Source organism: Acomys minous (genome assembly GCF_964271855.1).
Source record: "Acomys minous genome assembly, chromosome: 15".
Lineage (NCBI taxonomy): Eukaryota > Metazoa > Chordata > Mammalia > Rodentia > Muridae > Acomys > Acomys minous.
The window spans coordinates 16,413,278-16,555,688 of NC_140497.1; the positions used below are offsets into that span (position 1 = coordinate 16,413,278).

Genomic DNA, 142,411 nt, shown 5'->3' on the forward strand with positions numbered 1-142,411 from the left:
AAACCTGACTCAACAAAACAAAACATTTTTCTGTGTTGTGCTGAATCTGTGCTGTGTAAGGAGGAAGATGAAGAATCACTGGATTTTTCCACAGGAGTAGAAGTCACGGATTTTGAGGATGTACATCCAAATACAGGGCTGGCAAAATGGCTTAGCAGTTAACAGTACTTACTACTCTTGTAGGGGAACCAAGTTCTAGCCCAGAAACTCTATCAGGAAGTTTACAATCTCTTTCCCTTCAGGGAAGGGGTTATTTAGAAGGATTGTTGCTATCCAAATGGACACTCACCTAACAGGCCATTTTTCATGATTTCTCCTCTTGCCTAAAGACAAAAAACCACACCATCTATCTTAGTTAGAACTTGGATTGCTGTGATGAAACACCATGACCAAAAGCAAGTTGGGGAGGAAAGGGTTCATTTGATTTCCACTTCCACACTGTAATCCACTACTGAAGGAAGTCAGGACAGGAACTCAAACAGGGCAGGAACCTGGGGACAGGAGCCAATGCAGAGGCCGTGGAGGGGTGCTGCTTAATGGCTTGCTCACCCTGCTTCCTTATAGAACCCAGGACCACCAGTCCAGGGATGACACCACCCACAATGGGCTGGACTTCTCCCATCAATCACTAATTAAGAAAGAAAGTAGCCTTCTCTTTCCTCCCCCACCAAGGCCAATCTGCCACCCCCCCACTCCCACCCCTCCTACCCACCCACCCCCCACCCTCCCCACCCCCCACCCCCCACATCCTGGAACTGGTTCTGTAGAGCAGGCTGACCTTGAACTCAGAGACCTGCCTGTCTCTGGATTAAAGCTGTGCACCACTGTCACAGGCATGGAGTGTTTTCTCAGTTGAGGTTCCCTTCTTTCAGATGACTCTACCTCCAGTCAAATTGACATCAACTACCCAGGACAATTAATTGGTCCTTTGTTTTTTGTGGGGGGTGCAGGGATGGGGGGGAAGGGGGAGAGCGGGGTTTCAAGAGAGGGTTTCTCAGGCTGGAGAGATGACTCAGAGGTTAAGAGCCCTGACTGCTCTTCCAAAGGTCATGAGTTCAATTCCCAGCAACCACTTGGTGGCTTACAGTCATCTATAACGAAATCTGTATACATAACAAAAATAAATAAATAAAACTTTAAAAAAAGAGAGGGTTTCTCTGTGTATCCTTGGCTGTCCGGGAACTCACTCTGTAGACCAGGCTGGCCTTGAACTCACAACGATCTGCCTGCCTCTGCCTCCCGAGTGCTGGGATTAAAGGCATGTGCCACCAACACCTGGCTAATTGGTCCTTTGTCAACTTGACATACAAACATATCATTTGTTAAACCATAATCTTTATTTTTTGTTCATTCCTGAGATCACACATAAATATCAACATCACAATATAAAATATTTTACAAACTTAAAAGACTCCTGGTCTTTCACAAATTCAAACACTTTAGAATTCAGTCTCTTAAAAAAAGTAAAATGGGCCGGGTGTGGTGGCACAGGCCTCTAATGCTTGGAGGCAGAGGCAGGTGGATCACTGTGAGTTCAAGGCCAGCTTGGTCTACAAAGCCTGTCCGAGACAGTCAAGGCTAACACAGAGAAACTCTGTCTTGGAAAAAAAAAAAGTCCAAAGAGACTCAGTGGTATACACTTCTAATCCCAGCACTCAGGAGGCAGAAGAAAATGGATTATGATTTCAAGGCCAGCCTTGTCTACAGAGTGAGTTCCAGGGCAGCCAGGGCTACACAGAGAAACCTGTCTCAAAAACAAAACAAAACAAACAGAAACAAAAAAACAAAGCCCACAAAACCCAAAGCCTCATTTAAAACCCAAAAAAATAAATAAATAAATTAATTAATTAATGCAGTCTCTTAATTGTGGGCTTCTGTAAAATAAAAAAATAAGTTAGTACTTTCTTACTTCAAGAGGGAACCAGGGCACAGTCACTATCAGATCAAAAACAAAAACTGAACTCCAACTGTGTGACTAACTCAACATCCAATACCTGGGATTCACTCACGATCTTTTTTGTTTTGTTTTGTTTTTTAGGATTTATTTATTTATCATGTATATAGAGCTCTGCCTGCATGTACATCTGCAGGCCAGAGGAGGGTATCAGATCACATTATAGATGGCTGTCAGCCACCAGGTGGTTGCTAGGAATTGAACTCATGATCTTTGGAAGAACAATCAGTGCTCCTAACTGCTGAGCCATTTCTCTAGCCCCTCGTTCATGATCTTCCGGGCTCCTCCAAGGGCCTTCAGTCACGTCTCCAGCTCCTCCCTCTGCAGTACCCACAGCTTATTTTCTAAGTTCTGAGCAGCTCCACCACTGCTGCTGCTGCTGTTCTTGGTGGTCATCCCACAGGACTGGCATCTCCAACAGGCCAGGCTCTTCTGCTACAACCGGGCTCTACTTTCACCAATAGCCTCGCCCGCCTTCTCACAGCGCCAGGCCTTGGCTGTTCTCCATGACCTCTTTCATGGCTTTGAAACTGCTACACCTGGGAGACACTTGCGCTACGAGTTCAGCTTCTGGCACAAAGGCACGATTTTGGCCACTTCCGGAAAACGGCCTCTGTGTGCAAACTCTGAGGAAACCCTACAGAACTTGGACTCAATGTTCAATTGTCTGAATAGAGAGTTCAGTGAACTCTCAATGGCTTTTCTAGCCCAAAGTTTCAAAGTCCTTCCACAATCCTCCCTAAAACATGGTCATCTCTGTCACAGTAATACCCCACTACCCTAGTACCAACTTGTTGGGGTTTCTGTTTGTTTGTTTGTTTGGTTTTTTTGTTTTTTGTTTTTTCGAGACAGGGTTTCTCTGGGTAGCCTTGACTATCCTGGACTCGCTTTGTAGACCAGGCTAGCCTCGAACTCACAGCAATCCGCCTGCCTCTGCCTCTCAAGTGCTGGGATTTAAGGCGTGCGCCACCACCGCCCAGCTTTGTTGGGGTTTCTATTGCTGTGATGGAACACCGTGACTAAAAGCAAACTGGAGAGGAAAGGGTTTATTACCTTACACTTCCACATCATAGATCATTCAAGAAAGTCAGGACAGGAACGCAGACAGGAAGGAATCTGCAGGCAGGAGTCGATGCAGAGAGCACAGAGAAGTGCTGCTTACTGGCTTACTCCACATGGCTTGCTCCGCCTACTTTCTTATAGAACCCAAGACCATCTGCCCAAGGATGGCCCCACCTACAATGGGCTGGGTCCTGGGACCCTCCTTCACCAATCACTAATTAAGAAAATGCCCAGGCGCTGGAGAGATGGCTCAGCAGTTAAGGGCTCTGTCTGTTCTTTCAGAGGTCCTGAGTTCAATTCCCAGCAACAACATGGGAGCTCACAACCATCTATAACGTGATCTGATGCCCTGTTCTGGCCTGCGTGCAGGCAGAGCACCGTATACATAATAATAAATAACTTTTTAAAAAAGTGTCAAATGGAAATCTAGTCTGTGTCAAGTTGACATAAAATGAGCAGGCGTGTCCACCATACTTATGGGAGTTAGAGGACAACATGCAGGAATGAATTCTTTCTACCATGTGGGTCCTGGGAGTTGAACTTAAGTAATCAAGCACAGCAGCTGGCATCTTTACCCACTAGGCAATATTACCGGCTCCCATGGGGGCAGAGTGGGAAATTCAACTTCTAAAGGACATTCTCTAAAAGCCTCTTTCTTCCCATGATCCACTATTTATTTAGTCCATTTTGTGAGTTTCTTTCCAGATATTCTAGATGAACAAACACATTAGTCTTCCAAAACCAAGGCTTCAGCATTCATGGATTCAGTCTAGAATGCAAAATTTTTTTTACAAATTGTGTCTGATGAACATGCACAGACTTTTTTCTTTCCATTGTTCCCTACACAATATAGTGTCACAATATTTACACAGCGTTTATATTACATTACATTAAGAATTATCAGCAATCTAGAGACGGTTTGAAGTATATGGGAAGAAATGGATGTGTCATTTGCAAATATCCATTTAAAATAAGGCATCCCAGCATCAGATTTTTGGCATCTACAAATTGGTGTTCGTGAGAAGGTGAAAATAAATGTCGCAGCATTGTTTGTGAGGGAAAAGCATGGCATTCGAAGTACATGCCTATTATCTGACTAGTCCACAGGGGACTTGGTAAAATAAATCATGTACATTATGTACATCAAAGCTGAGCATCCTCTGGAGGATCCGAGTTCTGTCCCCAACTCAAGCAGCTTACAACCTCCTGAAAATCCAGATCCAAGGGATCCTACACTCTCCTCTGGCACATACATGCAAATAAAATAAAATCCTTTTTTTTAAAGGAATAAGAATGATGATTAATTATTACCTAATTGGAAGGGAAAAAGAATGATGCATCATACTGTGGATGTAATTTTGGGTTAAGAAAATATAGACTGACGCCCGGCGGCGGTGGTGGCAGATGCCTTTAATCCCAGTGCTCGGAAGGCAGAGGCAGGTGGATCGCTGTGAGTTCGAGGCCAGCCTGGTCTACAAAGCAAGTCCAGGACAGCCAGAAACCGTCTCAAAAACAAAACAAAACAAAACAAAACAAAACAAAAAACCCAACAACAACAATAACAACAAACAAAAAAAGAAAGAAAGAAAAAGAAAATATGGATTCATATAGATACCTACATACATTACAGCATATCTAATCTGTGTGTATGCAAACACAGCTGTGTAATCTCATAGAAAAGTATTGTTGGAGCCAGAGTTTTTGGTTTTCTTTCTCTCTTTTCTTTTCCTGTCCCCTCACCCCTTTAAAGACAGGGCTTCATGCTGGCCTCAAACTCACCAGGGCAGGAGGATGACCCTGGACTTCTGAGCCCCCTGCCTGCATGCCCCTAGTGTTGGGATCCTTGTTTGTGGGACCGAACCCAGGGCTATGTGCATGCTAGGCCAGCCCTCTACTGTGTCTTCAGCTCCATCTCTGACTTTAAGTTCGCTCCCTCTTGGGCTCCATCTCTCCCAACAGCAGCAGGCTTTCCTAAACACCTAGCAGAAATTGTTTGCAGTTTGGATGGACCTGACTTCAAAGTTCAATCCCCAAGTGTCTCAGTCTAAGCCCGGCTTTGATCTTTGTCCTTAAGCGGAGCAGAAGCCTTAGAACTGCCCCCCACACCTCCCAGGGCTTCTCAGAAATGCAGATTGTTTGCTCTGTCACCTCTCTAGTCTCCTGGCCTTGGGTGAATTGTTGGCTTTCACTGGAAAAGGTTTGTAAGTTGGAGGAAGCAAAACTTTGGAGAGTCCTGAAGGAAAAAACAGAGGACAAAAGGCCAACTTACCTTCAGCTAACATTCTGAGGGGAGTTGGAAAACTAGCCCAGAGACAGAGGTTTGGGCATATTTGCTGAGTTGTTTTGTTTGTTTGTGTGTTGCTTTTTTTTTTTTTTAATTTATAAACCTCCTTAGCTTTTCCCTACATGTTTTTGTTTTCTTCTTCTTTGACAGCAAAACCTATAACAAAAGGGGCTGCTTATCTTGGGGTGCCAAAAGGAAGAGGAGATAAGTGTGGAATACACACACACACACACACACACACACACACACACACATATATATATATATATTTTTTTTTCCAAGACAGGGTTTCTCTGTGTAGCCTTGGCTGTCCTGGACTCCCATTGTAGACCAGGCTGGCCTCGAACTCACAGGGATCCACCTGCCTCTGCCTCCCGAGTGCTGGGATTACAGGCATGCCCGGCTGGAAAACATTCTTTTCTGCAGCTGGTGTAGGACAAAGAATTTCAAGCAGGGCTAGAGGGTAGAGAGTAGACAGTAAAGACACACATAACCTAGAAAGTAGACTCCAAAAGAGATGGCTTGGGCCAAAAGAAAGCTCCTAGGCTAAGGTAGTAAACAATGGCGGTATTTTTGCCGCACCTACGGTGTGCTAGACACTATGCCAGGTACACTGTTGGAGTATTTCCTTTAATCCTTTCAACAGTCTTAAGACATTATTCTTGGGATCTTCAGGGTACCATCTTGGAAACAGAACTGGCAGAAGGAAATTGGCAATGACCAGAAGGAAACTGGCAATGATCGCACAGGCGGGAAGGAGCGGCAGATTCAGGACCCACACTCAAAAGCGACCCAATGTCAACCTAACCCGTCCTTCCATGTGTCTTGGGGTCTGCTTTCTTCAAGCACTCTTGGTAAGCCTGGGTGTTTATTCAAGGTTCAGGCATCTCTTCCTTTCCCAATCTGTTCTTTTGGAGACTATGCCCAGCAGAGCCTCACACACAGATGTCCCTCCTCTAGCAGACACAGGCCTCAGAGAATGAATGTAATGTACCAGCTCCCTTTCCCACTCCCAGCATACAGAACGAACCGAAAGTTATTTACAAAAACATCGTGCCAAACAAGCTCCCCGCTCCGCCCCCCCCCCCCAACACACACCAACACACACACTGATGCTGCGCTAGGAACAGCCAGGGGTCACCAAATGGCGGCCAGATGGTAACTGGCTGCTGTCCCTAACTCCAGGAGCCTGGGGCAAAAGGCACAAGTGGCCCACCTGCTACCCAGGGCCTGTGAACCAGCCACTTTTTACAGAAAGCCAGGGCCTCCACCGGCTTTCCCAACTAGCATGGTCCGTTCCCAGCCTTCCAGGGACTCCAGCAGGCTGGGCTGGGGGGCGGCTAAAGCCCTTCATCTCTCACAACTCCAGGAGCACTGATGGCTGGAGCCTGAGTGGATGCTCGGCCCTGGTGGCCGCGGTTGAGTCCTAACTTAGCAGCTTGGAACGAGCCTGGCTTTAGAATTCCTGCCTTTCTGCTAGTAGAGGGAAGGACCTGCAACGTGTTCCAAAAACAAAGAAGGCAGCGGGGACTTTGGGGAGAGCTCGGTTTCCTCCACTTGCTTTCAGCACCACTCCCCTCCTCCCCCAGATCCCAGAGGCATCAGGTCCCTGGTTATCTCTGGTCCTAAAGCGCAAGGGCCTTTGTCTCCCTCTCTGCCGAGCCACCGGCAACGCGAGGGGCCTACAAACCCTTCTTGACCCTCCCAGCTCTTTGTTATCTCTGAGGGAAGATTACGTTTCCCGGTATAAAGAGACAACTGCCAGGCGCCTTCACCCTCCGAGCAGGCCCCAGGGCCCGCGGTTACCCCACCCTGTGGCCTGCGGCGTCCCAGAGCTGCCCCGGGGGTGCCGACTCCAAGATGGGCGAGAGCGGGGCGGGAGTGCCGAGGCCCGGGAGCAACGCTGCTGGGTGGAAAAGCAGGCGCCCGGGCTGGGTCTGGGGACACCACTGCCTCCTCTGGGTTTGTCCTTCTACAGTCCAGCCTTTCTAGCTGTTTCTGAGAAAGCAGGTGGACAGCAAGCACGCTGGCTTCTCATTTTTATTCCCACTCCCCTAAATCTATAGAGGAATCATTTTGAGAGCCTCAACACCAAGTAGGCATGTGGAGCTTTCTTTTTTCTGGTTACAAGAAGGGCATATTTTTCAACTTCTACCTTCTCCATACTCTTCAGAAGGAAATCAAAATAAAAAGGACTAGATTATAAAAAGTATTATATTTATTTAATAAGTGTAATTGTGCACAACACACACATACACACACACACACACGGGAAAGAAGGAAGGAGAGAGAGAGAGAGAGAGAGAGAGAGAGAGAGAGAGAGGGATTGAGCCACATCCCCAGTGCAGTGCTGTATTAAAAATCTCTTATTGCGGGTTGGTGGTGGCTCACGCCTTTAATGCCAGCACTTGGGAGGCAGAGGCAGGTGGATAAATTCCAGGCCAGCCTGATCTACAAAGGGAGTCCAGGACAGCCAGGGCTACATAGAGGAGCCCTGTCTCAAAAAACTAAAGTGGTGGGAGTTGGGGTAGGGGAATGGAGGGGGGTGGGTTGGTGGTGGAGGGGAGGGGAGGCCTCTTGTTTAAAAATGCCTGGTGGTGCAGGCCTGAATCCCTGCTTTGGGAGAGGTTGACATAGACGTGTGATGCTAGCCTGACTACATAGTAAGATCTTGTCTCTAAATAGAGAGCTTTGTCAGAAGAACTGCCGAGGCGAAGTGCAATAGGAACACTTGGGGTTGGCTCTCAGCGGCCAGTTCTTCGTTTTCCACGGCTCACCTTCCCCATCATTACATCAGGTGGTAGGTAGCATGCCTGTTCAGCCAGGTTTCTCACATGCATCCGGTCCCCAAACAACAGGTGTTTATATCTCAAGAAAACTCTTGAGACTGAAGAGACCACTGCCCGAGAACAGTTTTAGCAGCTTGCTGGAGACAAACCACAATGTAGGGTGGGGGGTGGGGTGGGGGTGGGGGGGTAGACAGCTAAAACGATGTTAAATATCAAATCAGTAGATACAGCAGGAGGCAGCAGCATCTCCAGGTGGCTGATCTGTAACTTCTGTGAGAGAATAACTGGGGCCTGACTAGGAGCCGAGGGTCGAAGGGTACAGAGATATACTTAGTAACGACCCTTAAATATTAGCTGGTGTTCATTTTATTCCACAGTCATTTCTGGTCATTATTATTATTATTATTATTATTATTATTATTATTATTATTACTACTGTTGCTGTTGTTCATTTGTTCAGAAAGTACTTACTGAATATTTACTTTTTAGGCACTCAGTAAATGTATTCTCTCTATGGCACCCTCTCCCCAACTTTGAACCCACATCCTTTTGTACATGCTAAGCACAGGACCCACCACTGAACTAAACATGTAGTTTCATTAGGCATGACAGAGGCTTATAAACTGTTGTTTCAGTACCCAAGAGTATCGGGTGATCCCCTTGAGTTTTAAGCTACATACTGATTTATAGGCTACTTTGGATGAAAGCATAAGACTATTTCTAAAAACAAAAACACTCCCCCCTCCCCCAAAAAAACAATAAATGACCTTGAAAGTCAATAAATCAATAAACTCATCAATGGCCTTTCTTCTCCCCCACACTTCACTGGAGATAAACAAATGTGACTCTATCATGGAATTTTACTATTTTGTCACCTAGTGGTCACATAGAAAACTGTCTTAGAAACTCTTGTTTTCCATGTAGAGGGAGCAGTCAGAGAGTTTGGTCTTCAGGCTGTCACAGCTTGCTCTGCTGATGGTTCATTAACGAACAGCTCCCCCTCACTGTCTGATTCTCATGGGGAGACCCGCAGAGACTTGATTTTATCAGATGCATGACATGGCCAAAGTCTTTGAGTGGTGGAAGTATTTTTCACACCTGTGTGGCATACTTCCCACCCTTCCGGTGGTCCCCAATTAGGCATCACATCACAATTACCAGGAACCCTTAGGAGAATTTGCAGAGCTCTCCCCCACCCACCCACCCCCACACCCCTCCCACCCGACCCCCTCCAGTGCTACGTAGCAAATCTAAAGGCATCGCAGCCCAGGCTGTCTTCTCACCTTCTGTGTGACCACTGATGATCCTGAGCCTCTGAGCCTCCACTTGCCTGGTTCTCGGACTACAGGTGCTGGAAATTGAGCTCCGGCAGACTAGGCAAAGACTCTACCAACTGTACTCTTAGCGTGCTTCATAGGGATGTCGGGATTCTTGATAACCAAGTTGGACCAAGAATTTGTATTTTTCAACATTCCCAGAGTGATTCAGGTCCACTGGACTCAGGTCCATTGGATTAAAGAACCACAGATTAACCACCCTGTGGATGGATCTCAACGATTTTCCTTGAGTTTCACAGGATTCTGTGGGGGCTGTGGGTTGACTCTGATTAATTCCTAAGTCCCCAAACAAATCAAGCAAGCAAAGAAAAATACCCCAACTTTCCCCAAAAACAAAACAAATCTCCTTTCCTTACACAACTCACTCCTTGCTTGTTTCCTGAATGGTCCCTGAAACCCGGTGATTTCTGAGGCATTGTAGAACTCGAAGGGTCCGGTCCAGGGTGAACCACAAAACCTAAATTATGTTGCTAAGGAAAGTTGAGATCCAAGGAAAGGATCTGAGGGGGAAGATTGAACCATCCATCAATAAGAACACTTGTGCTTATTGTGAACTCTGTGAGGGTCCTATTTTTTTCTTCCACTTTAGGTGTATTGTTATCTCCCTTTTATAGATGGGAAAACTGAGAGCAGGAAAATCATACCCCACACAGATAACCGCAGACCGAGTTGCCAAGTACAGCCTCAAAAGTATAGTCAGGCTCCCGCCCCTCGTCACCCTCCGCTCTGGTCTCCAAATTGCTGATCTATGCAAGGCCTGAAATTCGGGCGCCCTCCAGGAGATGCTCAAGCCAGACTAGTCTGTAAAGCAGTTCGGCTCCTCCCGGCTTCTCCCGGGCTGCGGCTACAGAACTACAAGGCCCAGCAAGCAACTGCAAGGGGAGGAGAAGGAGGAGGAGGAGGAGGAGGAGGAGGAGAGGGAGAGGAGGAGGTGGGACTAACGCCGGGTAGGAGTGAGAGAGCGAGTCCTCGCGCCTCGCCGGTGCACAGCGCTCTGAGCGCTCCTGCGGGTACCATTGCCGGGCCCTCAGCAGCGGGTGGCGCCGAACGGGAGCAGGAATACCGTGCAGCCGCTGCGTGCAGAGGACCCGGGCTGCGCAGGGAGCTGGGCCGCAACGTCCGGACTGGACGGAGACTGTGCTTAGCGCATTGCGGCGACCTCGCCTTTCCCGGACGCGAGCGCGCGCCGCAGCTGGAAAAGCAGCGGAGACCCAGGACTTTTTTCCAGTTCCAGGGGCGCACCACAACAGGGCTGCAGTCAATGCATGCCGTAGCCCCTGGAGGGGCGATGGAACTCGGGCTGCCAGAAGCGTGAGACGCCGCCGCCGCTGCGTACTGGAGAGCGGGGGGCGCAGGATCTGGGGACCCCCGGCGGCGGACCCGAGCCCTCCCCCCCCCCGCCCCGCCTCCGGGGCACCAGCTTCGGCTCCATTGTTCCCGCCCGGGCTGGAGGCGCCCGGCTCCGAGTGCCGCCTGGAGTCGTGCCTGGGCCGCGGACCTCTCGCGACCCTGCCAGGACCTGAACTGAGCGGAGAGACTAGCGGCCGGAGCGCAAGATACAGACACCCGCCGCGCCTGGGCGAGCTCTCCAGAGGCGGGACCACAGCGCCAAGTGAGGTAAGAGTCCCCGGCGCCGCAGAGCCGGCCGGCTGGGCGTCCGGAGTGGCCCCCGAGCTTCGCCCGCCGCAGCCCGCGCCTCCCTCCTCCGACCGCCCCCCTCCACCTCCACTCCCTCCCCGGCGCCCCTGTCCCTCCTCCCTTGGCCAGCGTCGCCGCCCGCGCCCCCTCCCAGCGCCGGGCCCGCCGCTGCTGCCGGCTGCCCAACTTTTCCGCCAACTCGCGCTCTGAGGCTGGCGAGGCGGCTGCTGCACCCCGAGTCCAGACCCCGACCCTCCCCGCCGAGGAGAAGGCGGCAGAGGCCGTGGGTTCCCGGGCTGGGGAGGAGGGCGGGGGTGGGCTGCGAGGTGGAGGGTGTGTGTGTGTGCGTGTGTGTGTGCGTGTGTGTGTGTGTGTGTGTGCGTGTGTGTGTATGTGTGTGTACATTGGTTCTCTTGAGGATTCACCCCAATTCAGCCGGTGGCTTTGGGCGCAACCCCCCACATCTGGGTTCTTTTCAAGTGTTTTTCTACCTCCGGGCAAGTCTGGGGTCCGGGATGGGGGCTTGAAGAGGAAAGGAAGTGGCGGGGAAGGCGAGCAGCTTGTCTTGGAATAGGTTTGAAGGAGGTGTCGTCACCAAATGGCTGAATCGGCTTTAGCGGAGAGCGAGCAAAAATTCCCCCTTTTCTGAGGGGTGGTGGTGATGTTCTATTTAGTCTCAGACCTAGAGGACTCCTGAAGGGGGTTGGAAAAGAGGAGGGGGCCCGCGGGGTCTGGATCGTTCTGGGAAGTGGGGGAAGGGATGGGAGTTTGTCCGGTGCGGAGCTCTCCGCTGCCCGCTTGTTGCTTCTCTGGCCCAGACCCCATCTCCGGGCTTCCCGCGTCTCCTCCCGTGGTGTCCTCGGCGGGATAAGACAGTCCAGTACCCATAATTTTGGAGGAATTTACTGACTTTTATTTTTTTAATACATGGGGTTTGTAATAGACATTTACGACACCACCCCACCCTACCCTCAGTGGAAGGCAGCTGGACACCTTGGAAGTGCAGGCGGGAGTTCTCTTTTTCTGGGCCTAGAAGCTATTAACTCATTTGCAAAGCATTTCGACGGCGTTTTTTTCTTTTTTCTCCCCCACCCCACCCCCCATTTCCCAGATGTAGCTGCCGCATCTGGTTCCGTTTCACCCTACACGGGTACACCGCAGCCACATTATTAAACATCCTACCCTCCTCCCCCTCCTAAATTAAAACTGAGATTCTTCGACTAGCCTTTACCACCACCACCCCTTAAAATTCCTTGAGACGTGGAGAGGAGGCTTTGGGATTGGAAGAGAGAAGAAAGTTGTGGATCCCAAGTGATTTTTGGATTCTTCCACACTAGGCTCATGGTGGTGGCCGGCGATGGGGAGAGAGGGGTGCTGTGTCCAAGAATCATCTTGGGAGATGCGACCATAGTTCTCTGGACCCAGTTGGGAGCGGCTTGCTTACTAGAGGTGGCCTTTGTCGGCAGGTCTGGGCCAAAATTGGCCCTCACGTGTATTGGAGCCAAAGCATCGCCTCTCCCTTTAATTATAGCAGGAATGTCTGCCCCGTGTGGACAACGTGCTGCGGGTCCACCTATCCTATCCTATTGCCACACGCCCCGGTCCCTTGCGGGGTTCCATCCTCTTAAGTGGGGAGCAGGGTGCGGCGCCTAGTGCTGTGGCAGCCAGAGACACCTTGTGTTTTCAGTTTCCTGGGTTGCAGACTTCAGCTTAAAATGGAGTGTTTTTGCTGTTTAAACAATGACTACAGGGCCAGGCGTGGAATGCCCTTTTTTTCACAATACTTTTTTTTTGGGGGGGGGTGGGGGGTGGGGATGGGCTGGGGGCAGCAAAGCATCCAAAGGGTCTAAAGTTGGAGGCAGGGTGGGGAGAGTGGGTAGGTGCCTCTCACCCTTTCCAGTCTTTTAAATTGAAAACACTTCTCTGGTTTCCTTCTGGGGCGGTAGTTTTGGAGGCTGTAATGAAAGCGCACTTTCTCTAGACATGGTAATTAAGGTGACTGTTTCCTTTGCAGATGTGCTCTGGTCTTCGCACCTCCGGACCAGTGCTTTTTTTGGAATAGTATCTAAATGGTAGAACCCTGAGACCGTTGAGCAGAAAGTGGTGGTTTTCTTTCCTTGGCCAGGCTCCGGGTTTCCTCTCTGGGGCTAAGTAGCAGGGCCCCTGGGACCCGCCATGGTCTAGCCAATTACCCCCTCCATGGGGTGGTGTCTCTTCCTTTCTGTGACCTAAGGCCAGCAAGCTCAACTATTACCCGCCAACTGTGCCAATGGCTTGCCTCCCTCCCTAATGGCTTGTTTATATGTATTTCCCCTGTGGGGACTCTGCTGACCCCAGAGTGCTGGGTGTTTGGGGACTGGGCTGTTGTCTGGGGCTTGGTTCCAGCAGGGTGGTTATGTATTTCATCGGTGATAAGCTCCTTGAAATATGTTGCATTTTACTCTTAGTCATAGCTGAATGTGTCAGCCTTTCAATGAGGGGCAGTGAGTGGATGGAGAGCCAAGTGTATTTCCAATACCGGTTTCAAAGGTATTTTCACACTGGGAGGTGGGAGGGACGCGAGCATCACTTCCTTTGGTTCCAAGGGATATGGTCTTAGGGTGTTGTTTTCCTTGGCCTCGGGCCATGAAGCCCATTGGAAGGTGAAACTGGTACTCTTTGAATAGCAAGTGAAGCAAAGGGAGCATAGGAGCATCAAAGTTATTGTCACCCACCGGCTCCTCACAGGCGTGGATTAGAATACACATAGGCCCCCTGAACGCCAGAGCTAGCTTTCATTGTGGTCGTGTCCAGATGAGAACATTGAATGCAGCATTGCATAGGCAGACCTCAGCCTCGGAGAACAAGACAGTCTGTGGACTTTGCTGGGAGTGATCACTTACTGCTTAGTCGTGACGCTGACCTCATGCAAGACTCTTAAAATAGATTTGTTTGTGTGAACCTGGGGTTTAGCACCTAGCGCCTCTGAAGGTCCTTCCCTACCCCCCCCACCCCCGCCCATGTTTATTTACTTATTATTAAGATTATATTTATTTATGTGTGTGTACATGGATGCCACAGTGCTCCAGTGGAGATCAGATAACAGGTTGCCAGAAATGGTCCTTGAGCTGGAGAGATGGCTCAGCAGTTAAGAGCACTGGCTGCTTTCCCCCGAGGACCTGAGTTGAGGTCCTCACATGCACGTCAGGCAGTTCCATGGGAAATCTACTACCCCAGAAGACACCTGCACTGGCACACACATATAAGTGTAATGGAAAATAAAATCTTTTAAAACAAAAAGAAAGAAAGAAAAAGAATTGGGCTCTCTCCTACCATGTGGATTCAAAGGATCCAACTCAAGTTTAGTGACAAGCCCCTCTCCCCTGTCCCCTCCCTTACTTGCTAACCCCAACGGCCCTTTTCTTGCCTCCAATTTCTGTCATCTCTTTCATCAAAATGGCTGTTGAGGAGCTTCCTGGGAAATCTGGTAACACTTGACATCCCGGATGACATCCAGCCCTCTGGAGGTGGAAACGTAAGGATCGGGAGTTCAGGGTCTTCCTGTGTGCTGAGCTTGAAGCCAGTGTGGGCCTCACGAGGACCCCGTTTCCTCCCTGCAAAGTCTGGGCCTTTGCTGCCGGAGGAAAAGGAGTTAGAATCGACTTTGCCTTCGTCTCTCGTTCCGAAAAGGCCTCACTTACATCGCTTGAGAGGAGTTTCATTTCCTCTTGGGAAGCTCGCCTTCCATTTCTCTTCCCCTGGGCTCTGGAAAACGTCTAAATGCACCCTGGATCCTTAGAAAAGGTGCTGGTGTTTCCAGCCGGATTAAATCCCTCATTTGAGATGGGACATTTGCTTTTCCCCTCATGATTGCATTGTCTTTAAAATACCAGTTCTTTGCTTACTGCCATCCCTCCAGGAAGAAGCCCCATTTGCACCCCTGTGCCCCAGGCCTGGAAATACGTAATGTTCACCTGGGTAAGGGATTCCAAGAATATGGTAACAGATCACTCCTAGGCACTGTCTTCAACAGCTAAACTTCCTATGTTGTTTCACTTGCTATGTTTTTGTTCCTCCGTTGTTGTTTGCTTGTGTGAGTGTTTTGTCTGAATGTATGTATGTGTAGTGCTTGCATTTTCTGAGGAGGTTAGAAGAGGGTGTTAGCTCCCCTGTAACCAAGTTACAGGTGGGTTACGAGTCACCTTGTGTTGTTGGGAGTAAGACCCCAGATCACCTTTCAGAGCAACAAGTGCTCGAAACTGTTGAGCCATCTCTCCAGTGCCTGTTTGTTTGGTTTTTGAGTCCGGTTTTCATGGAGCCCAGGCCGGCCTCAAACTTGAGATGCTCCTGCCTCAGCCTCCTGACTGTGAGCTGATAGAAATGCACCATGCCCCCGTATAGCTATTACTAATTTTTCTATATAAAAGACATATAGATACTTTTCATATATGTGAACACACACACACAAGTTGGTTTTGTTTCAACAATGTTGGGCATTGAACCCAGGGCCTTGCACTTGCTAGGCAACAGTTTTACTACTGAGCTAACCCCAAGCCCTGCTGCCCATCATTTCATACTTTTACAGAGATGTAAAATAAACTTGGCCTTTTTCTTTTAGAGAAACCCACACCCAGAACCGTGGGTGTGTCTTCCTTTCTGAACGCCTGTTTCCTTCTCTTTTATTTTTATTTATTTATTTATTTATTTATTTTTGGTTTTTTGAGACAGGGTTTCTCTGTGTAGCCTTGGCTATCCTGGACTCACTTTGTAGACCAGGCCGGCCTTGAACTCACAACGATCCACCTGCCTTTGCCTCCCAAGTGCTAGGATTAAAGACGTGCGCCACCACTGCCGGGCTCTGTTTCTTTCTCTTAATCCCCATGCTTAAAAACTAATTTTTAAAAAAAGATTTATTTGCTTATATATACAGTGCTCTGTTTGCGTGTAACACCTGCACGCCAGAAGAGGGCACCAGATTTCATTGTAGGTGGTTGGGAGCCACATGTGGTTGCTGGGAATTGAACTGCGGACCTTGGGAAGAGCAGTCAGTGCTCTTAAACTCTGAGCCATCTCTCCAGCCCGCTTAATAAACTGAACCTCTTCATCAGACACACACACAAGCATTGCGTTTCGTTTTTATTTTATTCTTATCTGTACTAATACAGATGTGTCTGTGTGTGAGTATGAACGTGGGCCATAGGACTCAGAACTGAACTCTGGAACCCAGTGATAGTCTTCAGCTGCAGCCGCGAGCTGAGTTCTCCCCAGCCCCACAATTTAGCATTTCTTTTGTACCAGCTACAACTCTGTATGCAAAACTACCCTAGCGTTTAAAAATGCTTATTAAAGTGGTGTGAGGGAACCTCTTCTGTTTAGTGAGTCTTCTTCTTATCCAAAGGGATTTATACTTCTGTATCATAGCCTCAGTTCTAGGACTTAAGTATGTTTAGATTTTTTTTTTCCCTCTGTTGGTATCCAGGCCAGTTAGCATGGGGCTGTGGCTTTTTTTTTCCCGCCCCCCCCCCCCCCGAAAGCCATTCCTTTTTCTTGAAGAATATATACAAGTTGAGAAACCTGGACTCCCAAATGCACATGTCGTGTTGGCAGTTAAAGGGCTTCAGACTGTAAAACATTTGGGATCTCACATTTGGACTTTACTGGCAAAGCCTATCCAGCTATTCTAAAATCCAAACGACTTCTAAATCTGAAACACGGATGGTCCTGCACGTTTCACAGAGAGGGTTCTAGACCTGCATTTGTACTTCTCAGTATGTATGGCCTGCCTTCTTTCGTTCCATTTTAACATAGACACCCCCATTCCTACGTCTGCCTCCACCTCCTATGGTGAGGGCTGAGGGTACTGTGGAAGGCAGTTAGGCACTGATCCTGCCTCCCAGAAGCCCACCGTTCCTTGGTGTCTTAGGGTGTCTGTTGCTGTGACGAAACACCGTGACCAACTTGGGGAGGAAAGGGTTTATTTTATCTAAAGTCAGGCCTAGGAACCTATAGCCCAGGGACTGATGGAGCCACAGAGGGGTGCTGGACACTGTCTTGCTCCCCATGGCTTGCTCAGCCTGCTTTCTTACAGCACCCAGGACCACCAGCCCAAGGGGCAGCACTGACTATATAGTAAGCTGAGCCCTCTCCCGTCAGTCATGAATCAACCAAATACACCACAGGCCACTCTGGGGGATTTTCTCAACTGAGATGACTTTAGTTTGTGTCAGGTTGACATAAAATCAGTGCACTTGGGGGAGAGAAGAGGGTGGGAACATGAGCAGCCGTCCAGGAAGCTGACGGGAACACCCTGGGAGAGGGGCTGGTGATTTACTGGCAAGTCAGAGGGATGGGCGGAGGAGCTAGACGGCGTGTGGAAGAGGCGCTGTGTGAAATGGGGTTCACTGGTTAGGCCGGACCTGACCTAATTGTGAGTAAAAGAGGGATACTTGCACAGACCCCCCCCCAACTACAACGGGAGCCCCCTTAAGTGCCAGGGTGGAAGTATCCTCATTTTAAAAGTATATGAGAAGAAACAGGTGAAATTTACTTTAAACCTATTGGTTTAGAGTTTAAGAACACATTGTATTTATATTATGTTTTATTATTTATATTATGTGATTGATATTTCTAAAATATCATCCTTTTACATGTAATTAATATAAAAAAGCTTGGAAGTGCTATCAGTTGAGCTTAGAGTTTGAAGCATGCTAAAGTCTGTACTGTATCTGGTCCCAATATAAAAAAAAATTGGTAAGATATTTTATATTCCTGCTTTCTGTTTTTCACTTTTAGCACATCCCAGTTGGCATGGGCCATATTTCAATAGCTCAACAGCTGCAGTGTGGCCAGGAGCCACCAGAATTGCCAGTTAGCTCTAGAGTGTTAAGAGTGTGAAGACGGAGGGTGCAAAATACCTGTGGAAAGACGGAAGCTTGTGTCCTGTAGGAGAGCGTTGTCAAAGAGTGATTCACAATCCAAGAGTTTGGGGTCTGGAAAGATGGCTCAGGGGTTATTAAGAGCCTTGGCAATCCGAGTTTGGTTCCCAGCACCCCTACTTGTTGGCTCACAGTCTGTAACTTCAGTTTCAGGGGATCTGATGTTCCCTTCTGGCCTCTGCAGGCACACATGAACAGCCATACAAACAGGCAGAAACACCTACACAGATAAAATAAATAAATCTGGAAATCATTGTTCTGTTTTATTTTTTTCCTTTGGTTTTCGAGACAGGGTTTCTCTGTATATGTAGCCTTGGCTGTCCTGGACTCACTTCCTATACCAGGCTGGTCTCTGCCTCCCAGGAGCTGGGATTAAAGGCGTGGGTTACCAACGCTCGGTGAAAATAATTGCTTTAAATACAAATTTACTATTCTTTCTTCTGTTAGACTAGTGCTGTAGAGTAGGCTCTTCATGGTGCCGCTCACTGGCTCTATGTAACCACCCGAGACGTAGGAGGAACACATGTTCTGGTCTCCTTCAGGTGGGGAGCCAAAGCCAGGGTAAGTAACTGTCCCAAGGTGGCAGTGTCATGAATCAAAGCATTCATTGGCTGCCTTCTGTAGAGAACAGGGAGCTGAAGACCTAGGAGCTGAAGAGATGGCTCGGCTTGCCTCCGTCAGGAAGACCAGAGTTCAGTTCCCAGGACCAACATCAGGTGCTTCTGTAGCCCCAGTAGATATGACAGCCTCTCTTCTGGAGTCTTTGGGCCCCCATACACATGGAACACAATCCCCCTGCCTCCACGCACACATATCATGCACATGTATGCAAATAAAATCCTCAAGAGCATCCTTTTCTCTAGTGGCAGCCATTAGGTGAGCCAAGATGGGTGCACACAAATACATCCAGGAGCTTTGGAGGAGAAAGCGGTCTGACGTCACGCACTTTCTTCTGAGGGTCTGCTGCTGGCAGTACCCGCCAGCTCTCTGTGATGCACAGGGCTCCCCCTCCCACTCGGCCTGATAAGGTTTGAAGGCTGGGATATAAAGCCAAGCAAGCAAGGTTATGTCATTTACAGGATTCTTGTCCACTGTGGTGTTAACCAGTTTAAAAAAAAAAATTTTTTTTAAAGATTTATTTATTTATTATTTATTTTTACATATACAATGCTCTGCCTGCATGTACACCTGCAGGCCAGAAGAAGGCATTATATCACATTATAGATGGTTGTGAGCTACCATGTGGTTTCTGGGAATCGAACTCAGGACCTCTGGAAGAGCAGTCAGTGTTCTTAACCTCTGAGCCATCTCTCCAGCCCCTAACCAGTTAAAATTTGCACAAAGCCTTCAGTCTGTTGCTGAGGAGAGAGCTGGACGCCGCTGTGGGCCTTTGAGAGTCCTGAATTCTTACTCGGTTGGTGAAGACTCCACATATAAATTTTTCGAGGCTATCCTCATCGATGCATTCTATAAAGCTATCAGAAGAAACCCTAACACCACATCAGTCCACAAACACAGAGAGATGTGTGGGCTGACATCTGCTGGCTGCAAGAGCATTGGCCTCGGAAAGAGCCACACGTTCAACCATACTATTGGTGGCTCTTGCCGAGCAGCCTGGAGAAGGCGCAATACTCTCCGTCTCCGTCGTTACTTCCAATTCACGGAATGTTTGTAAGATTCATGCCCAATAAACAATTTAGGACAGAAAAAAAAATCCTTTAGAGGAAGATGAGAAGCTGGCTGGTGGTCCTTATAACTACCCGATGTAGTTAGGACAATTGTTTTAGCCTTCCCACAAGAATGAAAACTGAGGTCGTGTGGTCTCCTCATTGCCTGCCTTTGAAGACCTCTTCTTTTAGGCAGTTGGGCTTTGGGTTCTGGGAGCCTCGACTGGTAGTGGAGGGACTGATGGTGGAAACAGATGTCGCTCTATGGGGAAACTGCTGGGTCCACCTGCAAGGCTACAGGTCACTTCTTCTGCCAAGCAGTGAAGGAAGGAGGTGAGTCCTGAATGCTAAGGTGCCAGTCTCCAGGATTCCGCATAGCATTTGGTTTCGTAGTCTGTGTTCTGCCCAATGTGCGAAGCTTTGCGTACATGTACCCAGCAGCCTTTGCATTCCAGGAGCTGGTTCCAGGAGGCCAAGTGTCTATAGCGTACTTGTATTGTGCAGTTCGAGGCCTAGAGTGTAGAAATGGGGGAGGCAGGCAGGAGGGACTCTTGTGCCTCTTTTGGACGTGATCAGAGGGAAGGTGCCAGAATAGTCTCAGAATAGTGTCAAGTGTCTGAAGTGTATTCAACACCGGGGATGAAAGAAGATAGGCTGCTGCCCGCCCACACCTAGGAGGAGGTAGGTGGGTGGGCAGGCGTCTGGGGGGACAGGGTGACAGGTGGAAGCTGTGGTCCACTGCAGCCTAATCAATCATCTCATGGTGACACCACCTCCTCCCACCCAGCCTTTGTTGATGCTAAAGATTTAGTAATCAGGGTCACTGTGGGACTTAGGTTTTTGTTGTCGAGAGTCCCTTTCCGGATAACAGGCCAATACTGATTAGATGTGGCTTTGGAATGTGTGCTGTGGGTTTAGAGGTGTCTTCAGGCCTGAGATTAGGCCTGACCCTGGGTCCTGAAGGGCCCTGAGCGATCCATTTCTAAACATCTTCCTGTGCACCGAAGAAACACAGAATCGGGAGCTGGTGATTTCCAGCATTAACTTGGATTTGCCCTAACCCTTCTTGGCATCTCTAGTGTATAGGAGTCTGCCTCAGATGGAGAGCCAATCTTTATTTTTGTATTATTTGTGTTGGGGGGTGAGTGCAGGGCCTCCCTCCCCAGGCTCTGGGGTAATCACCCTTCCTCTGTGCTGTACCCTGGTTAGGTGTGGCCAAATTATTTGCATTTTCCCACCTTGAATTAATGTTCCCCAAACCCGGGTGATCAAGTTCTAGTGTTACTGACAGCTCCTTTTCCTTGAGCAGAGTACTTAAGTTCTTGGATTGCTCCCCCCCCATGCCCGCCCCCCCCCCCCAGTTTCTTTATCTCTTAGCAGAATCTAGTACTATCCCTTAGAAGCAGAGCAGGAGGAATAAAGGAAGTTTTGTAGTTATAGATGTATTTTACTTGGGTAGGCTCCACAGTATTCAGCAAATATTCCTTCCATTTCTTGTCCCTTTCCTTTCCTAAATTCGGGGGGTGGGGAGTGAGGGACAGGCAGGGCAGGGTGGGAAACGGAAGAGAAATATTTACTTCTTTTTTGGTTTGAAATTTTATTTATATATATATATATATATATATATATATATTTTATTTATTTATTTATTTATTTATTTATTTTTTTTTTTTAGTAAGCCTTTGGAGACAGCTAGTGTGGTGCACACACATTCTGTTGGCCAAGAATTTCGGGGGTTTTCTGCCAGCTAGGACTGACTCAACTGGAGAGGGGCCCTTCCTGGCTCAAGGGAAGGCAGGGTTGAAACACTACATTAGGGCATGTTCCGGAAGCAGATTCTCTGAATTGCTTGGATGGTTTTCTGGAGCACTGGGGACAGAAAACACCTGGGAAACAGAGATGGTCACTCCTCCAAAACACAGTGCCCAGCAAGTTCTTGTCACTTGGTAGGGTCTCTGGGCAGCCAGTCATCTCTTCCTTAGGACCAGAGAAGGAGGGAACTGACTCTGTCAGGTTGTCCTCTGACCTTTCTCTCTCTCTCTCTCTCTCTCTCTCTCTCACACACACACACACACACACAGAGCAATAATAAAATAAACAATTTACAATATTAAAAAAAAATCACCATCACAAACCCTAGAAGGGTCAAAGGCTACAGAATGACGCTTTAGCTGGGACTGAGGAAGCCACCTCTGTCTGAGTCAGACTCTACAGTGGCCCAGGACTATGCCTGTGTCCGCCTGTCCTCTGCCACCTAACCCCGACTTTACTTATTGCTGTCAGACAGCAGCAGTCACCAGCCAGTGTCAGGATAGCTGCATCTGCCTCACAGTGCCCTGCTCTGTCTTCACTTCCAAGTGGTGAAGCATGTGTCTTCTGGGAAAGGCTGGCAGAACTGAATGACCCTGGCAAGCTGAGCATGGATATCTGGGGTAGAGAATTTGCTTAACCTGTGAAAGGCTATGGATTCCATCCTGCTGAAAAAAAAAAAAAAAGGTTCCCTGGCATCTTCTTGCATATGTCCAGGGAGGTTTATCAGGGTCTCCGCGTTCCATCTGACCTGAAGCGGTGATCCAGTACTTCCTTTCCCTTCCTCCCTCCCTCCCTCCCTCCCTCCCTCCCTCCCTCCCTCCCTCCCTCCCTTCTTCCACTGTGTAGACCAGGCTGGCCTTGAGCTCACAGAAATCTGCCTGCCTCCAGAATGCTGGGATTAAAAGCGTGCACCACCACATCTAGCATGGCTTGGCTTCTGTTTCTTGACTTGATGGCCATAGTCCCAGCCAGCTTGGTACTTAGTTTGTACACAAAGCATAGTTGAGGAACTGTAGGATAGGCTCCAACGTCCCATCACTATAACAGAATACCTGAGGCCGTCAAATTAGAAAGAGAAAAAGGTGGGCTGGAGCCATAGCTCAGACTTTTAAGAATCCCAAAGGTTGGGAGTTCAATTCCCAGCAACCACACAATGGCTTGCAACCATCTGTGAGATCTAGTACCCTCTTCTGGCATGCTGGTGTACATGCAGGTGGAACACTATATACTAAATAAATAATTTTTTTTTTTTTTAAGAGAGAGAGAGAGGCCGGGCATTGGTGGCGCACACCTTTAATCCCAGCACTGAGGAGGCAGAGGCAGGCGGATTGCTGTGAGTTCGAGGACAGCCAAGGATACACGGAGAAACTCTCTCTTGAAAAAACCAAAATAAAAAATAAAAAGAGAGGGAGAGAGAAAAGAAAAAGGTTTATTTAATGCCCAGTTTTATAGGTTTCAGGCTATGGCTGACTATTATTGCCTTTGAGCACGTCTTGTGGCGGGATGAAAGCAAGTGTGCCAAGTTTGTTTGTAGAGAGGAAATCCCATTCCCTCCTGGTCAGGAACAGAGAGGGTAAGGAGGGATGTGAGGCTGGATTCTGTTACCCTCTTCAAGGCATGCCCCCACTGACTTAAAACCTCCCACGAGGGTCTATCTCTCTTTTTGTTTGTTTGTTTGCTTTTTTGAGACAGGGTTTTTCCTTGTAGCCTTGGCTGCCCTGGACTCGCTTTGTAGACCAGGCTGGTCTTGAACTCACAGAGATCCACCTGCCTCTGCCTCTCTGAATGCTGGGGTTGGAGGCCTGCACCACCATACTCGACTGAGGGTCTGTCTCTTAAAGGGCTCATCACCTCCCAAAGGTGCTCCAGTGTTGGGATAGGCTCAATTCTCTTTGCACCTTAAGAAACACCCTTCCGGAGTTGTAGGAGCCAGAGGGGCCAAGGGCATCACAAGAAAACCCACAAAATCAACAATCCTAGACTCACAGGGGCTCGCTGAGTCTGAACCAACATTCAGGAAGCCTGTATGGGACTGACCTAGGCCCTCTGTATGTATGTTAGGGTTGTGTGGATGGGTGGTTTTGTGGGACTCATAACAGGGGGAGCAGGGGGGGGCCTGTTTCTGATGTTTTCGCCTGCTTTGGGGACCCTTGTCCCCCTACTGAGCTACCTCGTCTGGCCTTATTATGAGGGGAGCTATCTAATCGTATTGCAACTTGATAAGCCATGTTTGGTTGATCTCCTTGGGAGGCCTGCCTTCTTTCTGAAGAGAAATGGAGGAGAGTGGATGGGGAGGGAGGAGGTGGATGGCAGAGAGGGGGGGAGCGAGGGGGTGGGGAGGGAGGGAGGGGAAACTACAATCAGGATGTAATATATGAGAGAATGCATTATTTAAAAAAAAAAAAAAAGTATCATTCTGGGCAGGTTGACCATGGACAACGATGCACTCTTTCCTCGCCCCTCTCCTGTCCAACTCCTACAGCTGTTGTTTCTTTCCTCAGAGTCAGCTTGCGAAGGCAGAACAGGCTCCAGGTGGAGGATCCATGGAGATGTGGAGCCTTCTCACCGACCTCTAACTGCAGAACTGGGATGTGGGGCTGGAGGTGCCTCCTCTTCTGGGCTGTGCTGGTCACAGCCACACTGTGCACTGCCAGGCCAGCCCCGACCTTGCCTGAACAAGGTAAGACAACAGGCCCTGAACTGAAGAAACAGGGTGAGCTGCTGGCATGGTGGTGATGCGGTCAACCCGAAACTTCCTCCTTGGCGGAGCAAAGGGCTCCTGCCCCATTAGAAAAATGCCTAAGGTACCTGGGCTGGTTTGGGCTTGGCTACGTATGCCTATCTTTATTAGAGGTGTGGGTCAATGAAGACTGGTGACATCTGCTTGCCAGAGGTGAGGTAATTGGGAAATGCATTCTTTCTGGAGAAACCATGTAATCAGGTCTTTAACTCAGCTGATCATAAAAAGGGTTGCAATGGGAAAGAGTGACACAAATGTAGATTTGGAAGGGCATTCTATAGTAAGAAGAACTTGATAACGGCCTCTGGCTTCCAGCTCCTCTAAGGGTGAGCAGTCACGAGCACATGCCTTTTTGGACTTTGTCTCTTAGGTCTCGTCTGGGGACCTGATGAACAGTTGGCTTTGAGGTGGTCTGTTGGGAGGACTTGGAAGAGACAGAGGGAGGCCCGATGCCACACAGGAGCATTCTGAAGCCCGCTGGCTTCTGAGGGACTTGCAGGATAAATGTTGGGACTTTTCTGCTGTCAACAGGCCTGAGAGTTAGTGCCTGGTCACAGAGAAGGCTGGCATATAGTGGCTTAAAGGCTTGGGGTATACATGACAGCAGTGGCTGGATCTTTAGCGCTGTCGTTGTAAGGTGTCAGGGACCTGTTGGACGATCGATGGCTGAGCCTGTGATGGTGGTGAGAAAGCTGGGAAGAGCCTGTGAAATGTTCTAAACGGTGCAGTGGCTGAAATAGGAATGTTCACGTTGCATTCAGTAGCAGAGCCAAAGACAGATATGAGCTAGAACGCGCTGGAGACTCAAGAGGTCAAGAGAGGACCTCTTTACCTATAGGGCTGTAGGTATAGGTATATGTATATAGTTACCATTAAGCAGTGGAAAGACAATAAATATAAAGCAGACCGTATTTATTTATTAATGGTTTATTTATTTTGTTTTATGTGTACGAGTGTTATGCCTGTATGTATGTATGAATGTGTGTGTGTGTGTATGTGCACACTCGCGTGTGTATGCATGCATGCATGCATACATATATGTATGGTGCCTGCAGAGACCAGAACAGGATTTATGGATCCTTTGGAACTGGAATTAAGAATGATTGTGAATGTTGAGCATTGGTGGCTCATGCCTTTAATCCCAGCACTCGGGAAACAGAGGCAAGTGGATGTCTATGAGTTCAAGGCCAGCCTGGTCTACAGAGCAAGATCCAGGACAGCCAGGGCTAGACAGAGAAACCCTGTCTCAAAACAACAAAACAAGAAAAGAATGAGCGTGAACTGCCATGTGGATGCTGGGATCCCGCTTCCCTCTGCGAGAACAGCAAGTGCTCGTCACTGCTGAGCCATCCCTCCAGCCCCCAGCCGACCATAGTTAAACTGCACAGTGAAGTTATAACAACACAAGGGGAGGGTCGTGCACAGAACCAGAGGAAGCTCATCTAGGAAGCCAAGGTCCGGCTCTCTATGGTGTCACAAGCCTTTAACCCCAATACTTGGAGCTTATCTCTGAGTCTGAGGCTAATTTGGTCTGTATAGCCAGCCAGTGCTACATAGATTCCGCCTCAAAGGAAAAAAAGTAGGGAGTCTTTTATCATTTTGTTTTTGACATAAGATCTTGCTGCGTAGCCTTAGCTGGTCACATGATCCTCCGAACACAGCCTTCTGAGTGCTGGGATTGCAGGTATTTGCCTATAATCTTACCTCAAGGGTACCAAGGTACCATTCTCCAAGGGGGTTAATGAAAGGCATTCATAACGTTGAGAGGTTTAAGATGTAAGGACAGTGGTGTTGCTCATTGAGTAAATAGCTGGGGAAAGCAACACCTGGGGGAACTGGATTCAGCTGGCATGTGCAAAGCTTATATCTCGCTAAGGAACTTAGTATACTTAAATGGTTCTTGCTGAGAAACTTGGAGTTTACTGACGTGATCCAGTTTTCAGAAAACCGGCATGCATTATGTGGCAAGTCATTAAAAATGGAAACAATAATAAAGGATTAAATGTCACAGTACAGATAAAATACTTCCATGCAAAGTGTGAGTAGCTGCTATTGCATCTGCCACTGTTGTCACGAAGAGAGAGGGGAAGTTGTATTGAATGTCAAGTCAGCGGGAACCAGGGACAGTAATGGCACTCTAGAAATAGAATCCATGGGGTTAAGTAGTTGGATGCCAATTCTTCCTGCCACCTCTGCCCCTCCTCTCTCCTCATCCTCCACCTTTTTCCTCTTCCTTTCTCTAATAAACTCTTTGCAGCCCAAGAAAGGAAAGGAGGCAGCTCAGATCTTGTCTGTGGCACTTGCACGCAGGCTCTGAAAGGTCCTCACACCAGGGATTTTAAATGATTGTATTTTTACCATATTTTACATGCATTGGTGTTTTGTCTGCATGTGTGTCTGTGTGAGGGTGTCAGATCCCCTGGAACTGGAGTTACAGATAGTTGTGGGCTGCCATGTGGGTGCCAGGAATTGAACCCCAGTCATCCTATGTTCCTTTTTGGTTTTTTGTTTGTTTGTTTAGTTGGTTGGTTGGTTTGGTTTGGTTTGGTTTGGTTTTTCAAAACAGTGTTTCTCTGTGTAGCCCAGGCTGTCCTGGACTTGCTTTGTAGACCAGGCTGGCCTTGAACTCACAGAGATCCACCTGCCTCTGCCTCCTGAGTGCTGGGGATTACAGGCATGTGCCACGGCACCCGGATTCATCCTACTTTCTTCACCGCTGAGCCATCTCTCCCAGCCCCAATGTAAAGAATTTTAAGTGGAGGGAGAAAAGTCACTGAAGCTGCTGAGTGTGGACCCGACAAGAGAAAGGAAGCAGCAGCAATGATAAAGGGCGGGGCGAGGGGACCTAAGATCTTTTTGTTTGTTTTCTGTTTTTTTTTTTTCCGAGCCAGGGCTTCTCTTGTTTGGCCCTGACTGTTCTGGTACTCCGTAGAACCAGGCTGGCCCCCAAGACATCTGCCTGCCTCTGCAGCCCGAGTACTGGGATTAAAGGTTTGTGCCACCACCCTCAAACACAGTAACGGTTCTGGGACTAGAAAGGGAAGGAATAGGGGACAGTGGGTGGAGGAGGACTTCCAGGCTGTACAGCAGTCAAGGCTGAAGTCAGTTAATTGAACTATAATTTATGTAGTATAAAACATGCCAATTTTAGGCAGGGAGGCCAGTGAGTTTTCGTAAGTGCTACACCCCACATAACTACTCTACCCCAAGTCAGGAGATCATTCCAAAAGCTTCCCCCCTGCTTCCTCTTGTCACTTCCTGTCACTGTACCCTAGTTTTGTTTCTAGGATCTCGTGTGATGCCCGTGTGGGCCACTCTGTATTATTTCTTTTCTTACTTTCTTTGTGACAGGGTCTCGCTATGTCAGCCCTGGACCAGTTCTTACCTGCATATAGCCCAGGCTGGCCTTGAACTCACAAGAGATCCCACCTGCCTCTGTCTCCAAATGCTGAGGATTAAAGGCGTGGGCCACCATGGCCTGCCCCTGGGGTCACTTTTGCCGATGATGAGAGCCAGTGTGTAACTGAGTTCAGCAGAATCGCCTCTCTTGGTGTAAGCTCATTTGGAACCTCACAGATAGGCAAACATGTTGTAGCGTTGGCCGCGCTGCTTCTTAAGTAACGCTGCTATTGTCTTCAAAAACAGTTGCAGTCTATGTGACAAGGATTGGTCCAGAAGTTAAAAAAAAAAAAAAAAAGCCATCCCAGACCTTGCTTGCTTGCTCTGAGGAGCTTTGGGAAGGCTTTGGGGGGGGGAGAGGGGGGAGGAGATGGCAGCCCCTCCCCTGACTGAGCACAATCCTGGCAGTCTCTGCAAACGCCCCTGAGGGACCAGGGAGGCCTGCAGTTTCTGGCTGGCCTTACAAAGTTGATTTAATAAGGGTTCCAGGAAAACCAGTCCCCCCTCCCCAGCCGCTTGTCTCTCCCTCTCCTTCCTGCTCCCGCTTGCCATAGTACCGAGTCTTAAGTTTGTTTCAGATCAGGCTTTGAGGTTTGTGGGTAAAATGAAACTGGGACACAGGCCCGGGGGGAGGCGAGCGGGAGAGCAAAATACCCCCTTTTGAAAGAGAAGAACAAGTTTGGGAGTCAATCTGAGCTTGAGGAAGGCTGCATCCATGTATTTTTCTCTCTGAGAAGAAGAGGACTTGAGCAATGAGCGAGTGGGTACATGGAGACCTTTGCAGGCCACTTGTGGTAGTTGGGCAGCCAGCCCTTCCTCCTCCCCAGGGTCCTGAGCACCTCAGATGGAGCACAGAGTGTAAGCCTTCCTCCTTCATCCACACAAACCTGCAACTCATAAGCGATTTAATGGCTGAGGTTTTACAGCTCCTCCCACCCACCCAGATTTGAGGGAGTCTGGTGGCCCCCCGTGGAAAGGAGGAGAGGTTACATAGAATGGAAAAAAGCCTCACAGCTCTGTTGCTGGCCACAGGCCGCCTGTCTACCACAAAGCGGGGCTTTGTCCTTGTTCTGCAGAAAACCTGTGCCTATGGGGGAAAAGTCTGGGGGTGCTGCCAAAATCTGGCCCTGGCCTCAGTTGTAGTTCCCTGGTAGCCCTCCCACCCCAACCCCACTGAGGCTCCTGCGCTGCCTTTTGGTCCAAGAGGCATTGAAGCCTAGCTGCCCCCACCCCCCACCCCGCCATGAGCCTTTCACTAATAGCCATACTGCAGCACCGCTGCTGTAGCCTGTTGGTGTGGCCGGAGGAACAGTGCCACATAGCTGTCCTGGAACACATGGGGGAATGCACCCCCACCACCCCCAGGAAAACTTTTTGTGCAAAGGCCCTGTTTGTCTCTAACTCCGCACTGGATGGTGGAAGATTCCAGAATGAGATTGGAATTATATGAAACAAAAGGTGTTGAATGACAACCTTCACCCCCACCCCACCCCCACCCCCTTTGCTCTGAGATGTGTTCTAAGTCTCCTGGTTTCCCCCAAAGGGCCAACCTTGTCACTCAGCTCCTCCCTAGAGTAAGTACCAGTGCCTCTGAAAGGTGCTTGCTAGTGGAGGCTGGGATGGGGGGGTGAGGGGTGGGAGGGAGGGAGGGAGGTAGAAGGGCAGTGCTCAGGCCCGTGAGAGAATGTGAGGGCACTCACGTGTCCCCTCCGCTCAGCAGCGAGGCCAGGGCAGCAGAGCCGCTCAGGGCTGTGTTCTTGGCTCGGGCTTCTGCATTGCTACACCATTAGCCTCACTGATTTTCCACTCTGGCTTTGCCAGCCGCTCCCTAATGTCAGGCCGGAGGAATTTCTCAGGGAAGAAAGAACAAATGGTTGTCCAGAGGACTTACTGTTGGTGGAGAGGTGGGTGGGGGAGCAGGGAAGGGAGCGAGCGCCCGGTGGTGCAAAGAATCGAGCCCCAGGATTCTGTCACCTGGTGTCTGGGACTACCTGTGGGGAAGGCAGAACTGGAGGGAGACATCCTTCCCAGGAGGGTGCCGTCTGCTGCACCTAGTGGACCATCCCTCTGCTGCACCTAGTGGGTCCTCGGGTCCTAAGCAGGTGGTCGGGCACTCCTGTCAGGGAGCAGGGGGGACTCTGAGGTGTAATAGACGGCCTTGGAGAAGTGCCCCGTCTGGTGAATCATTATCCAGGAGGTGAGGGCCAGGTCAGAAGCCTGACCGGCAGTTATGTCCTGTTTTCACAGGGCCTCGTTCCTCTAGGCGATTGGGCAGGCTGTCCCCCACCCCCACCCCCACCCCACCCTCAATACCCACACCTTTACTTCCCTTTTTCCTGGAACCTGGAAATGAGGCAACCTGTTCTCTAACAGGGAGAGACCCAGGCGCGCGGGCGTTTTGTTTCACTATCCTGGTTTTCTGCTTCTAGAAGATGGCCTTTCCCAGATTCATCTCAAAGACTGTCTGCCTCCCCTCCCCTCCCCTCCATTCTCCTCCCCTCCCCTCCCCACTTCTCTGGGTTTCAAGTAATTTAACTCCCTTACTTGGGCTCCTAAGGGCCCCAGGGTAAACTCCAAGTAATTCCTGTAGGTCGCTTGGTGGTTCTCAGCCTGTTGGGTTGAGACCCTCACGGGTGTTTACCTTTTTTTTTTTCTTTTTTCTGGATCCTCCAAAGTGACTTGCTAGACTCTGGCTGCTCATCTGCCCGTTCTTTCACTGATTTCCATCCATCTACCCAAATAGGTTCTTACTTTTTCCTTGAATGTAAAATTAACCTTATACATGACCACTGCATGTCCATTGCGTATCAGACATCCTGCATATCAGACATGTAAGCTGTGATTCATAACAGTAGCAAAATGACAGTTATGAAGTAGCAACAAAATAATGTTATGGTTGGGGGGGGGTCACTACGACATGAGAAGCTGTATTAAAGGGTCTCAGCATTTAGGAAAGTTGAGAACCACTGCCTTAGGAGGAGCTTTTTGGAGTCTAGGCTGCCTCTGATTTTTATTTTGTCTGTCCACCTATGGCGTGGCCAGTAGGGAAATAGACATCTGGACCCTCTTGTCTGGGAGTGGTGTCCTGCGTACTGAGCAAGGCTGGGATGAGAGCCGAGACTCAGTCCACTGTCCTTCTCCGCCGCGCTGCTGTGCTGCAGAGCCTCCTGGGATGGCTTGTGTAAGAGGGGGTGATTCAGAGGCAGTGGCCCTCTTGATTAGCCTGAAGCAGCTGTTTCCCAAACCCTGAATGTGTAGGCAGAGTGGATGAGAGGGCCCGAGGGTTCAACAAAATGTAGGCGTGCTGCCTGTGAGTCTAGGAAGAAGAAAGCATCAGTACTGAAACTTTAAATGGTTAATTAGCCAAGGAAAATCGAGTCCAGATCTTACCCTTTTGCTCACTGTCCTCCGTAATTCCTTAATAATATATACTTACTTCTTATCTTAAGATTTTGTTTGGGTTCACACTAAGATTTTATTGAAAAGGCCACCTCTTTCTTGAGGTTTCTTTCGTTCCCGCATTATTTAATGTGTATGGGTGTGCATTATGTGCGTGCAGTGCTTGCAGTTTCTGAAAGGGCCAGAAGAGGGTGCCATCCCCTGGAGCTGAAGTTACAGATGGTTGTAAGCCACCACGTGGATGCTGGGAAATTGAACCAGGGTGTCCTCTGCAAAAGTGGCACATGCTCTTAACCACTGAGGCATCTCTAGCCCCATGTCTCCATATTATTAATGAATCCTAGGTGCCTCTTTTTTCAGCTTATAGTTGAATGCTTATTTTATTCCGCTGTACAGTGTATGTTTCTAGGCAGATCTCTATGAGTTCCAGGCTAGCTTGATCTACATACAAGCTTCAGGACAGCCAAGACTACAGAGAAACCCTGCTTCAAAAAACAAAACAATTAAATAAAATAATTAACAAACAAGAAAACCTTATTTTCATATGTGTTTATAATAGGAAACTACAGACCTGTGTAGGCAAAAAAAATAATAGGTTCTCATTGTCAACAATAATCACAGTTGACTTGAATCTTTGTGTGTATGTGTGCTTATATTTGAGAAATGGAATTTATATGTATATTATACATATTAGCTTGTAACTTAAGTCTGTGTTCCTATACAGATTTTTTTTTTTTTGTAATAACTACATAGTATTGCACTGTGTGGGTTTCAGAAGTTTTACCTACTCTACTATCAGGAAATAATTTAGGTTATATTTATTCCTTTTCACTGTGGCAATTTCCATTTGTTTGACTGATTAATTTTGAGACAGGGTTTCTCTGTGTAGCCATAGCTGTCCTGGAACTCTCTCTGTTCACCAGGCTGGCCTTGAACTCAGAGATCCAACTCTGCCTCCCAGTGCTGAAATTAAAGGCATGTGCCACCACTGCCCAGCTGCTTCCACCCCGCCCTCCAGAACTGTGTTATAGCCTTCACTAGCCTCCTGGACTTGCTGTATAAACTAGGGTGTGATTAAAGTCATGTACCATCTCTCTGGGACTGAGAAGTTGGTGCTTTTGGCAGAAGGGCTTACACTATAGCCCAGGCTGGCCTAGAACTAACGGTGTAACCCAGACTTGCTCCAATTCTCTAGCTGTAGCCTCCTGAATGCTGAAATTATAATTCTTACAAATAAAACTTGCCTATGCACCCAAGGGTGGTTACATTAAAAAAAACGTTTTGAAGCCGGTCTTTTGGGGACGGGGGTAGGGGGTGGGGAAGGGTGCTGTGTGCACACATGCCTCTGTTTGTTTGCGTGCACATGAGCATGCACAGGGCCGTAGAGGCCAGAGGTTTCATCGAGTGTTTTTCTTATTTTGAGACAGGGTCTCTCCATTAAACCTGGAGCTTACCACCAGTTAGTCTAGACTGGCTAGCCAGCTCCTCCTGCCCACCTTCCCAGCGCGGGCCTCACTGCCAGGCCCAGCTTTTTACATGTAAGTTTTAGAGATTGGGGTTTATGTGGCAAGCGCTTCTCCTACCTGGGCCTTCATTTAAAAAATTTTAAATCGCATTACTGCATCAAATTACCTCCCAGAAGTAGAACCAGTCAAGTTCTCTTTAAATAATACTCAATGCTCCTTATGGCACACGCACACTTTGTATGCTTTGCACTTTTGCATCTTTATGATGATCCCATAGACAGTTTTAAGTCCCATAATCAAAGGGACATATTGAGGTTTCAGAAGTCCAGTAACAGGGGGCTAGCAAGATAGGGTTTTTTCCCATAGGTCATGGTTTTTTTAAAGGTTTTTTTCGTTTTGTTTTGTTAATTATTTTTACATGCGTTGAGTGTTTGCTGGTATGCAGGTAAGTGTACCTACCACATGCATGCCAGGTGCCCTCAAGCCAGAAGTCGTTGCATCCCTGGAACTGGAGTTTCAGACAGTTGTGAGCTACTTACCATGTGGATTCCGGGAACAGAACCCAGGCACTCTGAAAGAGTAGCAACTGTGCTTAACTGCTGAGCCGTCTCCCTCCATCCCCTAACCAGTGTAAAACTGTTTGGATGGAGACTGGCTGGGGCTATATATGAGGATCCTGTGTCAAAAACTAGTCGAGGCCCAGCACGGTGTGATATACCCTTAATCCTGGCACACGGGTGGATCTGAGAGTTAGAGGCCACTGGTGGGGGGAGAGGGGAGGGGAGGGGCGGGAGACAAGGCCAGCTCTGGCCTCACCTGAATTCCAGTAGAGGCATGTGGATCTCCATGAGCTCCAGGTCAGCCAGCACTACACAGTGAGACCCTGTCTTTAAAAATCAAGGACCAGGGGCTGGAGAGGTAGCTCAGAGGTTAAGAGCACTGGCCACTCTTCCAAAGGTCCTGAGTTTAATTCCCAGCAACCATATGGTGGTTCACAATTACCTCTAATGAGATCTGGTGCCCTCTTCTGGTATCCAGAAACACATGCAGGCAGAACACTGTGTACTTAATAAATTAGAAAAAAAATCAAGGACCAGGAGCTGGGCACAGCGGTGCACACCTGTAATCCCAGCACTCGGGAGCCAGACAGAGGCAAGCAGATCTCTGTGAGTTCAAAGCCAGTCCAGGCCAACCAAGATTATACAGAAAAACCCTCAAACAAAAACCCAAGGAGCAGGGCTGGAGAGGTAGCCCAGAGGTTAAAAGAACTGGCAGCTCAGGCAGAAGACCCAGGTTCTGTTTCTGGCTCACCACCAATGATAACTCTAGTACTAAGGGACTTGCCTGGTTCTTCTTACCTCCTCGGGCACTGCACACGTGTGGTACACATGCACACTCTCAGGCACACACACATATGCACATAGAATTAAAAAAAAAAAACATAACAAAGCAAGGATCCATAGCACAGCTCAGTGGATAAGGGCACTGGTGGGGCAAGCCTGGCCGCCTGAATTCAGTCACATGCGGTGGAAGTGGAGAACCAAATTCTGCAGGTTGTTCTCTGCCTTCTACATATGTATGTACCTAGGTACCACATAATAGTGCACCGAGAAGAGAGTATAATGTGTTAAGGTTTATTTAACTGTCTCTCCCCCTCTTTTGCCCACTTGGACTGTCTGTTTAACCTTTTAAAAGGAAAAGTAAGGAAAAAGTCTTAGGGTCCCTTTATGAATGCTGGAGTGGGTCCTTTCTACCCTCATCATGGGTCAGGCTTAATTCTGGCCAGTATTAGGGTTTTTTGTTATTTTGTTTATTTTTTCCTTTTTGTTTGTTTGTTTGTTGTTTTTGTTTTGCAAGGCAGGGTTTCTCTGTGTGGCCTTGGCTGTCCTGGATTCGCTTTGTAGACCAGGCTGGCCTCCAGCAATCTGCCTGCCGAGTGATGGGATTAAAGGCGTGTGCCACCACACCCAGCTCTTCCTCCTCCCACCCCACCCCCACCCACCCCCTCTCTTTTTTAAAAACAAGGTTTCTCTGTGTATCCCTGGCTGTCCTGGAACTCAGTCTGTAACAAGACTGGTCTGAAATTTATAGAGATCCACCTGCTTCTGCCTCCTGAGTACTAGGATTAAAGGCGTGCATCAGCACTATCTATCTGGCTTAGATCTGGGTTCTTAAAACAGGGTCTCTTAATGTCCTAGCTCTCAGAGCTAGCCTTGCAAACCAGGCTGGCTTCAAACTCAGAGATTCATCTGCCTTTGTCCTTGGAGTACGGAGATTAAAGTGATATGCCACCGTACCTGGCAGCATTGCTTTTTAATAGATGTGGCAGATATAATAAATAAGTCATTTAGGGAATGATATTTGAAGCCCACATCAAATAAAGACGTTAAACCAGGTTATAAGGGCATCTCACCTGCATAAGAGGTCCCTTTGCTCAAAGTAAAGGGTTAATTGCTTATCTGTAGGGTGTATCAGTTCACTTATTATGGTCGAATATATAGAAAGTTATATTTATTTGTTGCATTCATAATGTTTGGAGAAATGTATTGTGAGATTTTTGTCATTACTCAACAAGATAAAGTGTTCTTACAAATGTACATAGGCTAGCCCACCACATATATACCTAGGGTATATGGTGTGCGCCTCTGTGTCTATGGTAACTGTGCTGTAGTCCTAGGCTACAAGAAGCCAACACAAGTTTAAATCAAGCACAAGAGAACATGATACAGCCAAAGATGGAATGAGGTTGAATGTGTGAGGCTGTTGCTGGCATAATGTAAAACACTGCTTTATTTACAGTTAACTTTTTTTTTTAAAGATGGGCGCTCATCTACACCAGGCTGGCCTCGAACTCCCAATCCTCTTGCCTTCCACCTCCCAGGCGCGCTGAGGCTGTGCCACTACAAAGTGTATTCACGCATGTAGGACAGAGAGGATAACTAGCTGGAGTCGGTTTTCTTCTTCCACCACGTGAGTTCCAGGGACCGAACTCAAGCCTAAAGCCTTTCTCCTGTGTAATGGGTGACATTTGAAAGTAAATGATCCAACATGGAGCGTGTCCCAAGCAGGTGAGATGGCACAGCAGGAAGAGTGTGTGCTGCTGTCTGAATTCAGTCCCCAGAAGGTGTGTAAAGGTAGCAGGAGAGAAACACAAAGTTGTTCTTTGGTTTCCGCGGGCACCGGAGGGCACTGTGCACATACAGAATGATAATAAATACTTTTTTTTAAGGATTTATTTATTTATCATATATACAGTGTTCTGCTGCAGGCCAGAAGAGGGCACCAGATCTCATTATAGATGGTTGTGAACCACCATGTGGTTGCTGGGAATTGAACTCAAGACCTTTGGGAGAGCAGCCAGTGCTCTTAACCCTTGAGCCATCTCTCCAGCCCCCCCGATAATAAATACTTTTTAAAAAATGTTGTAGTACATCTAACCTACCCTGTATCATAGTTTAGCACACTTTAAATGTGTTCAGCATACTTAACCGAAAGCATCAACTGTGATCCTTGCCTGCTTGGGAGCCACAGCTAATACCCAACACGGCAAGAAAGACAGTGTGGCCTATGAGTAGCCTAGAATATGGCCAACATTTAAAGGACTGTTTCTACTTTCCTACAATACAGGTTTAAGATTTATTCTTGTGTGTGTGTGTGTGTGTGTGTGTGTGTGTGTGTGTGTGTACATGTGTGTGTGTGTGTGTGTGTACATGTGTGTGTGTGTGTGTGTGTATGTATGTGTGTATTGTGTGTGTATGTATGTATGTTTACATGATTGCAGCCCATAAAAGTCAGAAGTGGGTGTCGATCCCCTGAAGTTGGAGTCACAGGTAGTTGTGCACTGCCAGGTGTAGGTGCTGGGAGCTGAACTTAGGTCCTCTGCAAGAGCCATATTTATTTTAATAGCATCTATTTTAATAGCCATCTTTCCAGCCCCTACTTGAAAGAGCATAAGTTGAATCGTTTTAAGTTGGAGAGTGTATGTATTTATAAAGTGCAGTTATATATTCCTATCTGGTGGATATGAATTCTTTTTTTAATAGGTGAATGCCTAGGTAAAGTAAGTTAACAACCTATGATCTTTCTTTTTTGTTGGGTTTTTGCTTTTTGTTTTGTTTTGTGTTTGAGACAGGGTCTCTCTACATAACCCTAGCTGTCCTGACTATCTCACTATAGGTAGACCTGGCTGGCCTCAAACTCACAGACATCCACCTGCCTCTACCTCATGAGTGCTAGAATTAAAGATGTGTGCCTCTAAGCCTGCCTCCATTTTCATGTTTTAAAAAGATACATTTTAAAGTGTGTTTTTATCTTTTAAGTTGCACGTGTTTTGCCTGCAGTGTGTTGTAAATGCACCGCATGCATGCCATACCCTCGAGGAGAGCCTCTCTGTAACTGGACCTACAGGCAGTTGTGAGCCTTCATGTGGGTGCTGGGAATTGAACTGTGGCAGTGCTCTGAACTCCAGACCCTAACCTTTCTAATCTTAAAAATGAAAAGCTAGCCAGGCATGCCTGAAGGGACCTGGCGCTGGGGTTAGCCATGAGGAGGAGACTGAGTCATAACAGGCGCTGACTTGCCCAGAATCACAGTGGTCTGATAGCGCAGTTGACTGTGCCCGCTGAGCTGAGCTGTTGGCTTAAACTGGGCCTGGGACTAAGTGAATGTTAGACAGCCCCCTCTTTCCACAGGACATTAGGGCTCCTTCGCTGAGGGAAGTCTGTACCCCAAGAGTCCCATGCTTCTGGATTACCAGATAGAAACAGTACCGAGACCCTGCTCTGGGGAGAGCCCCTGACGAAAGTCAGACACGTGCGCGTGCATACACACACACACACACACACCGCTCTTTTGAGTACTGTAGCAAAGACTGTTTGCTTGGTTTTGATGCTGTGTGTGCAAGAGATAGAGGCTGAAGAGTGAATTCATTTTGTGGACAGGTGGGCTATAAATGAAGCTGAAGCTCCATTCTGGGCATCTGTGGTTTTCCAAAGTTTTAGGGCCATTGCCTTTTTTGTTTGTTTGGTTTTTTTTGTTTTTTGTTTTTTGTTTTTTGTTTTGTTTTCCTTTTTAAGTTAGGTCCATCATATGTAACCTAACGCTCACCACTTGTATCACTCTATGGTCTTTTGAGATAGGGCCTTTCTAGGTAGCCCAGGCTGGCCTTGAACTTTTGTTAGCACTCCTGCCCAAATGTCATAAATGCTGGGCTTATAGAGCATGAGCCACCACACCCACATTGCTATCCAGCAACTTCTACAGCTTCCACCTTCTCTAATCAACACTCTGCCTATTAACCAATTAACCAGCTTTCTATGTATTATTTCATCGGAAGAGGTTTTTTTTTTTCACAATGTAAAAATAAGGGTCTTTATCACTATTATATTTTATTTTATTTTTTAAGGCAGGGTCCTGTTGTGTAGTCTGGCTGGCCTGGAAATTGCTATGTAGACCAGTCTTGGTTATTTGCTGGCCTCTGCCTCTGGATGCACATACCCATATGCAGTGCTGGGATTTAAGGTGTGTGTGTGCCACCAAAGACCCCCGCCCCGCCCCCACCCCCCCTTTTTTTTTTGGTATGTGTGAGTGGATGTAATAGTTGAGATTGAACTGGGGCCTCAAGAATGCCAAGTAAGAGGCCCACCACAAAGCTGTTTCCTCAGCCATGGGCACTTCTTTATAGCAAAAAACAAAAACAAAAACAAAAAAAACACATGTTGCATTGTGAGAAAACCATTTCCCCACCCAGGAGTGGATGGTCTAAGGCAGGAGCTCTCTGACTTTAACCACCCTCACGAATTCACTGGCACGGTGCGAACGGACAACAGTGGCAGCACATAGCAAATTGTTCACTCCAGCACCATCTGTGGTTTTGGGGGGCAGAAGTCACATTCCGAAACAGCTGACGCTCCAACTGTATGAATGGATCAGCAAGTTTTGGGGACTGCAACTTTCCCTGCCCAGCTGCCGGCCTTTTCCTTCTCCAAACTGGTGCTTCCGAGCCTGGGGGGAGGGGCTGGGCCCGGAGGCTGGGGCACTTGGGGGCAGGGCTGCGCATTCCTTTCTTTAAGGAACCTGACCAGACTTTTAAGGTCAGGGCCTTGAGAAGAGTGGGGGCTACGGAGTTACCTCTTCCCTGTAGAGTCCTCTTACTCCTCTCCCTCCCCCACACTTAATGATCTTTCCATTACAGAACCCAGACCAGGAAGTGTGTGACAGGTCGCAGCTGCAGACACATGGCTGGGAGGCCTGGGCTCCTAGCCAGTAGTGGGAGGGTCCAAGCTACCTCCCTAGCAACAGGACCACCACCCTTCTTCCTCCTCCCCCCCCCCAACAACTTAGCAGAGATGTTTTTAGGCGTTCTATCATTTGGTGACCAGTTGTAGTTTTGATGTGAATTTAGAAAGTGACTTCCGGTAAAGGAAGACCTGACTAGATTCACCTGCTCACCACCTTCCGAATCCTTCAACAGTCTCCAGCCACCTTAACGGAAAACTGAAGCCATCTAGCACCGCTGCAGAAGCTTCCTGAGGGTTGTGTTTGAGTGTGCATGTGTGCGGAGCTAGAAAGGTGGCTCAGCAGCTAAGAGCACTGGCTGCTCTTCCAGAGGACCAGCGTTCAATGCCCAGCACCCACATGGTGACTCACACCTATCTCTGACTCCATTTCCAGGGGACCTGACGAAATGCCAATGCACATAAAAGAAGAAATAAATTAGTAAAAAAGAAAAAAAAAAACGAATGCGCGCGTGCGCGCACGTGTGTGTGTGTGTGTGTGTGTGTGTGTGTGTGTGTGTGTGTGTGTGTGTATGTTGGGACAAGGCTTTTGCCAGGCAACCTCAATGCTTCCACAAACTTTTTTTTTCCCTTTCCTGTTTTGTGGAGATTCAAGCTCTGGTGTGTGTGTGTGGAGATTCAGGCTATGTTGTGTGTGTATGTGCATATGTGGACTGGAAGAGACAGACTCCAAAACATAGGCTCTGCAAGCCCATGGGCCCAGGTTCCAGTCACAGCAGATGTGAGACCGCTCCAGTCTCTCCGCTCTCCATAAGGGGATGGCTCTTCTGAGTGGAGGTTGCTCAGGAAGTGTTAGTGGGCCCTCAGCTGCCCCAGGAGGCAGTTGTCATACAGGGGTTTGTCTCCGCTGCTGCCAGCTGTGCCCTTGGCTTTCTTCCCTGAATCTGCCATGGCTGCCAAGTGAGACGTGGTGACTCAAACTTCTGGGAGCCCCAAGCACAGACCGTCCTTCCTGGAGCTGCAGGACACATCCCCTCTCCTCTTCTGGGGTTCTAGGAGGGAGAAGAGCAAAGTGCATTGAGAAACCAGCTGGGGGAAGGGGTACAGGAAGAAAAAAAAATATTTTTTTTTTCTGCTTGGTCCAGGGTTTTATCAGCAGAGCCAGAACTTTTGCTGGGGAAAGGGGAAGAGATTTGGTTCTTTTGTTAATCACTTAATTACAATCCTTCCAGCTGGACCAGGCTGCGGTGGGAGTGGGGGACACCAGGGCATGAGTACCATATCCCCAGTGGGAAAACTACAGGCATGATACTCCCAGGTGACGTTTGAGCCCCTACTGAACACAATTCGGATGCCCACCTTTTGTCTGGTTTAAGGTTGAAACAAAACTCTTGGCCTGGGACTCCCAAGTAAGGTTTCTGCCTGTTACTTCCTCCTTCTCAGCTCCTGGGGAGCTGAAGTTGGGGGTCATGTAGTGGATACAAGGACCCTAGCTATAGCTTTGGCCATCACGGGCAGCTCCACATTAAATTACAGTGATGAGGTGGGATGCACAAAAGACAATCTTTTTTTTTTTTTAATAAAAACAAAACAAAACTTCAGCCCCAAGCCCCTGGGCTCCTGAATGGCGAAGGCTTCCTGTCAGGATTAGCTCGGCTGCCTGGGCATGTGTGTGCTGCCTTTCTCCTCAGGAAATACCTTTAGTAAGCCCCGGTGGCGTCCCCATGGCAACGGGAGAGGGGACCTGCTGACAGAGGCCATTCAGGCCTCGTTGTTCCTCGGCCCCTTTGTTGTGTGCTTTATTGCAGCCCCTGTGGCAAGCACTGTGGTTTGCACCATTTTGTCAGCTGAATGTGAAGTTTTACATTTTAATGGGCTCTTCTGGCAGTGGACCATTTGCATGCAAAATGTTCCTTCTTGCTCCTTTCCCTTTTCTATTAAAAAAAAAAAAAAAGAAAAAAACCTGTCCGAACCCCAGGTCAGGGCCCTGAATGCTACTGATCAGGAGACAGGCCCCGGTAATTGATTGGTGCTCCTGTTTCCTGTACCACACACCTATGCTCCCCCGTTTTTTGCAGTATCCCCTGTACTGAAGGGATCTCTACGACTCCTTCTCTTTGCCCAATCCCTCTTAGAGTGATAATTAATCACTGTGATTGCTTGCTCTGTCTTGGTCTTGCTAGACTAAAGTTAAGTTTTCGGTTCTATTTCAAAGTCAAAATAACGCAATAAAAACCTTCCGCCGAGGGCCCCTGGAGTCCCGCCGCGCTGTTCTTAGTTCCTTTTAAGTTGCTTTCAAAGCCACCCCAAATTCCTCCCACATCCACAATTGCTCCCTCATTTATCTCTGGGAGCTTGTGCCAAGACTGTAAACACTCCTAGACCACCGTCTCCCTCGTGCTACTGAGATGCCTTACTCCCTTCATTTCCTTAGCCCTAATATCCCAACCAAAGGCCTTAAACAGGGTTGAGCCCGAATCCAGATTTAGTGGAGGGAGTCCTCTGGTGCCTAAGATGTCTCTACTATTCCTGACCATGGAGAGATGAGACGCTTGTGCAGACCGTTCTAGCAGTCTGGCATCAAGTGAAGCCATCAACACTTTCAAATCCGGTGTGGGGGTACACTAAAAATGGAGTGAAGGCCAGCCTTGGTGATGCACATCTGAAATTTCATCTCAAGAGGCTGTCTCAGAAGGACCTTCGAGTTCAGACCACCCCATGGTACATGAAGGCGGAGGCAGCACCAAGGTTGGTGGGGGGGGGGGCATCTCTGAAACAAACAACAACAGCAACAAAATGGAGCCAGTTAAGTTACCAGGTTTGGTGGAGCACGTGTTTAATCCCAGCACTTGGGAGGCAAGCTGTTCTCTGTGAGTTCAAGGCCAGCCTGACCTGCACTGTGAGTTTTCAGGCCAGTTAGGGATATATAGTGAGACCCTTTGGGGAAGACAGAAAAACCAACAACCATTTCCGGAACTGGAGTGGTAGCTCAGTTTGAGAGAGTGTGCTGTGGTCAGTCCTCAGTGCCGCATGCAGCCAATGCTAGCTTGAGGGGAGTCCCTGGCTCATAAAGGAAGGAAAGAATGAGAGATGTAGTTCTTCAACTGTGAGCCTCAGAAGTAATTTGAGGTGACTTTTGTTGTTAGAGAAAAACATTTAAGAGATGCAAAGCCCCTAGACTGACCAGCAGCTAATTATAAGGAATAATGAGGGAATGAGGCAGGGGAAAAGAGATAGCTAAAAGACTCTGGATTCCCCACCCCGCCCCCACCTCCAAACAGGGTTTCTGTGTGTAGCCTTGGCTGTCCTGGAATTCCTTGTGTAGACCAGGCTGGCCTTGAACTCAGAGATCCACCTGCCTCTGCCTCCTGAGTGCTGGAGCTAAAAGATGTGTGCCACCAATGCCTGGGAACTCTGGATTCTTAAGGAGAAAACAACCTGGGGGTCTCAGGGTGTTAAGGGGACAGGAGGCAGCATGTCATTTGAGGTCTTGAGCCAGGACCTCTCTGGCGACCTTTCTGGATCTGGGCCAAGGAGAGCACTGACCAGCCAGCCCCTTTGCCTAATGTTCTTTGCAGTGGAGGGTGTCAGGGGTTATCAGCTGTTAACGGGCAAATGACAGATGGCTGCCAAGAGCTGAGCCTGGGAGAAAGCAGGGAGGGCTCTGAGGCTCCCTTGCTGTTCAGGATGTTGCTGTGCAGTGTGGGTCATCCCTCACTGTTTAGGATACACTTAGGATGAGAAGCATGGGGGAGGGGCCCAGGACACAGTTGACCAGACACTTAGAGCCTCTTTGTCTTGTGACTTTGCAAGCAGCCTCACAAACCTCCGCTTCTTTTAAGTGGGAGGCAAAACGGAGTAACATAACCTCGAATGAACGTGTTTTGTAAAGTGTCTCGTGCAATTCCAAAGGGGGCATCATTATTAGTTTAGGAGTATGCTACGAAGAGAGGTACACCCCCATCCTCCAAACTGCTCAATTGGAGGGGTTCCTTCTAGTTTGTCTTTTGGGGTTGTTTTGTTGTTGTTTTTCAAGACAGGGTTTCCCTGTGTCGCTTTGGCTGTCCTGGACTCACTTTGTAGACCAGGCTGGCCTTGAACTCACAGCGATCCGCCTGCCTCTGCCTCCCAAGTGCTGGCATTAAGGTGTGCAACACTGCACCCGTCTGGGGTTCCTTCTAGTTAAAAGTACTGTTTTTAAGCTTTTGCTTTGTTTAATTTTGAGACAGGGTTTCACCATGTTAGCTCTGGCTGCCCTTGAACTCACAGAGATCTGCCTGACTCCAGCCTCTCTGAAATGAGGATGCTAGTAGTACCTATTTCACTTGTTGTGATTGGAGATTTGATGAGGTAATACATGAAGAGAACTGTCTTGTCCGTGCCATATATGTGTCCTCGCGGCCACAGTGGGTTCCGTAAGGCTGCTGTGCAGATGAGAAGATGGCCTGGGGAAGAGCTTGGTTCTGTCGCTGTGGGTATCTTGTTTGCACAGTTGTAAATGGGAGGCTTCACACAGGGTGAACGGCACACACGTGTGTCATGTGTCTCTCTTCGTTGGAGTCACATGACTATGTGGGATTATGCATGTTGGTTTTTTGTTTTGTTTTGTTTTGTTTTTATAGAACCCAGGCTGGGGAAGGATATGGTATGTCTTAATAAATTTTTTAAAATTGCATTTATTTATTTATTTATTTATTTATTATTTATGGCATGCGCACACCGTGTGTATGCCTGTGCCATGGTGGTACATGTAGTGGTCAGAGGACAGCCTGTAGGTGTTCTCTCTCTCCATCTTGTGACTACTGGAGGTTGAAACTCAAGACAGGCTTTTCAGCAAGCTTTCTTGCCAAGTGAGCCATCCTTCCAGCCCAGAAAGTGATATGTTAACATCAGATGCTTTTCCAGGCTCTGTTTGTTCATGTGGCACGAGGTGGGCTGCACTTATATTCTGCACAGACAGGTGTGTCCCCCAGGGATTTCTTTCATGGCTGCCTCCTATTGACCGATGTACAAGATGAAGCGTAATAAGATTTATATGGATTTGGGCCTCAAGGCTCCGCTCTCCCACTGACACAGGGCTCACGTTGGAAAACAGATTCATTGGGAGATCTGTCTGATCAACATACTCAGACCTGCTAAATGACTGGAACGCTTCTGGCCAGCTCTGCCATGAGCAAAATGCCACCCCTCTTTAGCTTGTTGGGAAGTTGTAATAGCCCAAAGTATTGGGGAAGCAGGGCGACAGTCATTTGCATTAATCATGTTCTTCAACTTGAAAGCGCTATGAAAAAGCTCTCTTTCCCCTGCCCTTTGCGGCTGATTTCTTGAAGATTGCTGAACTGTGGTTCACCCCACCCCCACTCCACATCCCCCCCCACCACCTTCTGCTCCTAGAGGCACTGACAGAGAAGCAAGTCAGAATTGGCACGTTTCCCCCCCCTCCCTCCCTCTAAGGCACCTTGCTGATGCTCTCTCTGGTCCTTTAATACAGATCTTCGCTGGGTGTGGTGGTGCATGCCTTTTCATTGCTACATCATAACTGTAATGTTGCTACTGTTGCGAAGCATAATGCAAATATCTGTGATTTCGGATGATCGTAGGCAACCCTTATGGAAAGGATCATTTGACCCCCAAAGGGGGGTTGAGATCCACAGTATGACAACTGCTGCTCTAAAGGGACCAGTGGTTCAGCTTGCTTTTATGGTCCATTCTTGGTCCTTCATCTGCATCAAACTTGCTTCTCAAGCAGCCGCCGAGGATGAAAATCTGTCCTCCTCTTTCCCGGCCTCCCTCCTCTCTTCTTCCTCGCTTTCGCCTATGTTGCTGATGTCGTCCTAATTGGCATTCACTTCTGGCTCCTCCTCTTGGGCTTTCCATGTCACTGAGACACCTGACGGTTTCCCTTCTGTGTTTTAGACAGTTGTATATATGGGCTTTAATTTGAGCCCCCTCTCTAAGGATGCTCACAGCTAGCTCTGTCTCACCTGCCTGGCCCTGGTGATGATGATAGGGGCTCCATTAAGTAGATGTGTGGTGTTGTTTTCTGCAGCTTACTTCCTAACACTCTGCAGACAGGGGTAACGTTACCAGTCTCACCAGATCACTGAAGGTCTAGATGCTTTGCACTGCATGAAACAGGGGTTTGATTTTTGCCATCTCCTCATTGCACCCCACCTACTGCACACACTAAGAATTGCCTTTGTGTTTGATTCCTTTGTTTTGTTTGTTTACGACAGAGTTTTTCATTTGTAGCCTCACCTGTCTGGGACTCACTTTGAAGTTGGCTCAGACTCACAGAGATCTGCCTACTTCTTGCCTGCCTGAGTGCTGGGATCAAAGGCGTGCACCACCACGCCCAGCTTGTATTTGATTCTTAAAAGTTTTTTGTGTTTTGGTGGGTGTGTGCGTGCGTGCGGGCGTGCGTGCGTGCGTGTGTGTGTGTGTGTGTAGGTGTTTTGCCTGCATGTATATCTATGCACCACATGTATACCTGGTGTCCAAAGAGGCCAAAAGAGGGCATTAGCTCTCCCGGAACTAGCAATAGAAGTGTTTGGGAGCTGCCATGTGGGTGCTGGGAGTCAGACCTAGGTCCTCTGCAAGAGCGCTCTCAGCCACTGAGCCATCACTCCAGCCCCTTTAAATTAAACGTTTTCAGTCAGCCTGGAAGGACACACCTTTGATCTCAGTACTTAGGAGCCAGAGACAGGCAGAGCTCTTGTGAGTTTGAGGCCAGCTACATAGTGAGTTCCAGGCCAGATAGTGAGATCCTGTCTAGAAAGAAAGAAAGAAAGAAAGAAAGAAAGAAAGAAAGAAAGAAAGAAAGAAAGTTTTAGAAGACATTTATATTTGCTTATTGTGTTTATGTTAAATTCAGAGAACCACTCTCAGGAGTTTATTCTCTGCTCCCACCACGTGGGTTCTAAGGGTTAAACTTGGGTCATCGGGCTTAGCAACAAGTGCCTTGACCCTGAACCAGCTGGCTGGTCGGTCCCGAATCTTATTCTAACAGTTCACACACAAAGGGTTCGAATGCTGATTTTTAGTGGCTGAGCAATCAGATGGCCTCCTTTTCTTCATCCTTCATAGCCAGTTTCATAACATGAACCCGCCGCATGCAGCTCTAGCCCATGGGACTTGACTGAGAAAGTCCAGCTCAGAGGAGGCCAAGGAAGGCCACGTGCTTCTTGTCAAAGGAAGACACGAATGAAGGCCACACAACTTTTAACAGCTGTGGGTTGATAGTGAGCCACTTTACCTAGGCACAGGGTGAAGGTCAGGGCCAATCTACAAGGATGACTCTATACTGGTAAGAGTCCAGTTGGTTCCCTTCCCGTCACCTTCCACCACAGAGGAGCTGTCTTTACTCTGCCTTATAAATGGGGAACCTACACAACTAAGGGCTCTGCCATCAGTGGAAAAGGCCACCAATACTTTACAGCCCCCTGGCTGATTCGTGAGTCCTCTAAAAGACTAACTTCTGTGTTCCTGCTGCTAACTGATATGAGAAATCTAAGAGTCAGTTCTGTTCTGGATTTCTTTCTAGATCTTAGGAGAGGCATTTGTTGTCACTGAGAGGCAATGCTCCCTGACATGTCCTCCAGCCGTCACTGGGATGTGATAGATCACACACCCAAACGCTGTTCAGCCACTAAAAAGAAAAATATATCCTTCCTCTGAGTGCCACCAAAGGAAGGACAGCAGGCTACCAAGAAGAGACTTGATACCCTATGAGCATATACAGGGGGAGGAAGTCCCCCTCAGTCACAGTCATAGGGGAGGGGAGTAAGGGGAAAATGGGAGGGAGGGAGGAAAGGGAGGATACAAGGGAGGGGATAACCATTGAGATGTAATATGAATAAATTGATAAAATTAAAAAATATATATGGAGACAAACTATGACATAGAAGGACCTTGCCCATATGACCTGGTCACAAAAACCGTATGAGAGGGGCTGGAGAGGTGGCTCAGTGGTTAAGAGGACCGGTTGCTCTTCTAAAGGACCTGGGTTCAAACCCACAGGACAGTTCACAGAAGACCATATAGTTCACGATCTCATTGATGGAAATATACTGAATAGACAGCAGACCAGTGAGGCTAAGACATGGTGTGGATGCTGGGTGTAGTGGCCTACATTTTTAATCCCAGCACCTAGGAGACAGAGACAGGCAGATCTCTGTGAGTTCAAGTTCCAGCCTGGTCTCCATAAAGAATGAATTCTAGGACAGCCATAGCTATAGAGAAGCCCCGTCTTTAAAAAGGGGGAAGGGATGGGGGGAATGGGAGGTGGGAGAAATGGCTCAGAAGTTAAGAGCACTGATTGTTCTTCCAGAGGACTTGAGTTCAATTCCCAGCAACCACAGGGTGGTTCATAACCATCTATAATGTGATCTAATGTCCTCTTCTGGCATGCAGGTGTACATGCAGATATATGTAATAAAAGAATCTTTAAAAAAAAAAAAGATGTGTGGGAGATGAAGAGTCACTTCTAATGAGTATATATTTTCTTGATGCAGGGAGATAAAATAGTCTAAAATTAGATTTTCAGAGTGGTTTTCTAACCCTGAGTATCCAATCCGCCCTCCATGTCAGTGTCTATGGGTTCTACGTTTGTTGGTTCAATCAACCATGGATGGAGAAGCTTTGGGCAGAATTTTCTTGTGTGCTGAGTATGTGTGTAACACTAAACACTACGTAGACCAGCAGCTCCTGGGATGTTTCTGGCAGCAGACTTTGAGTGATCTGAGGCAGGAGAATGCCGGAGGTTATGACTGGTATCATCAGAAGTCCTGTTCCTGTGCAGGGTGAGGATACAGTGGTGCCAAGGCACAGCCAGCTTTGGGTGGAAGGCAGGAACAAGGTTGGGTAGGAACCTCACAGACCAAGAGGGATTTGGGCCAGGCAGTGGTGTCGCACGCCTTTAATCCTAGAACTCGGAGGCAGAAGCAAGCAGATCTCTGTGGGTTCCGGGACAGCCAGGGATACACAGAAAAACCCTGGCTTGAAAAACAAAGTTTAAAAAAAGGGGGGATTTGGGTCTTACTTTGTATCCAGGGTAAGATTTTGATGAGGACAGCGTGTGACTTTGTAAACCAGCGTGTGGGGCTGGGAGACTGAACTGGACATAACGTTGTCCCAGGGTGGCTCTAGGCATAGGAGGACAAGGCCACCTGGAAACAAGAAAGCTGGTTCCTGGTGGTTTCTAAGATTCAGAGATGAGGTGGCTTTGTTTTGTTTTGTTTTGTTTTGTTTTTTTCCCACGTTGGTCAGCACTGGCTGGAAGTCATAGCCACGGGAAAGGGCAGAGCGCTGGCTGCTTCCCTTGGGAGCAGTGCCCTGTCCCTTCTCCTTGCTGAGTGTCTGCCGCAGCCTCTCCTTGTCTCAGGGACCTGTGTGAGTAGGCTGTGTGATGCCTGAGGCTGAGAAGTTGAGTTCACTGTTGACCCATGGCTGGTGCAGATCATGAGCAGCAAAATATTTAATCAGTGAGCTCACTCGAGGGAAACGACATTGGATCAATAGGAGGAACGCTTGCTGTTTCCTTCAGGGTCAGGCCCAAGCTGTTTTTCTTCTTTCATCAAAACCATAAACCACTGAAAAATGGAAAGAGGAGTCCACAGCGGCTATTTTTAATCGGCTGGGTGTTCTGTGCCCCTCTGTGTTGCTCTCCTTAACCGGAACACACAACAGTAAACACGGGCTAACTTACTGCTATCCAGACCCTACTTTCGGCAGCCCAGTATTATGCAAGAGTCCCTAGGCTGATAAGCAATAGCGAGCTCCTTGGAAGAAAAGCCATATTCAGCCCAATGTACCTAAGGTTTCTAGTGCAAACCCATGGAGCACTTCAGAGAGAGAGTCACTAAAAAGAGAATAGAAGCTGGAGCAGTGGCTCAGTGGTGAAGAGGAACTGAACGCAGAGAGTCCCAGGTTGCCTCCCACCACCCACATCTGGTAGCTCACAACTGCCTATAACTAACTCCGGCTTTAGGTGATGTGACACCTGTGGCCTCCCTAGGGCCCTGCAGTCACACAGACACAGACAGACACAAATGCACATAGTTAAAAAGAAAACAAATCTAAAAAACTAGTGCTGTAGCTTAGTGGCACAGCATTTGCCTAGTACATGCAAAGTACTGGGCTCTGCCCCCAGCACTGCAGAAATGGGGGCAAAGGGGAGTCAGATGTGGTGGGGGCCCAGCCTGTGCTGTACTGTGAGTTCAGGACACCCTGGGCTATAGAGTAAGGTTGTCTCAAAGTCTGGGGGGGTGGGGGGGACTAGTAAAGGTTGGTCCATACTTTTAACTCCAGCACTCAGAGTGTGGAAGTAGGTGGGTCTCTGTGAGTTCCAGGTCAGGCAGGGCTACAAAGTGAGACTGGGGGGAGGGGGAGGGTAGTGAGGGAGGCCTGGGCATGTAGCACACACATAATCCCTAAATGGCAGAGGCAGGCGGATCGCTGTGAGTTCGAGGCCAGCCTGGTCTACAAAGCGAGTCCAGGACAGCCAAGGCTACACAGAGAGACCCTGTCTCGAAAAAAAACAAAACAAAACAAATGGCAGAGGCAGAAGCAGGATGATCACAAGTTTGCAGTTACCTTAGGATGCATAACAAGACCCTGACTCAGAGAACTCAAGTAAATAAGGGGACGGAGTTTAAAGGGCAAAGGGAGTTCAGGAAGAAAGACAGTAAGGAGACTGGCCATGCTGTTCGATCCGCAACTGTGGAATCGGGCGTCTCCTGGTGGTGAGCCATCACACCCCCTTGCCAGATGGTGGTGAGAGCTGGCTGTCAGGAGGGGGTACCTGCCAGTCTGGACACTGCTGAGCGCCTCTAGAGAGGCAAAGAAAGCCTGGCCTCTCAGAATAGGGGCCGAGGGAGAGCATCCTGATTCTCAGGTGCCTGCGACCAATTCCGCTTGAGCCCAGGCAGAGGCCAGTCATTCGTTTGAATGCCCAAAAAGAACACAAGCGTCTTTGCTTCTTCAGTAGCCAAGGAATGTATTCATCCAGTATGGCTGACTCCTCCTAGGAATGCCATGAATATGAGTCTTCCTGAAGGAGACAGCTCATGCACGGGAGGGGTGGGTGCTCTCTGCAGCGGCAGATCTTGGAGGGGTGGGTCTAGCTGTCCTACCCAAGAATACTGAAGCCAGTGTGTGTGGTGGGGGGGCAGAGGGGTGTCTTAGTTACTTTTCTGTTGTTGTGAAAGCACTTAATTGGGGCTTGCTTACAGTTTCAGAGGATAAGTCCGTGGCCGTTTTGGTGGGACCATGGTGGCAGGCAGGCAGGCGTGGCACTACAGCAGTAGCTGAGGGCTTCCATGTTCTCTACAAGTTGGAAGGAGAGAGAGGAAGAGAGGGACAGACTGACTGACTGACTGACTGACTGACTGGATCTGGAATGGGCTTTTGAAACCTCAAAGGCCACCCCCAGGGACACACCTCCTCCAACAAGGCCACACCTCCTAATCCTTCCCCGCCGCTGGCTCTGCCAACGAGGGACCAACCATTCCAATATATTAACTTATGGGGGAAACATTCTCCCTCACACCACCACAGTGTGACAGTGTCTCAAAGAGGAAAATGGGGCGCAGGAGAGAGGGTGAGCCCAGGCAGTAGATGAGAAAAGGTTTATGTGTGCCATGTCTGCTGCCAGAGCAAATGTACTGCTGTGGCAGCTGCAGGCCTTGGGCTAACACCTGTTCCGCTGGAGGCTCCCCTGAGCTGACCTCTCCCTGGCTGGCCCTCCCACATATGCATCTGTGTTGCTGGAAGGCCAGGCCTCCGCCCTCGCTGAGTCATGTGTACCCAGAGTCCTGGTTGACCGGCACGCCTGCTCTCATCTTGGGCGTGGGGGGCTGCTGGGTTTGCAAGGGGTTGGGTTTTTTTTTTCTTTTAATTCATTAGGGAAAGAGGTGAGGGTGACAGGGCTAAAAAGGAATGGGGTGTTCCGGCTGGAAGTGGCTATTCTTGGCAAAGCACTGAGCAGCATTTGGGGAAAGGGGGGGGGGCATTCTAGATACAGGAAGACTGCTCCCCTTAGAACGGAGGAAATTGAAACGCTGCTTAATGCTGCTACAGCTGCTTCCTAACTTTGCCGCTTTCTTCTTTGACTTATTGAGAAGTGGGGCGGAGGGAAAGTACTGGGGGGGGGGTCTCAGGGTGCCCACCGTTTCCCACTGGTACATATTCCAGTCCCCTGCTCTGTTGCTTCAACTGAGGCCCGGACAGTGCAGTGCCCTGTGGCTCAGCTAACTCCCTTTCTCTCTCCTCCTCCTTTCTCCACTTGGCTCTTCTTCCTGGCCCCTGTGGGTGGCTGCAGCTCAGCCCTGGGGAGTCCCTGTGGAAGTGGAGTCTCTCCTGGTCCACCCTGGCGACCTGCTACAGCTTCGCTGTCGGCTGCGCGATGATGTGCAGAGCATCAACTGGCTGCGGGACGGGGTGCAGCTGGCAGAGAGCAACCGCACCCGCATCACAGGGGAGGAGGTGGAGGTGCGGGATTCCATCCCCACTGACTCTGGCCTCTACGCTTGTGTGACCAGCAGCCCCTCTGGCAGCGACACCACCTACTTCTCCGTCAATGTCTCAGGTTGGTAGCAGTGCCCTCTCCCCTGCGTCCACTGTTGCGACTTTATTTGCTAGTTTTAAAGGGGGGCAGACTTCCTTCCCTCCTTGGTCTGCCCTCCACTTGCTTCAGAGCCGCTGTCCACTAACATTGCTCCCTTGCCCGCTGCGTGCCTTAGCTCTCGAGGGTTAGCCAGGTAGGGCAGGTGCCAAGCTAAGATCTACCTCAGATGTGATTATTGGTGCTTTGGGGGTGTTAAGACCCTGTGATTTCCTCAGCACAGCATGCCGGGATCGTGCTAGGTGGGATTCAGCCAGCCTCATCTTGTCAAGGCCTAGGCTTAGGGATGGGAGCATATGCTAAGGTTCCTGCTGTGGTAGGAAGGGCTCAGGTTCACTGCCAAGTTCAGGCTTTGTGGGGAAAAAAAGCCTGTTGTGTAGCTCGTGGAATATTATGAGTGCAGCCAGGCAAGCCCAGAACTCTTGTTGCTGGGAACAAGTTTCCTTTAGAATCTGACTTTTCACAAAACCACGATCCAAGGAAGAAAAGCTGGAGCTTTCTTTATGCCAAGATGGGGCCTTGGTACCTTCTCCCAGGCATCATTTAGAATTTGTCCCCAGTCAAGGAACATATTTCCCTAGTAGTTCCCAAGAGTGACAGCGGGGACTAGAGAGACCTCTGGTGGACTGCTTTTTGTTGCTGTTGGTTTTGGGGATTTTGTTTTTTGCTTGTTTTGGTTTTTTTCTTTTAGCTTAGTTTTGTTTTTTTGTTTTGTTTTGTTTTGTTTTGTTTTTTTAGACAGCATATTTCTAAACAGCTCTGGATGTCCTGGAATTCACTAGGTAGACCAGGCTGGTCTCAAACTCACAGAGATCTGCCTGCTTCTACCTCCCAAGTGCTGGGATTAAAGGTGTGTGCCACCACACAGCCTCTTTTTCAATGGGGTGATTCCCAGTTGGGTAGTGACGGCAACTGTAGCAGGGCACAGCGGTCTACACCTTTAACCCCAGCATTCAGGAGGATCTCTTGAGTTTGAAGCTAGCCTGGTCTACATCTCTAACTTGTGAGATCCTGTCTTAAAGCAACTATAAAAAAGGCAGCTCTCGGGTGGAGAGATGGCCCAGCTGTTGGGAGCCCTTCCTATTCTTGGAGCTGTCCTGGATTTGGTTCCCAGCATTCACAGTGCGCTCACAATTGCCTGTTCCTGAGGATGCAACATCCTCTTGAGCTCCTGCATGCATGGTACATGTCCATGCAGGCTCACATACATGCACATTAAAAGATAAGAAATCCTTGGGAGAGAGAGAGAGAGAAAAGAAAGCAGGCAGCTCCCAGCCCTCAGGAGGTCCATACGAGAAGATCCTGATAGCAGGCTGTGCATACTATCGTTTTTTGGAAGTAGTTTCAAGGCCCGGGGTGTCTAGATGAGCCTGCGTTTCTCAATGACTGATGTCCAAGAAACACCAATTCCTCAGCGGCTACGATAGGTACCCAGGTGATACTGATAGCAGAGAGGCCTTGGTGTACAGGCGGAGATGGAATAAATTTGGAAAAACGTAGCTGGTCCTGCTAGAGCCATCTGGACTTGCCTTGGGCTGGGCTGAGCACTGGAGCATACAGTTCTTAAACACAGACTGTCACTGAGGCAGACTTTGTGGGGGGGAAACTGGGAGTCCTTACGGGATGGGTGGTTGTGTTGTCGGCGGCTACACTGAGGTGTGGTCTTGAAAGGGGAAGCGCAGTTTGAATGGCAGTCTAGAGATACGTAGACATACCTCAGTACCTCCTCTCCTCCTCCTCCTCACAGATGCGCTCCCCTCCTCGGAGGATGACGACGACGACGATGACTCCTCTTCAGAGGAGAAAGAAACAGACAACACCAAACCAAACCGTAGGCGTGAGACACTGTTTTCTAACTTACTTTGCTGCCTTTGAGCCCAGGGAGTTGAGCTGGGCAGGAAAGCCTGCCTAAGGAGGGAGGGGAGAAGCTCAGAAGGCCGGTGGGCCGTGGTCCCTGGCTGCTGGCCCAGAGCTACTGAGCAGGTAGATGGGATCCTGCCTGGGCCCTTGCTTCTGAGCCCGACCACTCTTGCTACCCTCATCTGTCTCCCTTTGGCTTCTCTTGGACAGCTGTAGCTCCGTACTGGACATCCCCGGAAAAGATGGAAAAGAAACTGCATGCAGTTCCAGCCGCCAAGACGGTGAAGTTCAAGTGCCCGTCCAGCGGGACACCCAACCCCACTTTGCGCTGGTTGAAAAATGGCAAAGAATTCAAACCTGACCACCGAATTGGAGGCTACAAGGTACCCATGCGTACATATCAAAGCAAAGCTAGGATAAGACATTAGATAGGGGCTGGATAGGAATATGCCTTTGCTATTTTGGTTTTTGCTGTTGTCTGTTCTTGTTGTTGTTTTAGTTGCCTTTTTAAAGGTGGGATGTTTGTTGTCGATTTTTAAAAATTTAAAGTTTATTTTATGATTGTTTCACCTGCATGTACGTATGTGTACCAGAGATGTGCCTGCAGCGATCTGGAGAGGGTGTCAGATTCCTGGGAACTACACAGTACTTTTTATTTATTTATTTATTTATGTATTTATTTATTTATTTATTTTTCACTACTTGACTTTTATTTTTTTGTGGGAAGATATGCATGTGGAGATCAGAGAGAAGCCCAGTGGAGTCAGTTTTCTCCTTCAACTGTGTGGGTCCTGCAGACCAGTCTGAGGTCATCAGACTCGGGCAAAAGTCCCTTGTACCCATTGAGTCATCTCACCAGCCACCATCAGCCCCTCCCTCCCTCCTTTCTTTGTTGTTGTTGTTGGGTTTTTGTGTGTGTGTGTGTGTGTGTGTGTGTGTGTGTGTGTGTGTGTGTGGCAGGGGACTCACTATGCATACCAGACTGCCCTCAATCTCACAGAGATCCACCTGTCTTTGCGTCCTGAGTGCTGGGGTTAAAGAAAGGCATGTACCAATTTTTGGGTTTTGGGGGGACAGGGTTTCTTTGTGTAGCCCTGGCTATCCTGGAATCACTCTGTACACCAGGCTGGCCTTGAACTCAGAGATCCGCCTGGGATTAAAGTCGTGCGTACCACCACCCCCCCACACATACTCACACGCACACATTCCCACTTTAGCACTTTTAAAGGACCTTTCTCAGGACAGATTACCGGAAATGATATTGTCAGATAAGAGAGTGTAGACATGTTTTAAGCTGTCAGTACATAGAACCCATGTCCCCCTTCTTGCCTCATCCCCTTTCCTCATCCTCCCGCTCCTCTGTAGTGCATACTAAGCCTGCACCGCGGAGTTACATCTGCAGCCCCCAAGTCCTAAAGGAAAATCAGTCTCCTTCCCATAAGGGAGTGTGAGGGACAGGCCCACTAGGCGGTCGCCAAGAAATACAATAGGTCCAAGTGTTTGTGTTGCTTATTGACACCATTAGGGATTTCCTATTTTGATAAGCCGCTTCCTTTCCCTCTGGGGGTCAAGTCCTTTTGATGAGAAGCTCTTCCCCAGAGATCTGCTGGCCCACAAGGTCCCCAAATATGTCTCACATCACTTAAGAGTCTCTTTTCTCATACCTTCCTGACTGGTTTGTTTGGTTTTGGTTTTTGTTTTGTTGTTGTTGTGTGTTTTTTGTTTGTTTGTTTGTTTGTTTGTTTTTAAGACTGCGCGTTTCTTCTCTGTAGACCCCAGACTGGCCTGGAACTCCCAATTCTCTTGTCTTGGCCTGCCAGCTGCTGAGATCACAGGCATGTGCCACCGTGCCTGGCTTCTCATTGTTCTTGTATAAGAAAAGGAGAAGAGGGCGGCTGGAGAGACAGCTTAGTGGTTAAGCGTATAACATTCTTCCAGATGACTAGAATCCTGTTCCTGCGCCTACATCAGAGAACTCACAAACACCTATAAATAACCCCAGCTCCAAGGCCTCTGTGGGCACCTATGCTCACATGTACACACACACACACACACACACACACACACACACACACACACACACACACGTAAACATGCATACTCTTACATAACAATAGATCTTTTTCTTTCTCTTTATTATTTATTTTGTTTTTGTTTGAACCAAGGTTTCTCCATGTAGCCCTGCCTGTCTTAGAACTCACTCTGTAGACCAGGCTGACCTCAAACTCATAGAGCTCTGCCTGTCTCTGCCTCCCAAGTGCTGAGCTTACAGGCCTGTGCCACCACTCCCAGTTCTTTTTCTTTCTTTCTTTTTTATTTTTATTTGTTTATTTTGGTTTTTAGAGACAGAATTTCTCTGTGTAGCCTTGGCTGTCCTGGATTCTCTTTGTAGACCAGGCTGGCCTCTAACTCACAAAGATCCACCTGCCTCTGCCTCCCAAGTGCTGGGATTAAATGCGTGCGTCACCACGCACGGTTCTTTCTTTTTTAAAAGAAGGAATATGGGAAAGCTTTACCTTAACTTACCAACTACTTCTGTTTGCAAGTTTCTGTGCGTCAGCCTGGACAAGGCAGCTTTCTAGCCTGTAAAGGTTTTGTAACCTCATGAGAAGGCAGCTGTCAAAGGACAACTGTGGTGAACAGCTTGCCACAGTTCTTCATTCGAAGAGCGGAGGGAGGATTGAGCACAGATCTGACCAGAGTTAACTGGGAGAGGACGCAAGTTTTTTGGGGTTTTTAAAGATTTATTTATTATTATGTATACAGTGTTCTGCCTTTGTGTACACCTGCAGGTCAGAGGAAGGCATCACATAGATGGTTGTGAACCACCATGTGGTTGCTGGGAATTGAACTCAGGATCTCTGGAAGAGCAGACAGTGCTCTTAACCTCTGAGCCATCTCTCCAGCCCCCTGTTTTATTTTTTATTACATTTACATTTGTGTGCCCATGTGCAAGCAACAGCGTGCATATGGAGACCACAGGAAGACTGCAGGAGCTGGTTGTCTCCTTCCACCACGTGGGTCCTAAGAGTCAGGCTTGGTGGCAAGTGCCTTTATCCACCGAACCATCTTGCCAACCTTGAGGAACTAGCTTTTGAAACTTGCTGTGTCGGGAATGAAGCTGACAGACATGGAGAAGATTCCCAGGGAGCTTTGGAGGATTTGCCAAAGGCATGTTTGCTTCTGAGTGCTACCGTGAAGATGTCCGGCATTTCCACACCATGCTAGTTTAGTTTGCGAGATGTGTTCTGAGTGTAAATAGACCAGGAACTAGTCCATCTAGACTTTGTGTTGGCTAACGGTGCAGCACTGGCCATATGTGCTGCTTTCATCTCCATTCTCCCCCAGACCCTCAGCAAAGTCCCTCGTCCTTGTCCTACAGGTCCGTTATGCCACCTGGAGCATCATAATGGACTCCGTGGTGCCGTCTGACAAGGGCAACTACACCTGCATCGTGGAAAACGAGTATGGCAGCATTAACCACACCTACCAGCTTGATGTTGTGGGTAAGAAGATCAAGGTCAAGGAGGCCAAGAGGCAGTCAGAGGACAGGGAAGGGTAGGAAAAGGCAGCTGAGGAGCCTGAGGCCCTAGGATGGAATCTGGACATTTGGCCTATACTTCTTACTTTGAGCCTCAATGTTCCCTCCCTCCCTCCCTCCCTCTCTCCCCCTCTTTCTCCCTCCCTCTTGTTGTTCCTTCCAATTTGAGATATGATCTCAGGCTTTAGCTTAGGCTACTTTGGAACTCACCGTATAGTGCAGCCTGGCTTTGAACTCATGGTGATCCTCCTGTTCTCGCTTCCTCAAGTGCTAAGATTATAGACATGGGCCTGCCTTAAGCCTCACCCCCCCCCCCTCTCTCTCTCTCTCTCTCTCTCTCTCTCTCTCTCTCTCTCCCTCCCTCCCTCCCTCCCTCCCTCCCCCCTTCTTCCCTCACTCCCCCCCCCCAGTCTTCTCTCCCCCTCCCTCCCCATCTCCCTCTCCTCCTCCCCCATCTCCCCTCCTTCCCTTCCTTCCTTTTTCACTTTTTAAGATAGTGGCTCTCTATGTATCCCTGGTTGTCCTGGAACTTGCTCTGTACACCAGGCTGACCTTGAACTCACCCGAGATCTGCCTGTTCTGCCTTCCTGACTGTTGGAATTAAAGACATGCACTACTGTTGCTGGCTTACCTTTTTGTTTGTTTAATTCATTCACTAGGCAACAGCTACTGTTACCCTACATGTGTTGAAAGATACAGCGATAAAAAGATATAATAGTTGCTGTTGCTTAATGAACACCGCAAATATGCCAGGTCTTTAAATCCATGCCCTGAACTTTGTCTTTCGTGTCCTTGCAGTATAGGCACAATTAGAGTAGCTATAGATCAAGTGCACACACTGAGGTACAGAGGCCAAGTGCCTTGAAATGCAGACTCCGAGGTGTGTCCACTTGGTGGTATCCTGGAAGACAGGAGGAATGGAGTATTGTTCATCTCAGGGCTATGATTGTAGAGATCCTGGGTCTCCTGATAGGGTCCAGGGTCTCACATGCTGGAATCTGGGGTTGTGTCTCTGTTCAGACAAGAGACTTGTTAGTGGGTACGGGACTGGAAGAAATGGTGTCCCTTCTTTTAAATCAGGTTGGAGGGGCTGGGAAGGATACTGGGGAGTCAGTGTAGGCCTTACCTTGGTCAGCATCCCAACCAGGACCAGGCCCTCGAACCCTCAACACATCCATCCTCATCCTTCCTCCACAGAGCGATCACCTCACCGGCCTATCCTTCAGGCAGGGTTGCCTGCCAACAAGACCGTGGCCTTGGGCAGCAACGTGGAGTTCATGTGTAAGGTGTACAGTGACCCTCAGCCCCACATCCAGTGGCTAAAGCACATCGAGGTGAACGGGAGCAAGATTGGGCCAGACAACTTGCCGTACGTCCAGATTCTGAAGGTAATCCTCGCCTCATTGTTGGCTAGTTTTCCGGGAAGGTCACGTGTCCCCCCCAGGACTCAGTGCCTGGGATTAGGGCTCAGCCTTACCCATAAGGCACATACTCCTTCTTAGTAGGGATCTAGCCACAGGCTGGTGACAGCGGAAGATGGAGGTGACCTAGGAACAGAGGGTAGGGTGGGCCACGCTGGTTGCTGGTTCCTATTGAGTGACTCGGTATGTTGGGTCAGTAATTCAAGGAAGGCATTGAAACTCTTGCTTGCTTGTGGCCTGGGACCACAGCCTTCTAACAACAAATGTTTCCCACTGTCCATCTTGATTGTTTCCTTAAGTTACCATCTTTTGACAAACATGGTAAATGACATAGGGGGTTTGCTGAAGTGGCTGGGAAAGTAAATGCCACCTATAAATTCTATGCCGTTTGAGGAGTAATGGCATTTTCTTCCTTTTTCCTCTCACTCCCAGCCTTTCATTGACCCTGAATGCTCCATTAATCCAGGGACGTAATTGGCTAAGTCTCCAGTGGATCTTGCTGCAGGAAAAACCAGAAGTTAGACCCCACCCTCCCCTGCCTTGGCTGTCTGTCCTACAGATTTACTGCCTGCCCCTTCTCTTTGCCACTGGGAACAAAGGGGGCCAGCTTTATTTAGCTTTGGGTCTTGGAGTTCTTTCTCCAATTACAAGTTCCCACCCCAGGCTTGGAGGAGGGAGTTTAACACACAGCAAGTACTTGCTTTGGGACAGGCACCCCTCTCCCCCCACCTCCTCTCTTTTCCCTTCTCCCCCCACCATCCTCCCCTTTCCATTTCCCTTTTTCTTCTTTGCTTTCCCTGTCCCCTTTCCCTTCTGTTTTACTATTTTAGCCTCCCCTCTCTACCCGCGGTTTCATTTTGTCCCACTCGGAAGACTGTAGGCCTCAGTGTCTCCCTTGCCTTGGCTCCCAGGAGCACAGTGTGGCCACATCTCAGTGTTTGCCCAACTGACTGGTGTGTCGTTGGTTTGTTCCAGCATTCGGGGATTAATAGCTCGGATGCGGAGGTGCTGACACTGTTCAATGTGACAGAGGCCCAGAGCGGGGAGTATGTGTGTAAGGTTTCCAATTATATTGGTGAAGCTAACCAGTCTGCGTGGCTCACTGTCACCAGACCTGTGGCAAAAGGTAATGGGGAGATGGACGGGACCCTGTACTGAGTACTTGATTTAGGCTCCACACTGTTGGGGCAGGTTGGGAAGCCAGCACCGACTCTATCTTTCTCCTACTGTGTTCCTAATGCCCAGAGCCATGGAAAAATCCCTGGCTTGGGGGGCCTGGTTTGGTTTGGTACTATGTAGGTTATCTGTGGCTCCCTTTGTGCCTTATATACGTGTGTGTGTGTGTGTGTGTGTGTGTGTGTGCGTGTGTGTGTGCGTGCGTGCGTGCGTGTGTGTGTGTGTGTGTGTGTGTGTGTGTGTAGGTACATGTGCCTATCATGGACTTGTGAGATGTTAGGAATGATGCCTCAGACTGATTTTCAGTGGTGGCTAAGAGAAGGAACCAGGTATTGTTTTCCAAGCCAGTACTCTGTGTGTGTGTGTGTGTGTGTGTGTGTGTGTGTGTGTGTGTGTGTGTGTGTGTGAATTTTCTTTCCTTGCCATCTGTACCCACTGACTCTCTTTACCTAAAACCAAACAGCCCCCCACCTGCCAGGTCCTATTTCTCCATGCTGCCCACCGCCCGCATGCTTGGCTGGGCCAGTGGCTGCCAACGTCTGGTGAAGGGTCGTAACCAAGCCGTCGTCTCCTCAGGTCTGCCGGAGCACCTCCCTCAGGGCCTCACTCTTTTCCTCTAACAGGTTTCGCTGCCTGGTGGTTTTCTGCCTTGTTGCAATGGAGATGCTAGGGAGCATCTCTTCTTCTGGTTTCGGTCCCCTTCTCTGTCCCCTCTGTTTCTCTGCCTCCCCGAGGTCTCATATCCTGTGCTTGTCCATTTTGCTCCCGTCGTCTCTTCTAGACTGCTGGAGTCAATACCACCGACAAGGAAATGGAGGTGCTTCACCTACGGAATGTCTCCTTTGAGGATGCGGGGGAGTATACGTGCTTGGCGGGTAACTCTATCGGACTCTCCCATCACTCTGCATGGTTGACCGTTCTGGAAGGTATACACTGCACCGATCCTTTCCATGTCCTGCCTTTGCCATGGGAGTGGCGCATCCATTACAGGCCTGGGGAGAGCCAGGAAGGGACGGCTCCCGTCTGCTCTGTGACCTTTTTGCTCCGGCTTTGAGGCACATGCAGGTGGGGTTCCTGGGTTTTCAGGAAGCGATGTGGCAGCCTCCCCTGCACATGTGTATCTGGCTCTCTCCGGTCAGTGTAATGCATGCATGAGCTCTGGGTTTACCTTGCAGCAGGGCTTTCCAGGGCAGGCTCCTTCCATCCTTGGGGAAGCCCTCATCCCTTTGGTACTGAGGGTCTGAATTATAGGGTCTTCTTTGGCCAGTCCCAGGAGTATCAGCAAGAAAAACCCTGGACCTCTTCTCCTTGAATACAGGTTCTTGGCCTATATAGGAGCCTAAGGCTTCTGTGGAGTGTTGCTGGCCCACTCTTCATTCTTCTGCACTTTGATTGACATGCCTGGATAGCAAGCTTCAACTACCTTAAGAAAGGCCTGTTGGGGACTGGAGAGATGGCTCAGAGGTTAAGAGCATGGACTGCTCTTCCAGAGGTCCTGAGTTCAATTCCCAGCAACTACATGGTGGCTCACAACCATCTATAATGTGATCTGAGGCCCTCTTCTGGCCTGCAGGTGTACATGGAGGCAGAGCACTGCATACACAATAATTAATAGATAGATAGATAAATAAATAAATTAAATAAATAAATAAATAAATATTGAAAAAGAAAGAAAGAAAGGCCTGTCTTAGGCACTCAGGAGCCCTGATGGTACCCATTTGACCTCTCTGGCCATCCCTCCTGGCCTCCCCTCCCAAGCTGGGAGATCTGTTGTCTGTGTGGCAGCCAGGAAGGAAGGAGCCCTGCAGCCTTGCCGGGTGGTGGGCTGGTGACCACAGGACCAGTATGGTTTTGCCTGCATGTGGCCTTAGCGCTGCTTCTCTGCAGCTGCTAAGAGCGTCTCTTCTGTCTTCTTCCCTTCCACCTCGCTTGCCCAGCGGCCTCGCCCACTGCCGCTAGCATCCTGTCTTTATCATTGTTCCGGTCTCTCTCTCTGTGTAGTCTGCTCCCTATAAGTCTTCATTTCCTGACCCTGGGGGGAAAGGACAAACAGGACACTTTGCCTGTCATTGGGTCTGTTGTCTCCTTGTTGGGCTGGGAGGACTCCCAGGGGGGATTACTTTTTCTTTGGCTGGCTGAGGTTTTGAAGGGAGGACTGTTGGAGGAGGAGGGCGGCAAGGAGGTGCCCAGTAGGTGGACACTGTTTCTTGTGCTGAAGGGAAGCTAGATTAACTGGCAAGTGGAGATGAGCAAGCATCTTAGTTGGACTTACTATTGCCGTGGTGGTAAAACCCCGTGACCAGAAGCAACTTGGGAAGGAAAGGGTTTATTCTGCTTACTCTTCCGAATAACAGTTCTTTCGTCATCAAAGGCAGTCGGGCAGAAACTTAAACAGGGCACAAACCTGCAGGCGGGAGCGGATACAGAGGCCAGGAAGGGTTGCTGCTTACTGGCGAGCTCAGCCTGCTTGCATACAGTACCCAGGACCACCTGGATGACATCACCCACAATGGGCTGGGCCTTCCCCCATCAATCACTGATGAAGAGAATGCCTTACAGGCTTGCCTACAGCCCACTCTTATGGAGGCATTTTCTCAATTGAGGTGCCCTCCTTTCAGATGACTGTATCTAGTTGACATAAGCACAGTATATGAACTCTACGAATAAGTGAAAGAACACTGTAAGATGATGCGATGCCCCGCCCACACCTCCCATTTCCTTACATTTTAGGAATCCTGTAGGGCCATGAATAGATTTCCTAAGAACTGCCAGATAAATGCCTGGGGTTTTTTGTTTGTTTGTTTGTTTGTTTTTTCATCTAGAGGCGTATTTAGGCATTAAATTTATTTTGCCTGTGTTTTAGCCATTTACTCGTCTGATCCAACAGAGGCGACAGATGTTTAGTGAGACACAGGGTGGCTACTGGGAGCATTCATGAGTCTTCACTCTGAATGCCGCTCTATGAATTGTGCTTTGAGGACCGTGCTGTCCCTTGGGCATAAGAGCCTGTCTCCATATGATATATATGCACAGCACTGAGAAGGTTCTGGTACACATCTAGCCCAGTAGTGAGCTAAGCAAGGAGGCCCTGCAGTTAATGAGTGTTCGTGTAGCAGGATAGTCTAGGCTTCGCCCTCTATGGCCTCTTGAGTTTAAGGATGTTGAAGGATGCCTCTAAGGTCCCAAGGTGTCTGGTCCTTTAGATGCCAGACTCCCCGTCTACGTTGGGATCTAGCTGGATTCTCTCCTTCCCTACAAGTTCCCAGGGGAAAGGAACAGGTGTTGGGTTTCTCCCGGGGCATACCCCTCATGAGCAAAGCACTCATGACCTGCTGACACCCTATCCACACTGACTCAGCCCTGGAAGAGAGGCCAGCTGTGATGACGTCACCGCTCTACCTGGAAATCATCATCTACTGCACCGGGGCCTTCCTGATCTCCTGCATGGTGGGCTCTGTCATCATCTACAAGATGCGGAGTGGCACCAAGAAGAGCGACTTCCATAGCCAGATGGCTGTGCACAAGCTGGCCAAGAGCATCCCTCTGCGCAGACAGGTAACAGAAAGTAGATGGGGGATCCGCAGGCTCACCGCCGCCTTGCCTCCGGGGCCTATTCCCTCCCCATCCCTCCTGGCTGTTCCTCGTCTTCCACTTTGGACTTTGTCCCAACCTCTGGACCAGGCACATTGGAACATTATAAACTAACTCTGGCTCTATGCCTAGCCACCCTGTACCCCAGCCACAAAGGCCTCATTCTGTCACCTGAGACACAGTAGGCAGAAATGGGTTAGAAGGTGCGGGTATGAGGAAGATGAACTGTTCTTCAGAACACTGCTGACCCAGAAAAGTGCCTTGGGGATTAGCAATCCATAAATGGGAGGCAGAATTTTTGCAAAGAATTGGGGACAAGAAAAGAACCTATTAGGCTGGAAGAGTTATAATTGGCATGCGCATTGAATAGGTGAGTAAAATGGAAAGACCTTTGGGTTTTTTTTTTTTAGGACAAGATTTCTGGGTGTAGCCCTGGCTGTCCTTGGAACTAGTTCCGTAGATGAGGCTGGCCTCGAACTCACAGAGTTCTGCCTGCCTCTGCCTCCCGAGTGCTGGGATTAAAGCCGTGCACCACCACCGCCTGGCTCCAGAAAGACTTTTTGATGGTGGAAATTGCTCAGTCATAGGGTATCTGCCCATACAGGTGTTTTTCACACCACACTGTTAAGTGATGGAAGCGAGTCTACGTCACAGCAAGAAGCTGGGGGTTTGGGATGAGTTAGCTGCCGCTTCCCCCTCTCCCTGCTAGAAGGGTGACCCCACTCTTTTCTACAGGTGTCAGCTGACTCTAGCGCGTCCATGAACTCTGGGGTTCTCCTGGTTCGGCCGTCACGACTCTCCTCCAGCGGGACCCCCATGCTAGCTGGAGTCTCTGAATATGAACTTCCTGAAGATCCCCGCTGGGAGCTGCCACGAGACAGGTGTGACTGCTGTGCTTTTCCACTGAGGAGCCCCACGCTTGGTATTCTAGCCGCAGAAATTGTGTAGGCTGAGGCCTTCTAGGTAGTGAAAAGGCACGTGATGCCTCTAAAAACAGCAGCCCTACTGCTCCCTGCTCTCGATTGAGTGAAATACCAGAGAAATGGGGTTGAGCTGTCCTAGAAACGTTTGCCCTTCCTGGGTGATGGTGGCAGCACACGCCTTTAATCCCAGCACTTGGGGAGGCAGAGGCAGGTGGATCTCTGTGAGTTCGAGGCCAGCCTGGTCTACAGAGTGAGTTCAGGACACCCAAGGCTACCCATAGAAAACCCTGTCTCAAAAAACCAGGAGGAGGGTGTAGTTTGACCTTTACCAGCCCTGACTGTCACTCCCTATTTGTTTTCCACTCAAGACTGGTCTTAGGCAAACCCCTTGGAGAGGGCTGCTTTGGGCAGGTAGTATTGGCAGAGGCCATCGGGCTGGATAAAGACAAACCCAACCGTGTGACCAAAGTGGCCGTGAAGATGTTGAAGTGTGAGTAATGCTTCTTGTTCCTGCCTGAGCAAAGTTAGGTCTGGACCAAATAGCACACGTTCTATGATTCTGTCATTGCTCTCGCCTATTACACTCCCTGAGGGGGCAGATCTAGGGGTAGAGGGGGATGGCACAACCCTCAGTGTTTTTAAAAATCTCACCTTGTTTCTTAATGGTGACCTGGCTTAGGTGCTCATCTTAGTCCCATAAACTGGCTGATTTTTTTTTTTTTTCCTCACGGTCGTCTCCAGCCACATTCAGTACCGCAGGGAGGTGGAGGTTCCTGGATGGGAAAGTGGGAGGGAAGAAAGCAAGTCCGGGAGAAACGGAGGGGCTCCTCCTGGACCTCCTCCTCCCCCCCCCCCCCCCCCCAGCTATTACATGTCCTTCCTACCTCCCTCACCTTACTCTCTGGTTTGTCTGTGAAGCCGATGCAACAGAGAAGGACTTGTCGGATCTCATCTCCGAGATGGAGATGATGAAGATGATCGGGAAACACAAGAACATCATCAACCTGCTGGGGGCGTGCACGCAGGATGGTAGGTGGCGGCTCCAGGGTCAGGGCTTGGGCTCTGGGCATCAACCTGCTGGGGGCGTGCACACAGGATGGTAGGTGGCAGCTCCGGGGTCAGGGCTTGGGCTCTGGGCATCTGCCAAAAGACTGGCGGGCCCCATTGGCATTCACTCATCAATACCGAGACTTAGTGTGTGAATTGGAGCCTCTACATTCATTAGGGCTCCTACCCTCAACTTTGCTAGGAAGCTTTCTGGATTACACTAGCTTTCTTTGGGCAGAATAACTATCCCGTTCCCCTCCAGAGGAGGAGGAGGCTGGAAAGAGAGGTCACATTAAGCACGGGACATAAATAGCCTGTGACATTAGGAGGGAAGGGCTTCTGACCTGTGGTCTCTCTCTGTGCTCGCAGGTCCTCTCTATGTCATTGTGGAGTATGCCTCCAAAGGCAACCTCCGGGAGTATCTGCAGGCCAGGAGGCCTCCCGGGCTGGAATATTGCTACAACCCCAGCCACAATCCCGAGGAACAGCTATCTTCCAAAGATCTGGTCTCCTGTGCCTATCAGGTGGCTCGGGGCATGGAGTATCTTGCCTCTAAGAAGGTATGGCGCCGGAATGCATCCCTTCCCACCAAAGGCAGGATGGACCTGAACCCACCTAGTGCTTAGTTTATGACCACATAGTCAACGCTGCCCTTGAGCGCCTGGTTTTTCTGCCTCCGTCTCCCCGTGCTAGTATGCTAGCATGCACTACCATACCTGGCCCCAGCTGACGGCCCCTTGTGTTGTATTAGGCTCTCAAAGAGTTGCGAGAGCGCTTGTAGCCTTGAGGTCAGATTGATTTAGGTTTGAGTTTGTATAACCACTTTCTGCATAGATTCAGGCAGCTTCCCCTTCCTTCTCCCCAACAGGGTTTCTCTGTGTAGCCTTGCCTGTCCTGAACTCACTTTGTAGACCAGGCTGGCCTTGAACTCACAGCAGTCCACCTGCCTCTGCCTCCCGAGTGCTGGGATTAGAGCCCTGGGCCACCATAGGCCCTCAGGCAGCTACTTTTTAACTTAAATGTTTTTCTTTTTGAAATTAAGGTCCCAATTTGTAACAGAGGTCAACCTCATATTCATTGTGTAGCACAGGCCGGCCTTAAATTTGTAATTATTATACCTCAGTCTCTCAAGTGTTGGGATTACATGGCATGTGCTACTGAACCCAGCCTTATATTTTATTATTTTTTAAAGATTTATTTATTTGCCAGGTGGTGGTGGCACACGCCTTTAATCCCAGCACTTGGGAGGCAGAGGAAGGTGGATCTCTGTGAGTTTGAGGCTAGCCTCTAGTCTATGTAGAGCAAATTCCAAGACAGTCAAAGCTACACAGAGAAACCCTGCTTTGGGGAAAAAAAATTTTTTTTAATTTATTTATGTATTTTATGTACATGAGAGTACTCTACTTGCTTGTATGACTGCATGACTAAAGAGAACATGAGATCCATTGTAGATGGCTGTGAACCACCATGTGGTTTCTGGGACTTGAACTCAGGGCCTCTGGAAGAGCAGCCAGTGCTCTTTATCGCTCAAGCACCTGTATTTCTTCAGACACAAAGTAAGAATACTTATTTCTATGTAGTACAGTTATTGAGAGGCTAATATGGATTATGTTTGTGAAAGTGCTGTCACAGGTTTCAGTGCTCGCTCTATCTTTGCATTAACTTCCTACACAGTGTGGCCGTGTTCTGCCAGGGAGGACAGGGCTCCACATACACACCTCCACAGACCTAGCATAAGCCCAAACTATTTTGGGCGTACAAATCTAAAAGCTAAAGGTTAGGCTCAAGAAAGAAGGCATAAAAGAGGGGCTCCCTAAAGTGATTTACTGAGAAGGCTCCAGCTGAACGTGTCTGGAACTAAATACTTGGGAGGGGGTGTCTAGAGGGTATGGGGGTGTCTAGAGGGTGTGGGGGTGTCTAGAGGGTATGGGGGTGTCTAGAGGGTATGGGGGTGTCTAGAGGGTATGGGGGTGTCTACAGGGTATGGGGGTGTCTACAGGGTATGGGGGTGTCTACAGGGTATGGAGGTACATGGGCCAAAGACCTGTGAGGCAAAATGGCCCTGCTGCCCACTACACAGTAAGTGCTGGAGTAGAGGAGACTAGATGGCTGAGTGGCAGTTCAGGGTTGTCATCTCTGCCTCTTCTTCCCTCTCTGCAGTGCATACACCGGGACCTGGCTGCCAGGAATGTCCTGGTGACAGAAGACAATGTAATGAAGATCGCAGACTTTGGCCTAGCTCGAGACATTCACCATATCGACTATTATAAAAAAACCACCAATGTAAGTTTCTCGCTTGGCATGGCCTGGGCCCCGTGCCACTAGACGTTTGTCCACTCTGATGTCTTGGCTACACTCGCATGGCATGTTCCATGCCCTGGGTCCCACCCTCACTGCCCGGAACCATCATCTTTAACTCACCCCGTGAGTCCTCCGTGTCAATTCCCCCAACATACATACAATGCTGCTTGCAGGGCCGGCTGCCTGTGAAATGGATGGCGCCCGAGGCATTGTTCGACCGGATCTACACCCACCAGAGTGATGTGTGAGTTTGAAACACGCAATTACATGGGATACACTGGGGTTAAGAATTCTAACAGTCCTGTACCTGGAGACTGATGAAAATCCCATGTGGTCATTAAGAGTGGATGGGAGGGAAATGCATTGTCCCATGAGCAGCGTGTTCCCGCCTTCTCTGCATCGCCTCTTGCTACCCCCTTGTCGCCTGTGCCCTGCCCTCTGAACTTAAGGACTGTGTTGGGGCAGAAGTTAAAGATGGGCACTTCCTACACTGACTTCTCAAGAGGACTTGGGAAAGAATCCCTAGGGCAGCCTAGCCCTGTGCTGCAAGTCACCGTGGCAGTGTGCTCTCCCATAGGTGGTCTTTTGGGGTGCTCTTGTGGGAAATCTTCACTTTGGGCGGCTCTCCGTACCCTGGTGTGCCTGTGGAGGAACTCTTCAAGCTGCTGAAGGAGGGCCACCGAATGGACAAGCCCAGTAACTGCACCAATGAGCTGTAAGCACGAAGCGGGGAGAAGGGGAGGGAGAGGGTTGGTAGTCAACGCTGTTTGAGTCCGCCATTTGCAAGCTGGGTTGGATGTTTGGGCAAACAGGGTTCCCTATGTAGTGGCTCATGGGAGGTTCCTGAGGTCCTGAGCCCGGCTTAGAAGGAAGCAGGGGCATAGTGGGCAGAGGGTAAAAGCTCTGTGCTTGGAGGAAGTAGCCTCTCCGGCTGTCCATTCCCCAAGCCCTCGGGCTCACTCTGCCATTGCCCTCCCCGTTTGCCCTCCCCATCCTGCTCTAGGTACATGATGATGCGGGACTGTTGGCATGCAGTGCCCTCTCAGCGGCCTACTTTCAAGCAGCTGGTAGAAGACCTGGATCGGATTGTGGCCTTGACCTCCAACCAGGTATGGCTGCCCTGGGTTGGAACTTGGGCCAACATCATGTAGGCACCTAAGGGGACACTGTGATAGGAAGGTTTGTGTGCCACTTACCTCTCCTCTCCTGTCACAGGAGTACCTGGACCTGTCGATGCCGCTGGACCAGTACTCCCCCAGCTTCCCTGACACTCGGAGCTCTACCTGCTCTTCAGGGGAGGACTCTGTCTTCTCTCACGAGCCGTTACCTGAGGAACCCTGTCTGCCCCGACACCCGACCCAGCTTGCCAATGGTGGACTCAAAAGACGCTGACTGCCACCCCTCCCCAGCCTTCCCCCAATTCCATCATCTCCTGTGTCCCTCATCCTCAATTCCCTGCTGGACACACTGCCTTTCTTTTTCTCCTTTGCTGCTGGCAAGAGCCAGTGCATATCTGAGGCCCTTCCTGTGTGGCCTACCCTACACCGTCACCCCGAGACCCTCTTCCTCTCCTTAGCCTGCTGTGTGAGAGAGGAGCCAAGAGGCAGGTACTTGATGGTAGCCACTTCCTCCTTCCTGGGTGTTGGACCAAGACCCACCCTGCTACCTGGCACAGCTTCAAGGCCTGGGGGGAGGGGACGTGTGGAAACAAGTGGAACAGGTGTGCAAGCAAGAGCTTACTGAGTGTTCTTGTTGACCCATTAGCCCCTGTGTTCTGCTGGCAGGGGTCTTGGGGGCTACTGAAGCAAGGAGATTTCTGTCAAGGCCTTCACTGACGGCAACCTTCTGCACCAGATGAATGGTACCAGTGGCTTCTTAATTCCAATATTAATTTGCTTTGCTGACCAAATACCTGGTACCAGAAGACAGGGAGGCAGAGATTGGGAGCAGTGATGTCCCCTTGGGCTGAGCCCTGGACCTGGGGCTCTGTACATAGCAATGAAGAGAACACAAAGTGTATAAATCTGAGTATATATTTACATGTCTTTTTAAAAGGGTCGTTACTAGAGATTTACCCATTGGGTGAGATGCCCCTGGTGGCTAGGAGGCATCAGTTGCTATATATTAAAAAACAAAAAACAAAAAAAAAGAAAAATGTTTTTTAAAAGGTCATATATTTTTTGCTACTTTTGCTGTTTTATTTTTTTAAATTATGTTTTAAACCTATTTTCAGTTTAGGTCCCTCAATAAAAAAAAATTGCTGCTGCTTCATTTTTATCCTGGGCGTGTGAAAAGGGAGCAGGTATCCACTGCGGAGGAGGGAGATGTTGGCACTTCATGCTTTATTTCCCAGTGGCCTCTTCCCCCTGGTCTGGGCGTCAAGAACCCCAGACAACCCTTCTATCTCTGATGCTTTGGAAAAGGCGCAGGGCCAAGACCACAGGTTTGATTGTCTCCTCAGAGGAGAGGGTGAGGGAATGAGAGCAACCAGAGACAGGATAGAGCATACAGAAGCCTCGAAACTGCAACCCCAGACCCCGTGTAGGTGAGCCTGTGCATCTGAGAGAGAAAATCTGTCACCCAGAGCTAGTTCTATAGCCAGGTGTCTTGTCTTTCCCAACCTACTGTTCATTTTCCTCTCCCATATGGTATCCTCCCCTTCCTGTGTCCCAGTTAGCCAGGTAGGATCTGTCCCTGATCTTGGCTTCCCCTGCAGTTTTTCCCTTTACAAACCCCACCCATCCCTCAGGAAAGGAAAAACAATCTCTTTGGTTTGGGTCTGCTTGGAAACTTACTTCTGCCACCTGCTGGTTGTTAGTGGTACCCTGGCCGCCCTGTCCTTAGCGCTTTTGGCTGGGTCACTGCAGAATACAGAACAACAGGTCAATGAGCTTTGGTCCTGTAGGGGTTGGGGTGGCTTCTTTACATGCATTCCGAGCTGGGCAGCTGTGGTGGCTGTGGGTTTTTGGGGTCACCATCAAAGAGTTCTCACCATTGTTTCTCTCAGTGCACATGTAACTGTCAAGATGTTACAAGTGGTTCGTATGCTGAAAGAAAGTGTAATTTGCCAGGCTTGGTGGCCGCACGCCTTTAATCCCAGCACTTGGGAGGCAGAGGCAGATGGATCGCTGTGAGTTCGAGGCTAGCCCGGTCTACAAAGTGAGTCCGGGACAGCCAAGGCCACACAGAGAAACACTGTCTTTAAAAAGAAAGAAAGAAACAAAGAAAGAAAGAAAGAAAGAAAAGAAAGTGTGCAATTTGGCAAAGAGGGCCAGGAAATGAATTTTAGCTCAAACTCATTTGCTTGGAGACTGCCATATCATAATGTCTTTCCTAGTTAAAACAGTGACTGTAATTCCTGCCACAGCTCTGCCTGCCTCAGTGTTGTGTGAAGGGATGGGAAAATCTATAAAGGGCTCTCTGTACGACTCAAGGAAAAGTGCTAGGAACTGTAAGGCATTGAAATCCTTGCTGTTGCTATTCACATTGCCCACAGACATCCCCAGAGACAGGGATGGCTATCAAATAAAAGATAGTGAAGTTGACCTGAAGGAAAATGAAATGGCTGTTTTACTTAGATGACGAGATTGAGTCTCGTGGGAAGAGGCACCAGCTTGTATAATAAAGATGCGCTGCTGGAGCTACTGCATCCGTCTGGTGTCCCGAGGGTTAAACTCTGGCTGAGGCATCAGTCGATACTGCCTTTCCATCTTTCCTAATTGCCAGAGGCTAGAGGGCATCAGTCCCTTGACTCTGTAATGTAATATATTGATTTCAGGTAAGTAAGATTGAACATAGATGAAGTAAGAAATCTACCTTAATGGTAATGAACTCTGTTTATCAGCTGCCACTGGGTGGAGCCAGCAAGCTAAAATCCTCCCCCACCCCCAGTATTAGGTAATATGCCAGTTTGCTCTGGAGTAGCAGGCCCACCTGCAGTAACAGGCTACCTGGGTGTAGCAATCTGAAACTCTGGACATGACCAATATAGCGTGTACTAAATTAGACATGGCACAAGTGTAGAGACGTACTGTTACAAATGCCAACAACTCTTATAGCAGAACTCTGTTGACGATGTGAGTTGTGTCTAATGTCACGACAGGTGCGTGTCAGGGAGAGCCTAAAATTGTGCCCAGTGAGATCACTGGCAGCTGGTGGAGCCAAAGCACCTACCTCTGCAGGGGAGTAGAGAGCAGTGAGGGAGAAAGAGAGGGCTTTCAAGCAACAGGACATGGCTGCCCATCCCCTTAGCCAGTAGAAACTTAAGAAGGAAGAGGACCAACAAGAACCCTGAAGTTGGCTGGGCCCTGCTGGCACACACTTTTAATCCCAGTACTTGGGAGGCAGAGGCAGGCGGAGCTGAGTTCAAGGCCAGCCTGGTCTACATTGTGAGGTCAGGGCCTGACAAAGATGAGCAGTGCGACTCTGTCTAAAAGAAAATCAAACGAACAAGAACACCGAAGTTATGAAGGACTCTGCATTCCCTCTTGACGCACCCTGAGCATTCAGAATCATCTTCATTGCTTCACAAATACATACATGCATGTTCTAGTGTACAAGAGTGGTTGGTGCAGTAATGACCACGATGCCATAGTTCTGGGCTGGAGCTGGTGCTTCTTTGCATTGAACTCATCTATGGGGGAGCATTTCCATCCTTGGAATCTGGAACTGTGGCGACTAATCATTAGCCAGAGCCCTACCAGTGAGGCTTCAGCCTGGTGGTAGGACCAGGTGCCCCAAATGTTAAAAACAGAAATATTGACACTATCTGTAAAATGGATAGAAGGATGTATCAAGTGTGTTACCAGCCTAGAAGTTACCAAAACCAGGTAAGGCTACTTCATAAATTCAAGGATAGTCTGGGCTAAATGAAACTTTGTCTTAGAACACACAACACACACACACACACACACACACACACACAAATGCCAGGTGTTGTGGTACACGCCTCTAACCCCAGCCCTTGGGAGGCAGAGGAAGAGGCAGGTGAATCTTATATGAGATTTTGGCCAGCTTGGTCTACAGAGTGAGCTTCAGGATAGCCAGAGCCACACAGAGAAACCTTGTCTCAAAAAAACCAAGAGGTCGGCACTTGGTGACACATGCCTTTAATCCCAAATCTCAGGAGGCAGAAGTTGGTGGATCTCTGTAAATTAAAGGCCAGCCTGGTCTACATAGTGAGCTCTAGGTCAACCAAGATTGCACGATGAGACCCTGTCTCCAAAACCAAAGAGTAAAGCAGAGAAGGAAGAAAGAAGAGCACAGCCAGAGCCCCCAGTGGCCAGGCTCCTTGATGTAACTACTTCGGTTTTGCTCATTGAGAAGGCCAGAAAGAATCTGTAAGGTAAGGCAGCGCGGCCGAACCAGGACTAAGCTAGTTAACCAGCTAATCCCTTTCCCACATTCCACACCTGTAATGCGCTAAGTTTAAACAAAACCCACCGGTGAAAGGAGGAAGCTTTATTGTGAGACGCCTGGCTAAACCCTGGCAGCATCATGGGATGATGTGTGAACACAGGGATTCCTCAGCCTGCAGGAGTCAGCTCAATGGCTGTACCAGGTGGGACCTGACCTTTACGACGGGAGCCTTTTGAGGTTCATGTTCTGGGCTGGGGGTGTGTGGTTCAGTTGCTAGCGTATGAGACTAAGCGTGAGGACTAAGGACTGTGCTGGCTGGGCGGTGGTGGCACATACCTTTAACCCCAGCACTCTGTGAGTTTAAGACCAGCCTGGCCTACAGAGCAAGTTCTGGAACAGCCAGGACTTACACGTAGCAAAAGGATGGTGTCAGGCCCTGCTCCCAGCCTCTATGACTGTGACAGACTGACCAGAAAACACACCCGGCACGAATGGGTAGGCCTTAATTACGTGCTAGCATAGCGATCTCACCCCAGATTCCCGTAGCCTCTGTGGGCACAGGATTTTTCTTTTTTAGGGGGCGGGGGAGGTTGGTTTTTTTCAAGACAGGGTCTCTCTATGCAACCCTGGCTGTCCTGGAACTCACTCTGTAGACCAGACTGGACTTGAACGCACAGAGATCCACCAGCCTCTGCTTGCGGAGTGCTGGAATTAAAAGTGTGTGCCACCACCATCTCTGCCTAGCCTTTTTTTTTTTTTAAGATGCATTTTTATGTGTATGAGTGTTTCACGTGCATGTATGTATGTGTACCACATGCATGACTGTACCCACGAGGTTCAGAAGAGGGTGCTGGATTCTGTAGAATTTAGGAGATTGTGGTAGGAGGGAGGGTGCAAAAAATTCAAAGCTAGCCTGGGCAATTTGGACCTTGAAAATCAGAAAAAGTTAAAGGATGAGGGATACAGTTCCTGTCTAGGAACCACGGGGCCCTGAGCTCGGTCCCCAGTGCTGCCCACCTCCCAAAAAGCACACAGGAAGCCATTCAAAGACAACGTGGTGGGGGTGGCTTTACGAAACATTTAGTAAGATGACGCAATTAGACAGTACAGATACACTGCAATTAAGCTTCTCTAAATGGCCTGAACTTGGTGTCACTGCTCGCATCTCTGGAATGGTCATGAGGCCTCCAACGACTTAATGGCTGATCCTTTATCTCAAGCCAGACATGCTCAGCTAGAATTCCGTCATGGACGCCACTGCTGTGGGGCAGTGACTGGAGAGAGTGAGCTCCAGCCTCACGGGCTCCTTAGGCTCCTTTTGAATTAGCCTTGCTGTTCTGTGAGGTCTTCTGGGACTTGGCCTGGAGGACCTAAGAGAAGGCAGGACTTTAGGCTTTGGTCACAAGCAGCTGAAAGTCTTCAGGCATCCCCTTTTACCTTCTCAGCGGGGCTAATGGCCCATGCCTGTGATCCCCGCAGGACTGTAATCCCTGCCCCCAGGCTGGCCTGAGATCCAGGAAAGCCTGAACTACACAGAATGAATACCTTCCACCCCTCAACCCTCCACAAAGAAAAGCAATTAGTGTGGCCAAGAAATCAGATGTGTGTCAATTGCTTTGGTAAGAAAGGTGAAGACACACAAGCACGAGGCTTGGGCTTGGTTTCTGAATGCCTCCCCAGCCACAGGCTCGCAGCCGCCTGTCACACACAGTTCTCTCCCCCAGCCAGCCTCCTCCACTGGCTGACCTTCCTACTGCTTGCTTGTGCCATGCAAGCAAACTACTTCACCCAAATGGGAGAAGTGGGCACAGACATTCCTTATTTACATGTATTTTTCTAAAACTTTAATTGCTTTCCTGCTAGTATTTCCTGACATCAGAAGCCTGTGTAAACTACCTAACATGTGGAAACTATTTGCATTTAGCACTTTAAAAAAAAAAGGATCTGCCTATACTGTAATTAGCTTATAGACTTCATATGCGTGGGTCTGTTGCACCATTATGACTAGGGGTGTGTGTCTGTGTTTTCCTCTACTTTTGGATAAATGAGGTAAAGAGATAGCAGTTACGAGATGACTAGAGTCCAGCCTGCAACTTCCTGTTTTGGATGACAGGAAGAACTGCGCAGTGTTTTGTGGTGCCTGTGATTCTGGTGTCTCAGGGCCCTTACAGATAACTGGGGAGAGAGAGCGGTGTTTCTGTAGATTACTTACTGCTTCTTTGGAGAGATCTGATGGCGGTGTTATGTGTGATGATGGTCCCGAGGACAGTTGTATAAATTCTTCATCCTTAAAATATTAGAACTGAGAGAGATTAGTGACTTAAACCAACACATACTAGGATCTACCATGAACACCAGGAACTTGCAACAACTACTTTATACTATGTAGGGTTTAAAAAATAAAACCTAAGAATTACATGTAATTAAAATGTTGATTTAAAACATTATTTTTGGCAGTGCTGGGGATGGAGGCTGTGGTTTCACATTTTCAACAAGCCCTTAACCAATGAGCTACATGTCCATCCCTGTAGATTGAACATTTTTAGAATAGTAATAGATGTTCTTTATTACCAAGTAGTACTGCATTGAATACAGCAAATTCTGTTTCATTGGGAGGATTAGAAATACAAGAACTAAGCTGGGTGTGGTGGAGCACGCCTTTAATCCCAGCACTCAGGAGGCAGAGGGAGGTGGATCGCTGTGAGTTCGAGGCCAGCCTGGTCTACAAAGTGAGTCCAGGACAGCCAAGACTACACAGAGAAACCCTGTCTCCAAAAACAAAAACAAAAAGAGAAAAGAAAAAGAAATACAAGAACTAGCCAGGTGGTAGTGGCGCACACTCTTAATCCCAGCACTCAGGGAGGCAGAGGCAGGCAGATCTCTGTGAGTTTGAGGCCAGCCTGGTCTACAGCCAGGGATACACAGAGACATGTTGTCTCAAAGAACCAAAAATAAATAAATAAACAAACAAAACAAAACAAAGAAAAAGAAAAAAAGGAACGTAGAGAATTGGCTGGGTGTGTGTGCCTGTCACCTTAGCACTTGGGAGGCTGAGGCAGGGGATTCAGAACCCGCGTCTAGCCTGACCTACACAATCAGCTCTTGTTTTGAGGAAAAAAAAGTCAATATTGAAAAACATTTATTTTGGGCTGGAGAGATGGCTTAGAGGTTAAGAGCACTAACTGCTCTTCTAAAGGTCCTAAGTTCAATTCCCAGCAATCACATGGTGGCTCACAACCATCTCTAATGTGATCTGATGCCCTCTTCTGGTGGGTAGGCACACATGCTGGCAGAAAATTGTATACATAATAAAATAAATCCTTAAAAAAAATTTTTTTAAAAGAAAAACTTTTTTTTTTCAGCTTAATCAAGTAGGAAGAAAGTAACTAACCTTAGTTCCCTTTAGTTGAGGTGCAGGGTCTGAGACATTCTCCGGTGACTCAGGGGGAGTAGATGACACCATGACAAGTTTGGTCTTTGGAGCCTGGGGAAACATTATGAAAGTATAAACTGTCCTGCTCAGAAGTTCTTGTAAGAAAATGTGTGCCTTTAAGCAACCTGTCTTCCTCTGACTGACTGTCTGTCTGTCTCTCTCTCTCTCTGTCTCTCTCCTCTCTCTCTCTCTCTCTGTCGTTCCCCGCCCCCCCATCTCTGTGTGTGTCTGTGTGTGTAGATCTGCCTGGCCTAGAACTCACCCCTGCTGGGATTAAAGGTGTGTGCCTGATTACATCTTTCTCTGTGTTCTTGTTTTGAGATGCTGTGAAGGTTGGCCTGGAACTTGCTATATAAACCAGGCTGGTTTTGAACTCCTTGAGATCCCCCTGCCTCTGTGGTGCTGAGATTAAAGACATGTGCCACCATGTCTTGTAGACTTCCTTGGGTTACATGGAATATGCTCCTGCAATAGCAAGTTGGTATTTGAATTCTGAGTACCCTACATACAAAAGTTGCATACTATTTAGATTCTAGGATTTAAAATATTTAGTTCTAGGCCAGTTAGGGCTATATAGTGAGACCCTGCCTTAAAACAAAAACAAAAACAAGTAAGCAAACAAAAAAACCCAGGCACAGTGGCCCATGCCTTCAATCCCAGCACTTAAGAGCATTTAGTCAGAGGATCTCTGTGTCAAGACCAACCTGGTCTACATAGTGAGCTCAGGGCTAATCAGGGCTTCAAAGTGACATACAAACCAAAACAAACAAAACCCAAAGTCCTGGGGCTGGAGAGATGGCCCAGAGGTTCTGAGTTCAATTCCCAGCAACCACATGGTGGCTAACAACCATCTACAATGTGATCAGATGCCTTCTTATCGCCTTCAGGTGTACATGCAGACAGAGCACTGTATACATAATAAATATATAATAAATCTTTAATAAATAAACACAAGCCGGGCAGTGGTGGCATGCACACTTAATCACTCAGGAGGCAGAGGCAGGCAGATCTCTGAGTCCAAGTCCAGCCTGATTGGTCTACAGAGAGAGTTCTAGACACAGAGAAACTCTATCTTGAAAAACCAAACAAACGAAAAACCTACAGGTAAACCAAAACAAACAATGAGTTGAATGAAGGGAAAGAAAAGTTAACATTCTAAGTTAGCCCTTATTTGCTTTAGAATTTATAGAAATCTGAACAAATGAAATAGGGAAGAAAAGGAATCATTAGCTTAAAAGGAGGACTACAAGGGTCACTACTGAGGAATACTAGATGTTAAAGCCACTTAGCCTTAAGTTCCCGAAGTCCTCTGCTCTGACTGGGAGACCTTGGTGGCGAGGCCTGTAGTGATGGGGATCCAGGCTCTGCATCGATTCACTTACCTCTATACTAGGTGGCAGTTCAATAGGCTTGGGCTTCACATCTATCAGGTAGAAGGTCCGTGACAGGAGCAAAAGAGAAGGAGGGACATTTTCCTTCAAGTGGAGGTCCAGCCACTAGAGGATGGAAAGTGACAAAACATGGAGTCACAGGCTGCTGTAGCCAGAGGGCACTTGTGGTCATCTATTGCTGCCTTCCCTTGCAGCTGGTCTCAAAGCCCACTGACCACCTGTGGGGCACTGATGAAAACACCAAGCAGGGCTTTGCGGCTCACGCCTTTAATCCCAGCACTCAGGAGGCAGAGGCAGGAAGATCTCTGTGAGTCCAGGACAGACAAGGCTACACAGAGAAACCCTGTCTCAAGAAAAAAAAAATCAAACAAACAAAAAAACAAAACAGACAGAAAAAAAAGCCTACCAGTCTCTTGGCTTCTAGCCCAGGGCAAGTACCTAGCAACCACTCCCACTGGTCACTTAAACTCTCCATCCAATTATGGATAGCTAAGTGTCTTCTCTTAGCAAAAAGTAGACGGTGTGAAAGGATAAAGCAGAAGCCAAGTGCATGTCTGTAAGCTAGACGTGCGAGGCTGGGTCAGGATGTTGAACTCAAGGCCAGCCTGGGCTCCATGGTGAGATCAAGTCTCAAAATAATAAACAGCCTTATTAACCAAAGAAGTCAACATTAGACTGAAATTGTATAAGTTGTAAAGCATCAAACTAGCCACATGTTTTGTTTGTTTGTTGTTTATTTTATTTTTGCTATGCAGTCAAGGCCTCTCACTTGCAGTCTTCTTGTCCCAAGACTCCTAAGTGCTGGGACTGCAGGCATGTGCCACTATGTCACAATTGTTTTGTAAAACCAATACACAATGAGTGACACATACTGTTTTGTAGTGTGTGTGTGTGTGTGTGTGTGTGTGTGTGTGTGTGTGTGTGCACATGTGTGATGCATAAGTCTGAGTGTCAGGCTTTTGAGACAAGTGCTTTTATCCTCATTGAAATACCCTGAAATTGAGGTAGTACTACCCCTTTAAATAGCTGGGTATGTTTCCATTGTATAAAAACACCATATTTTACCTAATAATCCTGTTAATGATCTTTGGAATAATTCGAATCATTAAAAACGGTGCTGCTAGGGTAAGCACAGTAGTAAACACCTTTAAACCCAACACTCAGGAAGGTGAGGCTGGTTAGATATCTGAGCTCAAGGACAGCTGGACCCACATAGTGAGATCTGTCCCTAAACAAACAGACCAGAATACAACAAGCTAGAAGATGGGTGCAGCAGAGGTGGCTCACAGGTTAGGAGTGTGTACTCTTCTTGCAGAGCACCTGGGCTCAATTCCAGCACCCATCCCAGGCAGCTCACAGCTGTCTCTAACTCCAGGTGACCGTCATATGCTTCTGGGCTCCATGTTTTCTGTTGTTATTCAGGACAGGGTCTGACCTCCTCTATGACCCAGCTGGGCCTTGAATTCTTGGTGAAGCTCCTAGCTCAGCTTCCTGACTGCTAGGATGACAGATATCAGCTACCAAGCTAGGCAGTGTATGTGTCTTTATATTTTGAAAGATGATGTGGTTTGTCTCCATGGAGCTTTCTTTTCTCTCTCTCTCTCTCTCTCTCTCTCTTTACAAGTCAAGGTTTCTCTGTGTAGTGTTGGCTGTCCAGGACTCACTTTGTAGACCAGGTGGGCCTCGAACTCACAGAGATCTGCCTACCTCTGCCTCTTGAGTGCCGGAATTACAGGCATGTGCCACCATACCTGGCAGAGCTTTTATTTTTTAACTAGCAATGTCTATGCAAAGTCTGAACTTTGCTAATATACAAATGTGGCATGTCTTTGTTTTCACTTATCTTATGAGTAAAGTAAAAAATATCTTTTTTTTTTTTTGAGGCAAGTTCTCACTCTGAAGTCCATGCTGTCCTAAAACTTACTATACAGACCAAACTGGTCTCCACTCATGGCAATCCTTCTGCCTCAGCCTCCTAACCACTGGAATTACCCTCTATAAATGTACATTTTCCTTATAACTAGTGAAATGTGTAAGAGGAGAATGGCTTTCTGACATGGTTTCCAAGTGACAACCCTGGCTCCTGTCCCCAGATAAGCTTTACATGATATTGTAGTTTTTACGTTGATACAACGAGACGCTAACAGGAGCTCTTCCATGGTTTTTAAATGTGCTGCTACTGTTAGGGTACAAGCGTGCTCTCTGATTGGGGCTGCCGGCACCTACTACCAAAGCCAGCTCTGTGTGCTGATTTAGAACACAAGAGGAAAAGTGGCCAGGGTGGGCTCCTAGACTAGGTATGGTCTCTACACAGAGACAACAGTGCTAGCCCTTTGTGTGAGAATTGCTGCTAAAAACCTTACTTTGGTGTAAGAAATCCCAAGTGGGTCCTAAGATCTACCATATAGGCACGCCTCTCGGCTACAGTCTAGGTCAGTGGTTATCAACTGTGGGTAATGACCCCTTTAGGGGTTGAATGACCCTTTCACAAGGGTCACCTAAGACCATCAGAAAACAGATATTTGTAGTACAACTTATAACAGTAGCAAAATTACAGTTCTGAAGTAGCAGTGAGGCTAATTCTATGATTGGGGGTCTGCACAACATGAAGAGCATGAGGAAGGTTGAGAGCACTGACACAGATGCTTTTAGGAAGGGATTTTACAGATGGCATTGAGATCCCAAGTCAGTCAACCCCGACATAAGACCAAGCTGGGCTTCACCTAATCATACGACCTGGAGGTCCCAAACCGGAAGTTCAAGATTGGAAGCGTGAGTCGGGTCTGGCACATGGCCGACTTTGCACATGGCAGAAGCAGGCAAGCAGTGACTAATGTAGGTGGCTCTTGGAGAGAGAGCAGGTGGGCCGGCAGCCAGTGGGGAAACAGGAACTTCTTCCTTCCTACAGCTGCAGGGAACTCTGCTCAGCCAACAAACTGAAGGCACTTGGGAGTGGATTATTCCCGTCAGAGACTCCAGAAAGGAATACAGCCTGCACTTGTGACCTCTGGGACTGTGAGCCACTATGGCTGCCACTGTGATCATTTATAATCATGGTCATTTGTAATAGCACTATAGAAAACTGTGGTTCCCTGTCCCTGCCCAAGGGGAAAACAGATGAACCTCTTCAAGCTATGTTTAACTGCTTCCCGAAATAAAGGCAAATTATTTATGGTGGCTTGGATATTTGGACCTTAAAGTTCCCCCAAGATCCATGTGTTGAAGGCATATTCAGAGCCCGTTGTGCTAATGGGAACTGTGGAACTTTTAGGAGGTGAGGCCTAGTAGGAAGAAGTCAGACCACTGAAGGGAATTTTAGGACTTTGTCTCCTTTTTCTTTGCCTTTCTAAGAAAAAACAAAAAACAAACAAACAAACAAACAAAAAACAAACAAAACAAAACAAAAAACCAAACCAGGGTCTCAATTTGTAGTCCAAGCTGGCCTGGCACTCACTGTGCAGACCAGGCTGGCCTCAAACTCACAGCTCTGCCTCCTCTGCCTGCCGAGTGCTGGGATTAAAGGTGTGCTTGTCCTTTGCTTCCTGGCCACCATAAAATGAACAAGACTTCTCTGCTGTGCACGGTAGACAGTGCTGGCACAGGACCACAGCACTGGGGCCAAGCAGCCATCAGCTGAGAGCATGTACGCCAGCTCCCCTTCTTCAGGTACATTTTGTCACAGCAGCAGGAAGCTGACTAACACGTCTTGCAGAGGAGAAAGCACCACATGAGCTTTGTGAGCTGCAGGGAGAGAGTCTCAGCGAGGAGGGCTGGAGTGCTGCTTGCCTCTGTGAGCTGCTGACACAGTTGTTCCTCGGTGAGGCCTAGTGACCTCATCCCTCGGGCCCGGCACGCAGACTGGAGTTCTGACACACTCAAAGCCTTCACCCCTTCTTTGGCAATTATCTGCAACAAGTGTAAGGAACTGTGTTAAATCTTTTGGATTTCAATTTTACTTAATCCCCACATTCCAGAAAAATCGATAGAACCCCTGATCTAGCTGATGCTTTGGCCCCCTGTCCCCTGCACTGATGGCTGCAAACCGGCAACTGAGATGCAAGGTCACTGCTACAGGACAACAATAAAAGACAGATATATAACTGCCCCCCAGCATTTTATCAGTGAGACATTTCCTGTCCTGGTTTGGATTTTTGTCTGGTTGTAACATCTACTTTTCCTTTTTAATTTTTAGGATTTTGTTAGAAAAAAACTATGTAATGAAAAGCTTCTCAATATAATTTATCACATGTCTCAATGCTGTTTCCCTCACCCCGAATGGCCTGAGTTCTCTGGTCCATAGGACTCCCAATAAGTAACAATTTCTGCATGGTGTGACACAAAACTATAGCTCTCCTGAGATCAGTACTGTTCATACCAAAGTTCTGAAAGCAACACCCAAAATCTAAGTAGGACTGATGTGCTCATGTCTTCCCTGTTTGAGGAAACATGCTTCCCACAACAGAATACTACAGCAGCTGGTTTAGACTCAGGAACCAGTCTCTCCATGTTTTAAAGGAACATAATTAGTAGTAGTAGCCCAAATGATGCCTTCTGCACCCAAGATGGCTAGACCTTGGGTTTCCTCCTAGCACTGTGCTTCGCCACCTTCTTTTTACCAGAGCAATCACCCAGCAGAATATTTACTTTGGCACCAGTTCCTCTGTAGGAAAACACAGGTGTGTGTGTGTGTGTATTCAAGAGATGGGGGAGGGGTGTGCTGCCAAGAATCCACTGAGCCAATATTTCCTTCCCAGCAGGTCCTAACTACTTTGATTAGTCCCAGCTAATACATCCAGATTACTGGCTGTTTACAATGGCCTTCTCAAGAAAATAGATCCTGATATGACAAGCAAATTCTGAAATGAGTAGTGAAAGCTGAAGTTGTCCCAATGGTTTTTTAAGCCATTCATTTTGCAAGAATGACTCTATGACAGACAGAAAATCATGCGCTTCACCGAGGAGCCCTCGGATGCCTCCTGGATCCCGTTGCTGTGGTTAGGTTCTTACCTCGTCATCTGCTTTTATAGACTTCAGTGTCATCAGGAGCTGAAAGCGGAGTAAGTTGTTTGTTCCGAAGGTCTGCAGTTCCAACAGCTTGCACAGGGCCACCAGCTGGGGTCGATCTAAGTGTTCTAGGGCTAACTGGTCCTCAAAGAGTTTGGAAAAGCCAACTATCTCCTTAGTGCTGGGCCTGTGGCCTGTTTGGACCTATGCAGTGGGACAGAAGCTGATTAAAATGTGTTTCTTCCTTCACATAAACCTAACAGACTATTTGAAAGAGACGTCAAGTCAGAGACTTTATGTGTGCCTTGTATTCATACTGGGATCAATGCCAAGTCCAATAACCATTCCCCTCCCCACAAAACAACTTTCTAGAATCAGACCTAGTCACTAGAAAAATCAGGAGTATTTCAGTTGGTACTTATCTTTCTTTTCTTTTTTTAATGTATGTATTATGTATGTATGAGTGCTCTACTTGCATGTACACCTGCCTGCCAGAAGAGGGCATCAGATCCCAATGTAGATGGTTGTGAGCCACCATGTGGGTGCTGGGAATTGAACTCAGGACCTCTGGAAGAGCAGACAGTGCTCTTAACCTCTGAGCATATCTTCAACCCCCTCATCTTTCTTTTCAAGGTGATTACTTAAGGGTAGCTTAAAAAAAAAACTATTCTAAATGTTTAAATGTTGTATATTTATAATTTAGATATGTGGCATTTCAAATATTCTGAACAATCTGGATGGTTCATGATAAAACTCCAGCCCAGAACTCGCTAGCCTAGGATGAGCCTTGACACCTGTTTTACATAGGAAGAAAGCTCTGTTGATGCGTCTCCCAACTTGGCTCGGTTTCTCTTCACCATTTCTTTTATTGTTTCTTGTAGGAATTTTGCTAGTTCCAATTTGGCAGCCATCGTCTTTTTCTGCTTTTCTTCCTTAATAAAAGAAGAAAAAATATTAATCATAGCAGCAGGCCACTAATAAGGAAAATACCTCCACCTTGCTGTTGTACATTCCCCTAACACATATTGCAGTAACACCATTAGCAGACAGGTCTGATTAAGTGTTCATAAGAAGCAGAGCATTGGAAAGGAGCGCCTCTTGAACTTATCTCCTTAGTCTTGCATCTACTCCTCATCAATACCATGATGACAAACCTCCCAACCTCACCTAGGCTGCTATTAAGCCAATCTCTGGTACACAGTCCTAGATTTTGCTCTACAGACAATACTCAGGAACTAACTCTATGTTGGTCAGGCTTACAGCTCAAATAGAAAAGATATAATTATGGAGCTGGAGAGATGGCTCAGAGGTTAAGAGCAGTGATTATTCTTCCAGAGGCCCTGAGTTCAATTCCCAGCAACCACATGGTGGCTCACAACCATCTATAATGTGATCTGATGCCCTCTACTAGTGTGTCTATACACAGACAGAATATTATATACATAATAAATAATCTTTTTATAAAAAGAGAATATATAATTATAAAAGTGTGTTTTATGCACAATAATAGATTTGAAAAATCACTATATAGGAAATAATTAAATACACATTCTTTGTTTTGAGACAGGGTTTTCTCTATAGATCCCTGGTTGTTCTAGAACTTATATACTCCAGGATGGCCTCAAACTAAAGATCCACCTGCCCCTGCCTCCTGAGTGTTGAAATTAAAGATGTGTACCACCACTCTGATTTAATGTACATCCTCCCCCCCAAAAAAAGACAGGGTTTCTTTGTGTAGCCTTGGCTGTCCTGGACTCACTTTGTAGACCAGGTTGGTCTCAAACTCACAGAGATCCACTTGCCTCTGCCTCCCGAGTGCTGGGATTAAAGGCGTGCACTACCACACCCGGCCTTAATATACATTCTTTTTTTTTTTTTTTTTTTTTTTTTTTTTGGTTTTTCGAGACAGGGTTTCTCTGTGTAGCCTTGGCTATCCTGGACTTGCTTTGTAGACCAGGCTGGCCTCAAACTCACAGCGATCCGCCTGCCTCTGCCTCCCGAGTGCTGGGATTAAAGGCGTGCGCCACCACGCCCGGCTCTTAATATACATTCTTAAGACACTGTTGACCAGTAGTTGCTAATTCTCATTCACTGTCAGAAATACAGTGGTAGAATTTTGGAATAATCATGGTCAAAAGGCTGGGTACAAGGTAGAGAGAAGCAGATACAGTTAAGTCTCCATCTTAACTGGACAGTTAAGTTCAATTAAGCAGGAATAATTAAGCCCCCAGTCCCTCTTCTTCCTGGATTCAAGAACATTTTCATTGGAATGCTGTCAGTTCTTTCTGGATCCTGACTATTTTATTTTATTTTTATTTATTTATTTATTTTTGGTGTTTTTGAGACAGGGTCTCTCTGTGTAGCCTTGGCTGTCCTGGACTCCCTTTGTAGACCAGGCTGGCCTCGAACTCACAGCGATCCGCCTGCCTCTGCCTCCTGAGTGCTGGGATTAAAGGCGTGTGCCACCACGCCTGGCCTGATCCTGACTATTTTAAATGTAGGCAAATTAAGGCCTGTAATTCTAGCAGCTTACAGAGAGCATCTGGCGAGAGTTTAAATGAATTAAACCATCTCCAGGCAGTTAAAGATTATAATTTGATTTTCCACTTTCATCTCAAATGTAGGCCTAGGGTGATAGCTCACTGGCAGAGTGCTTACCAAGCATGCAGGAGGCCTTCAATTCTATTCCTAATATGACTAAAAGAAAAAAAAAAGCTAGATGTGGTGGTATACACTTTTAACCCCAGCACTCAGGAGGCAGAGGCAGGGCAGATCTCTGAGTTCCAAGCCAAGCCAGGGCTATATAGAGAGACCCTGACTCAAACAAAAGATAAAAGACAAAAGACAAAAGGAACTTCTTCAATCCCTTATTCTCGCTGCCAACTTCATGATTTAGGCTCTGCTTACTTCCTTCTCTTGGCTCTCTCCCCTTCAGTCCTCTGCCAGCAAAATTCTTTTCCTAAAATATAGATCTAATCATGCCACCCAGTACTGCTTTAAGTTTTAGTTTCTATTATTCACTGTCACTGAAGGTAAAGTTCAAATTCCTTTAAGTGGAAGGGGCTTTCCAACCTGACACCCCTTCATCTCTCTTTGTCTGTTGAACCTTTGAGCAGCCTTCTGCTAGACTTACAGACTGTGGTAACGTTTCTCCACTCACTGAGCCTCCGTTCCAAATTTCCTTCATGAAACCTTCTCTTTCTTGTGTTTTAGACAACATGGTCCAGTCTCCCTGAGAGACTTCATTGTCCCTTGGAGGGCTTTGGTTCCACTTTTATGGCATTGTCTAGTAGGGACACAGAGGATGGAGGGCAGGTGAGCTGCTTCTGTAGCCCAAGCCCTTTGTGGTCACCAAGGCGCCTTCCCTAATAATCCTCATGGAACTGAAAGTCTGTTTGGCTGAATAAATCACACCTAGTGCTCACTAACCAAAGTAACGGTAGATGTTGGTTTGTTTGTTTATTTGTTTTCCAAGACAGGGTTTCTCTGTGTTAGCCTTGGCTATCCTGGATTTGCTTTGTAGACCAGGCTGGCCTCAAACTCACAGCGATCTGTCTGCCTCTGCCTCTGGAGTGCTAGGATTAAAGACATACACCACCACACCCGGCTACGTGTTTATTTTTATTTCAAATAAACCTTTTAAAAAGATTTTTACTTTACATGTACGAGACGTTTGCCTGCATGTGTGTCTGTTCACAGGGACCAGAAAGCAATGGGTATCTTGGAGCTGTAGTTACACATGGTTGAGCTGCCACGTGAGTGCTGGAAATTGAAACTGGGTTCTGTGCAAGCTCTTAAACTCTGAGCCATCTCTTCAGCTCTTTATTATTTTTTTTGGAATTCAGTATGTAGACCAGGTTGACCTTGAACTCAGAGCTCCTTTTTTTCTTCTTTCCTTCACTCCTTCTTTTTCTTTCTTTTTAGCAGTTAAAATAACTGTAGAGGCTGGGCGGTGGTGGCGCATGCCTTTAATCCCAGCACTCGGGAGGCAGAGGCAGGCAGATTGCTGTGAGTTCAAGGCCAGCCTGGTCTACAAAGTGAGTCCAGGACAGCCAGGGCTAAACAGAGAAACCCTGTCTCAAAACAAAACAAAACAAAAAAACCAAACACTTACATATACATAAATAATTATTAAAGCTCTGCCTTTTCACAGAAGAACTTCAGCATTTATTGTTTTATGTGCTGGGGATCCCCTGAGAGTGGAGTTATAAGTGGTAGTGAGCGGCCACGTAAAGGAACTGAAAGAGGTTCCTCTGCCAAGAGCAGTAAATTCTCTTAACCACTGGGCCATCTCTCCAGTCCCTCAAGGAAGAATCCAGCCTGAAAAGTGTGTGATTCCGATTACATGGTATTCTGGAAAAGGCAAAACTACAAAGTAAAACATCTACAGTTGCCAGACTGAAGAGAAACACAGTGGATACAAACAGGTAGAGGGCCTGTCAGTTTCAGAACAGTGAGGCCTACTCCATGTGACTCTGTGACGGTAGACAGGACGGTCCTACAGAGGTGACAGAACTGCACACCCCAGAGGGAACCCCACAGTTAAGTGTGTGCTTCCATTAATAGTGTATAATGTATTGACATAGTTACTCAGTTGTAACATGTACCACACTGGCGCAAGTTGTTGCTAGCAGGGGAAACCTACAAAACTGCTCTAAAGCCAAAGTCTGTTAATTTTTTAAAGAAGAGTTTTAAAATCCTGTATACCTTTTTGGATTCACTTTCAAAAGTTGATGGCAACATGTCTGGGAAGAGCTTCAGGAACACTGGTATCAAGAATTCCATAAAAGGTACAATTATGAACACCATAAATGGAACCAAGCGGAAGACATCAGCACAAGTCCTCAACAGCTGAAGAGACAAACACACAAGCAATATTATATGCAGGACATGCCCGGACTGATCCAGACAAGCACCACCGAAACAAAGTGTGTAAAAACGAAGGTTTTCCATGGCTGAAAAGGCAGAGTTTTCTCTTCAACGTAGCTCTGAAGTAGTATCTATGGGCTGGCTATCCTCAAAGGAACCTATGACAATTGATACATATTAATGCATCTCTTAAGGGCCCACATTTTAATAATGTAATATTAGTTAAATTTTCCTTTTTGAGATGAGGGCTACTTACTATGTTGTCCAGACTTCTCTTAAAATCCTGGGCTAACTGATCCTCCTGCCTCAGTGTTCCCAGGTACCTATGGTTAACAGTATGTTCTATTGTACAGTTTTTAAAATGTACACATATATTTAACATATTAAATATACAAATGGGGGCTTGAGACAGTGTTTCTCCATGTAGCCCTGACTATCCTGGACCTCACTCTGGCCTTGAATTCAGAGATCCTCTTGTGTGCTGGCATTAGTGTGTGCCACCACGGCCCAGGTAGAGTCCTTGCTTAGATGCTCAGGGCCCTGGGTCCCATCCTCAACTTTGTATGAAGCTTTGGTTTTTGATCAGTATTTATAATTTCTACTTTAGGAGGGTGGGGAGGGCCCTGCATCAACCCAGAAATGCTAAGAAAGTTACTTAAGGGTTAAAAATATTTTTTTATTATTTATTTCTGTGATGTGTGTCTGTGAATATGCCCAAGAAGGTGAGAAAGATAGAAGCTTCCTGAAGCTGGGCTCTCAGGCAGTTGTGAGCTGCCAGATGTGGGTGCTGGGAATTGAACTCAGGTCCTCTGCAAAAACAGGATGTGCTCTTAACCACTGAGCCAGTTCTCCAGCCCCAGCTAAGAATTTTTGTTTTGTTTTGATTTGATTTATTACTTATACAGTGCTCTGCCTGCGAGTACACCTGCAGGCCAGAAGAGGGCACCAGATCTCATTATAGATGGTTGGGAGCCATCATGTGGTTGCTGGGAATTAAACTCAGGACCTTCGGCAGAACACCCAGTGCTCTTAACCTCGGGGCCATCTCTCCAGCCCCCAGCTAAGAATTTTTAAGATGAAGTTTTAGTTCGTTATCATTTCCCATTTCCAGTATGATTCTTGCCTACCCTTCGCCTCTCTCGTCTGGTTAGCACCTGTCCATGCAGCAGCCTCCAAACTATTCTGGCAGCAACTTTCGTGTCAATCCAAAGTAAATAGAATCCATTGTAATAGTATTTAAGTTCATCCATGATTTTTTGTCTCAAAGACTGCTTTTCTTCTGTAACCTCTGTCTTAGCTTCTTTGGTAGGCTGAGGGCTTGTCACCTTCGGCTTTCCTGGGATTTGCTCCAGCTGAGGTTTACCAGGGACATTGTATAGCCAGCAAGTCGATGTGTGCAGTTTTTGTGTTAGTCTAGTCCGTAAGGGATGGACCTTGTTGCTTGGCAGACTGGGATAGGAGTACTTCCTGCTTCCATAGTTTTTCATATAGGTTGTACGTAAGTGAGAATCTGGCAAGTGGAGAAATGCAAGTGATGGGGAATGAGAGCAGGAAGGATAGACAAAATGGTTAGGCAATCTGGAAAGAAAGGATAACATTCTTTCAGTGGGATGTATTATTACAAACTACAACAACAAAAAGATATTTTATCTAGTTAAAACAATATGCCTGTAAGCAACTAATGTTTATTAATGGATGAAATGCAAGTGTGTGTGTGTGTGTGTGTGTGTGTGTGTGTGTGTGTGTGGCTGGGCATCAACCAAGGACCTTACACAGCCTAAGAATGTTCTCTATCATTATGCTACAAGCCCCCCCCCCCCCCCCCGCTCCACCCTGCCCCTACTCCCTCCCCAGCCAGAAATACAACTTTATTCTTTTTTTTTTTTTTAACTGACGTTGAGCATACTTTTAATCCCAGGACTCAGGAGGCAGAGGTAAGCAAATCTCTGTGAGTTCGAAGCCAGCCAGATCTACAGAGTGAGTTCCAGGACAGCCAAGGGTACACAGAGAATCCCTGTCTTGAAAAACCAACCAACCAACCAACCAACCAATCAACCAACCAATCAGACATCGAGACAGGGTTTCTCTGTGTGGCACTGGCTGTTCTGGAACTCCTTCTGTAGACCATGTTGGCCTGGAATTCAGAGATCTGCCTGCTTCTGCCTCTGCCTCCCTAGTGCTGGGATTAAAGGCATGAGCCTCTGTGCCCAGCTAAAAATTTAACTTAAAAAATTCATTTTTTATGTTATGTACATTGGTGTTTTGCCTGTATTTGTGAGGGAGTCAGATCCCCTGGAAGAGGAGTTACAGTTGTGAGCTGCCATTTTGGTGCTGGGAATTGAACCTGGGTCCTCTGGAAGAGCAGCCAGTGCTTTTAACCACTGGGCTGTCTCTCCAGCCCCTAAATTTTAACTTCTTAAGCAGCTGAATTGTGCTCAATCATTGAACACATTCTTATGAAAAATACTAGTAAGCCAATTCTGAAGAGTAATTTGCTATAGTAAATTACAAGTTCTGAAACGTAATTTCAACATCTAGGGACCAGCGAGCTAGTTCAGGTGTGTAAAGGCACCTGCCTTCAAACCCTGGCTAAATCCTTAGGACCCAGATGGAGGAAGGATGGAGAGTGCTGACTCCTACAAGGTATCTTGTGATCTCCAAAAGGGGGCCAGGGGCATGCCCTTTTCCATAATTAAGTGACAAAAAAATTTAAACACCACATTAGACAAAAAATATCTATTTGAAAACTTTTTTTCTGCCAGAGATGATGTTTAATAGTATTGTCTCTAGCTAGGTTCATAAAACAGGTGAAAGATCTGACTTGTGCTGTTGGGCTAGTCTATTGATAACAAACGTTTTTCGTTTTTTAAGATTTATTTATTATGTATACAGCGCTCTCCCTGTATGTACACCTGCACGACAGAAGAGGGCATCAGATCACATTATAGATGGTTGTGAGCCACCATGTAGTTGCTGGGAATTGAACTCAGGACCTTTGGAAGAGCTAACAGTGCTCTTAACGTCTGAGCCATCTCTCCAGCCCTGTTTTTTGTGGGTTTTTTTGTTTTGTTTTGTTTTTTGGCTTTTCAAGGCAGGGTTTCTCTGTATAGCTCTGGCTGTCTTGGGAACTCACTCTGTAGTCCAGGAACTCATAGAGAGCCACCTGCCTCTGCCTCCCATGTGCTGGGACTAAAGGCGAGCGCCACCATGCTTGGCAACAAAGAATGTTTTAATGAAACAACTTCATAGTCCATAATTACATAATATTGCTCTGTCCATGTGTCTATGGACTCTCTCAAAGTGATGAAGCACAATCCCCCTAAAATTCCTCAAAAGCATTTACGAATAAAAATTGGAATTAAGCACCCCAACCAGTGGAGTTTTTTGTTTTGTCTTTTTGTTTGCTTTTTGTTTGCTTTTTGGTTTTTCGAGACACGGTTTTCTGTGTACCAACCACTGGTTTTTATATTCTAATACTGTAGTTAAAACCAGAACATAAGACCTTAAAAATAGAACACATTCAAGTAAAGACAGCAGCAGGCAGGCAGCGAGTCATAGTGGTGCACACCTTTAACCCAGAACTCAGGAGGCAGAAGCAGGTGGATCTCTGTGAATTTGAGACCACCCTGGTCTATATAGTTAGTTCTAAGACACAGTTACAAAGTGAGAGAGACCCTGTCTCAAAACAACAGCCCTCTTTCCCCTCCTCCCCCAAAAGAAAGAAAGAAAAAGAAAGCTACTGACAAGGAGTTGGTTGGTTTTTGTTCTTGGCTTTTTCCCATTCTTTAATCCAATTTTTGTTTTGTTTTTCAAGACAGGGTTTCTCTGTGTAATCCAATTTTGGAAACATATCAGTATATATATTCTTTAAATGGCCAAAAGGGAAAATACACAATGAATGCAGCAAGTGGTGAGATTTGAGGAATATTCTTCTGAATACATACAAGAGACCTCAGACAGGAACATGTCCTGGGCTGAGCTTGTTCATGAGCCATTTTTCTCCTTTTTACACCTGAGGTCCTCATGTACCATCATCAATAACAGAAATGCCACTCTCAAACATCTATTTTCCATCACCCATCTACAAAATTACTCAGCTTGCATTCTAAAGCAGTGTAAATTTAAATAGGTTCTTCCTAAGAATGTATTTAAAACTCACCAAGGTTTTGTGTACTAAGCCAATCCTTTTGTTTTGTTGTTTCCTTTTTTCTGTTTCTCTTTTTGAGACAGGGCTCGGTATATAGCCCTAGCTGGCCTTGAACTCACAAAGATCAGCCTGCCTCTGCCTCCTGAGTGCCAGGACTAAAAGCATGTGTCACTACATCTGGCAGGGAGCCAATCCTTTTACAACACATATTTTCCATAAAGATGCATGAGTTCATATACATATTTGTGGGAAATTCCAAGCCTTACCTTGTCCAGAAAGTAGCTAAGAATGAATTGTAACTGTAGAAGGCCATATTTATTTTTTGTTTCAACTAACCAACACAGAGACCTAGGCAAAAGAAGTAAACAACTCAGTATTTTTAAAAGGCATCAATTAAATACCAGATTTAGGTGTTAACTAATGCAAAGGCAAAAATAGTGCATATTCAAGGTGTAAAATTGCCTTCAAGTTCCTTTCCAACAGCTAACAGTATTTTCTTGGCTCTGGATATGAAAATGGTACTTTTGCGATCCCAACACACAAAAATGGGTTCTAAGAAGATGGTCGTGAAGACGATATGGCCTCCAAAGGCTTTTTTATTTCTGGTCAATAGTGTCTAGTATCTACTGCGACCGTTAAAAGGAGAAAGACATCTTTAATTGTAACCAGAAAATACAAGTAGAAAGTAAACATCCTGTATTTAGTTCCCACCAACTTAAATGTTCAAAAGTATTCACTAATTTCATGTGTGAACAACAAAGACACAATGGTACCTACAAATGGCTCAAACGCAGATGGAAACGGATCCCATCCTAGTGTTATCTCCAGAACCCTTCATCTAAAACCGTTCTCCACCCAGAGCCGCTTTTTAGCTACTGGCAACAAGCCTGCTATCTCGCAATCGCCGAAGGGAGGTTCCCCCCACAACTCTTCCCCCATCCCATGGAAACTTCAACCGTAAAGCTAACACCGCGAACCGGGCTCAGCACCTTGGAAACCAGCCCCACAGCTGACGGCGCTCGCCGGAGGGGGCCGGGCCTGCTGCGGAGGCTTCCCAGCCTTGGGCTCCGGGCCACTCCCAGGCAGTCGCCCCGCCGTTTCGGGGAGCCCTACGCCCTGCGCTGCGGGGTTACCTTTGCACCCCACGCTCGCTGCACCGGTGCAAAAGGCGCCCTGGGCTCTCCGCCGGCCGCCTCGGAGGGATGTGGGGAGGACTGTTGTGGGTCGGGGATTGCTGGAGTAGGGTTAGGTACACCGTAGGGACGAATGTCGGCAGGACGCCAAAGTTTAGGGGTCAGGTGAGGGGGGGTGAGAGGGGGATGTCAGAGGCAGCGCGCGCCGGCTACGGGGTATCTGGAACCCCAAACCCTACCTTCCCAATTCCTCCCCGCCCCCAAGTTAGAGGGGCCGGAAGCTCAGACTCCCTGGTTCCACCTCCTGCGCCTCGCCCTGTGACATCACTCTGAGTGACGATGCTACCATCCAATGAGCTTTCAAATTCTGGGAAGGGCTCGTGTCCTTCACGGTAGCCTCGCAGACAGCAGCAAGGTCCCTGCAGGGGCCGGTGAAGTGACTTCTGGATTGGAGTTAGTTTAGGAAGCGGCTGTACTATATAACCGAAGCTGTGTTTTTCCCCAGTCGGCCCACATTCTGAAGTCTGTGGCCAGCTCGAACCCTTTGAATGAAGGCTCTACCAGAGTAATGTCTTGATAGTCTCCCTGGCAACCCATCTTGGAGTCACTAAGGACATCGCTTTGATGTTTCTGCTCCTCTCCCTTCTATCTCTGAAACTGTCTAGAGGTTGGCGGAGGAGGTTGCGTGGTCCTTGTGGAAGAAAAGCAGCAATGAGAAGGCGGACATCTCTCTTATGCAGGACCGAAGGCTGGAATGCTGCTGAAATCTTCATACGGGATTTAAATTTCACTAAAGAAATTGGTTTTAAATATCACTTATCATTAGTTTGTGTAGAAATCTCATCATTTAAAATATAGTCTACAGTAGCTGTTGAATAAGATAGGCATTGCAGGATTGAGGAGACTTCAGCTCCTCGGGTGGGCAACAAAGCCATCTTTGGAAAGTAAGTTCTGAAAGCATTCTTGGCCCCATTTATTTATCCGGCTTTTAATTCAATTTCTATTGCTTGATTGATTTTTTAAGATTCTGCCTGCCTTCCCAGTGCTATGATTACAAGTGTGTACCACTACGACCAGCTTTGGCTGTTTGTTTATTTTTGTTTTTGTTTTTTTGTTTTTTGAGACAGGGTTTCAGTATGTAGGCCTGCCTGGCCTAGAACTCATGTAGTAGACCAGGCTCGCCTTGAATTCACAGAGATGCATTTGCCTGGGCCTCTAGACCGCTTGGATTTAAGCCACTATGCCTGGCTCAAGCTTTCTTCAACCTTTCTCTCTCTCTCTCTCTCTCTCTCTCTCTCTCTCTCTCTCTCTCTCTCTCGCTCTCTCTCGCTCTCTCTCGCTCTCTCTCGCTCTCTCTCGCTCTCTCGCTCTCTCTCAGACCTCTGATGATAAAATTATGAGCTGTACAAAATAGAATAATTTTTGAGGGCCGGGTGTGGTAGCATATGTCTTTTATCCTAGTATTTGAGAGGCAGACAGGCGGATTTCTGAGTTAAAGGTCAGCCTGATCCTCAAAGTGAGTTCCAATACTTCCAGGGCTACACAGTGGGATCCTGTTTCAAAGGAACCAAAAAAGAAAAGAGAAATGCAGGACACTTTTAATCCACAAAAGTATATTTCAACTAAACCAAATGAACTACTTAAAATAAGCAAAACTTCTCAGTTTGGCCGCTAGGGGTCCCTTTGTGCATGCCCGACAATTTTCCACATAGGGGTTTCATTTCACAGTAGTTTTTTAATTAAAATTTACAAAACTTACCCTTTACCCCCTCCTCCTCCTCCTCCTCCACCGTGAGACAGGGTCTTACTATGTAGTCTTTGCCAGGAACTCACTATGTAAACCAGGCTAGCCTCGAGCTTGCTGAACTTCTGTCTACCAATTACAGAAGTGCACCACGATGCTAGGCTTAAGCTTTATTTTTTTCTCCCTGAAAATTGTGAGAGTAAGATAAGATCCCCCCCCCCCCGTGATGGTAAGGTTATGAGTCCTACAGTAATTATTTTAATATTGATTGCTTGCGAAAACATTCTTACTTCCCAATGAGATATTTTATATTAGAAAATTTCTTTATTTCTTGTTTTTTTGTTTTGTTTTGTTTTGTTTTTGTTTGTCTGTTTTTCAAGACGGTCTCTCTGTGTTGCCTTGGCTGTCCTGGACTCACTTTGTAAATCAGGCTGGCCTCGAACTCAGTGATTCACCTGCCTCTGCCACTCAAGTGCTGGGATTAAAGGCGTGCACCACCACACCTGGCCTGGAAAACTTCTTATCCATGCATTATATTCACATAGAAACAGGCACAGTAAAATTTATTAAATATGAATAAACCATATGAAGTATTCCATGCCCAATATTTGAAACATGAAGTAGATGTTCTAGTATGGTCATAAGTTAGCAACCCAATTCTTTAAAAAAAAAAAAAAAAGAGGAGGTTAAGAGCCCTTCTTGAGCTGGGCACGGTGGGCACACGCCTGTAATCATAGCACTTGGGAGGCAGAGGCAGGGGATCTCTGTGAGTTTGAGGCCAGCCTGGTCTACAAGGTGAATTGAGGACAGCCATACAGCCAAGAAGGCTACACAGAGAAACTCTGTCTCAAACAAACAAACAAACAAAAAACAAAAAACAAAAAACTTTCTTTTTCTGAAACCCATTTATTAAAAAAAAAAAAAAGAATACTTTCTCCAGTTTTGTATACTTTATCGGGTTGACAATTTGGTGTTCAGGATAAATGTAATATATAATGTGCCTCTAAATTTTGCCACTGTAAGTTAGAGAAACCTATTCTGTTCCTGTCTTGATAAGCGTGTTTTTGCTTATTTGCTGCTGAAAAAGAGTAAGCATGAGGGCTGGACAGATGGCTCAGAGGTTAAGAGCACTGGTTGCTCTTCCAAAAGTCATGCGTTCAATTCCCAGCAACCATATGGTGGCTCATAACCATTTACAATGAAATCGGGTGCCCTCTTCTGCCATGCAGGCACACGTGCAGGCAGAATACTATATAAATAACAAATAAATAAATTAAAAGTAAGCATGAGCTGGGAGCGGTGGTGCAGACCTTTAATCCTAGCACCTGGGGATTTCTGAGTTTGAGGCCAACCTGGTCTATAAAAGGAGTCCAGGACAGTCAGGACAACACAGAGAAACCCTGTTTCAAAAAACAAATGAACAAACACAAACAAACAAACAAAAGTAAGCATGTTTCTAATGTCACAATTTTTTTGCTTTGTTTTTGTTTTTGTTTTAAAATTTAAAAGTACCTGGCCCCCGGCATGGTACTACAGGTCTTGGGAAGCACAGGCAGGAACTATGTGAGTTTGAGGCCAATATGGTCTTCATAGAGAGCTCCAGGCCAGCCAGGGACACTGTCTTAAAAATCATCATCATCATCATCATCATCATATCAGTGGAATTATTTTAACAAACATTTAATGCCCATTAAAATCATTGAACTGTAGAAGTTAAAAAAAAAAAAACAACTCTTAGGTCTTGCGCTGGAGAGATGGCTCAGAGATTAAGAGCACTTGCTCTTGTAGAGGCGAAGGTTCGATTCCTAGCACCCACGTGGTTGGTTGCTCACAACCGTCCATCACTTCAGTTCCAGCAGACCTGACACCTCTTCTTACCTTCCTGGGGACCTGGCGGGCACTAGGTGCATAGATACACATATGAGGGTAACATTCATAAAATTATAAAATCTTGGCGTGGTGGCGGTGGTGGCGGCAAAGGCCTTTAATCCCAGCACTTGGGAGGGAGAGCCAGCTGGATCTCTGTGAGTTGGAGGCCAGCCTGGTCTATAGAGTGAGTTTCAAGAAAGCCAGAGCTGTTACACAGAAAAACCCTATCTCGGAAAAAAAAAAAAAAAAAAGAAAAGAAAAAGAAAAAAATGTGTACACACACACACACACACACACACACACACACACACACACACACACCTTTAAAGAATTCTGAGGTGGTATTTGAAGAGAAAACACATCAAGAATTTCTCGTAATGGTAAGTAGCTCAAGCACTGTGTAATCACTACGGAGAGGACTTTGTAGTGACAGGGTTCTGTAATTCTCAGAACCGAAAGCAAGAGTGCATATCGGTTTCCTCGTCTGATCGTAACGTAGGTTTCCTTTGTAAGTTCATGCGTCTGGGTTGAACGTTCTGAGTAACTACCAGGTCCCAGGAAACTACATCTGCACGCCCCTTCAAGACTGTTTACCCGGCCCTGTCACTGTTTTACTCGTGTTTCCTAGAATGGGGAGGGCCTGGGGTTTGCAGAGCACTGTCTCCTCCCTATCACTCTCGGGTGCTCGCTCCGGGGACAGATGCCCCCACGTCACTCAGTGCGGAGGTCTGGCCCGGGAGCAGCGCAGGGCCCGGGCACGTGACCCGCCCGCAGTCCTCGCCGTGGCCCGCGGCCGGGGATGCAGTCTCGCTGACGTCCTCCTGGTTACCCACAAGCCTCTGTGCCCTGGTGCGGGCAGGAAGAGGGCAGCCGGGTCTGGTGCCTGCCCGGGAGGTCGGGGTGCCTTCTGAGTCGGACGCGGGTGCTAACCTGGCACCCCCAGTGCTTGCAAACCGACAGCCTTCCGGCTCTCACCGGGGCAGAAAGGAGAGACTGCCCCGGCTCAAGGCTCTCGTCCTAAAGTGCTGCCGCCGGGAGTCAGGACGCGGGGGGTCAAGGCGCTCTTGCTGACAGCTGTCAGGCTGCCGGTGGCGACTCCCGAGCCTCGGCCCTCCCCGGTCTGCGTAATCGCGTACCGGTCATTAGGTTCTTCCTAACATCTAGGAATTGTAGAGCAGGGCCACTCGAGTACCATATGGCGTCCAGTACGTGCTGCAGCTTAGTAAGTATTAGCCTCGCAGGCCCGACCTGGCCGCCCCTCCGCACCACCAGCCCTTCCTGTCCCTCTGCCTCATCGCCTGCGGTCTCGCGTCGGCTCCAGACTCTCGCGCGCCCCTCCTCTCCCGGGTTGACGAGCTGCTTCCTCCTTCGCTCTCAGCGTCCGGCCCCGGACTGCATTTCCCGGCAGGCGCTACGGCCTGTGGCCAATGGGAAGCCTAGGATTTGGCGGCGGCGGCGCCGAACGGGGCGGGGGGGCTTTGTGCGCGGAGGCGGCGGCGGCGGCGGCGGCGGCGGCGGCGGGAGCTTGCGGCGAGGAGATCCGGACGGAGGCCGAGGCCGGGGCTGTGTGCCGGGCGCCTGGGAAAGGTGTGCAGCTTCCGTTTGGAGCCCTGGGACCCCGCTGCCCTTCGGGGCCACCAGCCTCCGGCTCCACTCCGGCACCAGCAGCTACGCGGCGACCCCCGTCCGGCCGCCTCCCCTTCGCTCCGCGTCGCCCGCAGCCTTCCGTCTGCCCGCAAACGAGCCCGGCCGGGCGGGCCGTGGCCCTCCTCAGTGCCGGCCGCCATGGCAGGGGTGCTCGGCGAGGGGGAAATCTAGTCCGAGGATTTCATGCGGCCTAGCTCGGTTCCCTCTCCTGTGCCCGCGGTCCCAGCAGCTGCCGGCAACCTAGCCCCTCTTCGGGCCTCCGTGTCTCTCCTGTGATCCTACTGACACGGCCGGGGGGTTAGAATGGAACAAACTGAAGGTAAAGTGCTTGTGCGTGTATGTGTGTGTGTGCGCGCGCGCTCGTGTGCGTATGTGTGTGTGTGTATGTGTGTGCGGTGCGTCAGGGTTGAGGATCCTTGGGGTGGGGGCGACCTAAGACCCAAGCACCCATAACGAGTGAGACCCTGGAAGGGGAGGGGCCGCGGGGTGACCCGAAAGGGTTCGAGGAAGGAAGAGCAGATGGTAAGGTGGGTGTGGAAGGAATTGGGAGGTGGGGCAGGTAGGCTTGGGATATGATGTAGTGGTGCTGAGCTGGGAATTGGGAGTAGAGGTGGGATGGGGGCGGGGATAAGGATGGAAACGGGGGAGGGGGAGGGAAAGAGAAGAGTTAGATTTGGACGGTAGAGACCTAATGCAAATTAGGGTAGGTCTGGAGTGGAGTGTGGAAACTAGAGGAGTTGGGGGGGGGGAGGGATAAGGTTGATGGAGAAGCGAGGCATCTTCTGGGAATCAAGGGAGAAACTAGTGAATCAAAGTGGAGGAAAAGATAAAATCAGGAAATAGGGATGAAAAATGATTGTGTCAGGAGGCAATAGGAGCATAGGAAATAGACGGAGGAAACTGAAAGACATACGGCTGGGCTAGGGAAGGACATTAGCTGAGTGTTGGAAGGGATGAGAATTATCGACCAGGCGTCACAGAGTGTGAGGAAAAGAAGGATGGGGAGTATTGAAGTGTTAGAAAGGAAAGCCTTTTGTTCCTATATTTGTGTGTATTCTGTCTTGTATTTCAAGGCTAGAGAAATAGAGAAGCTAGTGGTTATGGGTTTGTGATTGTTGTGAAATGAGGGAGGTGTGGGTGTTACTGTTCTGAGAGAAGAGGAGACGTGTTTGTGTTATGGTAGGGAGGCAGGGAAAGACATGGCCATAATTTGATGGTTTTGGTGAGGGAGTGAAGACTATTCAGATTTAAAGGGGGCAGGGGCAGCCATGTTTGCTACCAGGCACTGCAGTGTAAATAAATTCCTTTTCCTCTCCGACATCTGTGTGAATGTGGAACCGACCAGTTCACATTGTTACACCTTCCCTTCTATCCATGAACTTCTCTTACCTCTTGGGTCATTTACAATTACTCATAACCACCAAAGGACGCAGCGATGTTTTCCATCTTGTGTGTTTTGCTGCTTCTTCCTTTCTTTCTCCTTTTCTTTCTGGTTGAAAAAAAAAAGGCATACTGATAAATTGCAGTGTAAAATTTAACCCTTTCCATAAATTAAAAATTATATATACATTTTTTAACTAACTGAAGAAATCATTGCTATCATATTTCAAGCATGGTTGTGAAAAGTCTTAAATATTGATTGGTTTCAGACACCTCAGAAGCAAGTCAACATGGTTTTTTTGTTTTGTTTTATTTTTTTGGCAGTTCTTTAAACAAGGAAATTGCGTTGGTCATTTTACTCAGGGCACTCTTAGAAAGGGGTGGGGAAGATCAGCCTGTTGTATGTACATTATCTGCTTGCTGAATTTAGAATTTTGGAAAATTAGAAATGTTCCTGGTGACAGGTGATATGCATGTTGTTATGAGTAATGTTTTTTTACTAGCTTTTTTCCCCACCTCTTCCCTTTGCTTTCATGTAGCTGGCTCAATACAGTCTCCAAAATGTCAGTTCAGCCCAGCACTATGGCCTGTGAAGTAGGCATGGATTCCTTAGGTCCTCATTGAGATGCCAGCTTTGAGGGGGTGGGTGGGTGAGAAGTTGTGTCCCTCTCAGGAAAGCTCCAGTAATTCCTTAATGTATTCAGACACGACTACTTGTACGATCAGAATAGTTACTCAGGGTCTAAATCCTGACAAAGCAGATAAATTGATTTTGGGCAAAATCTGTTTTCTATTAATATTGAAAAGGATCCATTATGTGCCTTACTTAAAATAATTTTAATTGTGATAATCCAAACTTTAGCTCATATGTTAGTATTGAAACTGTTTTCTAATGCCAGCAAGTCATGTTAATTACATGGTGGGCTTAATCCATTTGTCCTATATACTGACTCAACAAATCTTAATAGTAATGTTTTCTCAGTTTTTATAGAGTTTGGTGGGAAACTTAAATTTAATATTGTTGGAGTGGTACTTTCTGAGGTTAGACTTGGTGTAAATGTCAGATTTATAACTTGTGGTATTTTGATTGACAGTATATAGCCTGAATTTTTTTCAGATAAGTTTCATTCAAAAAACCATTTAGTATTCACTTGGAATTTATTTATTTCGATGGAAATGTTTTATATATGTTTCTTTGTTGATATTATTTGTAATTAAAAACTTATTTGCTTGAACTATTAGTGCCACCACTTTTAGGAAAATGAGCAATTATATATTACACTAGAAAACATGTATTTGGAAGCTTTAATGAACCCTCTTAGAGTGTTGTGTTCTGGGTTCCTTGGACAGGTATCCGGTCAGTGAAGAAGGCTACTGTATTTATCAGACACCTGAAATCCAAGTCTGCCTTGATTACTGCTGTGCTCATCGTCAGCCTGCTTGGTACTTAACGTTTCTTAAGTTATTTTGTTTTGTGTGTTTGAGCATTTTACCTGTATGTCTGTCTGTTGTGTACACATGCATGTCTGGTGCCCAGAGACCAGAAGAGGGCACCTAAGCCTCTGGACTTGGAATTATGGATGGTTGTGAGCTGCCATGTGGGTACTGGGAACTGAACCAGGCTTCTCTGGAAGAGCAGCCAGTGCTTTTAACCACTGAGCCATCTCTCTGACCCTTACACCTTTTTATTTATTTATTGAGACAGAGTCTCATTATGCCCCAGGCTGGCCTCAAACTTCCAATATAGCTGAGGCTGACCTTGAACTTCTGACCTTACATTGTCTCTTGAGCATGCTGACCGTGTATGCTAGCATGTCTGGTATATGGAATACTGGGAGTCCTACCTAGGGAACAACTAAACCACATACCTTTTTCTTTTCTTTTGAGTGATAAATTAACAAATGGTCTCATAATGATTAGATTACGGGAATTTTGAATGAAGGAAGCTAATTTCCCACAAAACTGGTTATTTTTGGCAGAACTGTCCAAAGTGCCTCTAATGACAATAGTTTTGGATTTTGTTTTTGTTTTTGTTTTTGTTTTTGTTTTTGTTTTTGGAGACAGGGTTTCTCTGTGTATTGCTGGCTGTCCTGGACTCAATTTGTATACCACACTGGCCTCAAACTCACAGTGATCCCCTGGCCTCGGCCTCCCACCATGCGAGACTTTACTTTTAACTGCTTTTTGCAAGTGGAGAAACAGGTTAGATAACAACATTACAAATGCTACTAAATATTTAAATAACAAAGCTGGTATTTGAGTATAGGTCTTTTAAATTATAGAACTCAGAGAGGCAAACTAGTTCTGTTAGTTTATTCTTTAAAATCATAAAAATAACACATGCTTGTTATTTTAAAATATTTCAAAGGAGGGGAGCAGCACACACTGTTAATCCCAGTACTCAGGAGGCAGAGGCAGGCGGATCTCTATGAGTTTGAGGCCAACCTGGTCTACTGATCAAGTTCAGGACAGCCAAGGCTACACAGAGAAACCCTGTCTCGGAAAACACAAACAAAACAAAAATTCAAAAGAATGTGCCCTTGTTTCCACTGTAACTACTTAGAAGTGTCCTAGACAGTTTCTGTGGTTTCACTTAACATGCATAAGCTGGCCTCACACTCTAGTTCTAGAACCCAGGTCTCGCCTAAGCTACACCTTGGCCCATTTTCAGTTTATTTTGTTTTGCTTAGGCTGTCCTCAAACTTGGTATTTTCCTGCTTCAGTCTTCCATGTATCTGAGAGTATGTATACACAGCTCTGGCTGCTGTTCTGTTTTACTCAGTTAACAGGTATGTGGACCTACAATGTTTGTTTCAGGGTCAGGCAGTGGTCTATTATTTGGAATACTACCACTTAAGCTAACCCTTTTGTTTTTTGTTTCTTGAGTCAGGGTCTTTATTAAGTTGTTCTGGCTGGCTGGAACTCCCTATGTGGACCATGCTGGCCTTGAATTCATACCTGCTGCTTCCTCCTAAGTGCTGGGATTAAAGGCATTTGACATCAGGTCCAGGTCCAGGTCCAGGTCCAGCTTACTTAACCACCACCCCCCTTTTTGCTATTATAAGAATATAGTTGATTTTTACTGTATTTGTAACTGTTTGTTTGGATGGACGATAAATGCTCTAACATACCTTATTTTACGGAGGAAAAACTGAGGCCTATAGGAGTTAAGGCCAAGGCTTTGGTGACAGACTGGTGACTTGGAACTTTACTTCCTTACTACGAAAGTATTGACTGTTCTTTAAAGCTTGAGGTGCGAGGGATTATGCTGAGGTCAGGCAGTGTTAGTATAGTAAGTTCCAGGGAGTTCCAGTGAAGTGAGGGATCACGCCTGTGCTTTCTTCATACTTGGACAAGTAGCATACAGACAATGTTTTTATGTGTAATGAATTATATCCAAGCTATCTTGAAGTTTGTGCTTTGTGTAATGAAGTAGGTTTTGGCAGAATTTTCCCTCTTGTAATAAAATTGTCAATGAAATAGTCAGCAATAAGGCAACAAACATTAGAAGTCCAGGCCTGGTCCTAAAGTGACATTGAGAAACACTGGTGTTTTTTGTTTTTGTTTTTTAATGAGCTGAAAACACCCAATTTAAAACAGTAGTTTAAAAAAACATCTCAGGCCAGTCATGGTAGCCCATGCTTTTTTGTTTGTTTTTGTTTTTTGTTTTTTTGTTTTTTTGAGACAGGGTTTCTCTGTGTAGTGTAGGGGTCCTGGAACTCGATCTATAGACCAGGCTGGCCTTGAACTCACAGATACTCACCTGCCTCTGCCTCCTGAGGGCTGGAATTAAAGGCACGTACCACCACAGCCCGGCTGTGGTCCACACTTTTAACCCCAGCCCTCAGGAGGCCTCTGTGAGTTCTAGGACAACCAGGGAGAGTTAGTGAGAGCCTGTCTCAAAAAGAAAAAAAAAAATCTCAAGAGACACTGTTGATTTCTTTTTTAAGTTATTTATTCCTATCAAAAAAAAGTAGGTGATCATGAATTCATATCAAATGAACTCACTGTGTAGCTCAGGCCAGCCTGTCTAACTCATGCTTTCTCTACCTTAGCCTCTCAACTAGACTTATAGATTTACAGCTAGAATTACAGTTCTGTGCCACTATGCCCAACTTACTGAGTCTCTCAAAACAAAAAGAGTCTCTCACCTGTTGTAGATACTAAAGATATTAAAATTATTTTAAAGAATTTTTTGGAGATTTTTATTTACTTTTATATGTATGAGTATTTGCCTGAATGTATGTTTATGCACCCTGTGTGTGCAGTGCCCGTGGAAGGTAGAAGGTGTTGGATTCTAGGGACTGGAGTTATAGACTCCTGTTAGTTGCCATGAGGGTTCTGGGAACTGAACCAGGTCCTCTGGATCAAAAGTTAGCGCTAACTGCTGAGCCATCTCTTCGGTCTAGATGTACGCTACCTTTTCTTACAGTTTATAAAGCCACAGTGATTATGTTTTTTCAAGAAGAGTTGTCAAATATGAAGCCAAGAGTGGTAAACACTCGGAATCCCAGCACTCAGGATCTTACATTTGAGGCCAGCCTGATCTAAACAGTCAGACTTTATCTCAAAAAACAACAACAACAACAACACACACACACAGAGTTAATTTGTGTCATGTTTATACAGTGCTACACACACTGATCAGTTATAAAAAGGAATAAATGATAAATAGAACATGGATGAATCTTGAAATAATTCTACTAAGTGACTCTAGACCAAAAAAGAAAATATATTCTATGATTCCAAACAAAAGTCATATGCACACTACTCCACAGTGACAACCACATCAGTCCTAAGATATTAAAATTGTTAAAGCTTTTTGTTGTTGTTGTGTTTTTTTTTTCCAGACAGGGTCTCTGTGTAGCCTTGACTAAATTGTTAAAGCTTTAAAAATATTTAGAAGTTCGTTTTCATAATAATCTGTTTTTCAATGCAATGCTGTTTTTAGTTTTCTTTAGGGGAAAAAAGGTATTTTTGAAGAAGCAACCCAAATGATTTATTTTATTTTATTTTTTGTTAATAAACAACACATCTGGCATTTGGGTCTTTAAATAACTAATGAGATTTATTTCTTTAGACTAATCTTTTCATAAATGCTAATAAGATGGGGCTTGTTGGTGAGCTAGCCCAGCAGCTGAAGGCACTGGCTGCGAAGCCTGAGTTAGATCCCTGGAACCTAAATGGTGAAAAAAGAGAACCGGCTCCTACAGGTTGTAATCTGACCTACATAGAAACTCACACAAATACATTTAAAATTTAAAAATTAAAAAAAGTATATTTACCAGCTAGATATACTAATGTGAACTAACTTTAAAAAAAGTCTGACTTATTTTATTGTGTATGTGTGTATATATGTGCATGTGTGTGTGTGGAGGTTGGAGGGACGCTGGAGGGGTTGTTTCTCTCCCGCCCCGAGTGCCAGGCATCAGACTCAGGCAGCCGGGCTGCCTAGGCAAGTGTTAGACCCACTGAACAATCTGCCTCGTCCTATCTAGTATTTTTTAAAAGCTTATAGTTTCATTTTCATTTTCACCACTCACCTCAGGAAATACATAGTAAGTTCTTTAAGCACTACTATAGCATGTATAATATCTATATAGTGTGACATGAAAAAGTAAAAACCATATTTTAAATTTTGTTAATTAGAAAATGCTGTTTTTACTGGATATGTGTTGTTACTCTTGTAGTACATCTGCCATTAATGAGATATTTGAGAAAGTTCCCTGAAATTCTTAGCTTATTTAAAAATTATAGATGTGGCTTTGTTTTTCTGTTTTTATTTTTGTTGTTTTCTTTTGCTTGTTTTGTAAGATGGGGTCTCCAGTAGCCCAGGCTCGCCTCCAGGGAACTCCCTATGTAACTGGGAGTGGCCTTGAACAGCTCATCCTTTTCCCAAGTGCTGAGATATGGGCTTGCAACACTACACTGAACTAGATATGCATCTTTCTTTTTCCTCTTTGAGACAGGCTGGCCTCAGCCTGTTATGTGTCGGAGACTAGTCTTGAACTCCTGATGGGATCGCCTTCCCCTCCCAGGTGCTTGACTTTACAGACGGACATCACCACGCTTCACTCCCCATGGATCTCAGTCTTTACGACTTCCATTGTGGAGAAAATACATGGGAAAATGAAAAAAAAGATATACATTATAGTTTGCATTAACCTATGTAATAACATTTTGTATGTTACCTTCTTGGGTTATTTTATAAATATCCACACAATAACTCCATTTTTTGGAATGAATTTGAAAGAACAATAATGATTTAACTCACTAATGGGAGATTTTGAAACTTCCTAGATGGCTCACCACAGAAACTGTCATCTGATATAGAACACGCTTCCAGAGTCATGCTTCTTCTTTTTGTTTGTTTGTTTGCTTTTGTTTTTCTGGTTTTTTGAGACAGGGTTTGTCTGTGTAGCCTGGGCTGTCTTAGACTCACTTTGTAGACCAGGCTGGTCTCAAACTCACAGCGATCTACCTGTCTCTGCTTCCCAAGTGCTGGGATTAAATGTGTGTGCCACCATGCCCAGCTTTCACTCTACTTCTAAATTATTATTCTTTTCAAAAATATTTTTTTGATGTTTTGCCTACATACATATGTCTGTATGTGAGGGTATTAGGCCCCTAGAACTGAAGTAATAGACCGTTGTGAGCTACTATGTGGGTGCTGGGAATGGAACCTCTGTCCTCTGGAAGAGCAGCTAAGCCATCTCTCCAGCCCAAATTATTTTTTTAATGAGACAAATTTTTATTTGTTTGTTTCTTGCATTTAGAATGCTCTTTGGTAACATATTTGGCCTGATACTGTGTTTGGTATAGCCCTTCTAAGAAAAGGACATTCAATTTACCTTTTCAAGATGAAGTTCTTAGAACTAGTGAATTCTTAATTTGAAGTCTTAATAGCTTTTCAACATTGCAATATTATAGCCAATTTTGAGGACTTTAAATACTTTACTTGCCCTTAAGGCTAGAAACATGGTGCTAGCACTACCAGCTTTTTCTAAATGTCCTCAGAAGTGCATTCAGACAAGTAGACCAATTGGCTGGCTCTTACTTCAGCTAATTAATTTACCTACCTACCTACCTACCTACTACCTACCTACCTACCTACCTACCACCTACCTACCTACCTACCTACCTACCTACCTACCACCTACCTACCTACCTACCTACCACCTACCTACCTACCTACCTACCTACCTACCTACCTACCACCTACCTACCTACCTACCTATCTACCACCTACCTACCACCTACCTACCTACCTACCTACCACCTACCCACCTACCTACCTACCTACCACCTACCTACCTACCTACCTACCAATCTGTCTTGGCTTTTTTGAGACAGGGTTTCTTTCTGTAGCACTGGCTGTCCTGGAACTGGCTCAGGAGACCAGACTGTCCTTCATACTCAGAGATTCTCCTGCCTCTGTCTCTTGAGTGCTGGGATTAAAGGCATGAGTCTCCGCTGCTACTGCCACCTATTTATATATTAAATTTATTTATTTTATATACATGAGTGCTGTCTTCATTGCACACCAGAAAAGATAATCAGATCCCATTACAGATGGTAGTGAGCCACCATGTGGTTGCTGCAAATTGAACTCAGGACCTCAGGAAGAGCAGCCAGTGCTCTTAACAGCTGAGCCACCTCTTTAGTCCTATTTATTTTTTGAGACAGAGCTTCTTTGTGTAATCCTGGCTGTCCTGAACTCTTTCTGCTCTCAAGTGCAGGGGGGAGTGGTGTCTGCTATAGTTCTAGATACTTTGAAGTCAAAGACAGGAGGTCCCTTGACTACAGGAGTCTGAGACCAGCTTGAACATCTTTGGACAAGCACATCTTAAACAAAGAGGAGGGATGCTGGCAGGGCACAGTGGAGGCACACTTTTTTTTTTCCTTCTGTGTAGCCTTAGTTGTCCAGGAACTCTCCCTTTGTAAACCAGGCTGGCCTTGAATTCACATAAATCTGCCTGCCTCTGCCTCCCAAGTGCTGGAATTAAAAGTGCACGTGCTGGGCAATGGTGGCACACGCAGGAGGCTGTGATGTGGAGGCCAGCAGTGTGGGCTACACAGTGAGCTCAGGCCAATAAGGACTGTACACCGAGACTTTGTCTCAGGGGGGTAAAGCCTCATGGCTCATTGGGTAAAGGTATTTTCCACCCAGCATGCTAACTTGAGTTTAATCCCTGTAGTCCACATGGTGGAAAAGAAAGAACTGATTTTCCTGAGTTGTCCTGTGACTTCTACACACGCGTACATTTCTGCCTCCAATGCACACACATAAGTAAATACAATTAAATGCATAAAAAATGTTTTGATTCAGATTTGATTTATAAACACCTTATTAAAAAGAAAAATGTACATGGACAGTGTGTTCTACTCATCTATTACACACTGTAAGAGATTTGCTGTGATCTAACTGACCTTTATCCCGGTAGTTGTTCTGCAGTTGTGTTTGCTTTAAGCCAGTTTAACAAACTGTGTGTGTATGGGGGGCAGGGGGGTTGGTACATGTACTTGTGTATATGTACTTCCGTGCATAAGCACAGAGTTGTTGGGTATCCTTCTCGACCACTCCCTGCATGTTTGCTTGGAAGCAGGATCTCTCCCTGTTCCTGGATCCTGTGTGGGTTTCTTTTCTTTTCTTTTCTTTTTTTAGTATTTATTATTTATTCAATATTCTGCCTGAATGCCAGAAGAGGACACCAGATCTCATATATAGAAGGTTGTGACCCACCATGTGGTTGCCGAGAATTGAACTTAGGACCTTTGGAAGAACAGCCAGTGCTCTTAACCTCTGAGCCATCTCTCCAGCCCCTTTTTTTTTCCTCTCTCTCTTTCTTTCTCTCTCTCTCTTTCTTTCTTTCTTTCTTTTCCCCTAGGCTGTTAGCCAGCAAGCCTTCAACATTTTCCTGCTTTCGCCCCCACAATACTAGGGTTTACAAACATGTGTTTGTGAGGTCATGCCTCACTGTGATCTAAACTCAGATGCCCATGTTTGTGCAGCAAGTACTGTCAACCACAGTGCTGTCTCTCCAGCTCCCTTTGCTTTTAAATTGGGTGGGCAGTGGAGGTGAAGGGCCTAAGTTGAGGTCTGAGTTCCTACCCCCATTTTACCTTGCCATTGAGGATTAATGCTTTTATTGTTAAATAGAAATGATTTAGGGTTGTAGAGCTTCAAATTGGGGTACTAAAGTACCAGACTATAGTAGGCATGTACTTGTTAATACATACTTCTTAAAAACAGAAATAAGTACTGGAGGCTGAGGGTGTGGCTCAGTACTGCAGAGCTTTTTGGTGCACAGAGAAGTCCTGGATTTGATTTTCAGCAATAAAAAAGAAAGAAAATGTCATCTACAAATGAGGTTGTCTTTAATCACAAAATTAGTGGATAAAGAAATGAACTCACTTGGCTGCCTTACCAGAAGTTAAAGAATGGTGGAGCAGTGTCTTTGCATAAGTGCATGGGCGTTCTTAGCAAGAGAACTCATGTTGGTACAAGTATGAACAAGAAGTTAACTTTCCAGTCCAAATTCACGTCCACTGTTTTATTGTAACATGCATCTATAACTGCACCAATGCTTATTGTTCTGATGAAACAAATAAGTGATAAAAAATTTGAATGTAATTGAGCCAAAAAACTGGGAAGTGGTAAAACTGGCGAAACAAAACAAAAAGCAAAACAAAACTACAGAAAACACCCAAACATCTTCATAGGAAGTTAAAAACTTACCTATGACGTTGCTTAGTACTTTAAAACACCTGTTATTTTTGTCTTTTTTTTTTTTTTTACTTGAGGCTAACAGAATCCAAGGTATAAGAAAGTAAAATGTGAACATTTATAAAATTTAAGAACCAATTGGATGTGGTGACTCACACTTTTAATCCTAGCACTCAGGAGGCAGAGGCTAGGGGGATCTCTGTAAATTCAAGGCCAACCTGGTTTACATAGTTTGAGGACAGCCAAGGCTACATAGTGAGACCCTGTCTCAAAAAAATAAAAATAAAAATAAATCTATAAGAACTGGTTTCAGAAACTATAATTTTAAGAGTTTTCTAATGAAAGCATAAGAAAATATGCAAATGGATATGTTTAGTCAATTTCAAAAAGAATAGAATAAGATGACTGATGAAGTTGCCTAGTTTGGGGCCAGAGATATGGTTACTTGTTTGCTGTTCTTGTAGAGACCCAAGTTTGTTTTCTAATACCCACAGGGCTCACAACTGTGTGTAAGCCAGTTCCAGGGGATGCTGTACCCATCTGTTACACATGAAGTGTACATAATACATTCAGGCACACATATAAAATAGATATTTTTAAAAAGACGTTGCTTAGTTTGTAGTGATTTCAGTATGAGTCAGCACCCTTGTGGTAAGAAACTGGACAAAAACTTAATGCATATCTTCAAGTGGTAGCCATGTTTGTTGTTTGTTGTAGTCAAGGACAAAGTAAGCACAGCAATGTGAAGGGAAACTGACTAGATAAGGGAAACAGTGTCTGTTCAGTAAGCGGATGCTTGCAAGGTAGTGGGGCTGTAATGTGGTTCAGTCAGAAAGAAGTTGGAACTATAATCTAAAATGTTGAGTAATTTGATGGAATCATAATGAAGCGCAAGCAGATTGAATTTAATAGCAAGGTTTATGGTTAAGTAAAATAGATGTAGGTTTAAATTTTTTTCTTATTAACTAATTATGGTCACTTTCTGATAGAGGATATTTTAATCTCTTTGAAAATCGTTTTTCCCCCCTAACACTTTGGTTTGTTTGAGATCGAGGTGGGGAGCACTCTCACCATATAGTCCAGGCTAGCCTGCAGATTCTGAGTGTACATTATAGGACTGTATATAGCACACTGTAGGTGGGAGATGCCAAGCAAAAATTTAAGGTGAGCAACAGAGCTAACCAGATTGTGAGGTAGCACAGTTATAACTTGAAAAAAAAATTTTTTTTTGCTGTTTAAAAATGTGAAAGTGTAAGAAAAAAATATACAGCTTTGGACATGTGTTTTGATTACTTAGAAACTTTATGAAGGGGCTGGGTGTGGTGGCGCACGCCTTTAATCCTAGCACTCCAGAGGCAGAGGCAGGTGGATCTTTGTGATTTCAAGGCCAGCCTGGTCTACAGAGTCCAGGACAGCCAAGGCTACACAGAGAAACCCTATCTTGGGGGGAAAAAACCAACAAAACAAACAAACAAAACAAATGAGAGAAAGAAAAGAAAAGAAAACTTTATGAAGACAATATGGTAGTTAAGCTGAGTTTATACTTCTAAAAACTTATATAGCTAAGCACTGGATATAAATTGCATTTAATGTTTGATACTGCAAATGAAAGTCATTAAATAATGTCAAGACAATTGAGATTTAAAGTTAATTTTAAAGTCATATGTCTGTGTCAAAATAAAAGTCCAGGCTATACATTTGTATATGGACAACTAGGAGGAATGACATCTTCCATTTTGCAGTCATTTTAGATCCTGCATCACTTGGTTTAATCCCTACATAGCAAACATTAAATGAGCTCCATGGTTAAGGACCTGGGTTCAATCTTCAGCACCCACATGGTGACCTATAGCTGTCTGTAACTCCAGTTGCAGGGAACCCAACACCTTCTTTTCTATAAGGGCATCAGGCATGCACATGATGCACAGACATCCATGCATCCAAGTAAAATAAAAATTTCAAAAGCCTCCTGACCAATACATGACTAGAAGACCAGCATACACTTTTACTCTGTGGACATTCTGTTTGTTTCTGGGTTTACCTTACATTTTATTCTAGCATGTAGTGGGATTGCTTAAGTGTTTATATATGTAGTTTCTCTTTTTTTGTTTTTGTTTTTGTTTTTTTTGTTTGTTTGTTTTGTTTTTTGAAACAGAGTGTCTCTATGTAGACTAGGCTGGCTTTGAACTCACAGAGATTCATTTGCCTCTACCTCTGCTTCTTAGTGCTGGGATTAAAGGTATGTGGCACACGCCTGGATTTCTTTCTTGCATCACAGTATTTCTTCAGAGAGTTCACAACTAACCTCATCTCTGTAAGCATGTGAGGGTGTTTTTATGAGGTTTTTTGAAATTCAAGGTTCATGGTAAAGTTTTTTTTTTTTTTTTTTTTTTTTGATTTTTCGAGACAGGGTTTCTCTGTGTAGCCTTGGTTGTCCTGGACTCGCTTTGTAGACCAGGCTGGCCTCGAACTCACAGCGATCCGCCTGCTTTTGCCTCCCGAGTGCTGGGATTAAAGGCGTGCGCCACCACGCCCGGCTCTATGGTAGAGTTTTGAGGTGGTGGAAAGAACTGCATTTCCTTTTGAGATAGAGTCTCTAGCCCAGGCTGCCCAGACTTTCTATGTGTGATTTTTTTCACTACCAGCAGCAGGTAGAGATTGGCTTCTTTGTTTCCCCTAGCTCTTTAAAAAACTGTAAAACTTCCGTGTTGTATGTCTCTGTGTGGATATATGCATGAAGATACCTGACTAGGCTGGCCGACGGCATATGGAGCTCACTGTAAGCCCTGACGTGGGCACTTGAATCTGAACTCTGCTCTTCTAAGAGCAGTGAACTCTTAGCTACCAAGCTACCTCTCAAGCCCAGTGTCTTTTGGGTTGTTTTTTTTTTTGTTTTGTTTTGGTTTTTTTTTTTTTTTTTTTTGAGACAGGGTTTAACTGTGTAGCCTGGCTATCTTAGAACTTGCTCTGTAGATCAAGCCGGCCTCAAACTAAATATGTTAAATGTAAACTTATGTCTGTATATTTTGGACTAGTGCATGCTTATAATCCCTGTACTTGGGAGGTGGAGGCAGGAGGATCTAAAGTGTGAGTTCATCTTCAGTTATGCGGTGTGTTGGAAGACAGCTCGGGTTACATGAGACCTTTTCTTAACATTAAAAACCAAACAAACAAAAAGCCAGCACAATCTATGTGGAAAGGATTTTGTTCCTATTCATCTATTTATGTATACTTCCCTTTTCTCTCCCTCCCTCTGCGCCCCCCCCTCCAACCCCCCAATTCTTTGTTTCAATAGGGTCTCATGTATCCCAGGCTGGGCTGGAACTCACTTTGTAGACAAGGATGGATGACATGGAACTTCTGGTCCTCTTCTATCTCTACCTCCCCATTGTTAGGGTAGTTGTTGTATCCCGCCACATCCGGTTTTATAGGCTGCTAAGGTTCAAAACTAGGATTTCCCGTATGCTAGGCAAGAACTACCAACTGCGGTACACCTCCCGTTCGCCATAGTCTTGCCTGTCTTGGAACTCACTCTGTGGTCCAGGCTGGGCTGGAACTCAGAGATCTACCTGCCTCTGCCTCCCAGTGCTGGGATTAATCAAGCTACCAGGTGCTTGCTCGTGGAAGTCAGAAGACGGTGTTAGTCCCACGGGGTTGGAGTTACAGGTGGTTGTGAGGCTCCATGTGGGTGCTAGGGATTGAACCCTAGATCTTCTACAAAAGTAATAGGCTTTTTAGCCACTAAGCCAACTCTCCAGCCCCTGTACATTCTTGAATGATGAAACTATTATCTAGAATGTGAATGAAGGCCTTTTTATTTCAGAAATTGTTCAGAATAGAGTGTCTACGGGTATGTGCTCACCTGTGTGGGTGCATGTAGAGGCCAAAGGCTAGTGCTACAGTGCTTTCCATAATTTCTCAACCTTAGATTTGTTTAAAGATCTAATTTATGTATGTGAATGTTTTGCCTGCATGTATGTCTGTATGTGTGTGCAGTGTCAGAGGAGGCAAGAGGAGCGGGTCTGACTCTTTAGAACTGGAGTTGCAGATGGTTGTGAGTCCCTACATAGAGGCTGGGAACTAATCCAGGGTCCTGTATAAGAGCAGCAAGGGCTCTTAACTGCTTAGACCTCTCTAGATCTCCCTCCCCAACTTGATTTTTCTGAGACAAGGTCTCATTATGTAGCCTTGACTGGCCTGCATCTCCTAGAGATCCTCCTGCCTCTGTCTCCCTCTGCTGGGATTAAAGGTGGTGTGCATCATCACATCTGGCTCCTTCCACTTTTTCAAAATCAGCAGCATAGTTATCTTCAGTGTTCTCTCTAGCTCTCCTCCATGCACTACTTTATTCATAGGATCCTTGTGATTATTTCAGGCACAGTGGAGCAATGCAAGCTTAGTATGTTGGCATGCTTGTGTTTTCTGCTATCTGTGAATTCATTCAGCAGCTTCTGTGTTCATCTATGGTTATGGTACTAGGAATGGGAGTGCAGAAATGAATGCAACGTAAGTACTAGGTAGGTTTCTGTTGGTTGATTTTGCTTTCTTTTTTGAGATAGGGCTTCACTACGTAGCCCTGGCTTGTCTTGAACTCAGAGATCTGCTTGCCTCTGCCTCCCCCTCCTGAGCGCTGGGATTTAAAGCATATGCCACTTGGGTAGCTGTTATCAACAATTTCCGTCAGAGATGCTTCTCTTCCATATCAGAAGAAAGTACTGCCACACTTTGTTTTGGATGTTGAAGACATCAAAATTTGCTGGTTATGGTGTCAAACACTTTAAATCCCAGTTCTTGGGAGGGAAAAGCAGCGACAGGCAGATCTCTGTGTCTCTGTCTTGGGGGTGGGGGGGGGGGCAGAAATAAACCCACAGCCAAACGAACGTGAACTTTAGATATATTAACTGGCCAGTCTGCCAACAGTAAAACTGTGCAAAAGGCACTTCAAACATTTATGATTTTTGGTATTTAGGACAGAACTTGTATTAATTTGAAATTAATATAAAAAAGTCATTTTCCTTTTTTAGGGAGAGTCATTTTTGTTAGAGGCTTTTGTTAGAATCTTGATTCTAATATTTTCATTAAACATTATGACAGTTTCTTATAATCCCATTAATAGTGACCAAATTTTAATACACCGATGCAAGAGACAGCTTCATAATGTACCCCATATGAATTGTAGCACACTGTCAGTAGTTCTTATATGTTTGTAGAGTTATTAGATGTCATTTTACAGAACATCATGTTATGTAAGATTATATAAATAGTTAAAAGACTATTTTAGTCAGTGACTCTTAGATGACACATTTATATTGTGTATTTTCAGCATTAATTTTTTTACGTTTATTCATTTGTGTGTGCTGCATCCATCATGCATGAGTAGAGATTAGAATACAACTTTTGGTGGTTGATTGTCTCTTCCATGTGGCTTATGGGGATTGAGCTCAGGTCATCACTGTCCATATTTTCAGCATTTAATAAAATGCCTTTTAATTTTATTTTTTATTTAATTTAATTTTTGTTTGTTTTTCGAGACAAGGTTTCTCTGTGTAGCCTTGGCTTTTGTAGACTCACTTTGTAGACCAGGCTGGCTTCAAACTCACAGCAATCTGCCTGCCTCTGCCTCCCGATTGCTGGGATTAAAAGTGTGCACCACCACACCAGGCTAATTCTTTTTTTATGAAAATATTACCAGCTAAAATAAAACCGCAAATGAAACCATTGAAAAGATTTAAAAGTAATTGGGGTAAAGTTTACTTTGTTGCTTTTTTCACAGCGATCTGTTTCTTGCTGATAGGCTTGTGCTGGGCACAATGCTGCTGATACTTTATAAGCTTTCTTTACAAGTTCTTTTAGGAAGAAAGCAAATCTCCCTGGGCATGGTGGTGCATGCCTTTAATTCCACACTTGCAAGGCACGGGCAGGTGGATCTCTGTGAGTTCAAAGCGAACCTGGTCTACATAGTGAATTCTAGGACAGCCAGAGCTACATAGAAAGACCCTGTCTCAAATAAACAACAACAAAAAGCAAATATGGTGCAGGCTCAGTTGGTAAAGTGCTTGCCATACAAGTACGGAACCTTGAGTTTGGATCCCAGTACCCACATAAAAATACAGGTATAGCAGTTTCACCTGTGACCCTGAAACTGGGGAGTGAGCAGGTAGGATTCCTGGGAGCTTATCGACCAGCCAGGTTCAGTGGGAGACCCTGTCTCAAAAGATAAAAGGGAGAGTGATATAGGAAAATCTCTAGTCTCTGCAGGCATGTGCACAGACACATGTACCATCCCACAGGTGCACATAGCCAGTCTGTAATTCATGTTAACAAACATTTGGTGACATGTCAGTAACATGTACACTTCATGGTAATAAAATAGTCTGATGGTTACCCCAGTCCTGTGTCACTCATATGCTTTCTATTAGGATTGATTTATTGAACATGTGATAGGTACTGCAGTTAGCTGTGGGTCTTCAAAGAGAATCTATTCCAGTGTTCTTAGTACACACTTCATTCTGCCCTTACTTTCTGGTACCTTCCCTTCCACTCCCAGTTATGTGGTGTATTTTCATTAAATGCATATAATTTGATTTCATAGCATTTCAAGAATCCAACTCACAGGGGCTGGAGAGATGGCTCAGCGGTTAAGAGCACTGGCTGCTCTTCCAGGGGCCCTGAGTTCAATTCCCAGAAACCACATGGTGGCTCACAACCATCTATAATGGAATCTGATTCTCTCTTCTGGTATATACAAAAAAACAAATAAGTAAATCTTTAAAAAAAAAAAAAAAAAGAAAAGAATCCAACTCACTTGTTACTTATAACACCGAGAAGCTCAGAAAGTTCTTCACTGCAACTCCTTGAGGTGCTATCTACTGTCAGCCAGCCTTCAGAGAACAGTTGAGCTCTCCTCAGCCTGGACATGTCTGCTACTCCACATTTCCTCTTCTTAGCCCTAGGTATATTCTGCCAGGAGGGACGGACTCTGTCTTGTTTATCTTTTATCTCTAGTGCTCAGGACTTGACATAATGCAGGCGCTGTGTAGGAAGTGATGCCCTCTTATCAGGACTGGTCTCTGAGCGCCACCCCCAGTGCTTGTCTTTGTTGCCTTTCTCCCTACTATTGTAAGCCGTAGGATTGTAGGGCCTTGTCTGAGTCTTCAGCCCTCTAATGTTAGCCCTTAGCTCAGTGTCTAACCATTAAATGCTTGTTTTATTAGACAAATCTGCCTAGGCTGGGCTGGGGAGGGGCATACCTGGGCTGTAACATTTGGTTTCTTTCCCATTATAACAGCAGCAGCAGCATGGGAAGGAGGGGGGAGCTGACATGGGCCTTCACTGGGACTTCTCTCCGACCACAGAGGGTAACTGATGGCAGCTGGAGCCCAGAATGGATGTAGTGAAGTGTTTTGCTGTTCTTCCTTGTGGAAATGTTTTGAAATCATGCTCACCTCACAAGCACATGCACACACCCCCGTTCCTTTATGACAAGAAAGCACTAGACTAGGTGTTTAGTGTTGTGGTGGAATGTAAGCAGAATGCTATGTGAGTGGAGGAGACCCTTGACCTGGCTTTGGAGGGTATATTAACACCTGAGTAGAATCCTAAGACTGAGTGGTAGATGAGAGAAAATGGTAGCATGGTGGAGGATAAAATGGGAGGCTAGGCGCACCAGAAAAGGTGGCTGGCTATGTAGCCAGGTGCCACAGTATGAAGTGGCTTCAACTTTTTAGGTTTGTTCTGAGGCATAGAGAGTCATATTAAGGTTAAATGCTGCTTTGTTTGTTTTATTGAGATAAAAATGTCTGTGTGTTTTGCCTACATGTTTGTGTATGTGCAGTGTGTATACCTTGGATTCATGGAGGCCAGAAGAGGGTATAGGATCTCAGGAATAGGATATCCAGTGTGAAACACCACGTGGATGCCGGGATCCTAGCTCTAGGTCCTTTGCCAGAGCAGCAAATGCTCATAACCTGTGAGCCACATCTTTCCAGCCCCAACTTACTTCCCTCTTCCCCACTTCCCCCATGATAAAGTACCATGACCAAAGGTAACTTATGGTGGAGTTTATTTTTGGCTTAGTTCTAGGGGCTAGATGTCCGTAATGGCTGGGAAAGCATGGAGGTAAAAGTGGGAACCTGGTTAATCACATTCTATCCCCAAACAGGAAATAGGGAGAGCAAGCAGGGAATGGAGCAAGACTTTGATCCTCAGAGCCCTCCTCAGTGGTGTCCTTTTTCTAGCACTGTTCTACACCCTAAAGTGTTATAACCTCTCCTGATGCTACCAACTGGGGGTCAAGTGTTCACATGCATGAGTCTTTGGAGAATGTTTCTCACTCAAACCACACGTGCCTTTTTGTTTTTAAGTGCTGTGTATGCTGTAAGGCATGGATGGGAGGTGGAGGACACTGGAATGAATTAGGAGACTTGCTCTAATTAAGACAAGGACTTATAAAGCATAAGCAGTGAGTGGGAAGAAGTGCTAGACTTGGGAGAAAGCAGGAGGTTAGAACCCAGCTTTGACCCGGAGCGGGTCTTTTCACTTGTTTGGGTTGGTTTTTGAGAGCGTATCTTACTATGTAACCCTGGCTGAGCTGAGCTAGCTATGTAGACCCGTCTGACTTTAAGGCTGCCTCATCTCCTGAGCACTGGGATTCAAGGTGCTTTTGAACTCTAGATCCTAATGTCTCAGCCTGCAGAAAGTGCTGCAGTTGCATGTATGTACCACCATTCCCAACAGGGGTTCCTAGTAATGCCTGAGGAAAGAAAAGCCATCTGGCTTAGCACTGAAGCTCAGGAGGCAGAAGCAGGTGAGTATCTCTGAGTTCAAGGCCCGCTTGGTCTACATGGGGAGTTCAAGCCAGTCAGGCCACATATCGAGACTCTGTCCAACAAAACAAAGAAAGAAATATAATAAAAAATCAGAAAGAGGGAAGTCCTTTCCAATCCTCACTAATAAAGATCTCCTGTGTGCTTTTCTAAATATTCTTGTTTCACCTTTAAAAGTTTTTAAATTTTTATTATTTTATGTGTATGAGTGTTTTGCCTGTATGTGCATCTAGGCATCACATGGTGCTTGGTGCCCAAGGAGGTTGTGAGCCTCCATGTGGGTGCTGGGAGTTGAACCTGGGTACCACAGAGCCAAGTCTTCAGCCCTTTGTTTTACCTTTTATAATAGTTCTGTAATCTACATGGTGTAGTGCTATATATGGTGAGGTGTTGTCTGACAGACAGACAGACAGGGTCTTCTGTGTAGCCCTGGCTGTCCTAGAGCTCCTTGGGTAGACTAGGCTAGCCTTTAAGTCACAGACATCCTCTTGCTTCTGCCTGTAAGTACTAGGACTGTGTGCCAGCACACCCGGCTCAGTACTGCCTGCTTTTACCTATGTGGTTAACAGCTGTTTCAGTGCCGTTTCTCAACTGGTTGACTCTTGAGCTATCGTGCTGCCCCTGTCATGCCACTTGTATGCAGGCTTGAGCCTGTGACTGCTCTGATTCCATTTTCTATCTGTCCTTTTCTGCTAACTCACTTTTTTTTTGGGGGGGGGGGTTTGGTTTTTTGAGACAGGGTTTCTTTTGTAGTCCTGGATATCCTGGACTTGCTTTGTAGACCAATAGATGTCCTGGACTTGCTTTGTAGACCAAACTGGCCTCGAACTCATCAGCCTACCTCTGCCTCCCGAGTGCTGGGATTAAAGGTGTGTCCACCACGCCCGGCTGCTACGTCACCTTTTAATTACTGAACCTCAACATAAGTGTAAAACATTTCATTTTAAGCACATTTACCATATACACTGAAATCAGCAATTCTTTGAATGGATAATATAAATTTTATTATGAAATGTTCGTACTTGATTTTTTAAAAAGAAAACCTTGTGTATTTGTGGGAGTTGTTTTTTTGAGACACAATTCATGCTTATTAAAACTCACTTTTTAAAATTTTTAATTACTTTTATTTTAGACAATCTCACCATATAGGTGTAGTTAGTCTAGAAGGTGCTATGTAGACCAGGCTGGCTTTGAAATCACAGACATCTTCCTGTCTCTGCCTTCTCAGTCTCTCATAGACATCTTTCTCTAAAGCATGGACCATCATGCCTGGCTAAAACTCACTCTTTCAAAGTGTACGGTGGGGTGACTTTTTGTGTATGTACAAGCGGTGTAACCATCATTTCTATATCCAGAGCATCACCCAACAAGACACAGTTCCCATTACACATAAAATAAAAACTTAAAAAAAAAATCTCTTTAAAAATATTAGGCTTGGTTCTGTGTGTAGTCCAGCTACCTGAGGCTGAGCTGGGAGAAGAGCTTGTGTCTAGAATCAGGAAACCCTAGAAACTTGAGTAAATAGATGTGATTTGCTTCTTACTTTAGTGGAAAGTGAGGAAAGTCTCATCACAATATAAAGTACATATAATCTCTCCTTAGGTATTTATTTCTATTTAAAAACTTAATTCCACTTTTGTGTGTTTGCCTGTGTGCATGTGGTCAGGGGATAACTCATAGGAATTGGTTCTCTCCCCAACCTGACTGAACTCAGGTGGTCAGGCTTGGTAGAGGGTAGCTTTATCAGTCGAGCTTCTGGTTGGTCCCCCCCTCCCCCAAGACAGAGTTTCTCTGTGTTATCTTGGCTGCCCTAGACTTGCTTTATAGACCAGGCTGGCCTCGAACTTACAGTGATCCACCTGCCTCTGCCTCCCACAGTTGTTGTTTGTTTAATTGTTTATTTTTTTTAAGCAAGTAAGTTTTCCACTTAAACTCAGAAGTCAGGAGCTCCATAGTGTAGTGGTTATCACCTCTGCTTTACAAGCAGAAGGTCCTCAGTACAAACTACAGTGTGACTGTGCATCACTAATGCCCCCCTCCTTTATAACTACCCTAGATAAAAAACAAAACTTGAGACTAAACCCAGAAATCAGTCATCAGCTTAGATTTCTTTCTGAAAGCTCCCTTGGAAAGTACCTTTAGTGAAGATCCACACATCAGGTTGCTAATACAGAACCTAAGTTCTCATAGAAAAAGGCTGTAGTGCCTTTGTGGGATAATAATGTTTTATTATGATTGCTGGAAAGTCATTCAGGGAAAGCCTTTAGCTTTCAGAGTTAGCCTCAACCAAAATGATAGTAGTTCCTTTGGCCAGCCTTCCTTCCTCCCTCCCTCCCTCCCTCCCTCCCTTCCTTCTTCCTTTCTTCCTTTTTTTTTTTTTTCAAGGCAGAGTCTCACTATGTAGCTCTGACTGTCCTGGAACTCACTGTGTAGACCAGATTGGTCTGGAATTCACTGAAATCCACCTGCTTCCTCCCAAGTGCTGGGATTAAAGGTGTGCACCACTGAATCCAGCAGTTTGGTAGAAGTTCTTTTCAAACTGTAACCTTTTAAAAAAAAAAAAAGATTTATTTATTATGTATACAGTGTTCTGCCTGCATGTGTGCCTGCACACCAGAAGAGGGCACCAGATCTCATTATAGATGACTGTGAGCACCATGTGGTTGCTGGGAATTGAACTGTAAACTTTTGATATCCTCAAATTGCCTTTTAAAAGGCCATAGGGAACAAACAAACAAACAAACAAACAAAGTAAAGTACCTATAGAGACAATGCCATTATGTAATGTCTGAAAGTCTGTGTTTGCATTACCATGGGCTTCACAAACTGAGAGAAAAATGCTCAAATTTTAGTTAGAAATTAGATATTTCTACCCAGATTTTTGTATCTGTATACATAAAATGTCACTGAAAGCAGTTCATTTTGTTTGTTGGCAATGTAGTAAGCTTTCTAATCTGGTGTTTGCTCTCTCAGGGAGTAGGATAATCTAAAGATAAATGGAACAACCGCTTCCATTTGAACGTTTATTTGTAGTTCTCCACAAAATATTTTGAGCAGGATCCATTTTGTTTCAGAGGTTGGTCTTCTATTGAAGCTACTGTGCCAAATTCCGGTATTGGCCTTTCATCTCTGGGAAGGAGATGAGATGCTTATCAATCCTAGCTGTTTTTGTGAAGGTAAACATTGTCGTTCACTTCCTTTTTGGTGATGCTGAGGTGTGGTCACATTCTTAGAACCTGTGGGGTTTTGTTATTTATTTATTTTTTTTTTCTGAAAGCTCCACCACTATAACTGAATGGTGACATTAACTTATGAGTAGAAATGACCCATGAGAGCTTTGCACTGGGGAGGCTAAAACAGGTGGATCTCTGTTCCAAGACAGCCAGTGCTACACTCAAGATGAAACAAACCTAAACGTACACACACACACACACACACACACACACACACACACACACACACACACACACACAACCCTGTGTGAGTTATAGAGGAGGAATATTAGTTTTTAGTGTGATTTGGACCATATACAGAATGCAGAACTTGACTTTTCTTCTGTTCTTTTTTAATAGCCGCTGAGTGGCCTCCAGTTTTAAAGTTAGGTATAAAGCAAAATAGCACACTTCTGTTATTATAAATGTACACTTGTTATATTACTACAAGGGCATTTTAAATTATGAAATCAAAGTGGGCAGTACTAAAAGTGTTTATTATCATCATTTATTATTATTGTTATTGTTGTTGTTGTTGTTATATTAGTTTTTGGGGGGACAGAGTTTCTCTCTGTGTAGCCCTGGCTGCCCTGGAACTCATTCTATGGACCAGGCTGGCCTTGAACTCAGAGATCTGTCTCCTAAGCACTGGGCATGTGCCACCAGCATCCAGCAATGATGATGATAATTTTTTTTAAAGGCAGGATCTCACCTTATAACTCTGGCTGGCCTAGAACTCACTATGTGAAACAAGCTGTTCTGGAACTCAAAGAAATCTGCCTGCATTTGCCTCTAGAGCAGTGGTATTAAAGGTGTGTGTCACTACACCTAACTTCAAATTTTGTAACTTAGAGTCCAAGATTCACATTGACCATATCTATACAGAGATTAAATGTAAATAGAACACAAACTCCACACTGTTGTGTTTTAAAGGCGACTCTTCACTCTCTCAAGGTTAAATGTCTTAGTTGGCTTTTATTTTTGTCACAGTAGTAGCCAAACAATAAGATTGCCTGATTTTTGAGGATCAGCATATAGCTTCATTTCCATAGACTGAGTGCATTTCGTTTTTGTTGCTATGGAAACAAGCTGTAATTGGATTTATCATAAACTTGGGGAAATGCACCATTTAACAGTTCACATGAAGAAATCTTGATTCCTTGTGTTGTTTGTTTCCAATAAGATAAAGGGCCTATTCTGGACCTTGTAGAGAGTATGTTATAGCCACTACTTTCCTCTGGTTGCTATAATGTGGTTATTTCCAGTGCACTTGGCTTTTTAGCATGATTGGTTGTATTTTCTGCAGTAGCTCTGGATGTTCATGTGATTCCATTGACTGACCATGGAAACTGTGTTTTGAGTTTCAAATCTGTTGTACTAATAACATGTTTTTTAAGCTGGGTGTGGTGGTGCACGCCTTTAATCCCAGCACTCAGGAAGCAGAGGCAGGCGGATTGCTGTGAGTTCAAGGCCAGCCTGTTCTACAAAGTAAGTCCAAGACAGCCAAGCCAAGGCTACACAGAGAAACCCTGTCTCGAAAAACCAAAAAAACAAAAACAAAAACAAAAAAACAAAAAAATCTGATTCATAGGCTGGAGAGATAGCTCAGAGGTTAAGAGCACTGGCTGCTCTTCCAAAGGTCCTGAGTTCAATTCCTACAACCACATGGTGGCTCACAGCCATCTATAATGAGATCTGGTGCCCTCTTCTGGACTACAGGTGTACAAGCAGGCAGAAGACTGTATACATAATAAATAAATAAATCTAAAAACAAAAAACAAAAGAATCTGATCCCCTCTTTCCTTCGTGCGCTCTCTCTCTCTCTCTCTCTCTCTCTCTCTCTCTCTCTCTCTCTCTCTCTCTCTCTCTCTCTTTCTCTCCTTGAAACAGGGTTTCTCTGTGTAGCCCTGGATATCCTGTACTCGCTTTGTAGATGAGGCTGGCTTCAAACTCCCAAGTGCTGGGAGTAAAGGCATGCACCACTGCTGCCTGGCTTTTTGTTTTGTTTTTTGTTTGTTTGTTTTGTTTTTTTGAGATAGGGTTCTACTATGTAGCCCTGGTTGGCCTGGGATTTTCTATGTAGACTAGGCTATCTGTGAACTTGGAGAGGTTCACTTGCCTCTGTACCCTGAGTGCTGAGATTAAAGATCTCATGCTTAACTTGATAACACTTTTTAAAATTATTACCCTTTCCCTGAATAAGTTGGGAGAAAAATGAGTCTACAACTTTAGTTGATAATTTTCGACTCCCCTCCCCCTTCCCTTTCTTTTTTTCTCTTTTTCCTTTCTGCTTTGAAACTATGTGGACAGCTGCAATAGATTTTGTTTTGTTTTGTTTATTTTTTCGAGACAAGGTTCTTCTGTGTAGCCTTGGCTGTCCTAGACTTGCATTGTAGACCAGGCTGGCCTCGAACTCACAAGGATCCACCTGCCTCTGCCTCCCGAATGCTGGGATTAAAGGCGTGCACCACCAGTGCCTGGCATGCAATAGATTTGTTGTTGTTGTTGTTGTTTTGTTTTTGTTTTTCCGAGACAGGGTCTCTCTGTGTTAGCCTTGGCTGTCCTGGACTCACTTTGTAGACCAGGCTGGCCTCAAACTCACAGCGCTTGACTTTGCCTCCCGAGTGCTGGGATTAAAGGCGTGCGCCACCCCTGGCCGCAGTAGAATTTTAAAAAACATTCATTAAGTTTATTTTTAGTGTGACTGCATGTGTGTTTGTGTGTATGTGCATGTTTGTTCATTGTATGTGTATATGGAGGCCAAAGGTCAATATCAGCATTATTCTCAATTGTCCTCTCTCAAAAAAAACCACAAAAAACCAAAACAGGGTATTTCATAGAACTTGAAGCTTATAAGTCTGGCTAGATTAGTACCTGTCTCCTCCCTAGTACGCTTTGCTTTTTACATGGGTCTTTGGGCTCAAACTCAGGCCCTCATGTTTGCCTAGCAAGCCCAGTAAAGCAAGTCTTTACTGACTGAGCAATCTTTCTAGCACCTTGCCTTCTTTCAAAAAAATTATATTTATCTATTTAGCACGTGTATGTGCATGAACACATGTATATTTAGTATGTGTATGTGTGTGGTATACATGTAGAGCCAAGGGCCAAAGGACAACTTGTAGCTATCAGTTTTCTTTCTTAATTTTTTTTGAAGATTTTATTTATTTTATGTATATAAGTGCTTTATCTGCATGTACACCTGCAGCCCAGAAGAGGGCCATTAGATCCCAGTATAGATGGCTGTGAGCCACCATGTGGTTGCTGGGAATCGAACTCAGGACCTCTGGAGGAGCAGCCAGCGCTCTTAGTTGCTGAGCCATCTCTCCACCCCCAGCTGTCAGTTTTCTTCATCCACCATGTGTCCCAAGGATTAAATCTGGTGTCATCAGGCTTGGCAGAAAGACCTTTACCGTCTTACCGGCCTCTGTCTCTCTGTCTCTGTCTCTTTTTAACTTTGAAGTATTAATAAAAGGAATAATTTGCCATAAGTTGTTTGTGTAGCAATTTTATTTACTTAAAAGTACAGATCACAGGGCTAGGGATATAAATCCTTAGTAGTACTTGCTTAGCATACACAAAGCATAAAGTTTGAGACCCAGATCAGAATAAAGTCACGCTATGGTGGCACATGTGTATAATATTATCACTTTAGAAGTGGAGGCAGGAGGATTGGAAGTTTAAGGTTTTCCTTGACTGTAAAGCATGTTGGATGTCAGCCTGGGGAGGATTGATATATAGTAAACTGCTAAACGTTATCTATTGGTGATACTATTTTTTTAAATTTAAAAATATTTACTTTATGTGTCTGAATGTTTTGCTTACATGTATATATCAGACTACATGTGCCTCATGCCCATAGAGGTCGGAAGAAGGCGTCAGGTCCCCTAGGACTACAATTACAGATGGTTGGGTGTGAGTCACAGTGTGGATCCTGGAAATCAAAGTGGGATTTTCTACAGGAGCAGCAAGTACTCTAAACTACTGAAGCGACTCTTCAGCCTGGTCTTATCAACAATTTATATCTATATATTATCATCAGAGCTGGGTTGGTGGCGCAGGCCTTTAATCCCAGCACTCGGGGAGGCAGAGGCAGGTGGATCTCTGTGAGTTCGAAGCCAGCCTGGTTTACAAAAGAGAGTCTAAGACAGCCAAGGCTACACCGAGAAATCCTGTCTTGGGGTGGTATGTATATTATCGTAATTATGTTTAGTAGTAAAAATGAGGATTTATTTATTTATAGTGCTGGGATCAAGCCCATGCTTTGTACACACCAGGCCAACACTCCACTACCAGAATACAGCCCCATCTTAGGTGCATTGTCCTTGTCTGGGGTTTATGTAGGGTACAAAGATACCAGAATTTTAAATTATCTGTACAGGGTGCTTTTAATGCAGTGGGTGAAAAACTCCCTAAGTTCCCCAGCCTGCCTCCATGCCTCAGTGCTTCCTTGCTTCAAATGTCCTTATTTCTTCCTCAAATGTCTTTTTTAACCACAGTGGCAGTACAATTGGATTCTTGGTCACCTTCTGTTCACACTGCTTCCTCTATTTTTAAGTCTTACTCACTGAATCTTACTAAAGATGTTGCAAGGGCTAGAGATTGCTCAGTGATTAGGAGCACTTGCTGCTCTTGCAAAGGATCTGGGTTTGGTTCCCAGCACCCATGCAGTGGCTTCCATTGGGCTGTAACTCCAGTTCTCAGGAATCTGACACCCTCTTCTCACCTCCACGGGCACCAGATGTGCATATGATGCATATACATACATGCAGGCAAATACTCATGCACAGAAAATAAAATAAAAAAAAAAACATTGTAAATTCTTTAGGTCAGATCTTTTCTTTCTTTTTTTTCAAGACAAGTTTTCTTTATGTAGCCTTGGCTATCCTGGAACTCATTCTGTAGATCTGCCTGCCTCTGCCTCCCAAGTGCTGGGACTAAAGGTGTGTGCTGCTGCCCCGCCCCTTTCCTCCTCCTCCTCTTTTTTTTTTTTTTTTAGCAGTTCTTTTGTATATAGTATTGTAGCAAATAATAGTGAAGAGGTGCTGAAAGCTAACTACACTAGGCACTGTCCTAAGCGTTCTTTATAGATTAAATATTAATTCTTACAACACTGAACAACAATTCTTTCTAAAAAAAGAAATTAAAGAAAGGTTAGGGATATAGGAAAAGCAGCCTAAAATCCTAGGCCCACATGGCTTAGAGTTGGGCATTGAGCCTAACAGTGTGTGCCAGTCAACACAGAATGGTTCCTCTTTTGTGAAGTTCTAATCTGGCATCAGTCCATATGCCTGCTCTTGACAGGTTGCTGCGTGGCTCTTCTGTGTATAAAACCTACTGTAAAATAACATGTGTAGTTCCAAAATACCTTGAAAAATAAGTATAAAAAATAGGTGTAGTGGCAAATTCTTTTAATCCCAACACTAGGGAGGCAGAGGCAGGTGGATTTCTGTGAGTTTGAGGCCAGCCAGAGCCACATAGTGATACTCTGTCTAACCAAAATAAAACAAAAACTGGTCCATGATTGGCAAGATGGCTTAGCAGGTAAAGGCACTTTGTTACCCAGCTCGACTTGAGTTTGATCTGTGGAACTCACACAGTAGAAGGAAGGGGCCAGTTCCTGACAGCTGTTCTCTGACCTGTATGTGTGTGCATACAAAATAAAAAGGTTGTAATAAACTGTTTTCTCATTTTTTACTTTAAAAAGTTAAAAAAATTGTATTTATTATAATTTATTTACATTACATCCCAGTTGCTATTGCCTCGCTCTTATCTTCCAGTTCCCACTCTTCCTCTATCTTCTGCCCTATTCCCCTCCCTTACACCTCTAATGGGGGCAGCATCAGCTTCCTCTGTGCTCCCCTTAGATAGGAGGGCCCTTTATTGTGGCCTGATCTGCATAGTGAGTTACAGGCCAAACAGGGTTACATAATGGGACCCTGCCTTGAATTAAGAAAAAGGAAAGAAGCTGGGCATGGTGGCATATGCCTTCAATCCCAGAGGCAGGCAGATCTCTGAGTTTGAGGCCAGCCTGGTCTACAAAGTGAGCCCAGGACAGCCAGGGCTATACAGAGAAACCCTGTCTTGGGGGGGCGGCGGGAGGAAGAGAAATGAATGAATGAATCTTCAGTCAGTTAAACTGAGCAGCTCCCTTGCTTGATGGGGCCCAGTATGGAGTGGCTGCAAACAGCAGCGTTCTTGATAGTGCATGCTGCCTGTTGCCTGTATGGCATCTTGGAGACATTTTCCAGGCAGCTGTTCATATGCATCTGATCTCAGTGCTGTCAGTAAGCTAAGCTCCAGATGGGTATGTATGGTTCCTTTGGGGAGCCCCAGGGCACAATGGCCAGGTCATCATATCTATCCATGCACCGGACTCCAGAGTAAGGAACATGTGATTGAGGCCCTGGCTAGAACCAAGTTCAAGTTATCCCTGGCTGTGGGGTCAAATATAAATCCACTAATGGTGCCCTTGGCAAGTGACATACCCAGTACTCTGCAGGCTTTTACTGTGATGTCCTATACTCCCATCAAATCCTGGTAGTAGTAAATCTCACATCCAGTCTGCCTGAAAACAAACAAACAAACAAAAATGAATTTTAAAAATTATTTATTTTATTTGCATTGTTTTTTTTGCTTGCATGTATGTCTTTGAGAGGGTTTCAGATCCTCTGGACTGGAATTATAGACAGTTGAGACTGCTATGTGGGTGCTGGGAATTGAACTCAGGACCTCTGGAAGAACAGACAGTGCTCTTAACTGCTGAGCCATCTCTCCAGCCCAGACATGGTTTTTCTAAGGATAAGGAGTTCTCTTCTAAGTTAGATTAGTGTTAGTTATGAAAATTATTAGCTGCAACTGGGGCTGTAGATAGGGCAGTTATACGGCATGTGTAAGGCCCTGTGTCCAACCCCAGCACTACAACAAAAAGGTTGTGTCTCCTGGAATTGAGAAGGAAGCTGCACCCACGATGACAGCAGTATGACTGCCTAAGCAAGACTTAACCAATGACAGTACTGATAGATATGCAAACAGGAAGAGGACATTATCAGAGGGGCCTATTTTTTGAAACTATCTCTAGGCAAATAATAATGACTGAGAGAGGGAGAGTTGTTCTTTCCCAGAGATGAGCCTCTATTTGGTTATCCAAATACAAACACCTTGAAATTGTGTACATGAAAGCAACACAGTGAACTCAAAGGTCTATCTGTCTATCCATCTTTCTATCCATTATTTATCTATCTATCTATCTATCTATCTATCTATCTATCTATCTATCTATAAACTACATCTATGTAGATGTTACACATATATATAACTATTCACAGCTTTAGAGATCAGAAGAAAACTTAGTGGAGTCAATTTTCTCTACCTTTCTGTGGATTCTGGGGATCACACAGGTCAGGTTTACACAGCTAGCACCTTTAAATGCTGAGCCATCTTGCAGGCTCCACGTTTTATTTCTTAGATTTGTCTTAACCTTGGCAAGAATACTTCAAAGATTATGCTGTGTTGGCATATCACATTATGAGCCATGTAATCATGGATAGCTCATTGTGGTTAATATTTGCTAGTGACTTGTTTAAAGTAGTAGCTGTTGGTGCAATGGAGCACACCTGTGATCCCAGCACTGGGTTAGGCAGAGACAGGCAGATCTTTGTGAGTTCGAGACCAGCCTGGTCTACAAAGCGAGTCCAGGACATCCAAGGCTACCCAGAGAAGCCCTGTCTTGAAAAACAAAAACAAACAAAAAGGAAGTAGTAGCTGTTATGTATCTCCAGTGGTTTGAATAAGATGTCCCCTGTAAGTCTTGGCCATTTAAATACTTGGTCCTTGGTTGGTAGAGCTGTTTGGCGTGTTGCCTTATTGAAGGAGGGTTGTCACAGGTTTCACAAGGCTGGAAGCTACTCTCTGTGCCCCCTGTTTGTGGATCTCGGTGTCAGCTTCCAGCTGTTCCTCTTGTCATGCCTTAGCTCCACCATAACAGACTGTTACCCTGTGGAACCATAGCCCAGTTAAATGCCTTGTTTTTTGTTTTTGTTTTTGATTTCTAGATAGGGTTTCTTGTGTAGCACTGACTGTCCTGGACTGGCTTTGTAGACCAGGCTGGCCTCGAACTCGCAGGGATCTGCCTGCCTCTGCCTCTCAAGTGCTGGGATTAAAGGCATGCACCACCATGCCTGGCCTTAAATGCCCGCCCCCCACACACGCATTTTTTTTTAAATTAATAATCTAAGGTGACATATTTAAATTGTCCTTTAGTGAGCCCTTATGTCTTAGAATAGTAGGAAGTTGCTCCTTGTCATGCTGGCGCATGCCTGGGGTCCTAGCCTTTGGGAGGCTGAAGGCTGCATACACCTATGAATTGGAAACAAGCCTGTATGTACGTGAGCTTTGTTTCTCTCAAGCACAAGGTTTCCCCCAAGCCTAAACTAGTTCCTGAGATAAAGCCCTTGTTAGCTATGCTTTGAAAGTATGTTCTTCTTGCCTATCATATACCTCTGTTCCTTAATAAATTTGAAGTTAATTTTATGTGTCCTTTTCTGTTGGAGGCCATGATGTTTTGACCTTTGCCCAACATTTTCTGTATTTTTCTGAAAGTTTTACAGTTTCAACTTTGATGTTTTGGTTTGTATAATTTTAATTACTTCTATTTATTATAATCATCAAAGATTGAGGTTCACAACTCATCCAGGGTATTGAGTAGCACCATTTGTTAAAATTATTGTTCTTTCCTTTCTCATTGAATTACCTAGTACCTTGCACAAGAGCAGTTGACAGCATAGCCACAGGGGTCAGGTGTTTTAATTATTTTCCTATTATAGTGAACATAATAAATTTTTATCATGAAATTAGCTTCTGGGTGTGTGAAGTTATGTTGAAGGCTATATACCAGTAAATTGGCAGGCAAGTGGATAGCAGTTAAGTCTTTTGTTTGTTTGTTTTTTGAGACAGGGTTTCTCTGTGTAGCCTTGGCTGTCCTGGACTCACTTTGTAGACGAGGCTGGCCTCGAACTCACAGCGATCCACCTGCCTCTGCTTTCTGGGTGCTGGGATTAAAGGTGTGTGCCACCTCTGCCCAGCTCATTGATATTTACTTATTTATTTATTTATTTATTTTAGATTTACTTATTTCTGTACATGAGTGTTTTGCCTGTATGTATGTCTGTTGACCACATGTGTTCCTGGTGCCCTTGGAGGACAGACAAAGGTGTTGGAACCCCTGGAACTGGAGTTATAACTATTTACACATCTCTCTGTGGGTGCTGGGAACCAAACCTAGGTCCTCTGCAAGAACAACAAGCGCTGTCAACCCTCCAGCCATTTCTCTAGCCCCTTTCATTCACTTACTTATCGAACCTTCAGAACACTATTGAGCATCCCTTCTACAGTATGCTGCTCAGTGAGTCGGGGCAGGTACTTACTAAAAGACTCCTTAGAGAGCAGCCCCACCCTTGTATAGCACATGCCATGGTAAGGGCCACAAAGGAGAAAGAGCAGGCTTTGTGAGGGGAGTGTGTGGTGGACCTTAGAAGGCCTCACTGAGGGATGATGGATGTCCAGACAGGTAACACAATTGTGGTTACAGTTTGGGGACATGATTCAGCCAGTAATGTGCCTGTGGCACACATGATAGCCTGAGTTCAGATCTCCAACACCCATGTAAAAATCCAGGCACAGCAGCACATACCAGCAATCCTGGTGCTAAGGTGGTGGAATTGGGGGGGCGGGGGCGGGGTTGGTGTTGTTTACTGTCTGACTAGTCTGCTTAAATGTATGAGCTCTAGGATGAATGAGAAACTTTCAAAAAATAAGGTGGCAAGAAAGTAAGGAAGACATATGTTGACTTTTCATCTCCTCATGTATGTGCACACTTATGTGCAAACACATATGTACCTGCATACACAAACATGTATGCACAAATAAAACATTATAAAATCTAATTACAAGTCTGGCATACTGCTAAATTTCTGTATCTCAGCTCCAAGGAGGCTGAGCCAGGAGGACCAGTTTCAAGCCTACTCTGGGCCGGGAGTGGTGGTGCACGCCTTTAATCCCAGCACTTGGGAGGCAGAGGCTGGTGGATCGCTGTGAGTTCGAGGCCAGCCTGGTCTACAAAGGGAGTCCAGGACAGCCAAGGCTAACACAGGGAGACTCTGTCTCAAAAAAAACAAAAAACAAAAAACAAAAAAAAAACACCCCAAAACAACCCCCCTCCCCCCCCCCAAAAAAAAATTCAAGCCTACTCTGGGCTGTAAAGTGAGTCCCTATCTCAAAAATCATGAGTGTGGGAGGGGGTTGGAGAGATGGCTCACTGGTTAAGAGCACTAGTTGCTTTTCCAAAGGACCCAGTTTGAGTTCCCAGCAACCACATGGCAATTAACAACCTTCTATAACCCTAGTTTTAGAGGATCCAAAGGCGCCTTCTGCTCTCCAAGAGCACTGCACCATGTAATGCACAGACATACTCAGGCAAACACCCATGCACCTTAAACATAAGCAAATCTTTAAAAATCCTGATCGCAAGAATGAATGTGGCACATTTGTAACAGTTGGGAGTCTTGGTAAATGCCAAGGCTTCTGGGGTATTGATCATGTTGTTATTGCTCTACTGTTTGCTAAAATAGGCAGCAGCAAGAACAACAAAACCATGGCAGGTATGGTGACACATCGTTTGGAGTTTTTTTGTTTTTGTTTTAGTTTTTTGAGACAGGGTTTCTCTGTATAACCTTGGCTGTCCTGGACTCACTTTGTAGACCAGGCTGGCCTCAAACTCACAGCAATCCACCTGCCTCTGCCTCCTGAGTGCTGGGATTAAAGGTGTGCACCATCACGTCCAGCTGTGATGATACATTGTTTTTATCTTAACACTTGGGAGATAGATGCAGAGGTTGTCTTACAATAACAACAACAACAACAACAACAACATCCCATGAAAACCTAAACAGAATAAAATACCTTCATCTCCCTCCTGCTGTACCTGTGACACATGGCTAGAACCCAGAATCTTGTGCGTGCTGAACAAGCGCTGTACTAACCGAGCCGCACCCACAGCCTTCAGCCTGGCATTTATGATGGTCTTTGTTGTTCATGTAGCAGTAGTTCATTTCCCTTGTTGTGTTAAAGGATTTTGAGGGGAATAAGTTGAGTGATTAGATTTGCTTTTAAGAAGTGACAAGAGGTGGGGGGGGGGAGAAGTGACAAGGGGAAATAGACTATGGTGAAGCAGAAGTAGGAGGCTAGTGAGGCATCTCTTCTTGTTGGTAAGACTAAATGCCTGACAGGAAGCAGCTTAAGGGAGGGAAGGTTTGAAAGGGTACATTCGTCATGGTGGAGAAGGCATGGAGGGAGAGCATGCAGTAGCTGCTTAGTGTGTGCTGTGCATTAGGGAGTGGAAGGAGAGAAGTGGGGAGGACCAGGGCCTGGTGCAGGAGGGGTGACTACAAGGGGAGGGAGGGAGGGAAGGGGAAGGAGAGAGAGAGAGGCGGCGGGAGGGGGTGACGACGACGACAACCAACTGACAGACCCATCCTCCCACAAAATCACATAATTTACAAAAACAAGAGCGCCTGGAGCGAACCAAGAATTTAAACACATGTGTGTTTGGGGGATTTCACATAGAAGAATAGCGGTCGCTATGGAATAAGAAGGCTGAGCGGTCATCAAGAAGAGGTGCAGTGACACGGACGATTGAGAGTCATATATGTAGGGAATAAAACTCAAGTGATGTGCCACGGTTCTCAAGCTTTGCGCTGGGACAGCTAACAGATGTGGTTTCTGTCGGAAAGACACATTTAGAGCAAAAACTGAAAGTGTCAGATATGAGGAGTGCGTTTCTGCAGGCATTTGGGGGGAAGTGAGACATTTTCACGGTAGGACCATGGAAGGCACTTCTAGGGAAGGTACCTTGTGAAAAGAGCTCAGCTTTATCGTTTTAGCCAGCTTCTGTTGGCTGCATTGACTGATTTTAAAGAATCTTTTCTCATGTGAAATGCAAATATTATTTGTTTCTTAGAGTTCAGAAAAGTTGGTTCATACACACGAAGTTTGGATTGAGAGGGAAAGGTTAAAGCTGCCCATGAAAGGCATGGAGACGATTTGCTATATTGTGAAGCTGTAGTGTTTCTAAGTTTGCAGTTAGACTTACGGAAGTCTCATTGCAAGAACTATTTTCTAACTGCTGTGAAGAAAGAAAGGAGTTAGAGGCTAGCTAGACATCTCAGTAGCCAGGTGTTGTGGCTGCTGCCTTTAATCTCAGCATTTGGGAGACCGAGGCAGGAAGATTGACATGAGCTCAGTCCTGCTTAGCCTCAACTACATTCAAAACAAACTAAAAGAAGTATCTAGAAAATCAGTGATCATAATTTTGGAGAAGGTGCTGAGGGATGGGTGGGTTTTGAAATTAGTATAGAAGTCAAAGAATAAATCAGATTTTAAAGGGAGAGACTGTCAGGTGTGGTGACACACACCTTTAATTTTAGCATTCAGGAGGCAGATGCAGTTAAATATATGAGTTAGGGGCCAGCCTAGGCTACGTAGCAAGTTCCAGGCCAGCCAGCTCAACATAGGGAGATCCTATCTCAGAAAACAAAGCATAACAAAATAAGAAACTATAGGGTTTGTTCAAACTTGTTTTATGACAACAGGCAAGGAAGAGTAAGTCACATGAATCTTTGATTTGTAATCTGGGAAGCTATAAAAAGGGCAGAAGCCATGACAAATACGATGAAGAAGCAAAGTTGTGTTAGGGAAAGGCCTGCTTTTTTTAGTCTTGAGTGTGTTACTCTTGAGGTTAAAGTATAGTTGTCCTCATGTCATCAGTTTCTCTCTGGCAAAGATACTGTGAAAAAGAACACAAGTTTAGAAATCAGGAAATGCAGTCTTCAAGCCAAATCACTAATTAGCTCATGGCTCTGGGAAACTCCAAATCTCCAGTATCCACTGTCGTTCTCTAATAAGTGAAGCTAATGCACATCTGCCTTGGCAGCCTTCCAGAGTTGTTGTGCAGATCAAATCAGGATGCACATCAGGGGCTGGAGGGATGACTGAGCGGTTAGAGCACTTAGAGCTCTTGTGGAGGGTCCACGCTTGGTTCCCAGTTCCCATTTTGGACAGCTCACAGCCCTCTGGGTGCCTCCATGGGCACTTGAATCACATGCATGCACACACATACACACAATTTTAAGAAATGATCACAGTACTAGGAATGTAGCTCAGTAGTGCACAAGGCCTTGGTGTAATCCCTAGCGCCCTCAGTACACATAAAAATAATTTTGTCATTGCAACTCCCATGTAACTATAAGATAGTTATGGTACTTCTCAGCTCAAACTAAAGTGAATTTTAATAAAACTTTAAACAAAATTTGTATTTAGGGCTAGAGAAGGGAAATAAGAAAAATGTCAACATTCTTAACTTTTGTTTGGTATTAATGAAAAATACAGAAACTTGAATCGGAATACCTGCATCTGAAAATCTTGAGAGACTCATTTGGAAGTGTATGTCATCTATGACAGTGATCACAGCTAAAAATGCAAGTTGAATCTTGTTGGATGCGAATATTTAACATGCTGTTAGTGAAGTTATCAGTGAAAAAACCTTATTTCCATCTGTGCAGTGCCCTATGTGTGGTAACAGAATTCTGTTATGGTGATAAAAACCACGACTAAAACAACTTGACATGGGAGGGATACTTGGAGGTTACAGTCCGTCTTTAAGGGAAGTTGGCAGGAACCATGGAGGAGTGCTCACTTCTGCTCAACTAGCGTTCTTAAATAGCACAAGACTTAGAGATGGTACTTTCCAAGTGGGCTGGGCGCACCTATAGCAATTGCCAATCAAGAAAATGCCTACAGACATGCCCGTCTGATTGAGGCAGCACCCCGGCGAGACCCTCAGATAGTCTTTGCCCGGCTGTAGCTAACTAGGAGAACCCTTCTACGTCTGTTGCTGTGAGCTCTATGTTTTTGTTAAGGATCAGATTACAGCAGTATTTCTGTCTTGCTCTGTACAACTTCATTTCTAACATTTCTCAGCACTGTCAGTGAATGGAGGAGCCAACTGAGTTGAATCGTAATTGTCAGTTGACAGAGTTGTGTCTCTACTTCTCCATCTGTTCTAAGAGATAATATCTGGGGAAAGGCTATTAGGAGAATTTTATGTTGAACTCTGTATAAAGCACAGTTTAAACATAGAGATAGTCATTAGAATAGTTGGTAATTTGACAGTTGTCCAGGAATAAAACACTTGAACAAAATGAATCCTCTAGAAACTGACAGCCTGGAGGAGGAAACAGCATGGAATTACAGACTGTGGGGTTTGGAGGCACAGGAAGCCTGCACTGAGTCTAGTGCTGTCCTCTGCCTTCTGGGTTCAGCAGGCCACTTAACCCCTCACTCGGACCCTCATGTTCTCTGCTAGGGAATCACAGTCCCTAACCACCTAGCTAGCAGGTTGTTATGAAGGGTGAAGTAACACAATACCTGGTGCTACCTGCCCACCCCCCCCAAGGAGACACTAAGAACAGAAGAATGCTGCTTGCTCTCCACCCCCATTGGCTCAGTGGAGAGCAATTCTAGGAATTAGATTTTGTTGTCTTACATGGATTTTGCTTTTTTTTTTTTTAAATTTATTTCTAGAAGTTCTTTTTCATAGCCCTGGCTGTCCTGGAACCTGGAATTATGTAGATCAGGCTGGCCTTGAACTCATAGAGATCTGCCTGCCTCTGCTTCCCCAGTGCTGAGATTTAAGGAGTATGCCACCACACTTGGCCAACACGTGCCTTCTTAGTGATTTGTTAGCAATTTCTAAATGTCTCGAGTTATTTCTTTGCTTAGTAGAACAAACAGCAGCTATATGAGTGGATGGATATAGCTCAAAAAGTGTATTGTTAGGTTTTGTTCCCTCCAATTTGCTGTTTTGAGTTTGGTTAGTATGAGATACTACTTGAGCCAAGATGATAGACACCGTTAATTAATCATAGAACTGAACTAGTCTGTATGTCTCAGAAGCCTTCACAATATTCCAGACAGTTAAAATCAGAGTTCATATAGTAATAAAAACCCATTTGTTCAGCGATGAAAATGTAAGTAGTATATGTACTATTCATTAATCCTTTATCTTGGATGTGGACTTACTCAATCTCTGACAAGGTGACCTTATTGCAGATGCTTGTCTATATTATAACATTGTTACCCAGTGTGAGCATGTTCAAATACTGTGTTGTACTTTGCATAATTGTATACTAAATACAGTGTACTTAGTATGCTAAATTGTATACTAAATATAGTGATAAATTGCAGTGATCTAACAGAAGACTTTTACCAAAATCAGCAGAGATGTTGTGGTCTTAAAATATTCATGCTTTAATCCCTTTATATACAGACTTATTAACCTGGAATCTTCAAGAGTAAGACACTGATATGTGCATTTTATAATGAGTCTACTGTATATGCCACACAACTAGATAATGGCCAAGAAAGAAGAGAATTAGATCTTTACACACTATTAATATGATTATAAATTGATATAGGACAGCCATTAAAACAGTTTTACAGCTAAAGTTTTAAAATCTGCCCTGTATGAATACATCTATGCACAGATTTATAGTTGAATTTTTTTTCCTATGAGACAGGGTCTCCTTATTTATAACTCAGTTTGGCCTCCAACTCAAGATCCTTTAGTCTCCTCCATCTTGTGATGACAAGCATATGATAGTGTACCCTGCTGAAGGAAACATTCTTCAAGAGCTGTATGTGAGAGTACATAACTATAATCCTAGTACTCGGGGGCAAAAGTAGGAAGATCATGAGTCTAAGGGCAGTGTGGGTCACACAGTGATGCCCTGTCTCAAAGTTTTTTCTGTAGACATGTTTGTACACTAAACACTTGTAAGCAGCTAGTTGACTTACAGCATACATATGGTTGAATCAGTTAAAGTCATGCTACAGTTTACTACATAACCATTTAAAGAATGAAGTATAATGCCATGGTGGTAGCACATACCTTTAATCCTAGGACTAATAAGGCAGAGGCAAGCAGATCTCTGTGAGTTCGAGGCCATCCTGGTCTACAAAGTGAGTTCCAGGACAACCAGGGCTACACAGAGAAACCTTGTCTCAAAAAGCAAAACAGAAGAATGAAGTATGTATGCATGAAATGTCTTATACTTGCTAAAGTTGCTATGAAACTAAGCAGGGTCTTTACTGTGTGTGATGCTGTTTTTCTATAATCCCAGTACCAGGGAGGATGAATCAGGCGGCTCCTCAGTTTAAGGACAGCTTGGGCTCCATAGCCAATCCTATTTGCTTTATGTCAGAGTTATGTAGGTTTAATGCCTGCATATCTGAATGTGAAAATTTGGTATGAAACGCTTGTGTGATTGTAGTCAGTTGATTGGCTTATTACCTGTTAGGTTTTGTTTGTTTGTTTTGTTTTGTTCTTAGACAGAGTTTCTCTGTGTAGCCTTGGCTGTCCTGGACTCACTTTGTAGACCAGGCTGGCCTCAAACTCACAGCAGTCTGCCTGCCTCTGCCTCCTTGAGTGCTGGGATTACAGGGTGCACCACCACACCCTGTGACCTCTTAGAATTTTAATACATTTTAATCCTTCTGTTTTCAATTTTAGGCTCGATGAGAGAAAGGGAAAGTTAAGGATGCTGGAGCAGAACAATGGATTTCTCTTTCTCTTTCATGCAAGGGATCATGGGAAACACAATTCAGCAACCACCTCAACTCATTGACTCCGCCAACATCCGCCAGGAGGATGCCTTTGATAACAACAGTGACATTGTTGAAGATGGTGGCCAGACGCCCTTCGAAGCTACTTTGCAACAAGGTTTTCAATATCCACCTACAACAGAAGACCTTCCTCCACTCACAAATGGCTACCCACCATCAATCAGCTTGTATGAAACTCAAACCAAATACCCGCCATATAGTCAGTATCCCAATGGGTCAGCCAACGGTTTTGGTGCAGTTAGAAACTTTAGCCCCACTGACTATTACCACTCAGAAATTCCAAACACAAGACCGCATGACATTCTGGAAAAACCTTCTCCTCCACAACCTCCTCCTCCTCCACCTCCTTCGGTTCCACAGACTGTGATTCCAAAGAAGACAGGCTCACCTGAGATTAAACTAAAAATAACCAAAACTATCCAGAATGGCAGGGAATTGTTTGAGTCCTCCCTATGTGGAGACCTTCTAAATGAAGTACAGGCGAGTGAGCACACAAGGTCAAAGCACGAAGGCAGAAAGGAAAAGAGGAAAAAAAGCAACAAGCACGAATCGTCCAGGTCCGAAGAGCGCAAGTCACACAAAATCCCCAAGTTAGAACCAGAGGGACAAAATGTAAGTTGAAATGTTTTGTGTAAAGTTTTGTAATCTTTCATGTTTACTGGAAATTGGAAATCGTTTTATGTTTTTCTCTTCAAATATGAATATTTGTATTGAGTTCTTGTATGTAATCATTGGTTAAGGTGCTTGGAAATACAATGAATAACTACTTGGTGAGCAGATAATGGCAGTTATTAGTGAAGGAATGTTTTTAAAGTGTTTGACACCAAGACTCTTAACCCACCCCCACCCCCACCCCCACCCCCACCCCCTTGAGGGTTTGGTTTCCTAGTCAGGGTTTCTTTGTGTAGCCCTGACTGTCCTGGAACTCACCCTTTTAACCAGGCTGGCCTTGAACACAAGAGATTGGCCTGCCTCTGCTTCCCGTTTGTTTATTTTCTTATCTTGAGAAATTCAGTTATTTTCACCTGTTTATACTAAACTCTTGGTTTTAGAAGATGGAGACAAAAGACAGAGAGAAAAGGGATTTTATTTTATGCCAGATTTGCTGATAGAGCTTAGATTTAACACTTGTTTTCCAAGTGTCTGCTTCTAACTAAGCAGAGGTAGGAGAACTCTCTACAGCCAGAGCATCCTGTGGGGCTGGGGCTTGCATCTTTAATTCTAGTACTCAGGAAGGGGAGGCAGGTGCAGACAGATGAGTCTCTGTGAATTAGAGCCTAGTCTTGTTTACCTAGCCAGCTCCAACTCAGGCAGGGCTACATAGTGAGATCCTGTGTCAAAATAAAATACAATAACGTCAGATGCTGATTAGGTCTTCAGGTGGAATTTTTTATAAAAAGCCCATGTATGTTGGTAGATCATATTTAGGTATTTATTTATTTGTTTGGCTTTTCGAGATGGGATTTCTCTTAGTAGTCCTGGGTATTCTGGACTGGTTTTGTAGACTAGGCTGGCCTGGAATTCAACAGAGATCTGCCTGCCTCTACCTCTTAGTGCTGGGATTAAAGGCATGCACCACCACGCCCAGCAGATGAATTTTGTTGTTGTTATTTATCTATTCATGTATTTTTTAGTTTTTTAATCCAAAGACATAAGCCACCATGCCCAACTCTGATAGATTGTTTTAATATCTGAGATTTGATTGTGAATTTCATGGCAATAATAATAGTAAGTATGTAATAGATCAATTTGTTTATGATACAAACTACAGACATTTCCTAGATATGTGTTTAGGAAGAAACCAATAGATGCTTATTGTGTGGACCCTTCCCTGCTTTTATATTTCATATTTCTGAATAGGTTAATTTATTGTCTTGGGTTAAAGAATGATTACTTGTTAATTGAACATTTCTTGGGTTGTACTATTTCATAAGATACATGATTTTTTTTTTTCTGGGTAAAGGTCACAGTAGGTCTTAGGTTATCATGAGTCCCAAGTGTGATATTTCACATATTTTCCTATTTCTCTGTCATTTTCTTATCCATTTAACACATATTGATTGAATATCATGTGTCAGGCACTGTTCTAAGAATTGAAGGGGTGACCATAAACGCAGAGCAGATGTCTGCTCACAGGTGCTTAGGCTCCAGTTCATTCATATGTACATCTGTGGTGGTGGGAGGGACACTTGCTGCCAAGCCTGCATGTGTGTGTGGGTGTGTGTGTGGGTGTGGGTGTGCTCTCGCGCACATGCGCACATCACCACACACATGCATATGTATGTTTATAGTGTATGTATGATGTATGTACACACACACAGAGGTTTAAAGGATACCACATGCTATGAGAAAAATATAATTGAGTAGTTAGTAGTAGTCAGAGACCTTCAGTCGTTCTAGTGTCTCTGTGAGAATGAAGGCTTTAGAATGAAATTAATTCTTTCTTTAAAAATATTTTTTTAAGTATATGAGTGGTTTGCCTGCATGTATGTCTATGTATCATATGAATACAGTGCCTGTGGAGACAGAAAAGGGCGTTGAATTCCCTGGAACTGTAGGTAGACAGTACTCAGCCACCATGTAGGTGCTGGGGATCGAGTCTTGGTCCTCCAGAACAGCAGCCAGTGCTCTTAACTGCTGGGCCACCTCTCTAGCCTCTCCTTCCGTGCCTCTCTCTCTTTCTTTTTCTTTCATTGGTTTTCAAAACTAGCATCATATGCCAGGTGCGGCGGCGCATGCCTTTAACCCCAGGACTTGGGAGGCAGAGACAGCCTGGTCTACCAAGCGAGTCTAGGACAGCCAAGGCTACATAGAGAAACCCTGCCTTAAAAAAAACTTTTAAAAACTTTAAAAAAAAAACGCATCATAGAATGAAATGCTCTCTAAGATGCTCTGTTTTTAAAAGCATTTGGTGTATGAGTGTGTGCATGCCTATGTGCACATGTATGCCATACTGCTTTTTTGGAGGTCAAAGGATAACTTGAGGGAGCAGGTTCTCCTCTTTTCCCCATGTTAGTCCTAGGAATTGGACTCAGGTTGTCAGGCCTGGTAGTGAGTGCCTTTATCTTAGGAGCTGTTTCACCTGTCCTCTCATGTGTTCTTGCGTATATTCATGCGTCTCCATACAGGTGCCCGGGGAGGCCAGAAAAGGGCCTTGGATCCATTTGTGGTTGTTGGAATCTGAAGTTGAGTTCTCTGGGCAAGCAGCAAATGCTCTTAATCACTGAGCCATGTCTCTGGCCCCCTCATGAGTTTTTAATGTCATTTAACAAATACCTCACACAAAACTAGCTTCCATACTGGCTTCCATACTGGCTTTCTGTTGAGTAAATGGGTAAGCAGGAGGATAGAAGCTAGTTGTGCAGTCCAGACACACTCACAATAGTGTTGTTTTTTACTCTAGCCTTGCACAGGGTAGGCACGTGCTGTATCACTGAGCAGCACTCCCAACCCCACTGTAACATTCTTGCCTAGACATTGTGAAGAGACACAAACATTCAGGAGATCTGAATCTGGCTTTTAGCTTATTAGTTCTTGAGAGCTGCTGTGCCAGCCTGTGAACATTAATTTTTTTTTGTTCTTTTGGGGAGAATGATTTTGCTTATATCTGACATTTATTTAGCTAGTGTTGTGAAAAAGCTGAAATTCCACCTAAATCTGCATATTGTACTTATTTATTTTTGTATTTATATATTGTGTGTGTGTTGATTCCGAGTTTCAGCTGTTTGGAATAATACTGATAAGAACATAACTGTAGATCTATCTCTCCAAGATCCTGCTTTCTATTTAAGGGTGCAACTAGAAATGGAATTATTAGACCAGGCAGGAATTCTGTTTAATTCTTTATTATTTTTTTCATATAATTAAAAAGGAAGAAAAATTCATTGTGATTCTTTACTGAAAAATAGATCTTCCCATGTAGGACTAACTACAAATTTTTTATTACTGTTGTTTTGTTTTGTTTTTCAAGACAGGGTTTCTCTGTGTAGTATTGGCTGTCCTGGACTCACTTTGTAGGCCAGGCTGGCCTTGAACTCACAGCGATCCACCTGCCTCTGCCTCCTAAGTGCTCGGATTGAAAGTTTGTGCCCCCATGCCGGGCTATCAACTACAAATATTTTAAAAGCAATATATGCCTATAATCTCCCAAGCTAAAAACAAAGGTGAATAAAACATAAGAGCTAAGTCACAGTAACCCTCTACTTGACGCTTTCCTCTTGCTCACAGTGACTGCGAGGATCAAGAAGTGTGTAAGCTCCTTTCGTCACAGTTGAAGGAAGACAGATTCTATGCTCAGAAGCTATTTGATGACATTTTCTAAATTCTTTCTTATTTTGATTCTGAGCATTTGACATTATTATTTTTTTGAGACAGAGTCTCTTTCCCTGTTTGTTCTGTAATGCACTATGTAGATCAGACTGGTCTACATAAAGGTGTGTGACACCATATCTCGCTTTGACTTTTTAAAAAAATTATTTTTATTTCATATGTGAATATTTTGCTATTCTGTGTTCCATGTGCATACACAGTCCCCAAGAAAGCCAGAACTGGGTGTTGGGTCCTCTGGAGCTCGAGTTAGGCACAAGTGGTTTGCCATCCTGTGGGTGCTGGGAACCGAACCCAGGTACTCTACAAGAACAAGTGCCTTTACCTGTGGAGCCATCTCTGTAGCCCTGCATTTGACTTTTTGTTTTTTGTTTTTTGTTTTTTTCTTAAAGGTTTTTCAAGACAGGGTTTCTCTGTGACTTGCTTTTGTAGA

General features: G+C 45.9%; 3 protein-coding genes across 20 annotated transcripts in view; 2 read left to right on the top strand and 1 right to left on the bottom strand.

Annotated features, from left to right (window-relative positions):
- The first annotated feature begins 10,358 nt into the window (after positions 1–10,358).
- On the top strand, positions 10,359–69,450 carry FGFR1 (fibroblast growth factor receptor 1). 8 transcript variants are annotated; one of them, XM_084760278.1, is made up of 18 exons: positions 10,359–11,043; positions 23,959–24,137; positions 51,017–51,283; positions 53,067–53,156; positions 53,390–53,562; positions 56,562–56,685; positions 57,918–58,108; positions 59,117–59,267; positions 62,676–62,872; positions 63,644–63,789; positions 64,200–64,321; positions 64,750–64,860; positions 65,248–65,438; positions 67,039–67,161; positions 67,353–67,423; positions 67,757–67,894; positions 68,183–68,288; positions 68,395–69,450. In XM_084760278.1, exons 2-18 carry the CDS (start codon positions 24,047–24,049, stop codon positions 68,569–68,571), a joined length of 2,469 nt encoding a protein of 822 aa, XP_084616404.1. In that variant the 5' UTR covers positions 10,359–11,043; positions 23,959–24,046; the 3' UTR covers positions 68,572–69,450. The 8 variants fall into 8 exon arrangements, with proteins under 8 accessions (XP_084616404.1, XP_084616406.1, XP_084616408.1 ...); XM_084760280.1 differs by having other exon boundaries at positions 53,067–53,150; XM_084760279.1 differs by lacking the exon at positions 59,117–59,267 and adding an exon at positions 60,099–60,243 and having other exon boundaries at positions 10,361–11,043.
- LETM2 (leucine zipper and EF-hand containing transmembrane protein 2) lies at positions 69,315–93,638 on the bottom strand. Of its 7 annotated transcripts, none has more exons than XM_084760323.1 (11): positions 92,754–93,638; positions 91,648–91,729; positions 88,362–88,812; positions 87,073–87,216; positions 83,160–83,297; positions 82,369–82,569; positions 81,148–81,267; positions 77,353–77,466; positions 75,929–76,021; positions 74,750–74,824; positions 69,315–73,907 (listed from the first exon to the last, which is right to left on the bottom strand). In XM_084760323.1, exons 2-11 carry the CDS (start codon positions 91,692–91,694, stop codon positions 73,845–73,847), a joined length of 1,446 nt encoding a protein of 481 aa, XP_084616449.1. In that variant the 5' UTR covers positions 91,695–91,729; positions 92,754–93,638; the 3' UTR covers positions 69,315–73,844. The 7 variants fall into 7 exon arrangements, with proteins under 7 accessions (XP_084616449.1, XP_084616452.1, XP_084616453.1 ...); XM_084760326.1 differs by having other exon boundaries at positions 88,362–88,744; positions 92,754–92,821; XM_084760327.1 differs by lacking the exon at positions 92,754–93,638 and adding an exon at positions 92,515–92,747 and having other exon boundaries at positions 88,362–88,744.
- A 3,258-nt stretch (positions 93,639–96,896) lies between these two features.
- The window catches only part of NSD3 (nuclear receptor binding SET domain protein 3), a 118,815-nt gene continuing 73,300 nt past the window's right edge, over positions 96,897–142,411 (top strand). For 2 of the 5 annotated variants that reach the window (XM_084760270.1, XM_084760273.1), the window contains exons 1-2: positions 97,598–98,093; positions 137,540–138,264. In XM_084760270.1, the coding sequence (XP_084616396.1) occupies positions 137,584–138,264 (681 nt within the window). In that variant the 5' untranslated portion in view covers positions 97,598–98,093; positions 137,540–137,583. Of the gene's footprint in view, positions 97,350–97,597; positions 98,094–100,504; positions 100,598–137,539; positions 138,265–142,411 lie in introns of those variants that run through there. The other 3 variants (XM_084760271.1, XM_084760272.1, XM_084760274.1) reach the window with 3 other exon arrangements.

What these genes read in the sequence shown, in the direction of transcription:
- FGFR1 (XM_084760278.1), top strand. Translation starts at nt 24,047, where the DNA reads ATGTGGGGCTGGAGGTGCCTCCTCTTCTGGGCTGTGCTGGTCACAGCC. An exon ending in CTTCTCCGTCAATGTCTCAG is followed by an intron (nt 51,284 to 53,066) that starts GTTGGTAGCAGT and finishes TCCTCCTCACAG; the next exon opens with ATGCGCTCCCCTCCTCGGAG. An exon ending in TGGGAGCTGCCACGAGACAG is followed by an intron (nt 63,790 to 64,199) that starts GTGTGACTGCTG and finishes TTTCCACTCAAG; the next exon opens with ACTGGTCTTAGGCAAACCCC.
- LETM2 (XM_084760323.1), bottom strand. Translation starts at nt 91,694, where the DNA reads ATGGCCTTCTACAGTTACAATTCATTCTTAGCTACTTTCTGGACAAG. An exon ending in CCAGACGAGAGAGGCGAAGG is followed by an intron (nt 87,217 to 88,361) that starts GTAGGCAAGAAT and finishes TTGTCTCTTCAG; the next exon opens with CTGTTGAGGACTTGTGCTGA. An exon ending in TTTCTTCCTATGTAAAACAG is followed by an intron (nt 82,570 to 83,159) that starts GTGTCAAGGCTC and finishes CCCACTGCATAG; the next exon opens with GTCCAAACAGGCCACAGGCC.